The sequence below is a fragment of the Caloenas nicobarica genome, chromosome 1, assembly GCF_036013445.1.
Source record: "Caloenas nicobarica isolate bCalNic1 chromosome 1, bCalNic1.hap1, whole genome shotgun sequence".
Lineage (NCBI taxonomy): Eukaryota > Metazoa > Chordata > Aves > Columbiformes > Columbidae > Caloenas > Caloenas nicobarica.
This window is the reverse complement of record NC_088245.1, coordinates 85,108,793-85,250,917: the sequence shown is the minus strand read 5'-3', so window position 1 is coordinate 85,250,917 and position 142,125 is coordinate 85,108,793. Positions and strand designations below refer to the sequence as shown.

The following is a 142,125-nucleotide window of genomic DNA, read 5'->3' as shown; positions in this document are numbered from 1 at the left end:
CAGGCACCTCAGCAATCCCGTGTAACATACAGGTATCCTAATACATTTTTCTCCACGAGTAGGGTTTGGTGGTTGGTGGGTTTTTTCCAAAACATGTTCTCACCCCAGAAAATATTTCCTTGATATATTTGTGTGTAAACATATATACAAAAATTTACTTTAGTTGCTGTTGTTGCCTCCCCTGAACCATTTCTCAAGAAACTATGTACCTGCCCACTTTTCAGGGTAGCCGCATGTAATGATGTGTCTTACACAATCAAGAGACTAAAAACGTTTTAAAACTATGTGTTTAGGACCTTCGCTACAAGAAAGGATATGTACTCTGCATCACTACCGGCACCAACACACCTACTGGGAGCTCAGGAGTTTCAAAGGTTGGATAAGCATGAAGGGATGTGTTTGTTGGCCCAGCCTCGCACACCTGCAAAGGCAGACGCCTGGCGCTCCCACAGCAGGAAGCCTCCCGTGAGACTCTTATCACCTGGTACATAAACACGGGAGCAGCCTCCTCCTCGACCCGGCCCCGTCACCCTGACAGTAAAACGGGTTCACTCTCCCCCTGCCGCCCCCGCCCTGGAAGCCCGTTGGGGCAATGAAGCAGCCGGGCCCTGCCGCCCGCCGCGCTCACACCAGGCAGCTCCCGCCTGACGCGACATCGGCCGCAGTTACCGCGCGTCTCCCGCGACGGGACCTCGCCCGTCCCTCCCGCCCCGGGACAGTCCCCCCGCACCCCGGGCAGAGGCCGCAGGCCCCACTACCGCCAGCTCCCCTTCCCGCCGCGGCCGGGCGACCGAGCAGTGCAAAGTAGGGCAGGGCCCGCGACGGCAGCCGTCGCGCCTCCTTAAGAGCACGAGGAGCCCCCCCGCAGCGGTCGGGCGGCTCCTCCTCGCCCCGTGTCGCATCCAGCCTGGGAACGTGTGGCGGGGAGCGGGGACGCGCCGCCAAGACTGCCCCGGCCCGGGGGCGGCCCCCACGACGGGGATAGCGGCTCCTCCGAGCAGGGAAGCGCGGGCAACAGCCCCGCAGCGGGACGCCACGGGCCCGCTGGGACAGGAGCGCCTAGCGCACCCTCCCCTTCCCCCCAGTCCCGCTAGCGCCTTCATTCCACAGCGCCCATTGGCGGAAGGTGTGGCCAGGACTAGCCCACAGTCCACTGTCTGGTTGGCTCCTGCATCCATCCATCAAAGCAACGGCGGCGGAGGAGAATTTGCCCTTCCGATTGGCCGTGGCCCGAGAGAAGGTGGTCCAGACTGCAAGGGAGAAGTAGATCCCATTGGTCATCCCCCCTGTGTCAGTCAAACGAGTCACAAAGGGCCGCGCGGCCGGCTAGAGCGGGACGCGGGCGGCGGGCCCCAGCAATGGGGTGTTTGTCACTGTGCGTAAGAGCCACTTCCTGTCCGGGCCTGACGGCTTCCGGTTAACTCCGCGGTCTGAGGCGGGTGTCGTCGTCCTTCGGCTGGCGCATGCGCGGCGCGGGTGGCGGTGCCTGGTGGTACTCGCGCTGCCGCGCGGCGGACGTCACGTCGCGTCACATCGCGCAGGGCGGCGGGGCGCGCGGCGTGGGGCAGCTTCCCGCCGGGCCTGGCGGCGTGTCTGGCGGCCGTGGGCGGGCTGGGGAAGGCAGCGCTGCGCTCCGGCGCCTCCTCCGGGAGCTGCGGTCCTGCGGTGACACTCCGGCTGCGGCGGGGACCTCCCCTCGGCAGCATCCTTGCCGCTGGAACTGTGCGAGGGAGTCCGTTTCCCCCACCTCATACCACCCCCCCACGCGTGGGGAGCGGCGTCTGCAAAATGGCAGAATGGGCTCCATGTTGTCTTCTCGCAGCAGTGCCCATGCTGTGATATGTGCGAGTGGAGCGGGGCTGTTCCCAGCTGCCAGGCCTTCGGACGCAGGCTGGGCTCCTCATGCTTTGTGACCAATTCCAATGTAGTGCTTGGGTGGGTAATGGTGATGACACATGAGGGAGCACAGTGGCCCTCTTAATTTCAGAGTTATGTTCGTTCCCCTGTAGATGGGAGTAAAAAAAGCCATTAAATCTTACATCATCCCTTGCTCAGCAGATGTTTCAGGATAAGTTTAATCAAACTGACTTCTAAATTTTATTCAGCTGTATTATTTTGTTTGAATAACCTGTTTAAGTAGCCAGACAGCATGAGTGGCCAGGTTCACTGGAATTCCAGGCCATATATTGTGAACCTGTCACGATCTGGTTGCTTGGTGATGGGGGTGCACTGAAGACCAGTACCAGGACATAAAGAGGAAACACTGTCAGTAGAGACTGCAAACCATCAAGAACAGTAAAAAAGCTGCTTGGAGGACAGAGAAGGAGAATCCAATAAGAAAGAAGCCCCCAGACGCAGAATTACCATTGGACTAAAAGGCGCGTGGACAGCATGTGAAGGACAAGTGAAGAGCAGGTGCATGGACTGTGAGGGTTTAAAAGCCCAAGAATCTTTTTGTCTCAGGGTTGCCCTCCTTGAGAGGCATCGAGTCCAGACTGTTTCTTTGCTGTACCTTTCCATTTATCTTTTATCTTTTGATTAGATTGGTTTTTTAAGCAGAGACATCTGGGACTATGCTACAGGAAACCTAGGGTCAAGAACATTTCTTTAACAGCAGGTTTGACTGAATTCACAGCATGAAGTGTATCCTTAAAACTCCACTCAGGCTCTCAGCAGTGGAGTGCATTTTATCGGTTAACGACTGTGTCTGTTAAAGGAGTGTGACAGTGTAACCCTGCAAGGTTACATTAAAAAATCACATCAGCCCTGCTCCAGAGGTTTTAGTCACTGGGAAAGATAACAGACTGTTTCGGGTGGACAGAATCCCTTCTGTCTCTCACCATCTGGAAAAGTACAGTTTCTGCGTGGACTATCCTCTCTCTGCCATGGGCGCGCTGCTGCTTTCAAATAGGACCTGCAACCATATAAATCCTTCCCTGAAATACTCAGAAGTCTAGGACAGGGATGCTGGCTGTGCTTTTGATACACAGAGTCTTTTTCAAAGGAAGGAAAGTCCCAGCCTTCATTTCTTAGTGACCAGTGGTTTGTTCTTTGTTTCCTCCAAGCCTTACTCTGTGCATGCTCCATGCCATCGCACGTTGTTGTGATAGTAATTTTTTCAGGCTACAGCTGCACTTTAATGTGCTTTGAAGCAGGTAGTTCTGTGAATTGCAGAACTAAAAAAGCCTGGTTCCTGATCAATTTTGTTCTCTTAATTGGATTCTTTGACAACTGATAAGGCACAAGCTCTAACTGAAGCTTTTCCCCTAACTGGTGTATTTGTAATGTCTCATTTCATTCTGGTTCTCTCGTGCCTTTAAATCTTTAGTTTGAACCATGGCCTTTCTGTCTGCAAGGACTAAAAGAATGTCTCCTGTATTTTGTCTCTAATTTTCATGAACCTTACAGGAGTTCTTGGGTTTTTATAGATCTCTGCAAGGGACTTTGATTCTTGTCATAGCTTTATAGCAAAGGTTTAAACCTGGGCCACCTGCTTTTCCCTTTATCTTTCAGACAGGCACAGTGGCTGTAGGTAGGTACCAGACCAGATCAGGGCTCATTTCCAAGTATCATGAGCAGAAGGAGGCTGATCCTTCTGTGTCTGCCCAAAGTCAAATGCCCTGTTTTAGAGATGTGCCAGCATATACCAGGCAAATGCTCTTGTTACCCAGCTTTGGATAACCAGAGGCAGTTGCTTTCTTAAGGCTTTTTTTTTTCTTGGAGCTCTTCTTTGTGTGAGTGATTAAATATGCATAGAGACAAAAATAGATGGATTATAAACCCTGGTTTTTAGGACATTCAGTAGTAAATGGAAGGTACCAGGGAGATACAAAATGACAAATACTTACTGTAAAGTACTTAATTGCATGTTCATACTGTGATATCTCTGACAGAAAACAATGTGAGGAGGCAGGAGTTGGCAGAGAGGCTGCTCCTACAAGCTGGGGAAAATGTTTGAACCATGGTGTGCTTGGTCTGCCCCAGCCCTTCCTACAGGTTCCCTCTGGTCGATATGTGCTCTGAGTGGGCCTTTGGGAGTGACATCTTCTAGACAGATGGGTAGGAGAAAATCGTTCGGATGAGTCTTGTTCTAGAGCTTCGATTCAAGCTGAAAAGCTTGGAGGATGAAGTCAGAGCTGAAAGAGTCAGCAAGTGCTTACATGAGAATAAGTAATACTTAAATGCAGACTCCTGTGTGATTTCAGCATTTGTAAGGCCAGAGAGCAGGGGACCTTTAAGGGACAAGATTCCTGGCTGTCACGGTCTGGCAGACCAGGGCATCACGGTCTTCTGGAGCACTTCCAGTGGCCTGAGGTCTGCTATGTGCTATTCTAGCAGACTTGGATGAGAAAAAGAAGCTTTCTCAGGAAGAGAAGGGACTGTCAGTGAACGAAGTAAATTTGTTCTACCTACGTTTTCAATTCATGCAGGTTTTCCTTCAGTGTAAAACTTCCGTGCTGGTTTGACTGAAGGCAAGTAAATTTTCTTCATGCAGTTAGAAACTTCTTTTTTGTAGCTAGCACGGTCATTGTTTGGATTTAGTTTGAGAACAAGAAGATAACACCCCAGCACAGAGTTAATGTTTTTCTTCAAGTGGCTTTCCAGTGTATTAGAGTTGAAACAAAGAGAATGCAGGAGCTTACTGTTATCTTAGCTGTTGTCTGGGATCTAAGGACTGTTCTGAGGACCCTGCCCACAGGTGTGAGGCAGCTGGGAAGAGAGGCATGGATGGGGCAGAGCTTGACTGACATCCAGACTGATCAATAAGAATATTCCATGCCATTAGCATCATGCCTCATATTTAGGGAGAACTGGGTTTTTCTGGCTAGAGATAGAAATGGAGGCCTGTTCCAGTTCTGCTCCATTTTGGTTGAGTTCCGTTAGGGAGTTGCTTTAGTTTGACCTTGCACTTTACTGACTCAAAAGGTGTATGTAGTGTTACTACATTAAAGATGATGAAGTACTTACAAGTAAGACATTTCAGAAGTTAGACAGACAAACTGATAATGAATATCAGATTCTAGGGCCCAAGAGCTCACAGAGGTATTGTTACACGTTATGTTACTATAGACTCATTGAATACAAAGCAAAGCACAGGAAAGTTATAAAATGATTCTCCACTAAAAAGTTGTACGTGAAAAGGTACTGTCTTACTCAGCAGTTAAGATGCTTAGGTGTGTTCTGAGTAATCTTCTGACTTGAAATAATTTTTACTGGTTTTCTTGCTTGTTAGCTCTTCAGAATTAAAATAGCTCTGAGAGAAGAAGCTGGATACTGCTCCTTCCTGTATTGGATTGACAAAATTGTATTCTAAGTTTCAGAGAGAGTGAACAAAGCAAAAGATCAATTAGTAGCTGTCCTTAAAGAAAAACCCTGTTTTGTGCCTCAAAGTTTGGCTCTTCATATTAGGCAATGCCAGGGAAGGAAAGCTGTGGTCGCATCCCAGAGCTGGAAGTGAGGAGACCTCTGTCTGCTTGTAAGTGCAGACAGAAGTTGCTGTGAGACAGTAAGTGTACAACCACCTCAAGTCACTTTTCAAAGAGCCACTACACTTCACAGACACTGAAGCACAGTAAGTCTGATTAACAGTCTGTCTACCACTTTAAAAGCAGATGCTGTGAAAATGCAGACAGGATAAAAAATTTAATCGCAATAGCTTGAACTAATGAGCAGTTCATGCCATTGCATTCTGACTGAGAAGCAGACATCAGAGTTAATAGTAAAAGACGAAAATCCTTAGAAGCACAGTGGATACCTGTATCAGCAATAGTTTTGAATGACAACCATCCCTGTGGATCAAAAGGAAAATAGGATACCCATGTGACTTAAGTTATAATTTGTGAGAAACTGGGAGTCATGCAAGAGGTTCTTCAAAATTTACAGCAGGGAGAAGCTTGAATTTGCAGCACATAATAATTAGGAGGGAAGCTAGAACAGGGAGTTCCAGAGCAAGCAATGAAATAAATGAAAAAAGAGTCTTCCAGGGTGTGAGAACCAGTATGCCTGTGAAAGAATTAGTGGATGTGTTGGATCAAGGGAGGTTTTTTCATATCCACCTTCAGTTTTGAGGATGTAGGAGGCTTTTATATTCTTGTCCTGCATCCATTCTATTTTTTACGAAGTAATTTTTAGAGATTAAGATCTCATAAGGAGACATGGTAGATTTTAAAACATAATATGGCATACTTCCAAGAATTCCAGAGAAATTCAAGTGAGAAGTAGTTGGGCACCTAGGCTTCTTGCATAAGGAAAATAGGCGGTCTCTCATAGAAAGCTGCCATGCTCCTAGAGCATCAGGAGAGGCAACACAGACTGTACCCACAATTTTAAAAAAGGTGCTAGGGATGAAGCGAGGAAGCAGAATAGTGAAACTTTTATCTGTTTCTTGAAAGCTGGTAATTAAAAATATGTCAAAACGCCTGGAAGACTATGATAACCAAGATGAATTCTTTAAGCAAAGAGTATCTCATAAATACCTTTCTCAGTTTTCTGGATGTGTCAATAAAGAAGTTATTAAAAGAGAAAAAATTAGTCTAATATATTTAGATTTTTAAAAGGCCTTTGAGACTGCTTCACAAAGACAAAATCTTTATAGGGAGAACGGATAACTAATGTAGGTCACTTTGGGGCCTTACCTTGTTTCATAGTTGTATTCATGGCCTTGGCATAAACAAAAAGAGCATTTGGATTAAATTTGCTGATGGCACAAGGACAGAATGATCAGGATGTTATAAACGAATACTGAAAGACCTCTGAGATTTGGATGAAATGAAATCTTGGATGAGATTCAGCTATGCAAAATTTAGTGCCGTGAATTAGGGGCTTTTTTTTTTTTTCTGGGGCCTCACCAATTGGAAATGAGAGAGAATGAGGAAAAGGACCTTTAAGTATTAGCTGATCACGCACCCTGAACTGCTAAAAGGTAAATGGGATCCAGGAAAGTATCAAGAGAATTTTCTATTTAAAAAATCGCTTATAGAATATTGTGAATAGCTCTGATCAGTCATTCTCAATAAAGATTAATTCAAACTGAAACAGGTGTAAGAATGTCTTCTAGGATTTTCTGGAGAATGAAGATTGTGTCACTGTAGTTTTGGCTTAAAAACCTTGCCTAGTAAAATTGAAACAGGGAAGAGATCTGATGAGTGGCCAGAAACACTCCTAACAGGAATCATCAGGTAGAGAAATGAGCTTTTAATTGGAAGAATGCTACTAGTTTAAAAACAAATAGGTATAGAGTGGCCCCAGTTAGGCTGAACAGTAGGAAAAAAACAATCCAGAATTAAGTAGGGACTCTCCAAAATGGCCTTCCCTAAACTGAGCAAGCAAAAAATGTTAAAAAATTTTAAGCATTACAGTGTAAGATGAGACAAATTGCCTTTGAACAAGAACTGTCCTATAAGCAGCAAGCAAAGAGTGCAATTGAAAAGTTAATTTTCATCATGGCAAAAGGTTAAAAGCAAAATATCTTAAGGATTCATGCTGTGCCCTGTGTTGTGTTTATTGTTCATCTGGAAAGAGGAGAGAAAAGCGAACAGTGAAGCAACGACTTCTGCAGAAGACAAAGTAATTCAGTATACCCATATTAGAGAGGCCTCTAGAAGACTTCAGTCAGACCTAAACAGGGAAGGCGAGTAGGCAGTTCAACATTAATTGAAATTCAATGTCAACAGTGCAATGGCAAGGGAAACATTTAGGCTCATGCTACCCCTTCTGGGGTTTAAATTAACTCTATAATAATCACAGGCATGATATTTCAGTGCCAGTGTGGACAATCTTGTCTGAATGCTCTGGGGAGGACACAGAAGTCTGCTTTTAAAGAGGAGATTTCAGGAAATGGTGACCTGAGCAATTAAGGCATGTAAAAACTCTGGGAGATTAATAAAACTGAGGTTGCTATCTCAGAAAGGAGGAATGTAATAGAGGACACCTAGTTTATGAAATAATCACTAGAGTAGGAAAAGTAGATTTGAGAGCCTCTGTTCTTCCCGTGTCATAGTATGAGACCAAAGGGACCATTCAATGAAACTGTGAAGTGAAAATGGGGAAACACTTCTCCATGTCATGAGATTACACTGGTGAATTCATTGCTGAGGAAAGTGGTTGAGACAAAGACTTTACTAGCTTTCAGAAAGAACTGGACTTTTATGTAGTTCTCATGAGTTCCTAGCACTGTCATCAATGACAATAAATTTGGGACAGAGTATTTTATAGGGTTATGTCCCATGAGCTATTGAGAGGTTGTGATGGGGAACATCCTGGCTGAGGATGCTGAATTATTTAGTAGGTGACTGATGCCCAGGAGACACTGTAGTGGAAGATGTCCCAAAGCTGTGTGAGTCACGCTGAAACATAACTGAATTTGGAAGATACAGAGCTTGAGATGGAGGCTGACTAATGTTTCCTTTCATGGACAGGCATCTGCTATCCTACTCTTCCACTCAGCCTGAAGTGGTAGAGTGGAAACAGGAAAAGGAAACAGCCATTTAACTTGAACTTAATTCAGTTTCTTCTCTAAACTATTGAAGCTTTCTCATCAGTCCACATTTGAAAGCACAACATACTCCTTCAAGTGGTGTTACTGTTGGCCAGACACAATTCTAATAACTTGCAGGATTTTTTGCCAATATTGCTAACTATGTTCTGAAGTTGTTGGTTTATAGGAAGAGTCAACATCAGATGCCTTTCTGTCCAATGAAAGAGGAACTGGGATAACTGTTCCTATGCATAATCAGAAGATTTTTATCTCAAACACTTGAGGAGACACAGCATGAATACAAGGAGGGGGAACAGTATTTGGAAAGGCTTGTGTAAGGGTTTCGAAGGATTTTTGAATGGCTGCTGTTCTGAAAATACTGCCCTCTGCTTAAGGAGTCTGTGTCAGGGAGAGAGATTACTTGATGACAAATTGGTAGTAAACATTTGCAGAGTCCCTAAACACCAGTGGGCCTGATTCAGTCTGTGAGCTTTGAAATTTTAATGTGAATCGTCCTTAGCCCTTCTTAAGAATTGGTATGAGCCAGCTGCTCTGGGTTGCTTCAGATGGCATTGCTGCATTTATGATGTACACTTGGTGATGATGCAAAGTATTCAGGGCTAAGTTAGCCTGCAGCCTCTGGAAGAATTGCTGTCAGCAAGATGAGTAACCATGTACTCAAAATGACCAATTCTGGGCTGGAAGACTTATTTACCATTTGATTTTTGCCATGCAAACCAGTAGCTCAAGGATACAATGAAAGAGGTATTTGTATTTCCCATTACTCCTCTTCAGTTCTTGATAGGCAGCACTAGATATAAGGAAGCTCTCTTTTCCAGCTCCGGGAACACAGGAACCCTGTGCTAAGTATTCAGAGTAACCTGGCTTTGTTTCAAAGCAGCATTGGCTTTGGCTCTAACAGGGAGTCTTCGTGTCTGGGTTCAAATCAATGGGAGTTGTGTGGTAAAGCATGACTCTGTGGTAGAGCAATGCACTTGCCCTATTAACCTGTGTTTCCAATAACCTGGATCCTGAAAACCAGCAACAAGCTCTCATTTTCTAAAGGCAATTCAGCTTAAAAAAATCAATAAACTTGGCTCTGTCATCATAGGGAATCAAGCATTGCATGTAGAGACATGCTTGTGAAAGATGTCTTTGGACCTAAACTGCAGTAGTCCCTTGCCCCAAATTATCTTAGTGCCATGCAGAGAGCATAAAGTAGTTTGGAAGTGTGAAAAGTGAACAAAGTGTCTATAAATTGGCTCAGTGCCCACTCACGGAGAAAGGCTGACTCTGTGGTAGTAGTAAATTAAATGACTCTTCTCTAGCTTTGAAGCTAATGAGCATGGACTGACCATACTGTTAAACTCACCCTCCATAACAGGCTGGCTGCATGCAGACATCCTTTTGGACCATTGCTTACCATGTACTGACTCCAAAAACATGATCAGAACTGTTTGGAAGATTGCTAGTTGGCTGCGAACATCAAACTTCAGTGCTGGGGAATGCTCCCAGACACCATTTCATTTACTAGTGTGGCTGTGTAACCAAATCTCTGTCACAAAATAGTTTGGAGTCAATGAAGATCTGCTCCTGGCCTAAGTTGTAAAAAAAAAAAAAAAAAAAAAAAATTCTTAATAAAAGCCTGTGTCTGTGAAGTTTCTAGTGTCTCCTGTGTCTTTCAGACCCATGTAACCCAGTGCCATCATACTGCGGTGGGATGAGGTTACCTCGTTTTGGAGCAGAGCAGTGGGCTGACAGATTGGTGGGGTGTCTCAGACTGCCTAGGTTTGTGATGTCTGTGGAATCAGGTGTTTAACTCAAAATGGCTGTGGAACACCATCTGTCCCCCACTGCCTCCCAGCAGCATGATGGCAAACAACTCTCTAGTGCCTGTCTCTGCTCTGTGTCCTGAGGTAACAGTTGTGAATGCACTGAACCAAACATGAAGCTAGAACACGAAGCTGAAACATGCAGCTGTAGAAAGCTGGGTGAGAGAATCTCTGCTGGTTAGAACCCCTCAAACACTCACCCTTCCTGTCTTGCTTTGGATGTCAGTGCTAATGTAGACAATAAAAAATGATTTACTTAAAGCAAAGGATGTTTACACCTGCACCAGGATTTTTTCCAATCAGCTCTTGTTGGAAGTGGGGATGCCACATTGCAGAGTTCCTTCTTGGGACCACGCTGAGGGTCACAGTACTGGCAAACATCCACACACAGTCTCTCTGTCTTTTCTTTAATGTTATGAGTGCAGCTTCCACTGACTGCCCTCTCCTGGGGTCTACATAGACTGTTAAAAGAAATGCCTCACCTTCTGCAGTGGAGGGCTTGTTTGGGCCCTCATGACACCATCAACAGCACACATAGGAGACTGGGTCAAAAGTGACATATAGGTGAAAAGTACCAAAACAACATGGATGGTCTTCATTAGTTTTGTGTGGCAAGAGAAGGTTCAGCCCTGAGACTGGGTTAGTGAAGCAGCTGCTGCACTTCCACAAATAGTTTCGCATGGGGCAGGAGCTGGTGCTGGTGCACCAACATCCACATGGAGCTTTAGTGTGGCTGCCTGCTCCCGGGATTTCATCAGCCGAGTTGCCGGGAGTGACAAGATGTCATGAGTCATCTCTGCCTCTGGAAACACCAGAGTGGGTGTTCTGTGCCTGAGTGGTAAAGTCAGTTTGTTGGGGCTGGGCTGGAGCAGGGAACGGGGGCAAGAGCAAGGCTGGCACAGAGGGAAACACAAAGGCAAGGTTTGAACAAGGAGGTAAGCATAGGTGGAAGCAAAAACCTAAGGAGGACTATGATCAAATACCATCAGAATGCCCTGCTTCTGAATTATCCATGCAGTTTTTGGGTTTGGGAGAAAAAAATGTTTTCTACCAGGGAACAATTAAATAACAAAAAGGTAAAAAGGTAAACTCTTATGCTGCAGTTTAAGCCAGGCTTTAGCAGAAGCTGCAATAGTGCCCACAAAGGAAAAGGAATGTGTCAGGGCAAACCATCTGATGTGAGATCTCTGTCTTCCATGAGGCCTGTGCCCCTAAGCCAGCAATGGGGCCCTTGGCTAGAGAGAGATGGAGTCAGGGGCTGGCTGGTGTTTTGTTAGTTCCTCAGTAAGTAGAAGTGCAATCTTATAAGGAGATTTCTGCAACAGGCTGATGGGGTTGGTAATTTTACATTCATTAACTGACCCACTGTGGATGACTCATTCAGCAACTCTCAGAGCTAGAGCGAAGACTTCTAATCTTGGGTGAGCTAAACCACAAGCTTCAGAGGTTAGGAGAAAGCTACAGCATGTGCAATAGTCAAGAAAATTGCCAGTGTTGAACTGAAAACTGTGGAGAAGGCTTGCAATGACAGATATAACCTGGAATCTAGATTAGATTAACTAATAAATAAATAATCTAATAACATTAACATTCTCCCCTACTCCCTTGTAAAGTGAGGAAATTGTGATGTGGTCAGAGTAAAGGCCTGTGGAATAAATTGAGAACAAGCCCCGCCCGGAGAATGGCGAGGGCGTGGATCTTAGTATTTATTCTACATTTCCAGATGCTCCTCAAATGCCACCAGATGGCAATAGAAATCTGTTCCAGCACAGCAGGATTCTGCGGCCTGCTCAATTCCAGCGCTTTCCTGGCTGAAAGGTTTGCAAGTCTGCAAAGGCTGCCTGCCGCTTCCCCGCCCCCAGAAAAAGAGGGGAAAAAAAAAAATTAAGCCGACGTGATTTTATCGTCACTAAGCACGTATACGCTGGCTTTTTATGAAGTCGGGTGCTTGAGGACAGTGAGGGGGTGGTGACTGGCGAGCTGAGCCGTCCACAGCGGTGGGTGGCAGCTGGTGTAAGCAGCTCCGCAGCCGCGGGCAGCCCTTGCTGGTGCAGAGGAGCATGGATGTGCCAGCCCACACTGCCATCAACCTCTGCTGGCTGTGCAGATGTATTCTCGGTGACCCAGAAACAAAAATAGCTAGGAGCGAATTCAGGACAGGCATTGAGATAGATGATCTGGCTTTGGGAGAGCCCCGAGGAGCACCATAGCTGGGACCAATGCCGTCCAATTTAGGGTGGGGAGGTGGGGGGCAAGAGGGGTTCAGGGCTGCCCAGGCATCTTGAACTGGCAAACCGAGTCATGCAGTCACCGCTATGAGATTTATCCTCACATCAAAATTAATTTTCTCTGGCAGCTTCAGTCATCATTGTGACCTCAGATGACTTAAGCACAGTTGCCATGGGAACCAGTTTGCTCTTCCCTCCATCCCGTCCGCTTATTGTCTCTGGCAAGCAACTAACTGTCAGTCTCAAACATTACGATAAATCAGCCATCCCCTCTGTGCCCTCTGCCTGTCTCTGCCCTCCTATTTTGCAATAGGTTACTCCTAGGAGAATGGCTGCCAGATCTTAGCCCTGCTCCCTGCTACCCGCTAAGCACAAGCACATTGCTTAGCACCCGCTGTCTGAGGTGAGCGGGAGAGCCACTTTCCGGGGCAATGAGTACATTTTTACATCATAAATAGCTGTTCGGGTACATCACCACACACCTCACAGCCTGCCCTAGCTGTTTGCCAGGGCTCAGTTCAGGAGCAAACAGCTTCAGGCGCCAAATGACTGCAGGAAACTGAATCCCTGAAAATGGCCCTAGGACTGAAAGAGATGAGCTTGCAAAAGAGGGTTTCCCTGTGGCACACACAGCTAATGTAGCTAATATAGCTAATATAGCTAATTTAGCTAATTTGGAGACGGGTGGGTCATCTGCCAAGTCCTGGCAGCATTCCAGTTGTTCAGAGAAAGTGAAAAGCAACAGAAAGGAAGGAGAGGGAAGGAGGGGAGAGTGGTGAAGGGGAAAAGGGGAAGAAAAAGAGAGAATGGGTGGGAGAGCTGGGGCAGGGAGAGACAGCAGGTTTGGATGGCTGTGAGGGCAGATGGGAAGCGGTGTGATGGGCACCAGAGGGAAGAGTGGGATGCAGCTGAAGGTGGGAGGTTTTGGAGTGGGTGAGTGTTGAAATGAATGCTTACCAATATTTAAGTACCCCAGAAAATCTATCTGAAACCTGTAGCTAAAAGGCAAGATAAAGGAAATTTTAAGTTGCAAAAAGATCTAGAACTGGGAACTTTAGGAAGGATGGGACTTGGCTGTAAATCTGTAGTCTTACGTCACAGGAAGGAAATGCGGAAACTCTCTTCAAGTGAACATGCAACAGACGTGACATACGTTGCAGATCCCCTGCAACAAAGCAGCAAGAGCTCTGCTGTAGACAAATAATAGTGCCTTCTATAGCGCACTGTCAACAGAACAGCTGTAGGAAATTTTATAGATCTGTGCACATCTGGGGAGCAGACCAAGAAGCTCTTTATGCTGGTTAAACCAAGACCATGCATCAGTATTTCTTGAAGTACAAAAGGATACAGCAAAACAAATAATTCTTTTTCATGCTATTTAACATTATCCATGATACATTATGGGTATGTGTGCCTATGTGTTGCTTTGTAAATGATCTGGCTTTTTACGGCTTCCTGTTTGTCATTTTTGGTAGCTTCTGCCCTCTTTCAGCAGCAGGGAGGAAAGAAAATCCAGGCCACTGGAGGAAACAGTTAGGTGCCATTATGAGCCAAAAGTGTTGCAGTATATTAGTGTGCATTTAAAGACATAAAAGACCTACTAATTGACCTTAAAGTTGAATGAGTAACACGAAATAAATATCTGGAAATTCGCTAAAGTTTCCCTAATAAATCAGCCATCCTCAGCCTCAAACAAGAACATTGTGTTTCAGCTAACACAGACAGTGTTGGCACTCATCAAGGCCCGTTGTCTCACAAGGGAAAGGAGAGCAATCCGGAATCCCCAGCAGACCCGACCGTATCCGGTGTCCCCAGGCAGTGGCCGGCAGAGGGGAGTGCTGGAGCGGGTTGGCTCCCCTCATGCGATCCGTTTTTTGCTACGACCTGCCCTCTGCTAGGTACTAGAGGCACCACTGGGAAGGTGGAATCAGGCCTCCTTGCTGTTCTCCGTGTAAGCTGTTACTCAGCCCTATCTGTAACCTTTTGCCTTCATGCTTTAACTCCAGCGTTATTTTCTAATCTGTCTTTTGTTCCTTTTCTGCCTCCCTGTATGATTAGCGACAGACCTCTGGGATCCTAGCCTCACCTTATCCATATCCAAGACAGAAAAGAACTTCTTTGTTCTTCTAAAAAAAAAATACCGTCTTTGAGACGGAAGCAATAAACTTGGAATGAGAAGCAAGCTCATGTTAACATAAACACGCAAAGGAGAAGTGTCTAAATGAGAAAAGCCATGTAATTCACCTGGGAGTGAGTAAAATTCCATCTCGTGGGTAGATGAGTCTGAAGGGAAAAACAAGACTTGTGTCCTGTTTAGGGTGATGAAGAAGCCATGTAAAGGAGCTTCTTTGGGACAGAAAGGGAGGAAAAAGGGATGAGTTCCAAAAGAACAAAACCAAGGAGAGACTCTTGGAAAGGATGTCAGAAACTGATAAAAACTGAGAGATGTGCAAATAAACGCTGTTTTCTTGCCTGAATTAGGATTTAAAGTACACCTCTTAGATTCTAACTTGATCCATTTAACATGACTTAAAGCCAGTATGCTGTGTCCACATTGGACTGGTTAAATGACCAGATTATCCTTTGTGGCTAACATCACACCTCAAACTCAGTCTAGATTAAGCCTGAGAGGAGGAGGCAGATGTTGGAAAAAAATGAGGCCAGAGAGGAGAAAGATGATGGAGAAGAGATGATGCAGAAGATAACTATTGTAAAGACAAGGGGAAATATGTAATGTGCAAGAGAGGGAGTGCAGGAGGTGGGCAGTGCTGGGTACAGAGCACAGCACTGAAGCTTGGGCATGAGGGGGCACCTGTTACGGGAGAGCGAGTATGGGGCAGATGCATGAGCGTGTGGTGAGAAGGGGAGGCTGGAGGAGCCAGTTGCACATCCACATTATGTTACCCATCTTGGAGCTTTGGCTGCAGAGGTGCTAAGGTGGAAGAGAACAGAAGAAAGACCAGGGGATAATAGGATGACAAAATTAGAAGGCTTGAAGTCTATTTCCAGGTCTGGCAGTGGGAGGGAGATTGCACGTCGGGGAATTAGGAAAGCAGCTGAAGAAAATGTCACAGGGCAAGTGGTCGGGGCAAAGATTTCAAATGGTAACAGAGCTCCTCCACGAGGATTACCTGGATGTATAATAGAGGAATGCTGCAGGCAGAGAGAGCCCCAAGGAAGAGAGACTTGTGGGAAAGGTGTTGTAAGATAGGAATGACAGAGGTGGTATCTGGGGTGAGCAGACACAGGCTTGTCTGTGTTGGATTGCTGTGATTGGTCTCCACCCAGTTTTTCAGGTTGTATTAATTTGCATTCATGCAATTTGTGCAGTGAGTGAGATGGGTGATATACATTCTCCTGTTCTCTTTGAAAAGGGGTTAAATTTATTGTCACTTAAACTGCTGTGGGTCTGTCTTAATTTCAAATTGGTGGAGCTTGACATATTCCCAGTGTCAGGTCACAAAGTGGGGCAATTGTGGTGGGTCTTCAAAGCTGCAGGGAAGTTGGGGATACAGGGGACACAGAATGGGGGGACTTGAGCGCCATTGATTGTTGTCAAATGTTGCAGCACCTTCCCAGCTGGGGAGGAGCCAGAGTGAAGTCAGGGCAATTTTAAGATCCTCCCTGCCATGGATAAAATCTGTATCTGCTCCATGAGTCCTACTACCACTGCTTAACATGCCACTAACTCTTGTGTATATATGCATTTGTTCCTATTCTGATTGTACCTCTCTGCTTAAAGGATGGCAGAAAGGAGTACAGAGGCAGCAGAAGAGAGGGTAAGCTATTTCATCATGGAAACTTGCAGTGGAGTATAGGGAATAGTTTATCCACCTGACAAGTCAGTCTCAAATGGGAATTTGGAAGAGAAAATAGGGATTCTACCCCACCGAGGTATCTTGGACACTTCCATTGCTTTGGTGGGAGTTGAAACATGACTGCCCACCAGCTGAGCATGTGATAGGGGAGGGAAAGCAGAGTGGAACTGGAAAGGCTGGTGTCTGCTGGGGAACATGAGCATGGTTTATTGCCTGAGAGCTGTGCATACTTGTCAACCACAGCTCCCCCTGGATCTCTGTAGCCTTTTTTGTACTAGAAAACAGAGAACCCAAACTGACCTCCCTGCTGTCTTCTTAGCATCTTGAAAACTGACTGATGGAAGGGGCTGGGCAGGTTCAGTGTCCACAGTTGCTGCCTGGCAGGAGACAGCTCATGTCTGCAGAGCATACTGAACTTGTATAAACCTGCTTCAGCACAACAGTTTACATCAGGTCCAGAAGTTAGGCGATTAGGAGGCCAGAATTAGAGACAGAAAAAGATAAATGGTGTTCAAGCATGTCAGGTCAATTCTCTGTGACTGGGGTCAAGTGCACTATCAGCTACCAAGGTTCTGTTCAGCCTTTTGAAGGTCTCTGTGGAGAGAACAGGCCATAGGGTTGCAAGAGTCTGTGTTCTTCAGTGTTAGCTTGGTCCTGTCTTTGACCAGGTTGTATCCTGCCAACAACAGCTTAGGAACAGTGTCACAGAACTGAGCAGTGCTTATTCTTCTCAGTAAAAAGCAAGGATATGCTTGGGCTCACGTAGGCAGTCATGATGATACTTTCATGTTCTGTGCAGCAATATTCCAAGGACTGTACCCCAGCTTCTTTTGGTGCATAACACCACCCAATATGTTCTTCCCAGTTTAGGGTGATTGTCCTACTGGAACACCAGTTTCCTAGTCATCTAAGCACAAAAATTTGGAGTGCAGCTCTAAAGGTCATTTTCTTGTTTCTGATCTGGGCTAAGTGGACAGAATCTGACATGTGTAGGTTCCCCTGATAGCATCGGCTGTGCACATTCCCAGCAGGCAAGTGAAGGTTTATGATCCATGACTACATTTTCTTGCTTCTCAGCAAATTTTTCTTTGGTGCCAAAGGCTTCAAGTGAGTAAAGGAGCATGAAATCTAGGATGAACATGAACCACATTGAAAATACAGCATTTGTAGTGGCTCTTTTTAGCAGACCTAGCAGCCACCTGTGTCATGAAGTCTGCTTTTAGTCCAGAGGAAGATTGTGGATTGCCTAGCTGGTGAAGCACTGGGCCTCTGGATATTTGGTTTAGTTTATGGCTCCATCACAGATTTTTCTCTTGGGTCAAAACATGTAATCAGTACATGCCTGGTTCCCGTGTCAGCAAACCAGAGCTAATACAGATTGTTTTCCCTTCTGCCTGTAGGTGTTGAGATAGATGTTCAGGACATGGCTATCTCCTACTGTTTAGATATGGTGTTTTCTACAGTGTCATCCTGGTTTAAGATGGACACTTTAAGAGGACTAATTAATCCTATTAATAATCCATCCCTAGCTGGCTCCAGGCTCTGAAGATAATATAATCAGTAGTTTCATTTGTTGGTTTCTGCAATATTCTGAGCTCTCTGGGGTAAACCCTGGAAGAATCAGGGGAGTGGCTGCCATGGGGAAGTAATTCCAGATCTTACACTGAGCCTGGCACAGAATGGGATGGGATTCAGGAAGGCTCGGTTCTGCTGTATGAACATCTATTTTTCTCAGATAATGGCAACAGTGGTCAGACATGTATTTTGCTACTACATTTTGCCCCACAGTTTAAGGTGTTCCCATAAATCTTGCATCAACACTTGATTAGGAATCAATTGCAGATAAATGTTATTTATGGAGTTTTGAGCTTCACTGCATTTTTAGGTCAATTTAGGGTCTCATGTGACTAGCACATTGTCCTCTCTGTCTCTGATCCAGTGATTCTTCTGAAAGCCTGAAGAATGTGTTATCTGATAAGTCTTTGGACCTGTCAAAGGTGGTTTGGCTCAGGGTCCAAAATTCCCAGGGAAACCTGAACTCTTGGCATGGGTTAGGCTAAATGGTTGTGGTGCCCTGCACCTTTGTGATACAAAGAGCTGCACAGAGCCTGCACCTAAAATCAGGGATAGTGCAGAAGATATTTCTTGACCAAGAGAAAATTATTGAGTTGCTGAAGTACTGGGATTTCAAACAAAAAGAAAATTCTTCTGCAGACAGTGGAGGAATTCTGTACCTGTTCCATCTCCATTACTCAGTGCTGCACTAATTGCTTCACTTCACACAAAAATGCTGCAAGAACATCCTTCCCTTACCCTATCATGCAACTTGTGCCCAGTTACTTTCTAAAAGTCAGAAAAATATCACATACTAGAAAGACATAGGTTTCCATATCAGCTGTTTCTATTTCTCCTTTTCATGTTTATTATGTTATTGTCCTTTCACAAATATATTTCTTTTGCACAGCTAGTCCTTTCTTGCATTGTCTTAACCTGCATCTTGTTCTTTTCTCACTTTTTTTCCTCACCTTCCTTAATTTTCTGTAAGATAGATATTTTGTTCCCTTATTTTTTGCTTCAATTCTTCTTCATCCCTTTTTCCATTTCTCTGTCTCACTGTGCTGCCACAAGAAGATCTAGAAAAACAGATGTGAGTTGAAGTCAGAGAAAAGGAGTTCTACAGTGACTGTAGTGCCAGGACACGGGCTGGAGTTAGGAAGTCTAAACAGGCCATACCCCACTACTGCCTATGCACACATGAGAGCGTTTCCCAGGACCACATCAATGTCTGTCATAGTTCACCCACCCTTCCTTCAGCTGCTTGTTCTACAAACAGGTAGTGTAGTGCTTGTTATTTAAGACAGACTTCAATACAGGGTCTTCTGAATCTGAAAAGGGATATAAGCAGCATTTAGGAAACTACACCTAAAAAACATGTTCCCCCCAAAACACACTCAGTGGCTATCATAAACTGGAGGCAAATTTCTGTCATTGCTTTATTTCTGAAAATTCTGTTTGCATCCTTTCTAGATGAGACACAACATGCAGTTGTGATTTTAGTGTGCTTTTGGGAAGCCCTTCTCATTACTGGAGGCAACTGCGGTGGTGTAGGCCCTAAGAAGTTAGCAATTGCAAATTCTGGGTCAGACAGTGGGACACATCCCCATACAAAGAATAATTAAGGATGCATTGGGTATGAGGCATGAGGCAGCCTGATTCTTACCTTACATGGCATAGGTACAGAGAGCCGGCTTTTTAGTCTTCACTCCAGTCGTTTTTTTCAACATGAGCATGTTTGAATTTAAGAAGAGGACATGTATATTTTAAGGACTACCACAGGTAGTTATGGCACCTAATCAGGCATTCAGAGCAGCATGGTGAGTAGGTTTGTCCTCCAATAGCAATTTGTGGATCTATGAACACCATGTCTAGGAATATAGAAAAAGTGTCTTTTAATCATGGAATCAGAATCATAGAATAGTTTGGGTTGGAAGGGACCTTCAAAGTTCCTCTAGTCCAACCCGCCTGCAATGAGCAGGGGCATCTTCAGCTTGATCAGGTTGCTCAGAGCCCTGTCCAACCTGGCCTTGAATGTTTCCAGGGATGAGGCATCTACTACTTCTCTGGGCAACCTGTGCAAGTATTTTACCACCCTCATTGTAAAAAATTTCCTCCTCATGTCTAGCCTGAATCTCTCCTCTTTTAGTTTTAAACCATTACCCATTGTCCTATTGCAACGGACCCTGATAAAAAGTCTGTCGCCATCTTATAGGCCCCTTTTAAGTACTGAAAGGCCACAATAAGGTCTCCCCGGAGCCTTTTCTTCTCCAGGCTGCACAACCCCAACTCTCTCAGCCCGTCCTCATAGGAGAGGTGTTCTGTCCCTCTGATCATCTTCATGGTGGCCCTCCTTTGGACCCTCTCCAACAGGTCCATGTCTTTCCTGTACTGAGAGCTGGACACATGACTCCAGGTGGCATCTCACCAGAGCAGAGGGGCAGAATCACCTCCCTTGACCTGCTGGCCACGCTTCTTCTGGTGCAGCCCAAAATACAATTGGCCTTCTGGGCTGCAAGCGCACATTACCAGCTCATGTCCAACCTTCCATCCAACAGTAGCCCCAAGTCCTTCTCTCTCATCCCTCAACCTGTACTGATACTGGGGATTGCTCTGACGCAGGTGCGGGACCTTGCACTTGGCCTCATTAAATCTTATGAGGTTTGCATGGGCCCATTTCTCGATCTTGCCCAGGTCCCTCTGGATGGCATCCTGTCCTTCAGGCTTGTCAGCTGCACCACCCAGCTTGGTGTCATCTGCAAACTTGCTGAGAGTGCACTCGATCCCACTCTCTGTGTCATCGATGAAAACATTAAACAGTACTGGTCCCAATACAGACCCCTGAGGGATACCATTTGTTACTGGTGTCCATTTGGACATTGAGCCATTGGCCACTACTCTCTGGATGCAACCATCCAGCCAGTTCTTCATCCACTGAACAGTCCACCCATCAAATCAATACCACTTTAATTTAGAGAGAAGGATGTTTGGGGGGACCATGTCAAAGGCTTTACAGAAATCCAGATAGAGGACATCTATAGCCCTTCCTTTGTCCACTGATGTATTTACTTCATCGTAGAAGACCACTAGGTTGGTCAGGCAGGTGTTGCCCTTGGTGAAGCCATGCTGGCTGTCTCAAATCACCTCCTTGTCCTCCATGTGCCTTAACAGAGAAGCTGAATGCAGGTCTCATGTTCTGGGGTATTGCACTAACCACAGAGCTACTCTGTCAATGGAGAGAAAGAGCAGGTTGTTTAATAGCTGCTTTTTTAGAAGTAGAGAGGAGTGAGTGCATGTTCAGAAAGGCATAGGTTGTAGGTCCTCTCTGAAGGGAGACGCCTCCCAGCAGTGCAAGTACAACATAGCCTGGAGAGTGCTGGGCTTTACTGTTTTCCTTTGCCTTTCCTTTTGCCACTTTGCATTACAGCTCCCCTGCGTGCTGGCTTTTTGGATTCATACTAGCAATAGTCATCTCTCCTTCTAGACTTTTGGTTTCCATTTAAGGGACTGAGAAAGTGCTTATGGGATCTACTTTTAGTCTCTCTTTGTCTCAGTTCTGCATTTGAAAAAGGCTCTTTCCTCCTTTCAGTGGTGTGCTGTGAAAAATCAAGGCTGTGAGGTGTCCAGATCCTACAGTGCTGCAGAAGTGATGTATATGCATATAAACATCATGGACTGGAGGGTAGGGGTGGAGGTGCAATTAGCAACATATTTTGAAGCACTTGACATATTGTTCTGTGATCCCCTGAAGACCGACGATCTGGCAAGATACTACTCTGTTCTGTGTTTGGTTCCAACTGGCTGTACCAGAAGCATAGAATCATAGTAGGATTAACCCAGCAGTCCTTCAGCTGGAGACATATGGCTCAAAGGCACAGTCCCTGACATCACACCCAAATTCCTGTGCTCAGTCTCACTCAACCAGATCCTCTTTGGTTTTGGCATTTCTTTTATTTCTAGCTCCTAAATTCTCGTCCTGTATTTCTGAGTAGAGGGTGTGTGGATGTTTTGATGGGAGATGTCTGCTTCCTGGTCTTACTTCTGAAAAATCTCATTCTGTTATCTCTGTCCCTTCACTCTCTCCACTGCCAAGGAGATTCAGTTTCCCAGGGAGGATGTCTGTTAGACTGACTGCTGTGAGGTATTTGCTTCTTTAGAAATTCAACTGCTTGGGGATTGCAGGGCTGAGATATGCACATATGTATGTGTGAGTGTGTGTGTGCATGCCTAGGTGGGTCAGAAGTGGGGATTACTGAGAGGGACTCTGTGGTATACTGTGGGAAGGCAAAGACAAGGAGCCTCATTGCAGCCTAGAGGAACACATAAGCAGTGTGCAGGACTGAGGGGCCTCTTCAGTGTGGCTGAGCACAAGGACAATGACACTGAATACGCTCCAGCTGTCTAAAAAAGTAGCAGTCACTTTTCAATCCTCATGTTTCTGAGGCTTCCACATGTGGTACTGGCTGTGTCTGCCAAAAAGTCTGCTTTACCTGGCCTCCCTCGTTCCTGGCACTGCACAGCTGATAGCAGGGCTGCTGCACCAACCCTGTGTGCTGAGGATGTGAGAGACTGCACGAGGATGCAGCCCAGCTCCCTCTGGCCACCTCTTATCTGCCAAAAGGCTGATGGCACTGAAGGGCAGCTCCCCACCCCCACTCATGCTTTGAACCCTGCGGTGACAATACCATCCTTTCCCAAGGGACTTTGGGACAGAAATGAGGGAAGTACAGCTGCAGAGGCTGGGAGAGGTACGGGGAGGCAGAGGCAGTTAAAAAGGATGAGTGAAGGAGTGATGAGAGGAAGGGCGGCTGGGGAAAGGAGGAGCCATTGATAAGTAGCAGGGCGAAGAGGCAATACATGTCAAGGGGGGAATGTACAGAAATATGTACATTGCTCAGAAACAGACACAGCAATAGGGGAAAAGGACAGATGAAGAAACCACAAAGGGATGGAAGGAGTCCTGAAGAAAGCGAAAGAAGGGAAAAAGAAGAGAGGTGGCCTGACAGGGAGAAGGCATGAATACAGGAGGTGCCAAGAGCTGGCTGGAGGGTTATGTGACGTCCTGAAACAAACGCACTCAGCCAGTGGGCACAAACATGGTGCTTGGCCCTGCCTGGGGCAGAGTTTCGTAGAAGGGGAACTATTGATGTTTGAAAATGCTGCTTAGTGGCTAGAAGACCACAGGCTGAAGAGACCAGGTTTAAAGACTGGATAGACAATTAAAGACAGTCTTCCCCTGTGCGTGGTTTCCCTTCTGTATCTCCCCTCGTTAGCACTCTTGTAGCTCTGTCAGTGGCCAGGATTAATGGACTGACCAGCATGTATTCCCTGCACTATGGCTTCTTGTGATCCTAGGCCTGCTATCTCATTTCTTTAGTTTAATTTCTGAGCTAGGGAATGGCCAGCTCTACTTATCTGTATCATCAACAGAGGAATCTACACTCTTCCTCATGCATCCAGTCTCTGCTTTCCCAAGTCCATTTCCCCATACTCACATTGTTTGCAGAGTGATAACAGACCTTGGCAGGAGAGGTAATTCAGGAGTATAATCTCTTTCAAACAAAGTGCACCCTGTTCCTGCCTGGCCAATTAAACTGGAACAAATCTGTGCAGAAGCACTGACCTGAGGCCAAGCACTTTCCCTCCTGGAAAGATGTGTGATGGCTTCCCCTGTGAACACCACCTCAGCTCTACCTGGAGCTACGGGCAGGACAGCTTGTCCCAACTGTGCACTGCCTGTTTGCTCAGACTGACCACGGCAGGGTCAGAGCCAACTGTGACAGTGTTTTCTGTGTGATACATAGGTGTACAATCTGCACAAATCCCCTGAAGGAGTGAATCCAAGAGTGAAGGCCCTGTTGGAACAAGTGGCATAGATGCTTTATGAAGCTGTCGCTATGGTAGACCAAAAGCTACAGAGCAGTGCTGAGCCTGTTTCCTCAGAGGTCTCCCACAACGTGTGTTACCTCTGGGGAGCTCAGATCTGAAGCTTGTCCATACTGAGGATATTCAAACCATCTCTGCCTATAAGCGTATCCTTGGAGTCCCTGACCTCTCTCAGTAATGAACAGGCCAGATGCTGAAACAGGGCCACATGGAGAGCTGTTTCAGAGCAAAGTATTTTGCAGGGAAGACTGTCACTGGAGTAATGTGAACTGGAAGGAGGGAGCCAGGAAGGAGTCACCGCCAGGACTGTGACCTCTCTAGTCTCCAAAGCTTTCTCTGGGAGAGGCCTGGGTCAGAGCAGCCATGGCTCCTGTGCGATTCCCATGGCAGCCTCTGCTGGGAGTTGCCATTGCGGAGTACTAAGAACCTCTCCTTACACTTAAGTGTAGAGCAAAGAGTGGCTGTACAAAACAGCAGTTGTGGCATAACCTGTTGTAAATGGTTATGTAAAATGTTAAAAGTATTACCCTTCACATCTTGTTGGAAAAATACAGATTTATTTTGAGGATTTGGTTCATAGTGTTAAGTTTCTTAATGTTTTCAGCAAAACTGTTATCTCTATTGTTCAAGCTCTCCCTTTTTCCATGTTTTGAGACCTTATAACTGCAAAGAGGGATATTTTTTTGCACAACGAAATACTAAGAAAAAACCCTCCTTCATTACCTACAGAAGTTTCCATTTAGGATTTTATTTTGCTTTTATTTTTGTTAATGTGAATGCTACTGTGAATGTGAAAGTTCTGGACAAACTGTGCCAAGGAGAAATAAACAATAAAAATATAGGCTTTCAAATAGGGAACAGGTGAATACTGGTACACAAAAGTGCATACATATAAACAAATATAGTAGATACATGAATGCAAGCAAGCGCAGATACGCAAACACAAAAATACAGTTATATATTGTTCATTCATATGAACACATGTTCACATGAATGTTCATATGTTCATTCACATGAACACATGCGTATGTACATACTTTGTATGTATGAAGTAGGATGTGTGCAAATATTTTTAGATATTTAAATGTATGCTCAGAAATAAAAGCATATGTATATATATGGACATAAAGTAATATACATGTAGACATTTTAATATTATGAATTCATGCGCTGGTAATCTCAGACATGCTAGTATTTGTACGGGCACCGCAATAGCACATTACATACCTGTTTATGTATCAGAACATAAAGTTACTCAGATATTAATGTTTTATATAGAAGTATGGGCCCTAAAGAATCATCTACCTGCCCACAGAAGTACACCTGAGCATTTGCATACACAGCATCCTTGCACAGCTAGGCTAGCTGAATGTAACCACTCTAGTTTTCAAAAGGACAAGCAGAAACACCTGTAGGAGTGGAAGCGAGCCGTGAAAGGGTGTAGGAATGATACTAGGGGAGGACAAAGGGTGTGTGGAGCACCCAGAGGGAGCAATGCAAGAGGCTGATGGGTTTGCATAAGCAGGGCAGCATTGCTGGAGAGTGAGGAAGGAGGCTGGGGAAGAGACAGAGAGCGTGTATCAGGAAGTGCGTCGTCTTCCCCTGAAAAGTCTGTATAAAATGAGGAGGTGGCTTAGGGGAGATGCCCCCCCCGGGTTTGCTGGCACCCAGTTTCCAAGGGGGAGCAGGACAGAACTGCTGGGATGGGGTGATGAGGCTGCATGCCGGGATCCCTCCCACCCCCTTTTTGGTGATTGACCCTGCTGGCAATGCAGAGCATGACAAGCTGCGTAAGGCAGCCCTTCCTAGAGATAGGTTTGATCTCGTCTTTTCTCATCTGCTTGGGCTGAATCTCAGTACAGGAGTGGTGTGTGGTGTTTTGGAGCACTCTTCACATTGCCCTCTTCCCTGTCCTACACGGGCTGGTCCTTCTGCTCCTGGCTACTGACCGGCAAGTGTGGGGTGCTGTAGGCGGGGGATAGAGGGAAGCACTGCCACAGGGCAGTTCGGACCCCCTCCTGCCGGGACAGGAGTGATTAAACCCCTGTGTGCCACATTGACTTAGCCATTGTCAGCCCGGGAGGTGAAACAAGCCCGAATAGGGAGAGGAGGAGGCTCAAATCCTGCTGCCTGAGTGTTTTCAATGCAACGGCGGCTAATTTAGATTACAACAGGGAGGGGATCAGAGAAGGGTCAGCCAGGGGCTTTGTTTCTTTCCTGTGAATCCTGCTGCCATAATCACATGTGATCTTAGTGAGCCATTTTCACAGCCTCTGCTCCCCATCCCCCCCGCCGCAGGCTACAGCCCTTCATGCCATTGCTGGGAAATGTGTGAATCGGGTTGGGTACCTGGGCGCTCCAGCTGGATGAGAAATGGCTCCAGAAGTGGTGTTTGTGAATACGCAGTTCTGCTTGTGCCCAGTTATGTGTCAGTGTGTTTCTGTGTCGGAGCTGCTGTGTCAACGTGTGTGTATTTGCTGGGCAGTGTGTATGTATAGTGGGTGGGTTTGACTCTGCATACTGTGTGTGCTGGCTGTGTGTGTATTTTTCTCTTACTAATGTTGAGGTGCGAGAAGTATGCCTAAATGGGGACATGAGATAAAGTAGCTCACACTGCTGAAATGCCTCCACCCCATGCCATGGTGTGCAGGCCCAGACTGGCTCCATGTGCCAAGCAGTCAGCGTGCCCCAGCACCCATTGCACTGGTGAAGGATTGACTAGGCTAGGCATAAAATGCTGCTGTGAGGAAGCCTATGCTTTCTGATCGGTATCTGTCTGACTGAAACACTGCAGCTGGTTAAGCAGCTAGAGAACATTGTCTAGCTGCATTCATCAGACTTCCCATCATCCTTTTGTTGGGCTGGCATGGTGCCCCATATGTACCAAAGAGGGATTCTTTCTATGTTTTCCAGATAAAAAATGTTTCCCCTCCTTGAGAAATCACATTTTTCCATCTGAATTTAGTATTTTATTGAGAAATACAAAGTAAATATTGGTTTTGTGAAGACTCATCAAATATAACCTACTCCTTATGTATATACTGTTCAGCTCTTGGGAAAAGGAAGGAAGGGTCATTGGCAGTCTCAGCTGAATGGCAACCCTAATTCCCTCAGTCCCATACCTTCTGTTCCTCTGCTGGCCTCTTCACTCTCCTGAATTAGGTGAATATTCCTTTTGCTACACTGCTGACTAGGACTTCGCTAGGGAAGTCTCTTATGCTGGTGCTGGTGCTTTTAACTGAACTTCATTAGCCAGGTTGCTTTCTTTACACTGCCCTTCAAATTCAGTTTCTTGCTGAGAGTGGAGAAAATCACCGCGAGATGCAGCAACTGTTACATAAAAAAACCTCACCACAGACATTTTGGCCAAAGCCTCTCACTCCTACCCTGCAGCCTCCTGCTAGCTTGCCCCTGAGCCCCCAACACAGCTCTGCTGGTGCTTCCGCCTCCCCAGTCACTGCAGCATCCCAATCCAGGACTGGGACATGGGCTTTGGGGCAGTTTCAGATGTAGTTCACCTGTTGCCTGTATGTCCCAGAGAAAAGGAGGCAGAAACTGAGAGAGATCATAAGAAGGGCAGTTGCTTATATAAACTGTATATTTACAGCATTCTCAGCATGTACTTCATTATTGCTATTCTTACATGTTGACCAACATTAAAATAAACCAAGATAAATAGCATAAAAAAGACAAATGCACAGATACCTAGGTCCTCTCTTTGCTAGAAAGCCTGGTTGTCCAGGCAACTTTACTCAGAATAAAGTGGGCTTGTGGCCTAAATGCTGAGCAGGAGTCTCTTTCTAATTAGAGCGAAAGAAGAGGACAAGGCCTGAAGTGTTATGGGAAGTATATTGTCAGGCGTTGGAACAGGCTGCCCAGGGAAGTGGTGGAGTCACCATCCCTGGAGGTGTTTAAAAGGCATTTAGACATGGTTCTTAGGAACATGGTTTAGTGCTGGAGTTAGGTTAGGTTATGATTGGACTCGATGATCCTGAGGGTCTCTTCCAACCGAAACAATTCAATGATTCTAAGCGGGACTAGGAGACCTTAGATGACTTTCTGAGGGTTGTCATGTGTCTTGTGTACCACCAAGATAGGTACAGGAAGCAGTATTTTCAGTATGTTGCTACTGCTTGGAGTTTCCCTCCAGTGTGTTGGTTTCTGCAGAGCTATTAATTCTTTTTTTTTTTTTTTGCAAAGGTTACTTCCCCTTTGCAAGCAATTGTTAAAATATTAAAAAATTTTGACGTCACTGATTTGATTAATCGACTAGGTTAATAAGAAAGGTTTTCAGAGACATTAGCTCCAACCTACATTTCACTGTGGTAGAGGGCAGAGGTTAAAGGCAACTTTGGTTTGGTGCCATGATCAGTGCTGTGTCTGCGCTGTCCTAGTAGGGTAATTCTGCAATTTTCTCCTGTACCTCTCTCTGTCTGTATTCACCTTTTCTATCTAGTCACCTCTTATCTCTTTTCCTCTAGTACTTTGCTGCTGCCTTTTCCTTCCTTTTCTCTTTTATTCCTCTGCCTTGCCCTTCTAATCTGTTTTAGTGCTTGCTTTCTTCGCCTCATTATGCCTTTTCCTTTCTTTTTGTTTTTGCCTTCTGTCTCTTCATTGATTCTGTTCTCACTCTCTTAACCTCCTGTTGTCTACAGACCAATCTACTCACCACCCATCATCTTGTTTCTTTCTTTTATCTTTCCTCCTTTTTCCAACTGCTTCTCAGCTCCTCTCAACAATGAAAGTTACTCAAGGCTTGTGGGGGAAGCATCTGGCCCATGCTGGCTCTTATTCTCTCTCTTTTGTTCTGAATGCTCTTTTGTTATAAACACAACAAACAGAAAAACACAAAATCCTTTCTCAAGGCAAACACTGCATAATAATCCTCCTTATCCCTGTTCCTCTTATCGCTGAAGAATTTGTTCTCCAGGCAAAATAATAAGAAACATGAGAAAGGATTCACAAAACTTCGAGGGACGAGAGACCGTAAAGAGCTTCATGGTGTGGGGCAGCACCACTGAAATGAAAGTTGGGCAGATATGTCAAAGCAGCAAGCGTAAGGTGAAATATAGCTTACCATGAGTTTGGACAGGCGAGTGATGACCCTGTGGTCGATCAGTCCCGGTTGATCAGTCTCTGTTCCCATTAGGTTGTGGAAGCATGGACAGGATGATTTTTTTTTTTTAAGCACCCAATTTCTTGTACCTTGTCCCCGTTTGTCCCTTGAACCAAGGCCTTGTGTGTATGAAATGTGTTTGCCAGAGAATTGTACCTGTTGGAGCTCCACTGATACCCTCAAAAAGCCGTGGCAAGGTGCTTCTGTGGGGTCACTTGCCAGCTTCAGCCTCTGGGATAAATTAAGATAAGAACAGGCTTGTCCACGGTTGAGGCTCTTGCTAAATGCTAGATAGGCATTCCCTGATTAAAACAGCTTTCTTCAGAAAATGTAAGTTCCCTGGTAATGAAATGTTAGTTGGCATGCACTCATTTAGACATACAAGTGTTCTTAAAGCTTAAAAAAACCACAACCAAACAAACAACTTGTTAAGCTCTATAGCTCCCTGGTTAGGATACTGGTGTTTCATTGTGGAGCAGCCAGCATCAAGTTCTACCTGGGGCTGATTCTGCCCTTGGAAGTCTTATGTCTGGCAACCTGCAGTGGGCCTCCTAGTGCAGTTAATACACTTTGCATGATACTTGAGTATTACATTAACAAAAAGACTAGGTGGATAGTTTTAGTTGGTATGGTATCAGATAGCTCTGCTAAGGAGGTATTAAGGTATTTCCCCTAACAGCTGATCTTCAGAAGAATTATCTATGATGTAGGAGGTGGGCGTGTGTCCTAGGACAGGAACAAAACTCATATTTAAGAGGAACAGGCTATGATGCACACTTCAAATCTAAATATGTGATCATCAGCAGATGAATTCAGACTGGGACAGAACTCAGTGAAATGGGACGGTGGGGTATTTTCCCCACATTCCTAAGGGAAATTTGGCTTTCAGAGATGCATTTTGAGCCTGTGTGTTTTTCTTACTGCTGTTTACTCCACCAGCTCTGTAAAGATAAGGAAGTGCCACCCACTGTGTTCTGTATCATGTTAGAGATTTAATTTTCAGCTAAACTTGTATTACTTCTAAGTTGGACTGGTAGCCACGTATGTATTTAATCTAATCTTTAAGTTTGGATTGCTCAGCACTTACAACAGAGTCACGTGGGTCAAGAATAAACTAGGAATGAGGCCATTTCAGAAGCATGCTTTTTGCAGTCCAGAGATTGCCTCTGAAATTTGGATATGCTTGGAGCCTCTCCAAATATGGCAACTTCCCACACTAACCAGTAAATGAAAATCTCCAGGGCTAATGCCAAGGTCTGAGACAACTGGTGATCAGAGTCAAGGTGGAGTTTGCTATGCTTGCAAACAAATGGAAAATAAGCTAGGAAAAAGACAAATAAATGCAAGCCAAGATTAGTCAAACAAAGAGTGTTAGGAATTAGGGCTGGATCTGGCAGCCTACTAGAGGCAAGGCTGCCACAGTTCCTTGCTCCCAGGTACAAACAGTGGCAAGGCTGAGCATATATTCCCAACAGGCACATGCACACAAACACACATATACACCACATGTATACATGGCTGCCACATAGATCTACAGAGAACATTTACACAAGCAGCACCTATGGCCTCATCCTGTTCTCCTCCCAGACTGAGCAGGCTGGAGGTTCAGTAGGGGGAAATATACATATATATACATGTGTGTAAGGTGGATCCTTCCAGAAGCTCAGACATTCAGTCTGCTCCCAAATCCCAGTCTCCCCAGTTGCTGCCACCCAGGCATATGAGACCCCAAGGCTGCAGATCCCAAGGCTGTAGACCCCACTACACACACCACACACACTCCAGTAGGCAACCTGCCATGGCCTCACCCTTGGAGACACAGGAAGTAGTGGTTCCCACCCCTGGAGACCCCCAGACTTATGTAGCAGTCGGCTGGCTGGGATTGCCCCGATCCCTCCAATGGGCAGCTCTTCCCTTACAGACACCGTCAGGCTCGCAGGCCACTTGGTGACATCTGGTTCAGCTGGCACACCTGCACTCACTGCACCATAGGCACATGGACACCTGCGACCTGGCACTCAGACCCCCCATCACCCCACCCCGAAAGAGAGTATCTCACCAAGGAAAAGATTTAGAAATAGAATTTAGTAACAAGATAGGGCAAACTGTGCTAATCAAGTGCAGGGCAAGGCTGGACACACATGCTGGTCAGCCAACAGTTTACATGAAACTGTCCCTTTTTTCCCCTCATCCCTCCGTTTCCCCCACTTTGATTCATAGAATCATTTCAGTTGGAAGAGACCCTCAGGATCATTGAGTCCAATCGTATAGAATCACAGAATTCCTCCCCTAATCATCTCATAGTAAGTCCTGTGCAGTCCCAGAATGCCCTTCCCCTGAATCCTGTAACGTGTCCGGTGCCCCGTACACAGCACCCCTTCCTCCCCCAGTCTGAAAGGTGCTCCAGCTGTTGACTCTTCGTGGTGGGTTTCACACCTGGACAATGGGGCTGATGGCTCTCCTGGGAGAGCCCTGGGAGGGGCAGCGCCGTCAGTTTGTCCCTTCCTCTGAGTCTTTAATTTGGGTTCGCACCTGCCATTGTGCCCCTGTGCTCCTCTGGGCGTGTGAAAATGGGGCCTTTGATGTGCTGATGGCTCCTTTGAGTAGCTGGGGCAGGATGTCATTTGGGCTCCTCCTCCTCCGGCTCCTTTGTGGATGTGAAGTTTTTATCACGTAGCCTAAGGAGGACGACTGAGCTGGTTCCTCTTGCCCTTTTACACAACCCTTTTTTCTGTTGCGAATAATATTTTAACAACACCACCCATGAAGGGAGTGAGGGAAAGTCTCACCCATTTGACCTGCTAATTTCCAGTTATGTGTGGTCAGGTCACCATGCCAAATAAAAAGCACAAGTGAAATTAAAATGTGACCGTTCCATTTCCCCAGGATCTGTGGATGAAACTGATGGCTAGTCCCAAGATAATTTTCCTAACAATAAAAAACCGGCATAAGTCAGCTTTCTTCCCCCACCTTTTCTGTTTTCTGGAGTCAAAATGCTTGTCAGATTCTGAATTTAGTGAAGACTTTTATTGTTTGACAGTGTTTTTGCCTGAGATTCAAAGCATAGCTCTTCATGACTCTCCTGGAAGAGTCTGGCAATTGTTTGACCTGAAGGATGGACAGCAAATCGATATGAAGCACAGTATTGCAGTTTGATTGAAAGGGTAACCAGTCTACGTCTAAACGTAGCTGCAGGGTCACAGCTCAAGCTTCGCTCTCATAGATTCTCACTGTGTAGGAAAAATATATTTAAAAAACCAAAATAAAACAACCAACCAAACCAAACAAAAAAACCAAAACCAAATTATCTGGAACCTGGGTCTCATCCACAGCTTTGGGAGGTGGGAAGAGCATCTCCCTGTGCTCTTTGTGTGGCTATCTCTGTGCCCGTCTCTGCTTGCTGCTTGCCTCACTGTTCAAACGACAGACTGGAAACACCGATGTCATACAAATGACCAGGATTCTACCATTAGCGGGCATTTGCATGGCATGAAAAGTGTGGTGAATACTTCTCCACGCTAATTCCCAGATGCTCGCTCCGGCACTGGGCAGCAGGGGCAGCAGGGGCACCAGGGACAGAGGGCGGCAGGAACAACCCCAGGTTCCAATATAGTTTGGGGAATGACCTATTAGAGAGCAGTGTAGGGGAAAGGGACCTGGGGGTCCTGGTGGACAGCAGGGTGACCATGAGCCAGTACTGTGCCCTTGTGGCCAAGAAGGCCAATGGCATCCTGGGGTGTATGAGAAGGGGGGTGGTTAGTAGGTCGAGAGAGGTTGTCCTGCCCCTCTATTCTGCCCTGGTGAGACCACATCTGGAATATTGTGTCCAGTTCTGGGCCCCCCAGTTCAAGAAGGACAGGGAACTGCTGGAGAGAGTCCAGCGCAGGGCAACGAAGATGATTAAGGGAGTGGAGCATCTCCCTTATGAGGAAAGGCTGAGGGAGCTGGGTCTCTTTAGCCTGGAGGAGACTGAGGGGTGACCTCATTAATGTTTATAAATATGTAAAGGGTGAGTGTCCCGAGGATGGAGCCAGGCTCTTCTCGGTGACAACCAACAGTAAGACAAGGGGTAATGGGTTCAAGCTGGAACACAAGAGGTTCCACTTAAATTTGAGAAGAAACTTCTTCTCAGTGAGGGTGACGCGGCACTGGAACAGGCTGCCCAGGGAGGTTGTGGAGTCTCCTTTTCTGGGGACATTCAAAACCCGCCTGGACGCCTTCCTGTGTAACCTCATCTGGGTGTTCCTGCTCTGGCAGGGAGATTGGACTAAATGATCTTTTGAGGTCCCTTCCAATCCCTAACGTTCTGTGATTCTGTGATTCTGTGAGTCGCAGGGGCAGAGGGAAGCAGAGGCAACGGGGTGCCCGCCGGCCGCCCGTCCCTGTTCGCCGTGCACCATAGCGGCCTGGCGGCTCAGCACGCACGCTACCGGAAGACCGCCGGCCTCAGTTTTCAGTTTTCAGTCAGAAAGTGGTGGGAGTCGCTGTTTTCATGTGTGGGTTTTGTTTTTTTTTTTCCCCGTAACTGCGGGATGCCGGGGAGCTCCTCCCTGGCCCCTCCCACCGGCCCCCGCCCATAACAGAGGCGATAAACGCGCGGCTTCAGGGGGGCGCACGCGTGGTTGTTGGCAGGGCTCGGGGAGGCCGCGTTGCCTGGGAGCCGAGCCGCGCGTTCCGTTAGCTGCGGCAGCCGTTCCACAGCAGCCGTTGGCCAGGCACTGGGAGCCTCTCGCCGGCGGTCGTTCGCCGTTCGTCGCCGAGGATGGATACCAAAAAGGTAGTGCGGGACCATGGATTTCTTCCTCCTCCTCCGGCCGCTGCGAGGTGGTCGCCGGCGGGCAGCCTCCTCTCGGGTCCGCGGGCCTTTCGGCCGAGGGCCAGGGAGGGGGGGATGTGGTCGCGACTGGAGGGTGGCCGGGACTCATCGCCGCCTCGTTGTCCGGTGCCGCGGGGTGTGTGTTGGTCGTATGAGGATGGATGCGGTGGTGGTTCCGGCAGGGCTGCGGCTGCGGCCCTTTAGGGGGTGACCCGGGAGAAGCCCGGTCTGCGGGGTGGGGGGACAGGCGCTTTGAGAAGGGTTTGTTGCAGGTCGTCAGATCGATTTTCGGGCGCGTGGCCTGATGATTCACGTGGTGCTCTCCATATTGTATTGATCATGAGGTTTATTTTGCTGGCAGGGCACCACTCGTTTGTCCTCCCAGGATTCGTGATGCTAAAAGCGGATTACTCTTGAAGGCACTTTTTTTTCAATGGTGCTGGCATGGCCTGTAGTAAAGGTACTTTTAAATTTCAAGAAGAAATCAAAGCATATCATTTCCCCTCCTTCGGAGAGCAGGGGACAGAGCCTTTGTCGGTATCGTAGTTCCATCTGCAGCTACGAGCGGGGCGTGCACCAGTGGTGTGAGCTAATGACTGCGTGTTTGGATGCATCAAGGGAGAAAAGTAGGCAGGCATGAGGAAAGAGAGAGACAGCAAATATCCAGCTGAACCCGGTGTGTGATGCCGGGGGATTACAGTTACACGGGAACGGCAGAATCAGGGAAGCCCGGCACGTTCACCGCCATATTGATGGGAGATGCGGGTAGTGTGAGAAGATGAGGCAGAGGAAAGGAGAGCATCTGGTCAAGGTTGCTCAGAGGAAGGCTGAGAAGGCTGCTTTAACTGGGTTCAACAAGTTGTACTGCTCTGAGGTTCCAGTCAGTGAAGGAGAGGGGGACTGGTGAGAGGCATCTCCTGGATAATGAACACTGCTGATGTCTGTGGTCAGAGGGGGGGGTGATGGTTTGAATTCCTTGCTGGTGTATAGACTTCAGCCTTTAGTTAGGGTGGGTGTAGCTGTACTATTTCTGAGCTCCTTGTTTGCCTTTTGGGAAGTGAGGCATTTCCAGCAGTAACAAATGATGCATACATTAGATCACGGTCTGGATCACTGTGGGGGATGGGTCAGGCCATGTGATGTCTAGGTGGTATGAGACCCGGGTAGGAAATGAATAGTAGACAACAGCAAGAAGAGTATGAATACCCTCTACCCTCAGGTAGAAGAACTACTCTCCTTCTGTATGTACCATGTAGGTAAGAGGTGCCCACAAAGGAGGTACCCTGTGGTCCCTGCTGCACCCAGAAGCAAAAATCCAGCTGTGACCACTTTGAGCCATGACAAAGCATAGCCCTGGGGGAAAGATGCTGTTGTGTTGAGTCACCGTGTTGAAAATGCGGGGAGCTGGGTTTTGTCCTCAGCTTTGTTATACTTGCTGATTAGGGATGGACCTGATCTGGAGTCTTAAAAGTGCTTAGATATCTTAATGTCCTTTTAGAGGCATCCAGCTGCTTTGAAAGAGTTGTGTCCTTGTGATTTGTTTCCAAGTTTCCTTGTGACAAAAATGAGAGATGTGGTCACAGGGTGGCAGGGAGAAGAAGGCCTAGACTGCCTAGGGCAGGGGAGTCAAGCTCATTTTTACCGGGGCCTACATCAGCCTCGTGGTTGCCTTCAAACAGCCAAGTGTAATTTTAGGACTGTAGGAATAGTTACATTTATACAGTCCTAAAATTACATTTGACCTTTTGAAGGCAACTGTGAGGCTGATGTAGCCCCTGGTGAAAATGAGTTTGACACCCCTGCCCTAGGGTGTATTCAGATGTGAACACTACTTCAGGAATCATCTGCCTCCTGCAAGAAAAGGACCTTGTCCTCTTTGTCTCTGTCTCCACCACTAACCTCGGCAGGAAGAGAGCTCAGCCTGAGACCTTTATATGATGTAGGTGGGGGAAACCATGCTTGAGAGTAATTTCCCCATTTTCTGTTTACTGGGGCCTAACTGAGCTATGTTGAGGGTTGTGCAGGACAGATACATCTACGTTCTCGGCTTGAAAGATTGGTAAAGGTGGTGTGAGGACTGGCAAATGGTTATTGGCTGTTTAGGGCAGCCTTGGGAGCCCTTGTTCCTGGAGCTGAGTGGGAAAGTGAGAGACTGGAAGAGATGTGACAGTAGGCCCCACAGAATAATTTTCTCTCCCCTGCCAGCCTTAGGACAATAATTGGAAAGCCCTGGAAAAGGAACTGTTAATATTTTTGGAAAAGCTTTCAGTCCCTCCTGAGACAAAAACATGGTATTTCCAAATTGTGCCAACCCAAACACTGGCCATCTTAAGTGCCAACTCCTGAGTCACCTGCTCCCCCATGCCTCCCTAACACAGAGCTGGCTTAAATGCCACAAGTTTGAAAAATGTAGAAAATGCCAGATGCTTTTTACTCACACTTAAATTTCTCAGTCTGTGGGACTTCTAAGTTGAACCTTCAAGCTTACTCTATGACTCTAAGGGCTCAGTAGTTTGTTTTAATTTAATAGAGATTCACACACATTCAAATTCCAGGGGCTGTGCTTCATTTAAAATACCGAGTATTGCCACAGCATCAAGAAAAACAAATGCGCAAAGGTTGGCAGCTCTGCTACCTCCTCTGTGAGGAGGCTGCTGTGCCAGGTGCCCTGGGGCAGGGTTGGGGAGCTGTAATCTGGGAAAAGCAGGCCTGTTGCTGAAGAGTGTATGTTTTAACTGTGTGAGTGACTGCCAGAATAGCTCTTGGGCAGATCTGAGATTCAATTTATGGGAACTTGTCATTTGGCATGGGGAAGAATTAGATCCTTGTTGCATTACATGCCAGCAAAAGCTTTTCTGTAAAGCAGATCAACCCAAAATAACTGCCACTAATGCAGCCAGTGTATTCATTACTAGTGAGCTGAGAATAGTTGAAGGTCAGGAGACAAAGGGGAAGTCCTGACTTCTAGTCACAACTTCTTACAGTTGCATCTCTCTTTCCAGGGTCTCTGTTACTGGTAGCCACCTTGCTGAATCTTGCATGTGGTACCTATGAGCTACAGCTGCTGTTTATGCTGAAGAGAAACTCAAGTTGTGTAGAAAGTAACCAAATTAACTAAATTATTTTATCTCTTTCTACAGCAAATTACAGCACCCCTTATCTATGCTGTTTCCATTGCTGCCATTGGATCTCTCCAGTTTGGGTACAACACTGGTGTCATCAATGCTCCTGAGAAGGTGAGAGGGAAAATAAGTTAGAGAGATGGTATGAGTGAGTTGCTGATGAGAAAAAGGTATAAAAAGGAGAGGAGCTGTCTCCCAAAGAGCTAATAGTTTTGTTGTAGTTGACTTCATAAAGTCAAGAAGACATTTAAAACCCCTTTCAACTACAACAATAAACAGGAAGGGAAAAGCTTTGGTGAGAGAGAGCAACCAGAGAAGTTAATTCTCTTAATTAGAAGTGCAGATGGGGCAGGAGGGGTCCACCTGCCGTTTTTTGGGAGGTCTATATTTGGTGCATGGAGGAATGTGAGCCACTTCGGTTTTGAATTAAAAGAAACCAGCCATGGCAGAATGTAGAGACCAGCATGAAGAAAAGATTTGAGGGTTGGTAGGCATTACTGTTGCCCTGGTTTAGTCTATCTCAGGGACCACCTCAGGCTTCTTTGTTTATTCATTCCTTATTTTAAGTGTAGATTCAGTGCTTGTAAAAGGGTTGTCACTGGGGCACTCTGACCAAATCACCTAATGACTGACTATAGCCTAAGAAAGAAGAGATGAAGAAAACGAGAAATGTGGTTTTCTCGTAACTATATGATGGTTCCTTTCTTTCTCGGGAACTGAGTCACCAATACCACATCCACCCTGTCTCCAGGAAAAGATGTCACATCACATGTTGGTGGGGGAAGGGTCCTCCCTAGCTAATGTCCTGCTGCCATCTGCTGGGGGCAGATGCTCTGAGATTATGTCCCTGTCAACCCTTGCAGAATTTCCCTCATTATCAGAGAGGATGGCTTGGAAGTCAGCAGCACAGCCCTATCACATGACCACAGGACAACGAAGGACTATTTTGCATAATGCTGCAGTCTTTCAGGCTTAGCTCAGTGAAACTTTCTGTGTCTCTGAAACTATTTCCATCACAGAAAGCCAGTCCCTGCTGTTAGAGTTCTTGTACTGCCAGAAATGTTCCTTTCCATTCTCTGGTCACATTTTCTTGCTCCCTATCATTCCCAACTCTCTCTCACTACCTCCCCCCAACTTCCCCCCCAAGCACCGCTAGTGACTCGCCTCATCCAGGAACATTTGTAAGATAAACTTGTTTCCTTAATCATCGCTGGCCCACCTCTGCCACATTCAGCAAAGCAAGCTCTCCCTCATCATACTGCTACCTGTCTCTGAACTTCTCAGTGAAAGTTCCTCCTTCTGCACCCTGATGCTTCTCTTCTACAACTCGTTGTCGCCTACTGAAATTTTAGGGCCTGTTCTTGCTTCTTGCCTCCATGAAAGCAGAAGGAAGTAGTAAACTCCTCTCTTGCTAGTGCAAAATGCCTTACAGTGGGTTTATAACTCTGTCTCCATCTGTTGTCTCTTGCAGATCATCCAGAGGTTCTTCAACAAAACCTTGTCAGAACGGAGTGGGCAGGTTGTCTCCTCAGAGCTCCTCACCTCTCTGTGGTCCCTTTCTGTGGCCATCTTCTCAGTAGGAGGTATGATTGGCTCCTTCTCAGTCAGCGTGTTCGTCAACAGATTTGGCAGGTAAGTTGGGAAGAGGGATTCAGGCCATTAGGGAAATTTTCCATTCTACAATGGAGTGTTGGGAGGAAGAGGGCAGAGGTGAGACAAAGGGAGGAGGAGGAGGAGCCTGATGAGGAAGCCCTTGGCCTGCAAAAGGAAAGCAGAAGAGTTGCAGGCCAAGGCAGGAGCTGAACGGGAGTTACTTTGTTCTCCTCTCACCCCTGAGACAGGGAGGTCGTGGGTGGGTTTACCCCTTTCTCAGTGATTTTTTCCCACTGTATTGGCAATTTAAGCTCAGTCTTGACATCTTTACCCTGGCAGGAGGAACTCCATGCTGCTGGTGAATGTCTTGGCCTTTGCTGGTGGCACTCTCATGGCCTTCTCTAAGATGGCAAAGTCAGTGGAGATGCTGATTATTGGCCGTTTTGTTATTGGCCTATTCTGTGGTCTCTGCACTGGCTTTGTGCCCATGTACATCAGTGAGGTCTCACCCACCAGCCTCCGTGGAGCTTTTGGCACCCTCAACCAGCTGGGCATTGTTGTGGGCATCCTGGTGGCCCAGGTAGGCTTGACAAAACCTGATCCTGCCCTCAGGGGAAAGGAGGGGCTGGGGGGAGGGTGAGGTGGGCCACACTTGCCATCAGATGTGGCATGTTGTCCTGTCATTCACTGGTGTGGGGGTGAGGAATCAGAGTATTGAAATGACTATTTCTTTCTAATTCTTGATGTAGATCTTTGGCCTGGAGGCAATCATGGGAACTGAGCTACTTTGGCCACTGCTGTTGGGGTTCACCATCTTCCCAGCATTCCTGCAGTGTGTGGCTCTTATTTTCTGCCCTGAGAGCCCCCGTTTCCTATTGATCAATAAGATGGAGGAGGACAAAGCTCAAGCAGGTAGGAACTCATCTCTGAAGGGGTAGGGCTGTATTCTCGCTCCCAGCCCACACTGAATTGGAGTGGGAGGCCAGGACTGACTCTGGAGCCTGTGGTGGATCAGGGTGTGACACCCAGAGGGCAGCAGGCCTACCCTCCCATCCTTTAGGTTGCACCAGAGCCAGGAAATCTGAGAAACCTAGCATCACTCCAGTGAGCGCACTGGAGTGGCACCTGGCCTGGTGGGATGTCAGAGGGCCAGCTCCTGCAGCTCTGTCAGTCCTTCCTGAAGGGCAGAAAATCAGCTGACATTTAACGTGAATCTCAAAGGGTGTTTTCCATCTGCTACTGTACATGGCTAGAGTCAGCTCTGGGAAGTCTGTGAACAGAATTAAGGGATCAAATATAAGTTTGATCTGGGTCTAGTTTCCGTGATGATCACAGCACCTTGACCTCTGGGCTGAAAAGATGGAAGGCTGTATGTAGAAAGAAGCTCGATCTTTCCCACATGGCAGGTCCAAAGACTGACTGACAGTTGGACAAGTGTGCCCTCTCTGAAACAGCAGGGCAGAGTGAGGGTTGTGTGTGTATTATACCCAGCATTTTTGGATTCCTCCCTCCAGTTCTCCAGAAGCTGCGTGGTACACAAGATGTGTCTCAAGACATCCTGGAGATGAAAGAAGAGAGTGCTAAAATGTCCCAGGAGAAAAAAGCAACTGTGCCAGAGCTCTTCCGTTCTCCAAGCTACCGTCAAGCCATCATCATCGCCATCATGCTGCAGCTGTCCCAACAACTCTCGGGCATCAATGCTGTGAGTTATTTTCTTGTCCCACCTGCTGGCCCTCCCTTATCTCTGGCTACACTCGCACTTGCCACTGATATTGAGACAACTGTGCTTCCAAAAACTGCTTTTTCTGCCTTGACTGGAGGTCACTGTTTTGTGATAACTGCAGAGATTGCCAAGATGGAAGGTGGAGATTATATTTGCTTTCACTTTTCCCACACATACCCTGGCAAGACATAGCAGGCTTGCATCATGAATGAACCTTGACTGGAAGCATGCTGTTGTATTAAAAAAAAAAAAAAAAAATCTGGTGACTGCATTCTCAGGTGACATAATAGAAGGCCTTCTGAAGTCTCTGAGAAGTGTCCTATATATTGCTGATCACTTCAGCGTAGCTTCTGAGTGTTTAAAGTTGTAGCACAGCACTATAGAATCATAGAATAGTTTGGGTTGGAAGGGACCTCCAAAGGTCATCTATTCCAACCCACCTGCAATGGGCAGGGACATCTTCAACTAGATCAGGTTGCTCAGAGCCCCATCCAGAACTGGATACTCCAGATGAGGTCTCACCAGAGTGGAGTAGAGAGGCAGAATCACCTCCCTTGACCTGCTGGCTACACTTCTTTTGATGCAGCGCAAGATAAGATTTGCCTTCTGGGCTGCAAGTGCACGTTGCCAGCTCATGTCCAATTTTCCATCCACCAGTACCCTCAAGTCTTCTGCAGGGCTGATCTCAATGCCTTCATACCCCAGCCTATATTGATACTGGGGATTGCCCTGACCCAGGACCTTGCACTTGGCCTTGTTGAACCTTATGAGGTTCACATGGGCCCATTTCTTGAGCTTGTCCGGGTCCCTCTGGATGGCATCCCATCCCTCAGGTGTATCAACTGCACCGCTCAGCTTGGTGTCATCTGGAAACTTGCTGAGGGTGCACTGGAACCCATTATCTGTGTCATTGATGAAGATATTAATATATTTTACTGCTGAGTGCTGCTTGTTGGGCCTGCAGACAATTAGAGAGGGAACAAGAGGCATGGTCTCAAACACTGGAATCATGACAGCGTCCAACTTTGGCTTCTCTTCCCAGGTATTCTATTATTCTACAGGGATTTTTGAAAGAGCAGGGATCACACAGCCTGTGTATGCCACCATTGGAGCTGGCGTGGTAAACACTGTCTTCACTGTTGTGTCGGTAAGTGGAACAGGGCCTTATGGTGAGAGGTAACTTGTCTGCCTGGGCTTCTTTGGGAGGTGTGACTGACAGGCTGTGGCAAAGCATTGGGCTGGGCAATGGACTATAACAGCAAAGAACGCATTAAAAGCATTATGGAAGAGGAGGAGGAGAGAAAGAGATGTTATAATTTTAGAAGAAAGGGACAGTGAAAAGGAAGTGCATGGGGGAAGAGAATGCTGAGAGAAGGCAGTAGCGAAAACCAGAGAGGAAAAATGTGACAAGAGTGAAGTAGCCTGGTGACCTGCCCTGAGCTCACGACTGTCAATGAGGGCTACAAGCAGATGAAAGAGGTGCAAGGCAACCTGAGCAAGGCAGCCTCTTCTGCTCTTGCTGCCAAAGTAACAAATATTCTTTTTTTCCTTCTGCCATGTTTCCAGCTGTTCCTGGTGGAGCGTGCGGGGCGCAGGACCCTCCATTTAGCCGGTTTGGGTGGCATGGCTGTGTGTGCTGTTTTTATGACCGTCGCTTTAGCTCTGAAGGTAATTAGTGTTCTTGTCCAGGCTGACCTGGGACCTATTAGACTATACATCTGCCTTGCCTTGGAATTCTGCCCTGTACAGATACAGCTGGGGCTAGAGCTGAGTGTGCAGTGGAGAGTACAACTTCCTAACTGTGGAAACTATGCCACAGTGCAGCTGAGAAAGTTGTGACACTGGAGATGCTATTGTGTTGTGCCATATTTGCCTCTCAATTTGCAGCTGATCATGTTTTGTTCTCTTGCAGGACACTGTGGGGTGGATCAGATACATCAGCATTATTGCCACTTTTGGCTTTGTGGCTCTTTTTGAGATTGGCCCTGGCCCTATCCCCTGGTTCATCGTGGCAGAACTCTTCAGCCAGGGACCACGGCCTGCAGCCATGGCAGTGGCTGGTTGTTCCAACTGGACCTCCAATTTCTTGGTGGGGATGCTCTTCCCCTATGCAGAGGTAAAGAGCCAGTCCACAAAGCACTGTGAGAGTTCTGCAGCATTGGAACAGGTGTCCAGAGAGTGGCTGTAGAATTTTCATCCTTGGAGACCTCAAAACATGACTGTATGACCTTTAACAACCTGATCTCTCCTTAAAGTTGTCTCTGCTTTGAGCAGAGGGCTGGTCAGTCTTCCAGGCGTCCCTGATTCTGTGTTCTGCTTGTTGCTGAAGGTTAAGTTGTGGCTCACCTTATTCTTCTGTCTTAACTGCCTGTAGCTTACAAGTAGCTGGAAGAGCCATCTTAATTAGCACATCAAGGCTTTCCCTTTAAAAGCCTCAATTTTGGTCACACCCAGGAAGATTAAAATGTTTCAGAAGCCCATAGGAACCTGATTTCAAAAAATGCTGTATTGAGAAAAAGTCAGTAAAGATGTTGTTTGAGAAAGGTTTTAGAATTTTGACCTGTCAACAGGAAATGACTTTGCATTTAGGTTTATGAGCTTTTCAAATTAAAACTTTTTTTTTTGTCCTCCTTGCAGAAACTATGTGGCTCGTATGTCTTCCTCATCTTCCTTGTTTTTCTGGTCATCTTCTTTGTCTTCACATTCTTCAAAGTGCCAGAGACCAAGGGCAGGACATTTGAAGACATCGCCAGGGGCTTTGAAGGACGAGCAGAAGCCAGCCCCACATCACCTGTAGAGAAGAACCCCATGGTGGAGCTGAACAGCATACAACCTGACAAAGAAGTTGCCTAAGATTCATTGCACACCCCTTCTTCGACTCTTACATGCTTAAAGAGTCATTAAAAGAAAGAGTAAAGAAAACTATGAGAAAGAACTGGGACTTTTTTTTCTCCCCTCAATTGCTGCTATTTTTTCTTTGCACCCACATACTCCCCCATTCTGCCAGGCTTACCAGCATTAAGCAAATCCAATATGGGTGATCCCATGTTCAGATACTGGAAGGCACCTGGCACTTGCAAAAATAATCTCATCTTCTCTGTCACAAACATCAAGACGACAGAGAAGAGCTGGCAATATTTTTGCTTTTCTCACCTGTAGTTGCTATTTGGCGTTAACATACTTATGCACGCAATGAGCGTTACATATTTGAATCTAATTACTATTTTTATAGTGAGTTGAAGTGGCCCACCAAACAAGTCCCCAGCCCTTTGAGTCTACTCTGTGTATGTGCAGTGTTACACTGGAATTTAACAAGCCTACCAAAAAGCCATCTCCTTGCTTTTTCCTATCCAGTGTGTACTTTTCTCAGCCTCAGGAAAAAGGGGACCAAGTTACATGCATATTTTTCCCTGCTATTTTATTTTTTTGTACAGACAGACCGAAAGCATACTTTTACTTTTTATTTATTTGTATGTCACTTTGTAAATATTTATTTTTTTAATGGTGTACAAAAATGTACAGATAATGAAATTGAAGACATTTAAGAGAAATAGCTATTCTAACAAAAGATGCTGTGGACTTGAGGTGCAATAAGACTGTGAAGGAGAAATGTACTAACAGGAGGTTGGGTATTTTGGATAGTATGTACAACAGAACCAATTATGCACATCACCTTTAAGATATTTGTGCCCTCTGGAAAGAAAAGCAAATAATTGCGTACTTGTGAGAAGAGGTATGTTTGTTTGCCCACTAAAATATCTGTTATTTGGGATGTTTTGGGAGGCAATTTTAAATATTGTTGCCAAGCATCATTTGGAAAGCGTGGTACTGCTGTGAATGGTTATTGTTAGTTTATATTTTCAGTCATGGTTAAGCATTTTATGGGATGATTGAGGGTGGTGATTGCAAACCAGAAGGTAACTTTTCCTGCCTTCTCTTAATTTTTTTTTTTTTTTCCTGCTGTGCTGTATTCTAGTAGGTCGGGAAGTCTGAAATTTGCAGATTGCTACTTAAAGGTGTGAGGATAAAAATTATTTTCCAAAGCTATGTTTTCTTAGCAATTGTTCTTATAAATATTGGATACAGGCATGTAGCATGACCCTTCTGGACAAAGGCCTGGTCAGTTACGGCGTGTGTAAGCTCATAAAGGTCACAATGCAGGACCAGGGACCAGAGCTACTGGAACTTGCTAGCTTACTGTGAAAGGTCTGTAGTGCTCAGTCCACTGGTTGGTTGTAGGCCAAATGTTTTTGCCCTATGTATCCTCTCTGGAAGATTTGCATGATATTGTGATGCTCACCAGTGTGCAGCATGCTGTATAGATGAGTACAGCTCTGTAATACTGCTTCTGTTAAAAGGGACATGGCAGACAGTAATTGTACATCAGTAAATATTGGTTTCCCAGCTCATCGTACTGTTAGGCAATTGAGAGTATGCATACATCTACCTTTGCTGCCAAGCTAGCACAGTTCTAGCAGAGCTCAGTTGAGGAAAGTAAAATAATAGCACATATGGTATAACTTGCAATCAAGGGTTGGGAGCTTTGCCTCACTGACTGCAACACTGTGTCAAGAGACACTCCAGGCCCTTGTCTATCTAGATCTGCACAAACCATCTAAAGGTAGCACAGAAGTAGGTCCGATTTAAACTCATGCTCTAAGATCTTAGTTTTTGGACTTGATCAAACTCAGATCTAACTGCAAACTCATCCTGGAGTTCATCACTGTATATCTTAGAAGAGAGACAGGCCCACAGATTCCAAGGTGAATAAAAGGAAAAAAGGTTCAGAAACCTAGCAATGAGACCAAACTTGCCGTTGCATGGATAGCCCAAGCTTTCTTGACTGCTTCAGAGCAGGTCAGTGGATCTGGCATTTTCAGTAACTAGAATGATGACATTTCTACCTTCCCTAATGAGAAACAGTTGCAAAGAGAAGTAAAACTTGCTTTTAAGTACTTCCTGTGACTTCATTTGAAGCACTTTGCACAATGCAATCCTATTACATCCACTTTTCCCTAGCTTTCCATCAGGTTTCCATGCCAGATATTTATTCTCAGAAGTATTATATTACTTTTTTTCCCCCAATTTTCATATTTTGGCTAAGTTATACATATTGTGTCCTTCCTTTGATCCTCCAGCACTGCCAGACATGATGTTTGTATGTAGGCATCTCTGTTAGCAAATTCCCCTGCAGCTGTGCGTAAGAGCATTCCATACATCAGAGATGTGTGTTGGCTTGGACTGAAATGTGTAGGTCTTTCTCACATGGTATCTCTTTGTTTTCTTCTGTAACAGCATTGTGAATATTTTGGATGGGTTTTATATGCTTATTAATGTTATTTCCTGTTTTTAAAATAAAAATTATAGAGCTAAGTATCTGATTTGGATTTCACCTTTACCCTGCAGATATTTGGTTTCTTTCTCCTTTATCACAGCCTGGGACTACCTCCTAGAATGTCCCCAACTAGTTTGTTGTAGTGGAAATGAAATTTCCCACAGCCTCCATGCATATCACCTTAATTCCCTTAGTTTTTAAACTAAAAGGTGTTCTTCTCTGTCTCTTGTTTGCCCAAATCCTTTTGTTTGCATCCAAATCATTTCCTGCTGTTTCTCAGGAGAGGAGAGGGAACTGCCTGGTGGTTAAGAATCCTGCCCAGAGCTAAAACACCTGAGACTTCTGCCCCTGCCCTCTTCTGAGAGCAGCCCTCAACTTCTGCCATGAAGGTGAAGAGGGATCCTTTCCCCTGTAAATGATGTTTTGCTCCCGCTGTCTTGCAAGTGATCTTCATGTCCTCCTTGGAAATCTTGCCTGTGTACACTCAGTACTGGGTGTCTGAAAGGAGCTGGGTGGTGAAGAGGAAAGCTCACCGCCTGGAGAGAGGCCTGTCCCCAGGAGCTGCTTCCTTATCACAAGGGCTGTGGCATTTCTGTCCCACTGGGAGATCTGTGGGGTGCTCTCACCCATGGCTTTCTTGCACCCACCTATTGCCATGAAGAAACACGCTCCTCTTCTAGTGCACTTGCTTCCCTATCATACAGCAATCTCACAAGGCCAAGGAGTCTGTTTCACAGGCTGAAACTATAAGAACCGGTAATCAAAAAGGATGAGGAGGAAGGGAAAAAAAAACACAAAAAGAAAAAAACAACCAACCAAAACCAACCCAAGGTACCTTAGAGGAAGAATCAGGCTAATACAACTCCAGAGTTGCACAAAGCAGCCAGGAAACAGGATATAATGTAATGTCTGAAAAAGCTCAGCATAAGCCAGAACTAGTACAGGCTTTCTGGATCCTCATATCACTGACTGCTGCATGTTCCTAGATGGCATCTGTGTTTTGCAAAGTTTGCTACGCAGCCAACCTAAGAGCTGGGGAGTGCTCTGGGCTAAGCTGTGCATGATTGTTTTTCAACTGTGTGGCTGAGCTGAAAAAATCCAAAACCCAGCCGTCCATACTCATGAGAATACCTGTGACAAACTTCAACATTTCCATTTTCTTGTCAAAATGGGAACTGGGGAGCACAATTATTCATGGCCAAAGCACATTATTCACTGAGCCCTAAATTAATGATTTGTGTAGCTTTTGTCATAAACTTTTGGTCAGGGAGTCAGTGTTTTAGATGTGGTTATTTTATTCCTGAAAATTACAAGGAAGATTCAAAAGGAAAAGCTATTTTCAGTTAAATGGTTTGAGTGCTTGAAGATGGGTTATCTTTGGTTGAAACTTCACATTCAAGTGACCATGTAGGCAGTGCTTATGGCCACCACAATCCCCCCTAAAATGTCATTCAATCTGAGAGGGGTGATGGATGGCAGAGATGGCTTATGCAGGTGTGTCTTTGAGGCTACCCATGGAACTTTGTTCTGGCTTGCTGTGTGCAAGTGGCACTGCAGAGACTTTCAAAGCATTCCACAGGCCTGAAAATCAAGCTAGCCCCCAGAGCAGTGTGTGAGATTAAGGTTTGGCTGCAGTGGGCTTTTTTTCCCGCTAATACTCCCACATTACACCTTGAGTATACTCAGAGCTGGTGAAGTATCACCTCTGGTGGGAAGCAGGACACTCCCAAGTCTCTGCGTTGGCCCTGAAATGGGAGGGAGGAAGGCAGCAAGGGAGCACAAAAGGAGAGTGCGAGTAATGAAGTGAAAATTTAATCAGAGAATAAGTCTTGGAGTAATCTCCCTCCTTTTGCCACTTCCCATGTCTTTGGCCAACAGCCTACACTACAAAACCTGTGAGTTTGTTAGCACCATCTCAGATATCATACTATTGGCAGAGACAGAGTTCATACCAGGTCAGGACCACTCTGCATTCCATCTCTATTCCAGTCTGTTCCCCATCTGAGCAGCCATTGGCAGAGGTGTTACCACAAGAAAAAGCCTGAATGGCATGGGAAGTCTTGACATGTCTGTGGAACCAGAAGGCTCTAGTATATGAGTAACCAGATCACTGGAAAACCCTTCTGGGAGAAAAAACATTGCTGAGTGGACAAGAGAAGATTCCCAGGTGTCCTGAGTGACATTAACTGTGTCAAAGGTTTCAGTACCATTTTACATGCTGGAGCATAATAAAGAGTGTTACAGCATCCCTGCCCACATTTGTTGCTTTTTGCATGTGTTATTTCTGATGAACATATTTGTGTACCAGGTAAGAAAAGCAGTTAATTTCTGCGAGAAAAAGGTGTTAAAAATTATATATATATTTGAGGTAAATTTCACTGCTGTGTGCCCTGTGCACAAGTCTTTATGTCTGATTTTGTGCTCTTTTTAAATTCAGACTTCTCAGTAGCTGTGGAGACCATGGAGATGCTTCTCTTTCGGGAAGGTACCTGAATGAGAGTCCAAGCAGTGTTGTAGTCCTACTTGCAAGCAAAGCTGCTAAGTAGAACTCAAAGACCTCAAAGAAAGGCCATTTGCTAGTTTGGTGGGAGACTGCGCAATCATGGGTTTCATCTGAGAGGAAAGAAGATGTGGACACTGCTGATGACATAGTGGTGGGGCCGCAACGGAGCAGCAACAGGAGGTGACTCACTGCCCCCTTTTCTCCTGCTGTACACATAATGAGGTCTTGCCAGCAGGTAGACCAAACATACATTGAGTCGCACAGAAAATGTACATCTCTGTTGTGTGTGGGAATTTTTTTATGTAGGATTATTTTTTTTTCAGGCTTTCTGCAGACCAGACCATGGACACAGATCCAAGGTTTTCTTCACTTTAAGAAGGACTCTTTGGAGACATGTGAGATGCGTACTGGAAACCCTGGGGTGCATGGCTCTGGTCTGTCGTACCTAGGCTTCAGCCTGGCGCTGTCTTTACAATGTGAGATACCACACAAAAGACAGTTGTCTTCATAGTATGCTGGTAGGAAGAGACAGCACTCAGGGAAATTAGGCTTGCTTAGACTAAGGAAAGAAAATGAGTTTATTTCCTAAAATACATATTGCTAAGACAATTTAATTGGTGCTACTTATAAGTATGCTGTATCTAGTGGAGGCAGGCTGCAACTTTTAAAACAATTTCCTTGCTGTGGTAAACCTTGTTTCTACGCTATATCCCACTGAAATACACAATGTTTACAAGAATTGTCTTTTTCTTCTCCATGAGACACAGCTTCAGCATGTCTGACAGACACATGACTGACCTGCTAAGTCTGTTTTGTGCTTGGGTTGCACAACTGTTTTTTTTGTTTAGCAAATAGTCACATGGATTTGTGTAAGACAGTCACACTGGTGCACCAGCCACTGTGGCATCCAGTGTGGGACCATTGCAAATAAAGTACTGAACAAGTAACCGGTCATTCATGCCGTGATCAACCTGGTCAAACATCACCCACTCTTTCACCTCTGCTCTGGTCTCTGTTTCATCCTGTTATCTTCTCCATCATGAACAAATTTACCATCAAGTACTCAGCTGCTTATTGCTTCCTTTATATTCCTGTCACCAACTGCTGTTGTCACCCAGACTGCATATTATCTTGTTTCTAACTTGTATTCATCCATTAAATGCTTTGGGGTCTGGACTAGCTTTTTTCTCTCTGCTGTACTTATTTCTTTCAAAGTGCTCTGATAAGGACCAAAGCTCTCAGTGACACGTCTTAACCTCATAGCTCTTCTTTGAGTCTAGTCTACGATGCAAGTCTATGACCTAAAGAGTCCATAAGACTTAGGACAGAGTCGCCAGAATAATTTTCCACTGAGGAAGGCGTAGGGATGCAGAACCAGGAGAGGATGAAAGCTGAGAGCAGTGTTGAAGGTGTGGAGGGATGCAGCAGTGTGGCTGGAGAAGTTTATAATGTTTGGAAGAGCCTGTAGGAGGCTGAATACAGAAAGGAAACAGTGAAGATTATGAGGAAGTACTGAAGCAATCAGTAAAAAGAGAATGGTGTGTTGCTGATCTTCAAGGAAAGGAAGAATGAGATGCAAGCTAAAAAGCCCTCCGATTCTGGAACGAAGGTAAGGCATTCATAAGTACGAGAAGGTGGAACAGGGCCTGAGAGAGAGAAGTATGAACGTTGACAGAAGCAGGTGAGAGAACAAGGAAGGGAAAGAAGAGAATGTGCAGTAGAAAGGCAACAGACACAGCAACCAAGTATGGGCCCTCGAGCTGCATGCAAAATAACATGAAGCCACATAAGACTCCAGTAGCTTATGGCTCACAGACAACAGGTCATCACTTCCTGAGGGAAAGGGAAATACAGGTGTCCTCTCCACCATCAACGCCCAAGAGAACCTTTGCAGCTGAAACAAAAAGCTATTTCAGACCTACAGGCTTGCTAGCAGTGGGACCTCATCTCTTGGTCCACGAAGCTGGGGTTCTACTTGCTTGAAAGAGGGCACTAAAAATGCCTATAAGTGCCACAGCCAGGAAGAACTGATGGGCATGCCAAATACAGCTGGCTCAGCTAGACTAGAGTTAGAAGAGTAGCATGTCAGAAGCAGCTTTTCCATAAAGGTTTATTCCCGACTGTGTTAGGTAATGCAAGACAAGGTCCTGAGAGACAGAACCAGACAAGACAAATGCCAGCAAAGCCCAGTTTGGACAGATACCACCACTGCACAGAAATCTGCAGGGGCTCATCCACCTCAGAAAAACTGGCAGTGCAGAAACCTTGGAAGAAATCTTTTCCAGCTTACTTATTTATGCCATAAGCAAAGCTTTTTGGGAGTGATGGGGCTGCATCACACCACCTTTATTCTTTGACTGTTTCCTCCTTCTGACTTTTTCTCATTGTGATGCCAGAATGAAGTTCATACTGATCATGCATAGCTCATAGGTATATGCTGTAAAAAAAGTTAAAGTTAAAAAGTTAAAAACATTGTACTAGTGGAAGGCTTCAGTCTTTCCAAACACATCACCTAGGGCGAGTTCGCTGTTTGAGCAAGTCTGATTTCTTTTTCCAAGTGTAACTGAAGTAAAAAATAAATAATAATTTTTTAAAAGTAGAAGTAAAGAAGAGAGAGATTTTTCCTTGGGTATGGCAAGTCCATCTCCTGACTGGCTGTGTGTGTGAGGACAGAGCAGCCAAAGCACAGATGCTAGGTCTGGCTAGAAATTAAGCTTTAGCAAAGACATGGTGCAAAGTGGCTCATGAAAAGATAGTTTCAGTGGTTTTTCCTTGACCGTGACAACCTTTAGTTAACCAAGCTGAGCCTAGAGAGAACATTTTTTCCTGCTGAAGGAAGGGTCAGGCTGAATTAGTAACACTTTAAAAGCAGAGACCAAGGAAATCTAAAGCTCACGGGAAGCCTTAAAGGAGTGAACTCTACTGAAAGGGTCAGGAAAGACAGAAGGGTGAGACTCATGCCTGGAAATGCTGAGGGCTTTTGGGAGCCACAACCAGCCACTGAAATCTGAACTAGGGCAAGAATGTAAGCAGGAGACACCTCAGTTCCCTGGAAACTGTCGCTGGACTGGAGGCCAAAAGCGACATAGGAATGGTCACACCCAAATGCACTCACTTGGCACCAGATGCACAGACACCGGTGCTTGTGCAGTGCCATGACACCAAGTAGACTGCGGAGATGTAGCACGGCTTGTGGAGCATCATCCCCTGGCATTGCCTGACATGGAAGGGCAAGGTGGTGAACCAGGGGCACAAAGGAGCTGGGTTGTACTGTTCCTAGTGCCAGTGCAAAGGGCTGCAAGAGGTGCTGGGTGACTGGAGAGATCTGGGAGCCAAAGGTGACGTGTCCCCTGCTCCCAGGCTCTGAGAACTGGGTGCTCCTGGGAAGGTTTTGGAGCACAGCCATGAAAACTGTGTTTGAAGTGGCTTCCCACCAATACTGTGAAACCCAGTTTGGACTCATATTAGAGGCCAGGTCTGTCTTCTGAAATAAACAAATATTTGATGTGTGGCTTGTGGGTGTGAATACTTTGGTTGCACACATACAGTGCGCTTGACCATTTGCTCAAGGTAGGGCATTAACAGTGCAGGGCAAGCTAGTTGGGATAGAAGATGTTCCTGTGTTTAAACCAGACTTTTTATCTCCCAAGTTTTTGAAATAACATCATCTGAAATTATTTCCCCCTATCTGCCCCCATGGTTCACATGTTTACCTTGACAGGTATGAAACCCTCAGAACTGTTTTTATCTCTTTTCTTACAGAACTCTGGAGACTGAAAGGTGCTGATGTCCTCTTGGAGGAGGTGTGAGAGACTGTGGTTCTTAGCACACAGTGTTGTGAATTATTGTCTCAAAGCTTGCTTGTTTTAGGGAACAAGACAGGAAAATGTTTATGATGCTTGCCCATTATGCTTGCTGTTCGTGGAGAAAGCTTATGTAAACTCAGAAAATATGTGATCACTGTGACTTGCTGAAATTAAAAAAAATGCTTAAAGCCTGTGTAAGCTCAAGCGGAGATCAAGTGACATCAGCCACCAGCATCTGAGACCAGGATGGCAGTTCGTCCAGGCAATGCGAGCCACCAACTGCAATAAAAACCATACAAAGAAAGACCTTTGTGTGGCCACTCACCACTGGGACCTGAAGCCTGAGACTGGCAGGACCTGAAACCCGTGAGCTGCCAGCAACTACTGGGACCTGAGACCTGAGAGCTGTCAGTCCTGGCAGGACTGATCAAGATGGTGTTTGGATCCAGGTGGTGTCTAGCTCTTGCTTACCTTCTCAAATACTTGCTTAATTTTCTTCCTAATTTTTCCCACTTATTCTATCACTCTATCTTCAGGTGTAAAACCAAAACAGACTCTTTGGTGGCATCTGACTTCGTTTGTGTCTTGATCTCAGTCTTGGGATCATTTCTAAAACTTCCTGAGCCTGAAATCAGACTGGGACCCTACAGGAGGTACATGAGACAACAGAGGAATCAGTCACATTGAAAGACACAAAGACCAGCTGCATGTGGCCCATTACCGTCCCTCCCTGCCTCAGTACCAACACTACACTGTTTGAGTTCAATGCCGTAGGTGGCTGTGGTGTGACCAGTAGCCTGATGGGCAGAGAGGGAGCCGTGTCTCAGGGGGAGAGGAGGGATTGGACATGAGTTCTTAGCAGCTAGGTCTGAGCTGATCATAAAGAAAAACTAGCGTTTCTGGAAGAGAAGCTTGAGGGGGACAGTTGTTGGGTTTTATGAGTGAATTGTGGGGAGATCTCGACACTGGAGAAGACTTTCTCATCACCGTGCTCTATCTCCTTCTCCTTATTTGCCTTTTAAAATCAACTGATTCTCCAAAATAGTTCTGCTACCTAGGGTTTTCCATTCTACCTTGATCACTCTGGAACTGGGAGCCATAAGCTCCCTTCTCTCCATATTTCCTGTTTGTGCCTTTAATGTCAGCACCTCATTCTCAGTGGACTGGAAGAGAAATCTGAACATAGAGCTTCTTTGCTTTATTCCCTGAAGCACCCTGTCATGTGGCTCAGAAAATGGACTAGTAGCTACTATGGGGTCCCATCTCTATCAGTTCCAGATCCATACCAACCTGCAGATATTGGCATGCTGCACTTCGCCCTTCTACCTCACAGTGTCTGACTCACCTCTTCTAGTATTGCTCTAGCCTATTCTATACCCCAGTACACAGAAAAATGCTAGTCAACCTGTATGTCCTGCTATCTTAGTTCCTGTTGCCTTCTGAAGCATCCTGCTAGCTGTCCTACCATAGTCATCACTGCACCAGAGCAGGCTAGTGAGCCCAAAATCTTGTGCCTAGATAGATGTACTGTTGGATTTTTCTTAAGGAATAGCCCATGACCATTATGCATAAGCTGAAGCTAGTGTGAAGACTTTCTTCCTCACTCTGTCCCCCTTGTTATGAATTCTCCACATTCTCCATATCCTCTGGCCTCATGGAGCTGCCAAATGTTTCATGGACAAATGCATGTTTACAAATTACATGCTCAAGAAAAAACAAAGCAAAACAAACCCATAAAACCAAACATTTGATGCATGTACACCAGCAGAACATCAGAAGTATGTGGTGGCAATTGATATGGGATGATTCTTGCATTTCCAGATATTGCTCATGACAAGTTTGGGGGAAATCTGTTAATATTTGATCAGTTGGTTGTAGCTTTGTATAGTCTATCTAGTTTTTCCTCTGCCTCCAGTTCCACCTCAGTGCTACAGAATATTTTAATGGACAATGAGCTGGTGTAGGTTCTATGCTTAGTTTTTCTGATGTATTCTACCCTGTGTCAGGGTGTTCAAGAGTGTGATGGGTTGCTCAGGGCACTCTTTGGGCAATGTCACATTGCCAGGATACCAGCATGGAATTAAGAAGGGCTAGTCTACCGGTGGTGTCATTCACCTTCACTGGAGTATTTTACCTCTTCCCATTCCCCGGCAGGCTGAGTAACGGTTTGCTGCCATACTTTTCCTTCCTTCCAAAGGAGTATGCTGTGTGAGAGACTACCTACAGTGTAACTCACATCAAAGTATACTATATCAGTCACTCTCCCCTAATCCATATAGCCAGTCCTTTCATTTTAAAAGGCAGACAGTTAGCCCTTGGTATCAATCTTTCTTGATTACCCCCTTGTTCTTTGCATATCTGGCACTAGGGGCAAAGACAACATAGTACTGAGGTAAGGATGGCTGCTCTGGAGTTCCCTGAGTTATCCTGCTTGCTTTCTGTACAGCTCAGCACAATTTTACTTTTTTTCCAGCTGTCAGGATTGACAGATGAAAGACTGCAGTCTGATAATCACATCAGGCAATTCTTTCAGCAGCTTCAGATGTATCCCAACACCTTTTAAGTGTAACCTATCCAATCACATGCATTGTGATATATCCAGCCCCTCTAAGTAGTACCGAGCCTGTTGCTGCTCCACTCCTGGCTGTTCCTCACCTTTCCAAACCATTATGATATGACTGGAGATCTGGGAGCAGGCTTTGCTTCTGCAGAGTGTTGCAAGGAAGGCTTTGAGTATCTCATCCTCCTCTAAGGCTGAGACATTCACCACCAGATTGTCCTCCATTCCTCAGCAGACCTGTACTTTCCCTGGACTGGCTGCTAGGATAACTATAGAATCCCTCTTGTCGCACATCCTGTCCCATGCAAGTTTTTGCTCTAGCTGGGCTCTGAAAGGCCTTTCTGATTTTGTCCTTCAGTATCCAAGCAATTCTTCTGTCCTCCTCCATAAATTATCCTTTTTTCCCCCACCTCTTGCATACACGCTTTTTGCATTTGAATTCATTGTGAAACTCCTTCCTTAGCCAGGATAGCTTTCATCCAAAATTCCCAGACTCTGTGCACAATAAAATGGTTTGAAGATGCTGTGTTTCATTCCTCATGTCCCTGTACTCACCAAGATGTTAGGCCAGGAAAAACAGTTGCTGATGCTGTCTCACTGCCTTTTCACAACTTTCTGATGCTGCAAATCCATGGAAGAGTGACTGATGGCACAACTGGACCTACGGATTTCTGGGACACAAACAATTGCCTACTTTCTGTGATGTTAGGTGAATGTGAAGGCTGTCCATGTCAAAGGACAATGCATGCCCAAAGCCCAATGAGCACTTTACACTGCCTCAGGGCAGCCAAAAGAATATATTAGGCTCAGAGGGGCAGTGTGGAGCTGGTGTATTGGGGCCAAGGCTGAACTGAAATTGAAGGTGATGTTCAGGGAGCAGAACAAGAGGAATCCAAGGAAGGGTGGAATGGACTGTAGCACTGAAAGATAGTACAGCAGAAGGCCTGGCAGAGAGAGCAAGTGACTCCAGAAGGGAGTCCTAGAGCAGGCAGGAGGTGGTCACTGTAGTGAACTAGCCAGGAGGAGTCTCTGCCCAGCGCATGTCACTTGCTGGCACTGTGTCTAGCAGTTAAATCAGGAAACAGGAGGAAGCTGTGTGTGATAATAAGAGGGAAGAAGTATACAGTGAAGAGTGGTAAAGGTCTCTGAAGGTAAAAGTGATTGAAAAGATCTCATATGGGACAATTCTTGAAAGTGGCATGGCTGTGAGGGGAGCTGAATGAAACGAGGTGGAGCAGCTATCAGGTAGTGTTAGCTAGCTATTAGGTGTCTCAGTAGGAGACCCCAATTTTTAGTCATGGCATCATGACTACAAGGTGGATTGGGAGCAGGCAGCTGGATGGCAGAGGAGATAAATAAACTCTAGCCTATATCCTCTGAGAATGTGCTGCTGTCATCCAGCAGTCTTTGTCTTTTTGTCACCATTCTCCATCCAAAACAGCTCTTTCATGCTCACCCAACAGTGGTCTGTGGATTCGAAGAGATGGCTGTCAAGCATACTGAGGTGGTGGGAATGAAAAAAAAAAATGCAGACAGCTTTGGAGGAAGTGGTATACTGAAGGCTTACCTGTTTCAGCAGCTAGAAACAGGACTTCTGGAGCTCTGGGCTCCTGTGGATAAAGCAGAGCTTGATAGCTGCTGGTGAGAAGGGTGGGGAAACACCAGTGTGCTTGCAGCAGCAATACTACATGACACAGCCCTTGTTTGGAGGATCTACACACTTCTTCTGACAGCTCTGAGGTGAGAGGCAAGGGAAAAAAGGGACAGGGAGGGGGCCAACATACACAGGGAGAGGAGTGGTGGCTGGGTATTTTGGGTGCAGCAAAATGTTGTTCAAGTGTGTGTTTTCTTCTCTGGCCTTTTGACCCGAGCAATCTCATTGGAAGAAGGGACAATCAGGGTGAAAGTTTAGCAAACAGAACAAGATAGGTCACTTAGGTCTTATCACGGGTGCTTGGCATGTGGAACTGCTGGCTACCTGTGTGGTTGCGGACAAGCTTGCCAGCTTCAGACAGCAAAACTGGCAGTGCCATCTCCTGGTCAGAGTGGGGGCTTGGCGCCTAGGAGCTCACATGTTGTACTTCTGCTGAGTGGCTGAGTGATTTTGAGCAAACCACTTCCCCTCCTTGCACCTGGGTATTTTCAGGAACAGGATTTGCTGAGCAAAGTTCACGTCCATCTAAATGAAATCTTGGCATCATCAAATAAGAGTGGAGAGCCACACTTGGATTGACAATCACTGCTGGAGAGAGAGGAAGAAGGACAAATGTCGTCTGGGTATTTCCACTTTCCCACCAAGTTTCTGCACACAGGCATGACATATTTCTTGGCTGTAGATCTTTTTAACTGGGAGCTTCCTAAAGGACCTGTCCTGGTCTTATCTCCAACTACATCATAGCAGTTTTTCAGCCATGTTGTTGTATCTTATTCCCAAAGAAATTGTACTTGATTCAGCACTGTAAATTTTTAACAACTACCACCAATAAGACTTTGGTATGGTGCGAGGTGATAGGTGGTCTTTGAGAATTTCCACTAAGCACACCATAGCTATATTTTCACTCAGTAATGAAAGCAACACCTTCAAGACTTTATTTTATCACCCATGTAGGCCAGATTACAACTGCCCCACAGGACAGAAGTCATCAACCTCTGCAAAGAAGTTAGTCACATTCTGCAGACTAGAAATTAGGATGCCTGATTGTCTGCAGAATGAGATTTTTTTCACATGAACACAAAGAGAAACATGACCAAAACACACTTTTCAGAGGGCATGAGCTTCTGGAATATATTGTCAGCTGCCATTCAGAGCTACCTGCATAAGGGGCTCAGGGCAAACTGATAAATGCTCAGGACCTTCTAAGTGCCACAGCCAGGAAGAACTGATGGGCATGCCAAATACAGCTGGCTCAGCTAGACTGAAGTTAGAAGAGTAGCATGTCAGAAGCAGCTTTTCCATAAAGGTTTATTCCCGACTGTGTTAGGTAATGCAAGACAAGGTCCTGAGAGACAGAACCAGACAAGACAAATGCCAGCAAAGCCCAGTTTGGACAGATACCACCACTGCACAGAAATCTGCAGGGGCTCATCCACCTCAGAAAAACTGGCAGTGCAGAAACCTTGGAAGAAATCTTTTCCAGCTTCCCTATTTCATGCCACGAACAAAATTTTTTGGGAGTGATGGGGCTGCATCACACCACCTTTATTCTTTGACTGTTTCCTCCTTCTGACTTTTTCTCATTGTGGTGCCAGAATAAAGTTCATACTGACCATGCATAGCTCACAGGTATACGTTGTAATGTTTTGGTCACAACAAAAAAAAAGTTAAAAACATTGTACCAGTGGAAGGCTTCAGTCTTTCCAAACACATCACCTAGGGCAATTTTGCTGTTTGAGCAAGTCTGATTTCTTTTTCCAAGTGTAACTGAAGTAAAAAATAAATAATAATTTTTTAAAAGTAGAAGTAAAGAAGAGAGAGATTTTTCCTTGGGTATGGCAAGTCCATCTCCTGACTGGCTGTGTGTGTGAGGACAGAGCAGCCAAAGCACAGATGCTAGGTCTGGCTAGAAATTAAGCTTTAGCAAAGATGTAGTGCACAGTTTTTTTCCTTGACTGTGACAACCTTTAGTTAACTAAACTGAGCTGAGAGAGAACATTTTCTCCTGTTGAAGGGCGGGTCAGGCCAAATTATTAACATTATTAACAGAGCCGAAGAAAATCTGAAGCTCATGGGAAGCCTTAAAGGAGTGAACTCTGCACCAGATGCACAGACACCGGTGCTTGTGCAGTGCCATGACACCAAGTAGACTGCGGAGATGTAGCACGGCTTGTGGAGCATCATCCCCTGGCATTGCCTGACGTGGAAGGGCAAGGTGATGAACCAGGGGCACAAAGGAGCTGGGTTGTACTGTTCCTAGTGCCAGTGCAAAGGGCTGCAAGAGGTGCTGGGTGACTGGAGAGATCTGGGAGCCAAAGGTGACGTGTCCCCTGCTCCCAGGCTCTGAGAACTGGGTGCTCCTGGGAAGGTTTTGGAGCACAGCCATGATGACCACATGTCCGATGCATGATCTGTGGGCGTGAGCACTCTGGTTGCACACATACAATATGCTCGATTCTTCCCAGTAGTGTAATGAAAAGGTGCAAAGTGTCCACGCAACAAGCCAGCTCTAGGAAGGCCTTCTAAGACCCTTGATCACAGCTTGCAGATCTGCATCCTCCTTTGTCCTGCAGGTGAAAGTGAGGCAAAAAAGCATTGAATCGCTGTAACCCTACAGCCATGCATACATGCCCAACTTTGCAGCAGAGAGAATCCAGGTTTTTCCCCAGCTCCAGTTATGACCTAGCCCATACACCCCGCCCTGGGGAGGGTCTCTGTGGCAAGTGGGAGACAAAATTGTTGCCGAGCTTGCAGTTCACCTCTGATGTATGTGTTGACTCGCAAGAAAAGTACAATGCAGTGCCAAGCTGTCTTCCAGTACCAGCTAGAGACCTGGGATCCTGTCATTCCATGTGGAAGCCTCTGCTACTGGAGTTGAAAAGACCACATGCTCCTTGCTAACGCTGCCTTATGTGATTTGTCTCCATCAGAGGCCCAGCTACCACAAACAAAAGAGGCGAAAAAGTGCAGTGGGGGTGGTGGAGGCTCTTCTTCCATTCAGTGAAGCAAGTTCTTTTCTCCAACCCCACGAGTACCAATGCAGTCACTATATGCTGAACATAATGCATGCTCCTTTGCATCAACAAGGGCCTTGCTCTCCCTTCCATGATCTCCCAGAACCCTGAAAGTAGCTAGAATTTTGCTAAATTCCTCTCATCCTTCCAACTCATCCTGACTCTTCTTGCTACTCACAGGCTCTCTGATATTTCTGTCTCAGAACCTACTTGTGCATGCCCTGAACTAGGAACCAATACACCTTTGGGTTGATCACTGCCCGCTTCCACCAGGATGACATCTTGTCTCACTCTTAGGAATGGCAGAGAAGGATAGACTGAAAGTGTAGGTGGAGATGGACTTGCATGACCTGGCCATATCCGGGGTGTCTCTCATACCTCAAGGCCTTTCTTGTGCCCCTGAACCTTACCTGGTTCTTCCTTCTACCACATTGGCATTTTCACACTGCTTTCTGCTGGCCCCATTTCTCCTTTAGCTCCTTCTGCCTGATGTCATGTGTTGCAGGCCCTGCCTATATAAAGAGCTGAGGGTGACCTGATGTTACGCTCCTTCATGCTTTTGGGATTATCTCTGCATTTCCCCTGACATTTCAGCCCATTCCTCCTGTTCTTCCCCACTTCTTTGCTGCTTCTTTGCTCTTCCCCGTCTCCCCTTTAAGAGACATTCTTTAAGCCCCACTTCATGCTGCTGTCCTTCCCCTGCCTCAGGTTTTCTTCAAGATGTATAGCCCCCGGACAGAGCTTTGGGGTAGGGTGTGGAGTGTTGAGGCACATGTTTCCTGGGCAGTGACAAAACTTTCATTATGCCCATCCCGAACTCTGCATGACACAGGGGACCTGCTGAGCTCAAAACCAAGCCAAAGCTTGGCCTGGTGCACGCTCCTACTGTCATCCTCGCATATTTCAAGTCCTGACCTAGTATAAGGTCACCTTATGATGGCTTCTGCTGTGCTGGAGTGGGAAATGCCTGACAGGGACCCTGGCAGGGCTGCCACTGGAGACAGAGGTTTGTGCTGTGCTGACCCTGCAGCTCATCGCATGGCTGTGCCACCCAGGTGGCTCTGCAGCCTGCGGCTCCTTGGTCACCACGCTGGTGAAGCCCCTGAGCTCGAGGCTGGGAGAAACCCGAGCGCTCTGCTTTCTGTGGTGAGCCCAGGTGACTTTTTCTACACACCTCTTCTGCTGTGAGCAAAAGGTATTTCTTCTGCTGGGTCCCAAAATAATATAACAACCTTTAAAAAACTCTCTTCTGCTTTTTTTTTTTTTTCATGCTGAGATTTCCACAGGCTACCAGCCACCCACTCTCTCTGTTATATTCCCAATGAATCGACATTACCTTCCCAAAACTGGTGATTACCTTTGGGCCATGAATTGCTTCCTTGCTCCTGAGGTCTCTCAATACAATTAAATTAAACAGTATTCTCTGAAAATAAAACAAACTGTTTTGGGACGAATATGAGGCCACGGTACTTATTTTTAAAATGTTCTTTAAGCTTCAATGATTGTTCACTGGTACCCTTATCTACAGTCATGCTGAATAAAGCTATAGCTAAATGGAAAGTTAAATGTATTCCCGAGGTGTTAATTTCTACATCTTATTATTTGCAGTTTCTCAGAGGAAGCAAAGGTATCTACAAATAGTGCTATGCCAGAAACTAATTTCTTGACCAACAATGTTGCTTTAGCATGCAATGAACTGGTTCATTCTAAAGTGGTCACGGTTGTTGACGACAAGAGGCTTTATATTTGAATATGGCACGTCTTTTGGTCTATGTGAAAAAAAGTTTGATTGTTAAATATTTTCTGACACTTTGGAGTTCCTGCTAGAGCACAGAGCCTGGAGGGAAAGAAAAGATAGCAAGTGCAGCCTCACTGGAGAGTGCCAACTCTGTGTTACTCTGCCTGGTTCTGTGGCAGCACACTAACAGCATGTATGTTTCCCAGGTTCCTCACCCTTAGCAAATAGTCCATATAGATGGTTGCCATCCAATCCCACCCCCTAATTCTCCCTGAAAAGCTTAGATTCATCTGCAATGTAATTATCAGTAACAATTTTTTGGAGCAACTGATAGCTCATAGAGGTAAATTTTGACATGCCAAAGCACAGGACTGCTCTGAAACATGAATGTCATGCCCCCAATCCACAAAACATGCAACTCCTTCCCGCCCCCTTCCTCCTTCTCCTGTCCCCCCCCAACCACAGCCCAAACCAGACTATAGCTCAGCAGCGCTTCTGTGCCTACAGGCTTCAGAGGGCAACTGTTTTTTTCTACAGAGTTGATGGCCTCACTTCTGTTTGCCCTGCCGAGTGGTGTTAGCTCATGGGGGAACCAGACCCATTAACAACATTATTTATTAAGATCCAGCAATGATGTGACTAATGCCACAGTAAAGCCTGCCGGAGGATCACCCAACAGGACTGTAACTGATGGTGATGAGGCAGAGAAGCAGACCACTCTTGGCTCTCCGGCTTGTCTCTGTTCCAGAGTGGGCTGGTACACGGGGGAGGTGATTGCGAAGAGCTGAAGTGACACACAACCTTACTTACTTTCATGAAAGCTGCATTTCTGGCATTGTGTCTGTCAGTTCAGCCCTTTCCACCTGTCTTCACCTGCTTTGTGGGAAGGGGAAGCTGAGTGGAGCTGGCAGTGGGAATGGCTTCAAACAAGACAGATCTCCCCCTACATGTAAGCAGAGATTAGATCCACAGATTGCTGAGAAGCAGAGAAGATGAGATGCTGCCATTCTGGTTTGATACTCGTTTGGCAGAGAGAACCTGCATTTTATAACATTCCTGTGCCTGCTGCTCCTCCTTTGGGTCCCCCGAGAGACTCCTCATCCACCTTATTTTGCAGAGCACACAAACCAGAATGTAACCTTCTTTGCAAAATCTCACCGTAACTGTGCACAGTACTGCCCTTTAGCTCTAAATCAAAACTTTTCTACATTGACAGCCTGGTGTTTCTGCCTAGCCAAGGTGTAGTTGGTGCCACACAATAACAGACCCTTTACTGAGCCCATGTAGTACCTCAGTTTCCCCATCCATGAAAATGAGATTATATGGATCTTTGTCACATGCTTGCACGCCAGAAAAATAGTATTGCTGTTGCTTGAACTTGGTATGCCTCAGCTGGCAAATGTGCAATTCTTTTGCCTGCCCTCTCCTTTTTTTTTTTTTTTCCATGCTGTGCTTTCTGGACATCTGCCTTTGATTACTTGCCTTTGGGATTCATTCTCCCCAGGTGCATGACTAGCCCACATCTTTCCTTCTTCCCCCCTGCCCAAGCAAGATAGATAGGTTCCTTTTGCATTACTTCTTTGTTCTCTGTGGTATTTGCAACACCCTCCCAGCCTTGTATCACCTGTGAATTCCATTCCTCTTGGTTGTGTTTTCCCTGTCTTTGCAGCACCTAGAATGACGAAGCCTTTTGTGCTTCTGTTGCTGCAATTGAACCTGATACTTGAAAGGAGGAGAAAAGGTTGGAATAAACTGCTCTGATGATTCATCCCCCGGGCTGAGAGATTTGCTCCTTTGATATCAGTCCCTTGATCAGAGCTCTGCTGTTATCTCTGTTTGTCTGGGGAGACTTAATTCCTGGCACATTTGGGCGAGTGAAATCCCAGATACCAGAGCTGGTGACTGGAAAAGGAGCACACTGCATTCTTCTCCCAGTCTTAGATATGTCAAAAAGTCTGTAAGGTTTGATGTTCCAGGGCCTATAAGCCACTCAAGACAGCCTTTATCTGCATTTAATGCATCTGAGAAACCTCTAAGTTTCTTCCATCTGCCAAAACCCATCATCTGCTCTCTTTGTATCTTATATCCCTGCAGAGGTGTCCCAACAGTTTCCTCTTCCTCCTGCTTTGTTCTGTGGGCAGATTTCCCTGCCAGTTCAACCTCTACTTTCATGCCACATGCTCACAAAATATTGAGGACCTTTTCACCATTTCTTTAGCATACTTTGCACTGACCCACTGGTCATGAAGCAGGACGAGTGAAAACCATGAAACGAACGTGGAAAGCCTATCTTGAGCCATATGGACAGGCACTTTGGGAAGTAGAAAACGCACAGCAGCATCAGACTTGCTAAGCGTTTGCTGTTCTTGCACACTGCCCATAAATTTGTAGCCAAAAAGCCAGTAACCACAGATGCCTTTTAAGCATGAAGTAGAGACAGAAGGTGGACTGAAAAAAGCTTTTTGGAGGATGGGTGAGAGCTGAGGAATCATCCACTACATTTCAAGAGATGCTGGAATGGGGCTAAAAGACCTGGTGACACTGTCTGGGATCTTCTCTTCTGTCTACACTGATCACATTTTTTTTAGCAGACCAGGGAAGTAAAATCCTAAAGGTGAGACCCAGGAGGCTGTGAGAGTGCTGGCAATGCTAGCAGAGTTCTTTTCTTCCAATTTCACCTTCCTCTTAGCATCAGGGTCAAATTACACTTCTCTAGAGGGCCTCACTCTGTGAAGGACTTCAGGAAGGATATAGGAGCAGAAAAATCCATCTCATGATAATGATCAACAGCTTGTCTTAAACTGCTTTGTTGGAATCTAAGCTTATTCATTTCTTGGCACTTCCATTTTTGTCATGGGGCAGATTAAAAAAAAAGGTGTGAGAGAGAGGAAGACAGAGGGAAAGGTTAAATGTATATATATGTGTGGGTGTGGCACAGATTTTCACTTTTACCTTTCGCTAAAAAATTTTGCACAGCAAACCAAGTTGGGCTTTTGTTACTCTGAATAATTTAGAAGGGGCCTCTGCAGACTCTTCCCTTCCTTGATGAACCAAAACCACTTAACTTGGGAAGCTGACTCCTAAATTACATTTACAGAAGGAAAAATGGAAGACACCTAGGAAATACTGATGAATGTTATTTAAAGTTTGCAGACTTCCTAGCCCCAGTCTTTTTAACATAGGTGTTACCATAGCTCCCCTCACATCTTCCAGCTCTTAGGGGTCTTAACTTACTGTTTTGTGGCAGTGGCTGGCTGCTATGTACAGTGAAGTACTAGATCCAACCCTGTTTAGCGCTAGGCCTAGAATAGCCTAAGAAGAGAAAGGGAATCCTTTTCCTTTTTCTTTTTGATCATCCAACTGAAACTTGGTTATATTCCCTCACTGGAATATATTTTACTCCTTTCAGAATTTTTGAGCCCAGCATGACACACCTAAAAAAAAAAAAAAAAACCAAACAAAAAACTCAAAAAAACCAACCAAAAAACCCCAACACTCACACACAAAAAGTGGCAGCATGTTTATGATTTTTTTGATTTAATTTTCCTTTTCACTGCCTGTACTCAATACAGCAAGACCATATGTGTTAGGGGGAAAAAAACCCTCCTTTTCTGGTACAGACTTATTAGCAGTATTTGCAAGGAGGACAAGGCCATTATGAGAACCAGCAAACACATGGATTTGACTAGATTACAGCACAGTTTCATACAAAATGACAAGAAAAGGTAGAGTATCATCAAAAAAAGGAAAGTCTTTGGAGAAAAAGATGGTGCTTTAAGAGAAGTAAATTCAAGTTCAAGTTACAATTAAAAAACTAACATGCTGAACTAAATGGTTAAAAGGGGAACAGAGTGGGAATGTTGCAATGTGGCAATGTTTCAGCTACTCTGCTTCCTATCATTCAAACTGCATTATTTTTCACTTTTTTCTTTTAAAAATGTCTTTAGATTAAGCCATTACTATCAATGTCAATCACAAAACCCCTGCAAATGTTTAAACAAAGCAGGGCTTCAAAGAAAAGAGAACTACTATAAAATAAATAAACTCTTTTTCTTAAAACAACGTCATTAACTATCTTTGAATACTTAACCAAAACCACATTCAGCAAGTTCAAGGACTGAAAAGCATACTTTTAAAAAAAGTCACCTTGGCCAGAAAAAAAAAATTATTTGCCATTGTTAATAGTCACAGAAATAGACTGTATGACCCAGAAAGCCTCCAGAGAGTTGCCAGGTGCTCAGCTGGTGCAGGTCCTTCTTGGGAGAGGTAATCTCCGCACCCCTCCTGAACAGGGTCTGTTGAGGCCAAGCCTCCAAGAAGGTTGGTGTTTTCCTGGTATAGTGGTAGCCATAAGGACTTCTAAAATGTTGCAGCCCAAACTGCCACAGCTCCTGTTGATGGCATTGGCTGTATCTTCACTGAAGAGGCTATTGGGCAGAGCTGCACCAAGAAGAGGTGAGCCACAAGATCTGAGCATCTAAGTCTATTCAGGATGCTGTCAGCTTCAACTTCCAGTTTTTGCGCTGTTACGTCCATGCTGTACACATCAAGACTTGTTTGCACGTTAGCTGTCATGGGACATTTCGCCAGAACACAGACATCTCAGAGTCAGGCTTGTCCAGTGTCTTTATACAGATCTGAGCTTTCCCATTTGACCATGTCTGATTCCTCTTTTAGATAAAAGAGCAGCAACTGACAAATGAAGAGATCCGAAAGGTAATTTATTACCTAAAACCCTGGTAAAAAGCAGAATAAAAAAAAAAAGAAAAGCTGTTTCCTGGAAGGATAATTTTGCTGAGGTCACTTCTGAAAGGTGGGCAAGACATTTGGGCAGTGACCAAACATCGTTAGGCACAAAAATCAGGTTGTCACTACTGTATGGACTGTGCCAGTGAAAGGAGGACCTAATACAGAAATCATTTCTATGAGCACGTTCTTCATCTTCTGCTCTGCTTAAGCATATTCTGAATGACGTCCATAATCCCAGTTTTCAATAATGTTTTTCCAGCCTCTCCTGCCTTCCATGTCACTAGAGTTACCCTGTCAGTAGCATCTGTGTTCACTGATTTCTGGCTACCTTGTGCAAGTCAGCATAAGCTACAACCACATCACGGACGGCATGGGAACAGAGAATGAGGACTTTTCCTCTTTCCTCCTGGTCTCTCTAATTACAAGTCTTCCTACCTCACTGCCTTTATGGAGGAAACCTAGGCATTTACAGGCTACTGTTTCATTCCTGTGACTGTTCCAGCGTTCAGTGCCATCTCCGAGAAAGAAAAGGACGTAGCTGTTGATGAAAGATCATGTTACTAACATGCCTGTGAAGAATTTACCCCTTTTTTATTGGCGTGTGCTTTCAGCTTCATGGTGCAGAAGAGCAGATAAAGGTTGTTTAAGATACTAGAAAGCCCTCTGAACCAAGAGCATGAGCCTGGGAAGGCTTTTGTGGAGATCATTGTGAGATAATAGCGAGTATTTGGGCCCAGCTTGGAATAACACGGTACCAAACCAGCCAGGGTCTGGCTCAGTTCGTTGCCAACCTACATCTGTCAGCTGCCTGCCTGCAGTGCTGGTTTTAGGGAGCTGTTGCCTGCACCACAGGTTGTGCTGCACAAGGGCAGTAAGGTGCTCCCTGAGAGGTGGTGCTGCTCTGAAACCAGGGGGGTGAGGCCTTGATGTTCCTTCAGCTCCTCTGCCTCCTGGTGCCCCTTCCACCCCTGGGGAGGTGACTCCCTCTGTGCTGCCCCACTCACTGGTCCAGTCGGGCGGGTGGTCTGCTCCCAGGGGTGACATCACCCTCCTCCCTGGCTTCTGCCCAGTGAGACTTCGTAGTGCAGGTCACTATGCTAGTTTATTATGGCCTCTGGGCACTTTTCAGGAAAGATCCCAGACATCTTCAGAAGCAGCTGAAATCGCAGAGATCAAGTGCAAAGTGCTCAGCCAGTGAGACTCCCAACAAGTACACAAATACCCACTGCCACCCACGCCAGGATCCCATGCCAGATTTTCTGCCAGATCTTCAGATTAAACAGTTTTAGAAGATATGTTGGTGTCCTTCAGGTCTGCTACCTTGTTTTTATTTTCTAACTGCACCTAAGGCCATGAAAATTTGAACACCAACATAAAGTAACAGGCCAGACATTAAAAAGGAGTGTAAGACATTCTCTTCGGTGGCACTGGAGCTGCCCAGCAGTGCCCCAAGCTCTCTACAGCTCATGTCATTAGCATCTCTCCCTTTACTTGATCAGCTAGGGCCTAAGGGCAGATATGAGGGACAGCGATCTGAACTCTTGTGGCACTGCAACTCTGAAATGATGGGAGGCATGAGCCAAACTCACCGTGTAGACGCTGTTGCAGAGTAATTGCCATATTCAGGATGTTCTTGGGATTCTATCAGGGTAGATGTACTAAAAAGCCCTTTTTTGCTTTTAGTTTTTCGAGTTAATTTCATATTTAAAGCTGCATTTCTTGTGCATAGAGAGGTCAGTCCCTGTAGTAGGCACAGAAAAGTGTTTAATGCGAACAGAAAACATAATACAATGATGTCAAGTTAAGGAGTCCTTAGCTAGGCCCTTAGTTCCCTCCAGTCTGCACCTCATGGGAAAGTGGATGATCCCAAGGCAGCAGAATCATGCTGTGATGTGGCGAGTTGAATGGTCTGCCCATGATGTCTCAAGAGCAGTTGCATTGATTTTCATGTTAACCCACAGGCCAGTCATACAGTTCCTTTTCGTTTCCCATGCAAGGATCTCAGAAGACTCCCAAGTTGTCCCCGCTCTATAGACAGGGAAGCTGGGACTAGTAATCTGTCACGAGACATACAGCAGCAGCAGAATTGCTGGTAGAAGTGGTGTTCTACATCCTTTTAAACTGACCTAAATCCCAATTCCTGTGGTCTTGCTCACCCCCAGCTGTCTGTTTTTCTCTCTGCTCATACCTGAATACTCTCACAGCAAGCAGGTTCCCCTCTCTGGCCTATTGGGCAGGTACTGGGTGCTAGCACAGGCTTGGGAAGAAGACAGCGACAAGCACCTGCGGAGCAATGAGGCACAGAGAGTTGCAGGGACAGTCTAGGTTTAATCATTCTACATTTCTGTAGATCTGCACCCTCAGCTCTAAGCTTCTGACATGAGGCATACATATGTACTTGTGCCAAGGCAGGGCTGATTCCAACAAGAAATATTTGAATTAACTCTGGGACTTCTGCCTGTCCATTGAGAAATATGGACATTACGTAGAGACTCACAATGTTTTTTGAGATGAAAGTAATAAAATCTTCCTAAACACAGGCAGAGCAAAACCTCTGGAGGGGAAGGGATTGGAGCAAGCCCATAGAGCAGACCGACCTGCAGGCTAAAAGCTGAGTTATGTGGCTCGCTCACCTATAGTTATTTAATGAACAGCTCTGCAGGTGCCTGTCCCCCTTGGGTGGGCTATATGTCAGCAAATATCAGCTTAAAGGAAATTCCTCATTTTCTTTATTCCAACCAGCCTGTGACAGCCTGGCAAAGGCCACAGCCAAGACTACGTTAATGAAAGGATGTGCCTTTGAAAGGCCGTGAGGGAGCAAATCTGTTGGCTGTGGATCTCACCCGCACTAAGTCTTTTCCAGCATCCATAGTGAAAATGCCTGTGCTGATCGTACCTCTGTAGACCAGCCAGTTGAGATTTCTGTGTCTGCTCTGCAAAATGAGATCTGGTGTTGGATGTGACTTTGTCCAGTGTTTCTGAGTTTGCTCTGACAGAGACATGTGGAAGATGAGACAGACCCATTTTCAGTTAGCTCCCTCAAATGCCAGTGTGAAGGAAACTCCTTTTCAGTTTAAAGAAAAATGTAGGTTCTAGCCCCCAGGTCTGATCCTTACTTGTTTTTCACCCTTACTCCATCTCTGACCTCTGCACCAAGAGTGTGGGAAGTGCTGCCAGGTCAGGAGGGTGTGTGCATGGCTGTGTGGGTCTTGTGGGGGTGCCAATGCGACACAAGCCATGAAGCAAAGGTCTCAGAATCCTCCCTGTAACCTGGAGCCGGGGCTTGGGTTTGCCCAGCATGGTACTGAGCAGCTCAGCATCAGATCTCCTTCCCGTCCACTCCCATGTGGTGGAGATTGGTTGGGATTTTTCTCCCAGTGCAGTGAACAGCTGTCTTCTACAGGACATCTGTGGTCACAGGATTATTTTGTGACAGGAGAATTTGAGCTAAGCCTAAAGAAGCAAGTAGGAGGAGGTTTCCTGGACCTCTGGATCAGAGCCCTGCTCAGGTATGACTGAGGAACCTGTAGAATGGGAAGAATTCAGAGGGGACATATTTTAGCCCTGATGCCATGTGTGGCTTTTTCTCCCCCACTCCACCCTGCTCTTGTCCCCACCCCACCAATCAGGCTCTTTAACATGACAAAGAGCTTCGAGGAGCAGAGGATGGTGAATATTGCAGTCCCAGGCAGGGTATAACCAGCTATAAAGGTAACTGCCTGTCTACACTTCAGGGCTGCCTCAACTCACTGGTGAGATCTGCCCCTCAAGTGAAGGTGACATCTACTAGAAGGTGGTGGAACCACCTCTTCATCTGCTCCACATGTGTGCACACTTGGCTCTGCCCCCCTACCAGGCTTACCCCGGTGGGCCTGTTATGGGGTACCTGGAGTTTTACTGGAACTCTGCTGCAGAGGCAGGACATGCCCCCACTTCAGATGGGCCAGCTGGAGCCACCAGTGCCGCTCAGTCTCCGGAGGCAGGAGGGAAGAGGCAGACAGCAGGTAAGGCCTTTCAGCTAAGTTCTAGAGCTGATCCCCAGGATATCTGTGGTTCCAGGCCAGCCACTTGCTTAATGACCTTGAGCAAATTTTTCTCTCTCCTTGCCTTGTTTTCCTGATGTGCGAGCTGGACAAAGCGTGATGTGGTGGTCAAGCAGGATGGGTGACCTTGGGCAGTCACACCGCCTTTCCATGCTACTTTTCTTTTGTGACTGTGAACCAGTTTCTTAAACCTGAACAGAGCCTGCATAGTCCAGGCACTGGCAGGTCTGTGCTCCAGGCTAAAGGGTGGTGTGACAACATGGTCTCATGGAAGTTCATTGCTTTCAGCAGGAATGTCTGGGCCTCCTTTTAGTCAAATGCTGTCTTTGTGTTATAGAGAGAAACAAATCCTGAAGGTAATTCTACTCACGGCATCCCTTACCCCTTACAAAGTCTTCATGCCTTTTGTGTGTTCATTAAACTTGAGCCAACGCATGCACACTGTGGTGGGAAATCTGCTCCCTTTAAATCCAGCTTTGTTACTCGCTGCTTCTTTTAGTTTGCCATTTTCCCCTCTCTGTTTTCCTCTCCTTTCCGTGCTCTCGGTGCCTTGCCTTTCTCTGTTTGCAACAAAGTCCCAGGTCCCACCGCAGTGGCATTTTCTGTTCCTGCCATTCCTCTCCCACTCCAGTAAGTGGTAATAGAATAGCTGACGAAAGCAGGTTTTCACCCAGCCCCATTGTATGGCCAGCGGGGTAGTTAATGCTCTTGTAAGGTTAATGTGTGGGAGGAGAGCAAGCTTATGGAGTGCCAGTTTCTAGCTGTCAGAAACTCAGCCAGAGTGACTAGTGGCTACTTGATATGTGGCTACTTGACATGTAGTCTGGAGAAAGGCTTAGGTTCTCTACACGCTGCCTGCTCCACAGAGGCAGCAGGCAGATTGACTCATTCGTGCCCCCAGGGAGCCTGGTATATAGACTTAAAACCCATCTTCAAACACTCTCCTGCTGCCTCTCTTTACAGAGAGAGCCTAGTCATGCAAGCAAAGGCCTACAGATGACAAGGGTTTGTGGGAGTGGGTCTGTCTTAGATTTTCATGTTTATGTCTGTTGCACTGCTGTTTGTATTTCTTGCTTCCTCTTTCCTTCACTCTCTTCTCATGGGAGGGGGAGTGCCTGCGTCTTGAGCTTGAGCTGCGGGTGGTAAATTACGTGTGGGTTTGGGATGACAGGATGAGCAGCAATATGTGGGACTTTTAGCTGTATGGTGCCTTGCTGTGGTTCCTCTAACAGAAGACTTTGCTGTTTTCCAAGCACACATTCTCAACATGCTCATTTCCTACCTATAAGGTTTTTACTGCGCAGCCTGCAGGAGCCAAGCATCCTGTGATCCCCCACAAAATTTTAGCTTGCTATGCTTTCAGGTCACAGACGTCCAGCTTCCTCTCAGGCTCTGCACTCCCCTGCACATAACACCTCAGGCCCTTGCACCTCTTCTGTTGACAACCCCTTTCTCCTTGTAGGCAGAATCCCTTTGTAATTCTCATGGTCCTGCTCACCAGCACCAGAAACCTGCCCCACTACACACCTGCCTCTTCACACAGCCCATGCTCTGGGTAATTATAATCTCCTAGGGATATGAAATAGCCAAGAGCAGGCCTAAAAGAGCAGGCAACCCTAGAGTGGCAGGCAGCACAAAGACAGGTATGCCCCTGTCAGGAGAGTAATATGGAAAAGATACCACAGACATGGCCACCTTTCTGAGGCCCAGCAACACCTCAAGGCTTTGGAGTGTTTGCTTAGTAAGCGTCTCAGCTTACGACAGAAGGAAGGGTTTGGTAGGATGGATGGGGACACCATTCCTCAGGAGGGCGTCAGTACTTTGTGTGTGATATACATTTGGGAGGTTGAGGAGGGTGTCTCAGTGGGCTTCGGAGTCGCAGCTCTGAGGGTGACTAGGAAGGAGATTTGGAACTGTTGACTGGGCTCAGTAGTCAGAAAATGGCACTGCCCTATTCACTGCACCTCCCCTCTCCTGAAATGTCAGTAGGAGGAGAGGAGCTGGACCATGCAGAAGGGTTTGCGGAAGAGTAGCTGGAGGAAGGAGGGATAGACAGATTTATCATTGCAGTTATGGGGAAGGAGGGAGACTGGCATCACAGCCCTTCCAGTCAGCCTGAGAAGATAGCCTCTCACAGACCCCAGAAAACAGGCAACTGACAGAGAGGTGCTGGGATAACCTCTCTTGTTAGCATTTTCCTATTCAAGCAGCCTGAATGACTTTGCATCTTGGCAGCTTTTGTCTGGACTAGTAGCCCAGATTGTTTAGGAAGTTTTTCCTTTAGATCTTTATCTCAGCTTTGTCCTCAACAGAAACCCCTTAAGATATGTACCAGGACAAGTGACAAGGGGCTTGTCACCTTCGTCTGCACACTTGGATTTTGTTCTCTGTGTCCCTGGTACAGGATCGATTATTGTATCTTCTCACCTATCCCACACATCTACCTCTCCTCTCTCATTTCCCACTTCTATGTCAAATTTCTCTCCTTCGTTTGTGTCTTGCCAGAAGCCTCTCCCAGCCAAACAGGTCCCTCCATCTATATATGTGTTTCCAGCAGTGAGATGGTGTTGTGGTTTAACATGGCAGGCAGCTAAACACCACACACAGCCATTCACTCACTCCCCTGCTACCTCAGTAGGAGTGGGGAGAGAATTGGAAAAAAGGTAAACCTCATGGGTTAAGATAAAGACAGTTTAATAGTTCAGACAGGGATAATAATAATAATAGTAACAGTAAATTCATAGATGTAGATATATAGATACAAAACAAGTGATGCACAATGTTCACCACCCATTAACTGACACCCAGCCAGTTCCTGAGCAGCAGTCCCCCAGCCAACTTTTCCCTAATTTATATACTGAGTATGACATCATACGGTGTAGAATATCCCTTTGGTCAGTTTGGGGCAGCTGTCCTGGTTGTGCCCACTCCCATCTTCTTGTGCATCTCCAGCTTCATCACTGAAAAGACCTTGACTTGGCATAAACATTGCTTAGCAACAACCAAAACATCAGGGTGTTATCAATATTCTTCTCATACTAAATCCAAACCACAAGTATTATACCAGCTACCAGGAAGAAAATTCACTCTATCCCAGCTGAAAGCAAGACACATGGTCTGTGGTGAGAGCCATGGGCAAACAGGAGTGAGCAAATATCCAAGGCCTGACTGATGCTCTCCACCTGCTGCCCCATCATTGTAAGCACTGACTGGTCTGCCCCACCATCCACCCTGGTTGGTGGTTGCTTTGCCACTGTCTATCAAGTGCTTTGAGATTGCCAGGCAGGCAGCTTTGAGGACCCCAGTCACCAATTCAAAGCTATGTTTACAGTCATGACCAGGCCTCTTTACAACACACTGAGGCCGAAATATCACCGGAGCATTTTGGAGGAGGGTAGTAACACTGTGAGCCAATGTGTACCATTCTCCCCTCCCTGCCTTGAATTTTCCACCTGGTGAAAAGGAGCCATGGGCATCTCAGAGGGCTGAGCTGGGAAGCTGCTCGCTGTCAGTGGGCTTGTCTGTGCTCACAGATCCATGAAGAAAGGAGGGCGACACAGGTCTTTGCATCAAGAAACTCCCTGCCTGGTTGGCAAGGAGCTCTACAGCAGGTAGGAAGCATGCTCATATCCACACAGCTGTGCATTATGTCTTGTATACCTTCTCCCATTGTCTTTTTTTTTCTAGAAGTATCTCCAGCTTCATCCAGTTCTGGGAATTTCAGCCAGTTCACACCAGATTCAGCCACGAGTCCACATTCAGCAACCTCATCCCCACAGCTTACAGCTAAGTCTCAGAAGGGCAGAGAAGATGGAATGGAGGGGGTGAGGAAGGCCAAGAACCGCACAGCTTTCTCCAAGGAGCAGCTGCAAACCCTGCACCAGCGGTTCCAGACCCAGAAGTACCTCAGCCCTCAGCAGATCCGGGAGCTTGCTGCTGCCCTGGGACTCACCTACAAGCAGGTAGATAGAGATTTTGACCCACAGTATATCTGTCACAGTGGCTGAATGGTCACATAAGGCAGTGGTAGGATGGAAAGATGAGGCTCCAGCAGAAAGTAGAAGCAAAAGTGCCAGCTAACCGTTGCTTTCCTGCCTATTCATGCCCAGAGGTCAGAAGCACTTCTGGGGGACGGAAGTGACAGTGGTACCTCCCTGGGGCCTCTCCAGTGAGGGGTCAGTTAAGGGTACTGTTGCTAACACTTGTAGTAGAATTGCAAACACAGTGATGAACACGTTGTTTGCTACAAACAGCCTTTGCCCTGGGCTTGTCAGCACTTCACAGATTTTTTCCATGCACTGTAGAGCTTTACAGAAATCCTGGCATGCATCAGTTCTCTGATTGCCAGGGCTGCAACATGCTGAAAGTTATTGCTAATATTTCCCAGTGCTGATCTTGTCCAATATCTAATACTGACCTATGCTCAACATGGCTTGTCTGCTTGACACCTGCTCCCCGCTCCATGTGGGTACTTCTAGGTTCATACATTGCAGCCTTTCAGTGTTGCTGCTGATCTCCAGGTAGTGTGTAGTGAACTGGTGCTGGCTGAAATTATGCCTTCCTAAAGCAGAGGGGGCTAGGGAACGGGGGCACAAGTGCTTGCAGTTACCATTCCAAAATCTGCCTGAAATTTGGATATCAGAGCTGGGTTGGATGGCCTGGACGTCCCAGGATGCCTTGGGACTAAAAATGTTGTATATGCATTTTAGGTGAACACATGTGCGTGCATGCAGTGAACTGGTTCTGTCAGGAACAAGATGGTGGGACAACCTGCACTTTCCTTCAATCCACATCCCTGCAAAGACTGTTCTCACAGTGCAGACACAGCCCTGGGGGAAAAAGCTCTGGAATTCACCCTAGCAAGGAGCTTTGAATTTGGGAACTGCTGATTACAAGGAGCAAGCCTCTCCCTTCTCCATTTTCAAGCATGCAGCAACAGTATCTTAGAAATTTGTAGTGCAGAGGGCTTGTAGAGACCTGGGTGGATCTAATTTGCACCAGTCATTCATCTCCGTGATTGAAATGAGTCAATTTTTCACAGGTATAACTGTTCTGTGAACATGATGTGGCTCCCTCCCCCCACCATGCAGATGAACTAGCCACCTGCTGAGGCTACTAGACAGACACCTCCCCTTGGCAACAACCCCAAGGAGTTTTAAAGGGCTTTATCTGCTGCTGCCTATATATCTATGCTATCTGGTCATTCTTGTGAATCTGATAACATTTGCTCCTCCCTCTCCTTTGCTGATGTTTTCTCTGCTCTCGCTTCCCCACCCAGGTGAAGACTTGGTTCCAGAACAGGAGGATGAAGCTGAAAAGGTGCCAGAAGCAAAGTCTGTGGACTGAACGGGCTCAGTGGCTCACAGAAGTAAGAACACAGAACATGAGTCAGCATGGCCCTTCTATCTGGGCAGTTAAGTCCTGTGATGTCTTTCCTCCACAGGAGCAACTTAAGTGTACAAGTATCAGCATACTCCGCCTTCTGGTTTGTTCAGCATAGAGGCACAGACTTGACACAACTGTCCATGTTCTGTAGGTAGCCTACCACTGGGCTTACTATGCCACTGAAACGCTTCCAGAGAAAAGCTGGTTTCCTCACATTATATACATATATATATACACATATATATGTGTGTGTGTGTGTGTGTGTGTGTGTGTGTATATGTATGTATATATATATATATGAGACTGTGTATCCACCCCTGAGCTATGGGGATAGTTCTTCTTGCCCTCCCAAGCTATTGCTGCTGATCAAGAGAAAACACAAAGTGTGAAGGGACAGAGCCCCAGTACATGTCACACCTGTGGATACCAGTGGAGAAGATATGTGTCTGACTCACTGTCTTTACCTTTCAGAGTGGCTTCCAGCCAGGTACTTACCTGGACGGGCACCCCAAATTCCATGAGGTCTACCCAATCACCACAGCCAGCAACATCCAAACCATGCCTCCATCTCACCAGCACTACGGAGCAGGGCAGAACACTTACACAATTGTGACCAGCGAGGATGGAGGAGTCTTTGGCAAAGGTGGGGGCACCTGCAGCGGCCAGCAGACAGTGGGCTTCATTGCCCAGCACAAAGTAGACTTTTATCACAGCTGTCCTGGCAGTGTGGAATATCCCAGCACAAAGATGGGTGACAGCTGTAACTTTCACCACTCGACCACCATGGGGGCTCCTTTCCCAGCCACTGCTGGCCACCATCTGTATCATTCCTAAGCACTGTGGATGCAGGGTGCTTAAGCACCCAGGAATCAAATCTTATTCTCATCTCTCCCTTTCTTATTCATGTGCCCTGCAACTTGGGGGTATCATGTAGCTACAACTTATTTTGACATCCCAATACGTGCCTGCAAGCACAGACACACAGACATGCAGATAGACCTGTTTGCCCATATATGTACCTACAGCTCTTCATTCATATACCCTTACATGTGCACACACACATACCTTTCTTTATTGGCACAGACAATCAAGTTCCCTTATAGTAAGACCCAAGATCTGGCTACCTAGATTATCCCCTGGATCTTCTAAATTGTTTTAATTTGTCTCAGAGGAGGCACAGATTCCTTTGGGGATCCCATTTATACAAATCACTGTACAGTTGTGTATACATAACACACAAATCCATAGGCTGTATGGAGAGGTGCAGGTCACATACTTTTCACTGAAGATGGAGAAGTTACTGTCACATGCCAGGCATCCACCTGATCACCAGTTCTGCAGGTCAGCCACAAGGTATAGAATTGATTAAGTGTCTAGTGAAGGTGTATGTGACAAGTAGTTTGCAGAAAGGCTGGTAAGATGATCTTGTAAACATCAAAATGATAAACAAGCCCTTTGTTCTGGTCTGTATCTTTCTCTGCCTCCCCTTAAGAAAACCAAACAGTGCATTCAATCTGGCAAATAAAATGTTTTTTAAAGGTGGATTATGTATTTTTCTGTATCTTTTTTTTTTTCCCACTGTAATAGAGTATTGCAGTATGAAATCCAGGTGGACCATAAATAGCCATAGCAATTGTATGCCATTGTTGTTACTGATTTGACTCTGAAACAATGAACATAGATTTTTCTATGTTATTAATGGATCCATTTCATTACTCTTGGCAATGCCAGATATCTAGAGTCAAAGGACACGGTAACTACCACCCACCTTAAGAATTTGCCCTATCCAACAATATTTAATACTGGGACTTGTTAAAATATAGAGGTACCATAATTTCTAAACTGAATACAATATAAGTGTCTAAGTGCCTAAAAACAGATGTGTGTATCAAAGTATATCTAATAACAGAGCCCTGGTTCCCCGAGTCACAGGTTTTCTGTCACTTTATGATAATGACGATGACTCTACCTTAATGCAATGAAGTAGCTGTCACGGTTAAAAAAAACAGAGCATAAAACGGAGGCAATTGATGTTTGCAGCTGGCACATTAAGAGGCATGGTCTTCTATTTGCAAAAATGGTTTATGTCCCTGTGCCTCACAGCTGTTTGCTCCCACCCCCACTCCCTCATGCAGCCACTTTTGACATTTTGGTTGTTCAGCTACACTGTTTATAGAGCTGTACTGTAAACTGTATGACGAGAATGATTTGGGGAAAAATAAGGCCTGGCAAATTTCTAAGTCATACCAGTTTTGAGATCCATTTTAAGGTGCAGCCCAAACAGACATCCTACGCAAGTGCCTAAGCTTGGGAAAGACATGTTCTTGCAACCACTGCACCACCAGAGGGGTGGGGGCGGATTGAGTTAGCTTAACTGAAAGGTGCTGGGTAACATCTCAAGGTGGAGTACAATAGCAGCAATTATTGGGGCTCTCACATGAGCGAGAGGAGTTTTTTCAGCTCCTTTGGAACCAACAATGCTGCTACTAACCTGAATATCATCTGGAACCTTTCCATACCACCCCACCAAAGGCTGCTGCAGATGAAAAAGTTGAGGTTGTGATTGATCCTCGCTAATAATTCTCTGGAAAAGGAGTCACCAGTTATGCCCTGTTCCTTCAGGGATGCATTAGGACAGGCAGAATCTTGGTGTGAAGCCTCTGGGACTGGCTTGCAGAAGGATGCTGGTTATAAGAGCAACAGTTGTGATCTCCCTGGTATTGATATTCAGCAAAGCCATGCTAACAAACACTGCCAAATCTTGCAGTTTCCTCAAGAGACCCATAATTTTTTTCAGAAGCCATCATTCAAAGCCAGTTTGTTGCCACAGGTCGTTCTGGAAACCAAAGCCTGCAGCAATTCAAACAGGCAAGTAAGCAGCTTCCAGGAAGGGAGTTCATTGATGTCTGCTGTATCAGAAGCTGAATTCCCACTGCTCTGTGTAATAACAGCAGGAATGTAGCTCCTGTTACAGGCAGCCCCTCAGTCACTGCCAGTCAGAGAGAGCCACTGAGGACTTGCTTTCTCTTCTGGTGTTTCCCTACTATCGAGCAATCACTTGGATGCATCTTGGGGCTCAGCCAAGGCAGCAGTCCCCATGCTGTAATAGGTAAAAGATTTAGTGATTCAGGCACAGTCCAGCTGCTTGAGACACACCCTGTCTGCGAGCACATTATTTCAATTAAATGTAAGAAATTAATTCTAGCCTGATTATGAAATAAAGTCACAGATATGACCTGAGGGCGCTCTTCAAAAACTTTGGACAGCATGAAGACATCATGTCCCTCACAGGAAAACACTTAAATTTTTTTTCTTTCTTCCCTAAGACCGGTGTCATGATTTTGGGTCCTTCATGCCTCTTGACTGCTCAGTATCAGCCAAGATGCAGCTGGCCACTGATGATGAGCCAAGCAAGAGATATGTGGCAATGCTTTACCGAAAATTTCCAAAACCCTGTTAGCTCAGCATTTGAGTCAGGCAGCGTAGTCAGATAACTAAATAAAATGTTTACACGTGCCTGTAGGGAAGAGCCTGTTAAATACCATTACTTTTATCTACACTGGAGAGACGACTGGGGCTGTGAGCCCTTGCTCATGGGCCACTCAGAAGAAATACATAGCTTATAAAACATCACTGCTGGTCACATTGGCACAGAGAGCAAGGAATGAGGTTGCTTGCACCAGTCTGCTTGCTTGGTATTTTGCCTATGGGACAGGAAAGGCTGGAACACAGTAAACTAGAGAATAAACCCTGGCCTGCATAGTCTGTACTAGATCTAATTTCTACTGTTTGGGTGGAATTGTCTGTACCACTGGAGATACATCTGCAGCATTGACAAACTGGAGTGTTGACACTGCAGAGATACTGTAAAAGTGCAGTGTATTCCCACAAGCTATAACACATACAAAGAGCTCCATATGAACTTACAGCTTGATCCTAAAAAGGTTTGCTGGCAAGGCGAATCATGTTTGCAGCGTGCAGAAATCACCATTACACAGCACAGTCACCAGAAGCAGCAGTCCTAACAGATGTAATATATCTGAACAGGAGGGGCTTTTGCTGACATTCACTTATTTCCTCTGAGGAACTGGTAGTTCTGGTAGAACTTTTGGAAGTATGAGTTTGGTGGGATTAGTTGCAACTCCACCTTTTTGGTAGTAGTGCTGCAATCACCTGCGCAGTTGTTTCACATAGTGAGGTTGCTCAGGCATGTCAAGGTAACAGAGGATATCTCCAGTTCTGTGGAAAGGCGGAGTCCTACTTAATTTTGCAGCTTCTAGAAACCCTACATGATCTACTAGCAGTCCTTTCTGGCCCACGCACTGAAATTCCAACAGCAGCCACTCTGCCTGTTCCTTCCAGCTCTGCAACTACATATGCTTGCCAAACCTTCACGCAACCAGGGGAATAACACACCCATGAAGGAACACTCCATTTTTGCAGAATGGTCCCACAGGAAATGCACAAAAAACACAAACTGCAGCATGCAGGGCAAGTCACCTCAGTCCCAGGGCTATTTTGGCAGTGATCTGTTTCTGCAGGACATCTGCCAGCAAAGCTCTGGCTACCTCCTAAGCCTTGTGGCAGAAACATAGAAAAACGCACCCAAGCAACATGTGTAATCTGTAGCAAGCGTGCTCTGCAATCATTCTGCAAAGACCTGCACACTTTGTGTATTTCTTTAGAGCTCAAGTTTGCATCTTAAAAACAAAACCAAACAAACACACACAAACAAACAACCCCACCTGGAAGCTGCCAATTTTAAAGCCAGGAGGCAAGTTTTCAGTATTGATATATGGTTCAGCCTCGTTTTTTCACAGGAATTGTTGAAACTAACACTACTACTAGACCATTACCCAGAATTCATCCAAACTGATGTTGGGACATGAGACAAGTCAGGATGAGAAGGGATTTCCATTTTGTAATACAGGAAACCCTGTGAATGAGCATTTCCCCCTCTTCCAGGCCAGGTTTACATTTTTCTACTGTGGAAGGTTGGCAACACACACATGGACAACTCAGGCTTTCTTTCTCCTCTACAGGCTCAAACCTCCACTCCTCCTCCTTCCAGCACATATTCCACCTCACCCTAGGAAGCAGAGCATTACAGTATTGCAAAAGGAAAGCAGACATGCTTTAGCACCCACTCAAGCAGGTTCTGGTCAGCAAAGGACCTGTGGCAGTTTGAGCCTGAGCAGTCATCTGTCAGTTTAGCTAGTTGTGCTCAGTGGGAGTACCTATTGAACTATCCCTTTCAGACAGATGAAAAGCTTTGGTGGTGTACTGTAGTTTAAGGAACCCAAACAGATAATTTTTGCTGGTTTAAACTGTGGCTATTAACAGGAGCTTGGCTCTGCCAACATGGCAATAGGATCAGCTGTTGAGCACAGACAGCTGCCTTATTCCAGTAGTGCTGATCTCCATGGACACTTGCAGCCCTTGGCTGCATGCAAGTTGCACAGGTGTTTAAATTGAGTGATGCATAAGGAAAGCAAGGCTCTCATGAACCCAAGCTCACTGAGCAGAAAGAGGTTCACCGGCTCTCTGAAATGGTGGCTGCTGATACACAGTCCAGTTGCCTGCCCCTGGAACCCCTTCGCCTGCACTAGACAACACACCTGCATGTTGAAAATAAGGCTGATGGACTTCTGTGACCTACTCCTTTTAAACAGTTCCTTGAAGCTACTTCTGGGAGAAACACAGTAGGGTTACCTTTTTTCCTCCTTTCCTCAGTACTGCTGGTCTAACCTGTGCAAAATAACTGTTCTCAGAGCAGGCTGTTCCAATGCAAGCTGGCGACACTGTTTCAACATTAAAATAAACCAATTTATTTTCAAGTCAAACAAGTTTTTAAAAACATTAAGCAGAAAAAAGTATAAAACGAGAACATGCACATTAACATTAAACATTGAGATGACTGCAAGAAAACAGACTTTAAGAAAAATTATTCTGGAACAACAACAAATGTCTCCTTTGCAGTGAAAGTTTAACTATGACATACAACTCTTGTGCAGACATTTGAAGACAGGGTTGCAGTAAAAATGTGCACTAACCACAAAAAACCCCACCACTCTACCACATGAATATATATGCTTTTACCATCTCATTTACTCTTGCCAGCTCAGGCCATTTTGTATTCTTGGGCAGTGGCAGATTGAACTCTGCAGTTTCACATCTTGTAAAAAAGTAAGTTTTACACAGGTTGGAGCTGACTTCCAGATTCTTCACACTGGAAAAGGATGATTCAGGAAGAGACAAAAGTCCTACTAGTTTATACTCTTAAAACTGGGATTAGACAAGAGTGGAGAACCATCCTGCTCTAGTCCCGTGGATGACAACTCTACTGGGGCCCAACAGGATTCCCTGTCCCTAACATCCAGTTTCCAGGGTAAGTGACATTAAACTGATGTTCACAATAACAAAGTCCTTTACCTAACTACCTGCCTCTACTCCAGAGAAAGCTGCACTGTAGCAGTGCTGTGTTTATGAAGTGCTAGGGGACCATCATGTACAGATAAGCAGACTGTTCTCACCTCTCTGAAAATGACTACACACAGCCACTCCTCACACTTCCACTTCGATGGTGCTTAGGGCTACCCGCTGCTGCAGTTTGCAGATTGGGACAGGCCTGGGACAGGCCAACAGTTGCTCAGCAGAGAGATGCAGAAGGGCAAGATCTAAACTGGGCAGGGATAGGTCCCAGAGACACCATCCTGAAAGAGCTGACAGGCACAAGTAAGTTAACAGTTTTGGAAACCAACATTTCCATGTCAGATATGGGCAGTACTCCACTTTCCTCTGCTCCTCTCTTCCTCTCAACTGCCCTATGTACACAGGAGGGCAGTGAGCAAGGGGTAGGCAGGTGCTGACCCCTCCAGGACGAGTTGCTGGGAGTAACTGGATCAAGTAACCTGAAATCAGATGACTCATGGCTTTTCAGTGAGGGAGGAGAGGATGCAGATGAACAACCTATTTGCAGTCAGCTGACTGAGATAACAACAGAAGGCAAGGCAGAAGGAAAGATTCTGGCTACAGCAGGGTATTTCTGGTGTAAAGTTGCTGAAGTGCTGGGTTTTCTTCTCCAGCAAAGATCTGCTGCAAGACATAATGGAGAAAGGATCAGAGATCACCTGGTAAAGAGGCAGCAGAGGAAAATGAAACTTGGACAGCAAACATAAACCTTTACCACCTCTGCTGTTCCTGACTGTGGCACTGGACATTCCCCTCCATGAATAAAGTTTCAGCTATCCACACACAAAACACCTTTGCCAAGGGTTAGCTATGGACAGACAGGTGCCTTTAAACAGAAAACTATCCCAAGGCAGCAGGGTGCTGAGCCCCACCAATGACTAAAACAGGGGTAGGGGAGGAAGGGCAAAAGAAAGGAATACAAACTGGATCCTTGAGTTAAAACCCTAGAAACCCCATGAGGAAAACAGGAGAAGGAAGAAAAAAAAAAAATACTTAGGCCTAAGATTCATAACCACTCTGGGTCCCCAGGGGATGCCAAGGGGCCTGATACTGATGCCGTACAGGAGAGCTTGAGAACGGTGTGACACTGTCAGACGTGCTCTGGAAGCCATAGGTATCTTCTGACTCCAGGTTGACATAATCCATATCAGCAGCGTAGCCATGATAGAAGTTCATCTGCTGGCTTAACAAACCCATGGCTTGCTGGGTATTGCAGCTTGTCCCACCTTTTCCAAAGAGCCCTTCATCCTCCACAGCCATGAATGAATACAGGCTCTGCCCATTCCCATAAGTCTGGCCACTGCTGTAAGCCTGCTGCACGTTGGTCACAGCCTGAAGGTTTCTGCTGGTGCTGACTGGGAAGCCCTGGTGAAATGTGGGGGTTATATCCAGGTACGCAGCCTGATGAAACCCGTTCTAGGAGAGACAAAGAAGACTGTTCAGTAATGGAGAGCATCACACCAACTGTGCCCATTCTTTGGGATGGGTCCTCCTTTCCCGCCCGTGCCAAACAGTAGCGTCTTTTTCGTACTCATGGCCCTCATTATACACTAATAATAGCAGAGATGACAAGATCTTAAGTTCATAATCTCCAGCTCAACAGGTCTGGGAGCACCATGCTGGGGAGAAAAAACAGCATGGGTAGCTTTGCTGGCCCTCTTTGGCTGTTTTGTTTTCTATCTAGTCTCAACTGGGAGATAAGTGGACTGGAAACTGAGTTCTTTCAGTGCCAGGGCAGGCTTAAAATAGATGCCACTATAAGTCCTATTACGAGAAATACAACTGGCTCAGTAATATCGAATCCTGTGCTTTGAGTTAGCCAGTTGGACATGATGCACTTCACCCCACAAACTGGAGGAACTGTGACTGTTGGCGATGGGGGAATTCTCTCACCTGTGGTAGATACACCCCTTTTTCCACCCACTGGCTCTCCTTCTGGCAGCGTTTGAATTTCATCCGTTGATTCTGAAACCATGTTTTCACCTAGAAGTCATGGGGAAAGGACACAAGGCATTAGAAAATAATTCTCAGAGCTTACTACACATTCTAAAGATGTTTTGCCTTCTACTACAATCCAGTTTCTTCTTGTCTTCTAATACTATAGATAATTTCAGCAGCTAACAATATGCAGCAGACCCATGTAGCTGTAGATTCACAGAGCTGAGACTTGAAAACTAGCACTCTTACTCCTCAGGTCACCATGGAATCTTTCATGACATCAAAAACCTTACCTGAAAGACGGGCCAAGACAACTACAGAAACACAGCTTGTACTGTAGCATCTCACTGCTGCACCAAGATCAGTGCTGACTCAGGAGTGAGTCATTCCTTCAGTCAGACACAAGTAGCTGGTGCGGCAAGGACCCTTTCTCTAGGGACAGACCCAGGTGCCACTCTAAGAAATGCAGCTTGCATAGCAGTGCATCTGACTTTCCACATTGAGGAACAACACATGTCCACACAAGATAGTAATTTGACTCTGCATAGCCCTGCTCTGTATGCACTTTTAAACACCTGCACAGAGTGGGTGGATGGTGCTAGAACCAAACACTAAGACTGAGTCATAAGTCTTCACACTCTCTGCTCTCTCACGTAAGCAATGGCATAAACAAGACCACATAAGAAACTCATCTTTGAGGTCTAAGTAAAAACACACAAAAAAACTTGCTTGCAAGTTCACTTCACACCAGGGATGTGACTCAGCTGCTCAAAGCAAGACGCTCACCTGCTTGTACGTGAGCCCTAGGGCAGCAGCAAGCTCCCGGATCTGCTGGGGGCTGAGGTACTTCTGGCTCTGGAACCGCTGGTGCAGGATTTGTAGCTGCTCCTGGGAGAACGCTGTGCGGCTCTTGGCCTTCTTCACCACACCCTCACCTTCCTCCTTGACCTTCTGGAAAGAGGGATGGGGAGATGGGCGGTCTGTGGTGGGGCTAGTGGCAGAGTCGGGGGTGTACTGGATGAGGGTCCCAGAGCTGGAGGAAGCCGGAGAGATATCTGAGGAGAAGAGAGAACTGGAGTGAGCAGGATCAGGTGGAAAAGACCCAAAGACTTTGCAGTCCAGCTCCGAAGAATTTAAGACTACAGTTGCCCCAGGACTTGCAGGGGCGCCGCAGGCAACGCAGCGCAGAATAGTGGGTACCGGCACGTTCGGGTCAGGGGAAACGAAAACCTTCTCTGCTCGCACCTCTGCCCCATCCCGTCTGGACACGGGGGCCGCCGGCAGCCGCACCCGCCTCCCACCACCGCTTCCAGCGAGGCAGCCGGCGGAGCTGCGCCCGTCGTATCCTCGCCGGGACGAGTGGCCGCCGGCAGCACAGCATGGCCCCTCGCCCGCAGGGTAGAAAACACACAAGGGACAAAACCATCCCTCAGCCGAGGGCACCCCGATCCCTTCCCCGGGGTCTGCCGGGCCGGGGCGCGTACCTGGGTGGCTGGGCGTCTTCTCTACCGCAGGGAAAGAGAGGGCGTCAGCCGGCGGAGCCTCCTCAGCGGGCGTGCTGTCCATGCTCCCTGGAGAGAGCCAGTAGTAGTCCCCGTACCTGACCGCACCAGGGTAGGGCAGGTAGGGCGGCATGGCCAGGTGGGCATTCATGGCCAGGCCTGGCCCCCCAGCCACGAGCAGGCGGCGAGCTGGCGGTAGAGGCTGCAGGCAACGCGCAGGCAGGTACCCCATTAGGCGGAGGTGGGGGGATGCTTTATGTCCTCCCCAGCCTGGCCTTGGCTAGAAGGGATTGTCATAGCCATTGTCATGTTAAAAGTCAGTTGATTGGAGGGGAGGGGCTTTGGGGGTATTCAGGGCATGGGGGAGGGCCCCGCTTTCCAACTTGGCTCTTCGGTGGGGGTCAGGTCGTTGCTACCACCACAGCCCTTCCTGCTGGGGGGGTGGGAAGAAGGGCCTTGTTTTCTCCTCGGGACCAGAAGGCCCGAGCAGAGCCGCCCGGTGAGTTGGACAGGGCTTGGCAGACACCCTCCTACCCCCACATTTAACACTCTTCCCACCTCCTCCTCACCGGTCCCCACCCAAATGCAAAGAATGGAGGGGAACCCAAAGCCTGCCTCGGGGCATGTGGAAGCTTTGCGTGTCTGCATTGCAGATCGTAACCATTACTGCAAACAGATAAGCCCTCCACCTCCCCACAGATGAGTATAGACTGGGGGCAGGGGGGACGGCGCTACAGAGCGGTGTCTGTACGGCGGGGAGGGGGTCTCAAAGACAAACAAGCTGCTTCTCCATCGACTAACCCAAGGCTGAGACAAGAATCGCATCAGAATCACAGAAGCCCTGTTTTATAGTGGCACAGAGGAATGTCACTTCACTTTTTCCAAGCTTCTTTCCTTAGCCATTTGACAATTTTTTGTTGTTTTGAAAGCAGTGATGGCTAAAAAAAAAAAAAAAAAAAAAAAAGTTTTTTTGCTACCCACCAGGGAGAGGTGGGAATCAGTCAGATTCCAAAGAAAACGAGAGCAGTACAACTATAAGAGAGCCTTATGGACTTTGAGGACTTGAAGCCAGGGTCTGCAATCTGCTTGAGGAAGATAAACTCTTTCTACCCCTCTCTCCAACTATCACTGCTTCCTTTAAGGGAATTAATAGCTTACGGGGAGGATCTCACAGCCCAGGAGTTATAAAACCCGGAAAAACACCTGGAAGAAGTACAAATAAGGGCACGTGACACATCAGGTAAATTCCCCTAGGGCAAGGAAACAGGACACAAGCACCTACCTGTATACTAAAGCCGAGGAGTAGCTACCAACCCGTTGCACTAGCAAAAATCTATTGGAGATGACAGAAACGGCTCTCCCTTGACTTCCATATATTTCCTCCTCCCCTCTTGAGTCATGATGTGAAACGAGCCCCAGCTGGTACCCTGAGCCTACCGCCACAAGGCGCTGCTCGCCTGGAGGGGTCCTTGTCGGGCCCACCTTTGATCACCTCGTAATTAACAGTAATGTCGTTTCTCGGTTAGAATCCGGATAGGATCCAGACGGAGAGACCATTAGGAACGCGAGAGAAAGTGATTATAATCGGGCGAGAGAGATGAAATAAAGAGCTAGAGCCCACTTCTCGCCCCGAAACAAGCGGTGCCAGCTGATGGTCTGCCCACCGCCCCGGGGGCCAACCTCCCCCCGATCCTTGCAGCCGCGGGCTGGGGGTTTCACTTGCTTGTTGCTCTCAGCCCCGCTGATGCACACGCGGAAAGGGATTCCCCACAGACGTGAAGCCATCGTGCTGCCCATTGTGGGAGCAAGAGCCGCCGGTCCCCACGGTCCCCCGCGGACCGGGCTGCCCCGGGACACGCGTGCTCCCCGCGGGGACTCTCCGAGTTCACCAAAACCGGCCCGTTGTAAAGACGGAGAAAAATACAGAGTTGCGGGGGGGGATAGGAAGCGGAGGGGCTGTATCTACAAACCAAAGCCCACGTGTTGGGTTGTCTCTCGGCAATGACAGCTCAAGGGGTGCCCCCACAGTGCGTGACAGCCGAAATTATTTTCTGTACCGATACCCTGCCCTATTGGCAAGGGCACCCGGCTGGAGACACGCCGCCCGGCGCCGGAGAGCTCCCGAGGGTACTGCCGGCCGGCTGACAGGCTGCGGGAACCTCCGAGTCTTCGGAGGGGACACGGCTTGCGACGGACACCCGCAGCGGAGGGTGTCTGCCAGCAAGTCTTCCCTCGGGGAATCGCGTGTGTGTGTATTTGGAAACGCAGCAGAACCGCTCATAGTTTGCAATTTTCATGTGTAGATCAGTTTTCACGTATAGATCAGAATACCTCCTAGAGACAGACCTGCTTTGCAGCGTGTGTGGAACTGATTTTATTTCTCCTGTCGTTTTTCTCCCTTTTTTTTTTTCTCCTGTCTTTGTTCCTGTTTTGATTTCCTCTTTCCACCTATCTTTGTGGAATTATTCCCTTTGTTTTTATCCTTTAACCACCAAATCTCTTTTCTATATATCCATTTCCAGTGAGGATAATCTCCTCCCTCTCCCCAACCATAACTCTAATCAGGTGACCAAACATATCTTGTAAAATGTCTTTGGCAGGGAAACAAGACTTGTGTGAATGTATAAAACCATACCGTCTAAAGTCAGAATTTATTTAGGAAAAGAAATCCAGTTATTTCCCCCCAAATAAGTGATATACATAAAAACATCTTGGGAAGGTAAATCCAGAAGTCATACTGGCACAGAGGATGTTATGGGAAGCACTATGTGGATGTTTGAGAGGCTCCTCAGGGTGCTAGGTCTGAGACATCTGCCTTGTGGCACCATTAGCCTGCGAAATGGATGTACTACCCATGAATGTCTACAGCTGATATGCTTTTAAAAATACCTGTCGGGAATGAATCATAGAGCAGATGGAAATATCCACTCATGGCTCATGGATTTTTTTTGGAGCTGTTCTCAGCTGGAACAGCAACACAGTTCAGATCTGATCTAGTCCTGTTCTTCCCAACAGGACCAAATAGCAGCAACAATTTGGTTTTTGACCCAAGGTTGTGTTCAACTCTCCCTTCGTGCTGTGGCCAGCCCTAGCTTTTGCAATTCTCAGTTCATTATGTGCCTAATACTGTGGAGCATTAGACGGGTGAGTAAGCACAAATTTGGCTGATTAAGTATATGGAAATGAATGTAGCCGCTCACTGGGCTGAAGTGTGCCCTAACAAGCCTTTTCCATAGTCCTTCAGCAGCAAGAATAGAAGCTTAGGTCTAAAAGCAGTCTTGGCCACTCGACCTAAGCACAGGTGAGACAGAACCATGGCTGGAAGATGTTTTTATTAAGCAAGTTCCCCCTATAAGGGATCCCCAATTGGTGTCAGTAGGTTCACCACCTTCAGAGGGCTGGAACTCAACCTTTCACTGAAGTGATGCAAACGCACCAGTTTACACAGCTGTGGAAGCAGTAGCTGGCTGATCCAGCTCCAGAGCTCATACCACTGGGTCAGAAATGCTATGATTTCCTACCTTAGAGCATTGCTAAACTCATTTTCATCGGCAGGTTAATGTTATAGCAGTAGAGACTGTCTCAGATTGTATGTATGTATTAGGTGCTCTTCTGTCATCCTGTAGCTAGCTCAAACGCGAGTCATCTGTGTTTTGGTGAATACTTGTGAAGCATCACTGAGTGTCACTATGTCATTCTGCTCATGTCCATGGGACTCAGTGAGGCGGCAGGGTACAGGCTTGGTATTAGTGAACAGGGAACCATGACCCTCAAAGATTTCCCTGGAAGCCATCATTCACTGTCAGGGATGTGCGTGGTTAGGGGAGGCAGGTAGAAGTCCCTCCCTTGCATTCTGCTGAGCCTGATATACAGTATATGACCTCATCTGGCTTTTCTCCCAAGCAGACACCTTTGATTTATTTATTTTTTACAAAAACTGAACATTCCTTGAGTTAGGCATGTGAAAACATTCCTGCCCTGCAGCCCCCAGCGCTCGCCCAGCACTTGGCTCCGGACAGCCTGCCCCCCGTAGGGCGGTCACAGCCCATGGTCTGGACCCAAGATGTCATGTTTGTGGAAGGAAGGCGGACAAGAAAGAATAACAAAAATTAGATCCTCATTCATATTAAAATACAGTTTTCCTTTCTCTTGACTCTTTAGGGGAGCAGGTCGAGAAAAGGACAAAGCGTCTCCCCCCCATTAACAAACTCAATCACCTGAGAATTACTGGATGATGTGGCCCTTTGTTAGCAGAGGCGGACTAGGACAGAGGAGCCATGGCACAAAACCAAGAGGCTCCCTGAAAAGGCAGGAAAGCTGAGAGTCAAAAAAATAGGTGAGAAACAGGTTAGCGAGCCAACTCAAATTTCTGAGGTTTGATCTTTCTTTACCAACGTTTCATCTATGCCTGCCATGCACATGATACGGGAGTGCTATAGTTGTAAGCACTCATCTCAAGAAGCATTCCCTACCAGTGCCCATCAGCTGGAATATGGAATAGTCTCCCAAAGGGAAGAATTTCAAGCAGCGCAGCTTGGAGCCAGGGTTGTGAAAAGTCCTGGGGGTACATGGAGAGATTGTGCATATTGAGCAAAAAGCTTCCAAGCATCCTCTCTGTTTGAATTCTCTCCTCTTCCCTTTAACCATAGTGTGGTTGTTCCTACAGGCTCATTAAATATCTTCTTATTAAAAGCAAACAGCACAGACAAAGCTGTGTTCAAATGCTTTCTGCCATTTCCACCACCAGAGAGGAATAGAAAATCCTGTGTTTCTCAGTGTACCAAGGCCCCGTGTAGCCTCAAAACATAAGTCACCTCCTACTCTCTCCTCCAAAAGCATACTGTGCATCAGGCAGTTTACCTTTTGTTCCCCCAACACACACCGCTTATGAACTTTGAAATGAAACAGCAGGTCTTTTTCTTTTTTCTTTTTTTCTTTTTTCTTTATTCCTTTTTTCTTTTTTTCTTTTTTTCTTTTTTTCTCTCCTGAGTCTTCATTGCTCATCTTTGCTATTCTGATGGGGACTATTTCCTACAGTTCTGTCAGTGGGAAAAGTCCCTGCAAAATCCATAGCCAGAGCCTCTAGTCTGAGCAGGGCACTGTGCATGTTGAAAGCTCTCCCGAGTTCACTGTGCGCTGCAGCACCTGCTTTCTTCCGCATCGCTCATCTGAGGCTCATCCCATGTATTTTACCACTGTTAATGCATATCAGAGCAGAACTAATGAGGATTATGTGCCAAGTGGATGACTATGATTACAATTGTGCAGGTCCTAAGTGGGCACACAATCTGCAATACATTTCACTAACTGAGCTCTTCCAAGTTAGCATATACTTTGCAGGCAGGTCACTGTGCCCATTCTGTGCCATCTGGATTTTTTTAAGCCTCAGAAAGTCCCCATAAGAGCAGATCATCTGTGAGGCAAGTGTCTAATTACAGGGAAGGCTAGGATTAGGGAAAAGAGTGCTCATCTTTCATATCTGTCAGGGGTTGAGACAGGGATCCCCATATTGCCTGGCTCTTACCCCCACCTGTCCACCCTCTCCTTTTCTTCAAGACTGGCTCTTGCACATGCATTCAGGAGTGTTTAGCAAGTGATAAGAGTGTGAGGCTCCCTGGCTGACACCTGCTCTACATGTGAATGGTAGTGCCAGTGAAGCCCAGGGCTGTGGAATGGGATCTGCAAGTGGATGTTGTCTGGGGCTGACGGAAGAAAAAGATTTACCTGCTTTTGTCTAATGATATTTAGACAGCCGACTTAGCTAAAATGGAAAGAAAAGAGACAAAGAAGAGACGAACAGTGAGAAGGTGTTGTAGCTTTTTTAACTGGGTGTCATTTGCCTAGGAATTGAATCCAGTGAATGGTGGAGGCTGGGGAGGGGAATATAGAATCGACATCAGTTAGTGGCATAAAGGTAAAAAATATCTGTACGTCATCTCCTTCAGATTGTCCATGGACAACCAGCTCATATTAGGCTCTGAAAGCACATCTTTTGGGGCAGCAAAGAGAAAGAACCAAAGAGACTGTATTATTAACTGCATCTCTTCCCAGGCTGCAAGGTCAGAAAAAGCCACAGAATCATACAGTGAAAGAACTCCAGACCCCCAGACTCTGCTGTGACAAAATAAAAATTCTTCCCCAGCACAGCTTAGTTATAAAGGAGGAGAAGGAGCCTTGACTGTGTTTGGAACATCTTGCTAAAATTTCCCATTCTTACCCTAGTTGTGTCCTCCATGCAAACTCCGGGGCTAAGACAGGCCTGAGAATAACTTCTCTTAACCCCACTCATGACTAAGTTGTTTTACTATAGTTGTAAACAGCCTCATAATAGTGTCAAAGTGGCTGCAGATGCAAAGTAACCTTGCAGAAGGTTGCATGGCTTTGGTGCAAAGATGCTGGTGTTGACTTGTGATCCATCAGGGCCGTCTGATGTGGCAACAACTCAGCTGTCTCTCTTTATGTACTGCACCCACCAGACTTGCCCACATCTGCAGCAGAAACAGTCAAGCGAGATGTACTTCATCTCTCCTCAGCCACTGCAGTTCATGGACAGCACGTTGACACAAACTGCTGCAGATTTCAGTTTCTATCAGTATGCATCTGCTCTGCAAAACTATGTGCTGGTCCCAGCTGGAGGTCTGATCTCGGATCTGTCCGCCGGCTGCACCCAGTATGGGACAAAGCAGCAGCTTTGCCCTGCAGCCAGAGCAGGCTGTTGAACACCATGTTCCCCAGCACAGCCCAGTGATAACAGCCAGCCCCGGTTACGCTCCCTTTCTATTATTTGAGACCCAGAGAATAGGTGTATACAGGTCATTGGGATTCAATGTCTGTCCTTTGCATGTGTCGTTCATATACTGACATCCCAGCGACTTGAGAAAGCCGCTTGGAGCACGTGAACCTGTCTCCCACAGCAAGGAGTAATGCAGTCATGGAAATGCCAAGGGCTGCCAGCAACCTGCTAACAGCAGTCTGCTATGACACCAGGAAACAGGAGGAAAAGAAAATGCTGACAATCAGGCTGTTCTATATAACATCCTCTTCCTAACTTTAAATCCTCCCTTATGATGAAACACATTAACATCTTGTTTCAACCTCCTGAAGTTAAGGCCAAAAAAGAGGGAATTAGCCCAGTGGGCCAGCTGCTGATTTCTGTTCCCTCTGTGTAACTGGGAGAATTTCTCAGCAGGGATAGATTCTGGTCCCATGACAGTCAGACAGTTTCACATGGGCTTGGGCATCACTGAGTTTTGATTTTTTTTTCTGTGTTTGGAGCAAGCATCAGGTGATTCACTTGTCTTTGACACCTTGCTTTCTTTGGCTCAGAAGAGGTGAAGGTCTGGCCTGAGGATCACATGCTGACAATGGCTTCTGCCCAGACTGCTGGTTTTACTCTACAGAAAGACTATACGGGCTGTGTGACACTGCTGCTTTCTGTACCCCAGCCATAGGTGCTGCACAGAGCAGGGCAGGAGGCTGTTTGGGTTGATCACACACCTGTTAAGAGAGCTTCTCCCACAGCAGAATTGCTGGGACAAATGCCCCTTCCCAGAAAGGCAGTGTGGAAGCTGGCCACTCCCTGTCCTGAAACACAGTGGCAGGGAGCTGTTGCACTTCATTTGTGTGCTGCTGCCTTGTGCTGCTGCCCAGGCATAGGGGCATCCTGGGCTGGCACGCTGCAGTGCTTAACTCCCTTCAAACCTCTGTGGAAATGCCAGTCCAAGCAGAGATTCACTTCACATTAGTCCGAATAACTGCATTGACCCGAGTAAGCAGCTCCACAGGTGTTTCTGCTTCATGTAGTCAGCTCTACCTCACACCTGAAAAGAAGGTGTAACCCTGTCTGCAGTTCCACCCTTCGGCTTGACGACCACCTAGACTCAGTGACTATGCCCTGATATGAGGGAGAGCCAGTCCTGGGACACAGGGATGTGGAAAGGGTGGAGAAGGTTCCCGAGGCCAGCGTTTTGCCGACAGGTCCCTTTTAGGAAGTCAGAGCATCCTTCGGCCTGGGAAGGCAGGTTTCTGGATCAGGTCGCACCGGGGCCGAACGCGAGGGGCTGGGGCAGGGGGATCTCCCCGGCTGTCCGCTGCTTCGCTCTCAGGCGGCCACCGAGGGGCAGCAGACAGCCGCGGCGGGGCCGGCTCCCATCCCCGTCCTTCTGCCGCTCCCGCCGGCGGCGGCTCGGCGAGCCGGGGCGGTGCTGGGGGCTGTCCGCCCTCCGGGCTGTCCCAGCGCCCCCAAAGCCTCCGGGGTGGCGAGGGCGTTTTTAGCGCCGCCGAGTATACGGCAGGTGAAGTGGGCGCAGACTGCAAGCGAAGCCGGTGAGGGGACGGGGAGGTGGCGGTCTCCCCCCCGTGGGGGCAGCAGGACTGGGCAAGGCAGAGGCAGTGAGTTCAGCCGGGGTGGGTTATCCCCCTCGCTGCTGCCTCTCCCGAGCAGGGCAAGGTAATACCGAGGGAAAGCGGATGGAGAGGGCTCGGTGTAACAGCGGGCTCACCCCGGATGCCACAGCCCCTTTTGAGACACAGGGCTGAGATACGCTGGGGACGTTTGTCCTCCCACCATTCCTATCTCCCAGAGACAGTCTCCAAGAGATCTCAAGCTGGCAGCTGCATGAAGGAAAAGTACTGCCTGTCACAGTGACTGAGAAATTGCTCCTTGTCCCCTGCTTGCTATAGAATCATAGAACCATTTTGGTTGGAAGAGACCCTCAGGATCATCAAGTCCAACCATAACCTAACTCTAGTACTAAACCATGTCCCTAAGAACCTCATCTAAATGCCTTTTAAACACCTCCAGGGATGGTGACTCCACCACTTCCCTGGGCAGCCTGTTCCAATGCCTGACAACCTTTTCCATGATGATTTTATTCCTGATATCCAATCTAAACCTCCCCTGGAGCAACTTGAGGCCATTTCCTCTTGTCCTATCACTTGCTACTTGGGACAAGAGACCAACACCCTCCATGCCACAACCTCCTTTTAGGCAGTTGTAGACAGCAATCAGGTCTCCCCTCAGCCTCCTTTTCTCCAGGCTAAACAGCCCCAGTTCCCTCAGCCGCTCCTCATCAGACTTGTGCTCCAGACCCCTCACCAGCTTCGTCACCCTCCTCTGCACTCTCTCTAGTACCTCAATGTCTTTCTTATGATGAGGGGCCCAAAACTGAACACAGTATTCAAGGTGTGGCCTCAACAGCGCCAAGTACAGTGGCATGATCACCTCTCTAGTCCTGCTGGCCACACTATTCCTGATACAAGCCAGGATGCTATTGACCTTTTGGCCACCTGGGCAAAAGGCTCATATTTAGCCAGCTGACAACATCCCCAGATCCTTTTCTGCCAGGCAGCTTTCCAGCCACTCTTCCCCAAGCCTGTAGTGCTGCCTGGGGCTGTTGTGACCCAAGTGCATGACTTGGCCTTGTTGAACCTCATACTATTGGCCTCAGCCCAATGATCCAGCTGGTCCAGATTGCTCTGTATGGCCTTCCTACCCTCCAGCAGATCAACACTCCCATCCAACTTGGTATTGTCTGCAAACTTACTAAGGGTGCAGTCCTTTGTCCTTCAGGATTGCCTCCTAAACGGATCGAAGTCTGCCCTTCGGATTTTCAAAGTAGCTATTTTGCTGACCACCCTTCTAAGTTCTCCAAGAATAGAAAACTCAATCATTTCATGATCACTATGCCCAATGTGACCTTCAACCGATATGTTGCCCACGAGTCCTTCTTGTCTGCAGCAAGGCACCATGAACACGGATTTCTGTAATACCTGCTCCACACATAGGGTGAGACAGGTTTGAGCTGCAGAGGTCTTTTACAAACTTGGGCCCCTCTTACCAACACACAAAGAACTCTCTCCAGGCCTCAAAACAAGAGTTGAGCTGCAGCTGAGACAAATAGGGAAACATCATCCAGATGAAGAAGTCCCCGTCCTCAGAAGGGGAAATGCTGTGCATTTTTTCTCATAGCATTGTGTACCGCTGTCACATGAGTAAAATCTTGGGGAATTTAGTGGTGTGAGCTCTCTTCCTTTATTCTCCTCTTGGTTTGCCTGTTCAATCATAACAGGATTGCCTCCTGAAGGCTATTTGTGAGACGACAATTTCAGGTACTTTCACAAAACACCCAGACAGCGTTGTGAACCTGAACAAGATATGAAGTGGCAGCACATTAAGCCAGAGAATTCTATTTACACATTTTGCATCCAAAAGAAAAGCTTGAAAGCACAGCTTCCCCTCCCTCCCCCCACACAATGGTTCTTGTGCCTTTCTGCTCCTCCCTCCTTGGCTTTTCTTCTTCAGGCTCGCAGCACTCACCTGCACCTGTGTTTTGGCCATGATTTCTCTTCCTGGAAGCAAGTCTGAAACACAAGCTCTATAAACTGGTATTTGCATTGGCATCAACTTAACTGGCTGCAAGGTGGGCCTAGCTTAATCACTGCAAAATGCATATCTTTGCTTGTTTGTACAGAAAGGGAGGGACTAGCATCCTTTCTAGGGTGACATGCCAGACTGCAACTGTCTTTTTGCAAAGGAAAAACTAATTGTGCTACAGAAATCTTGCAGAGGTGTTGACTCACCTGTTCTGTTCTCAGCAGTGGCTGAGACTCACTGCTCTTTACTTGTGTTTCTTTCAGCATGACACAGATACCAACTCCTGACTTTGCTGCAGACCATTCAAATTCTCTGTGGGTGCTATTTTTGCTACCTGTGCTGCAGGTGAGTTACACACTAGAGTTTCCTCTAGACAGATACCTTTACGATAAAGGCCACAACTGGGGGAATTTTCTTGTGCAAATGAGCCCTTCAACTAAAATGGGTTCTGAAGTTCTTAATCTGTAGAATGTAAACTATGAGGTTACCTGGCCTGAGCTCCTGGAGGGAATCAAGCAGGCTATGAGGCTGAACTTCCCCTGCTTTAAGATGATGCTGTCGATAAAGAGTTCTTGGCAGGGTTGGGGCATATGCCAGAAGCCAGGCTTGCAAAGATTAAAGGCTTCAGCTGAGCTAGGAGAAGGATTTCCTTCCTCTTCACCACTTGTCATGCTCTTCTGGTCTGTCTTTTCCGTGCAGGGGAGGACTGAGCCACGTAGCATGGAGTATCCAGCATTTTCTTCCCCTTGCACAGACAGGATGGAAGTGTGGCATTCCAGGGAAGTCTCCAGTGCCTGGCTCATCTTTGATCTTCCCTTGGGTTTTTCTGCTTATTCTTGTTTTCTCCCTTATTTGCTTTTATTTATCTCATGCATTTTTTTCTTGTTCATTTTGCTCTCCAGATGGCTCTCCATGTTCTCATCTCCCTATATTTTTTTCCTTTGTGACTCTGTATCTCTTTGCTCTGGTTCCTTACTTCTTTGTGACACGCAGCAGTCTAGCCAGTAACCAAAGCAAACTTTCATTGAAGACAAACAGCTGCTGATTGAGTTGATTTTGATGCACTCCTTGCTTGCACCAACATGACTGCAATAGTAGCTGCCATCAGCTACAAGGATGCAGACACTATGCCAATTTTTTGTCTTGTTTTGTTTGTTTGTGGGGTTTTTTGTTTGTTTGTGTTTCTGGTGCGGTTTTGTTTGGTTTGGTTTGGGTTTTCTCCCTTTAATGGAGAGGGAGAATTCTCTGGTTCTGTTTTATGGTCCTCCATTATTGCCCATTTATTTTGGGAATAGTTAGGTGCTCTCAGCATGCATGATATTGGCAACACTGAGGGCACTGTCAAGCACATCAGTGCTGAGAATTTTCTACCAACTATGCTGCTGTGACAGTCTCTTTGGCATGGTGGTAATCTCTCCAAGCAAAGCAGGGGATGGTATCAATCTGTCAGCTTCATCTGCTTTTCAACTCTGCCTCCTAAATCACAGACAGATTGCATCAGGCTTCTTTGAATGCCCACAGAAGCCAAAGCAACAATAGTTTTCTAACCTCCAGCTTCCAGGTGTTTCAATGTTTGCGTGTGTGCAGATACTCTTTGTGTCAAAGCATGTTGTATCTTAGAAGAAAGCCCTATCCACCTATCATGTAGTATGCTGCTACACAGCCTCACAGGTAATCTTTTCCTGTCTGATGATAAAGATGACAGGATCCTAGACTGGAGGAGATAAGATTATCCATTACACCAACAAAGTAAAGGTTCTGTGGCTGTAGCACAGTGAGATTTAGGAGTTCATGGCCATTCACTGTTGAGGGCAGAAGGACTTTCCCACACTGTCATGTTGAATATCCGTACTATTTTCAGTGAGCCATGGACCAGCTCAGCAGTCCCTTTGGCTTTGACAGTGCTCACCCCTTATTTAAAACTCAGAGGCTCACCTCAGGGAACAGTGTGCTCTTGCTCCAGTGGCAGTGACAGACAGTAAGGGTGGCGAACAGCAGGAAAAGAAAAGGTAGGAGCTGTACTGGCTACAGCAGCAGAGTCCAATACTGCGAAAAGTAAAGCCTCAGCCTTCTGAAAATGAAGCTGTCAGGACATAAATCCCACCCTTGTGTGCTTAGTCCTAGTTTTGCTCTCTTCAGTTAAGGACAATCTGTTTCTGCAGAGTTGGTTTCTGCCTTGGAGAGACAGCAGTGCATGCATAAATAAAAGCTGAGCTGGCCAGGATTGTTTGGCTTTCATAGGGAAAGATTGCTTGCAGAGAATCATAAGATTTTTTGTTTGTTTTTTTGAGGGGTGCAAGGGGAGGAAGAGTTCTCCAGGCCTCCAGGTTGAAAAGGAGATTAATTGGATAGCCACTCCTCAGTGAGACTCAGGTTCATTACCACTTTTTAAACCTGGATCTGTGGCATCCCAGCTGCATGCCACAGGCTATCAGCTGTTTCAGAGGACAACACAGTATGTGGGTGAGAAGCCAGTGAGACTGGGAGGGAAGGAGGGACCCTGTTTGTGTTGTGAGTCAGAATAAAAACATCTCATCAGTGTGACGCTTTTCAGGAAACAGAATTGCTGATTTCTGGCCAGCTATCTTCAAGCTTGGCTAAAGTCTGTTAGGAAAGGTATTTCTGGGAAAATGGAATTTCCCAAGTTTGTGATGCCTTGTTTCATATCACATTGCAGGTTTCCATTTTGTTTACTGGCATGCCTGGATATTTTTGGCCAAAATCCATCTGTTCCTTTGCAGGGCTGCTCCCCAAGCTCTTTTACTACCTCTTGCAGAATTGACTGCATTAGATTTAAATGTTAAAAAATCTATGGAGAAGACCATTCATCCTGTCCTTCTCAGTAACAGAACTGCAAGGGTGGTAACTGGCAAGAGAACAGCAAAAAGAAACAGCCAGGGACAGTCCTGCTGCAGCCCTATGAATAATTTGTGCTGTCATATGGAGCTATTCTGCTTTAAAACATCTGTAAATATATGATGCAAGCCCAATAATGCAACTATGACTGTTGTTTTGGGATTTGGACTTGAGCCCATTTCACAGCTCACCCTGTTCCTTCTCCTTTAGGCACCACTACAAAACGCCAGTATAGACTCAATCTGTTGCTTGAAGATAAAGCTGTCCTGCCTCATGTTGTATCTTTTTGAGGCTAAAGACCCAGGGCAGCCTGGGGCCAGAGAGGAGAAAATGAAATTTTCCTCGTTCCCTATCTCACAGTAGATTTCACCTGAAATGGGATTTTTTTCCCTTGCCATGGGCTTTTGCCAAAACCCTTGGCCCTATCACTCTCTGCACAGCCACCACGCCTTTGGAGAACCTACTTATCCCCATCTCTCCTTTTACTCATCTACTACTCACTGCTGCAGCTTGCATTTTCCTTCTGGAGATACACAGATTCAAGAGAGTAGATGGACACAAGGCTGACTTGGGGACAGAGATCAGAGACAAATTCCACTGCCCAGCTACACTGCCTCTGCGACACTTGGGTATTTGTGTCTGAGAAGAAGCCTGCAGACATTACAGTTGAACCACAGTGCTGGCAGGGGGTGTAGGCAGCTGCGTGCTGCCTCTGGGATGGCATGGGGGAAGCTGGGTAGTGCTGAGGGGCAGGCGGGCTTCTGTTACTCCAAATGTTTTCAAGAAATTACTCTGGTAATGGAAGGTCCTTGCAAACGGACAACCAGAGCTTGTACATAGATGTGTTGTATCCCAGCCTAGCTTTCTTTGCCTCTGTCTGACTCATCATCCCTATTTATGGGAAGAGTTTCCTTGACCAGCTAATTGAGGTGGAGTAATTGAAGGGCAGTGTCACCCTCCAGGGCAGCCTCTTGGCAGTGAGGAGAGAAACATCCAGATGGCACATGGATAATGCAGAAAAAAGAGATCTCCTTGAAGGAGTGAGGGAAATCCTTTATGCTATTGCACTGCTCAAGCAGACTTTTCCCATTCCCTTTTTCTTTCTTCAAACACTAGCTTTCAAAACAGAAGCTATTTTGCTGTCCACCCCTATTATCATCCGTTTCAAACTCTTTGAAAATCATTAGGGCAGAACATGCCTTATAAAACAAGTAAACAAGCTCAATAACAGGGATCAGTAATTTTCCTGGGGTATTTATTGACATCTTGTTTTTTGAGCTCTGAATTGTCCCTCTTATTCTTTGTCCCAGGGGCGTGGACAAATATATAACATCACATGAGTGGCTGTGATGCAGGTCTGAGGCTAGAAGCACTCAGATGTAAGAAAAGACTCCAGAACCTGACAGCAAATGTCAACAGCATCCAAGAAGCTATAGAGAGATGTGCTAGGGAGCACTGTAGTTTTGTGATACACTGGTTTTGGAGACAATTTTTTCCTATAAAGGTCCTGGCTTGTACAGATTCTCCTATCCTATTCAACTCTGGGAGGTGATAAAGGCTTCTCAACAAGATCCCAAATAGACATGAGGGACAGAAAGGGCCAGCTGTTGGGGGACAAACATCCAATATGTGCATAGGTAATATTCCCTGATATTTTGCAAGCTTTTGAAAGGGGAAAATAAATCACAAAAATGCAGTTATGTTATGCTTTCTATTTTGTTGAGTAATAAAGAGCAGCATATTGAATGAGATAAATGGAACTATTAATAAAAGATTATGACTCATATATCCCATGACTGAGCTGTCAGAACAAGGTATTTTGTATTCCTGGTTGAGTTACCTACCTGCTGATGATCTCATAACATGTTTTTCATCACGGTATCCAATCTTTCACTGAAATAACAAACACGTCCAGAGTACTCAAAACGCAAAGTGACTGTGGATACATCAGTCAAAGTAATCAGTTTTCTTCTTTTCTTCATCGAGTGTCTAGATTTAGTTATCTAACCTGCTTCCTCTATAACCCTGTCAGATCCCCGTAATTAATAATACTTATTAATTACTCAGCAGACCCCTGACCATTAATGCTAGACCCAGGCAGTGCTGTTGGTCAGCTGTAGGTGCTGCAGATTTGCTCTCGCTCAGGTGTGGGCCCACAGACACATTCTGTCAGAGCTCTGCTGACCACCCCCAGCTGTGATTTTGTGCCAGCATACAGCCTGCATGTGTGAAGCTGGTGCTCCAGGTGGTACCCAGCATGTCTCATGTTGTGCGTTGCAAGGATGCACTCCTGTTGCACAGAGTAGATGTTGGGGCAGCTTTCCAGGAAGGGACTGGCTGTTTCTGAGAGCAATCGTGATCCCAGGATATGGCCTTAAGTAAAGCATACCCACTCTGCAGTGAGAGAGCTAATGTTATCTCAGCAGTGCAGCTTGTCATTTTCATCCAGTCCTAGGACACTGCAGCAGCAGGAGGAGGCAGTCAAGGCCTGGGTGTCTGGAAGCTGGAAGCCCTCCACATCCAGCCTTTCATTGCCAGCTCACTCAGAGAAGGTTAACCTGTGGCTTGACAACAGGGTGTGGAGCTGTCACTGCAGAGCAAAAACATCTCTTCCCCCAAGCTGTGGGAAATCCAGATCAGCGTGCTGTGTTTCTGTTGGAGTATACAGGAGATGATGGAGCCTAGAGCAGGAAAAGCAGTCTCTGGAAGACTGAAAAAAAACCTGACCTAGGAAATGCTATGTTCTTGTATCTCAAGCTATGTTATAATAGTTTTATACCCCTGTGTCATTCAGTAATGTTGATGCATGATGGAGAGTATTGTGACCGAGAATCACAGATTAAAGAAATTATAGCTGTTGCAATGGGTGTGTCTCTATCCACTATAGGCTTTCAGGGGTCACGGATACAAGCAATGTGGTTTGTGGAGCTAGAGGTGAAGTAATATGGGAAACGGCTTCTGGAAAAGAGACACAGGCATTGCTTAGGGGCAGCCTGTCACATACTGCTTACATCTTTGGAGGAAGGTGTTGACAGGCACCTTCTAGTGAAAAGAGCTGCTGCATTTTAGGAAAATACCATCTTATCTCTTGATTTCATCTCAGGTGATGTTTATTGCTGTCAGAGCATGATTGCTGGAATGGATCATGTAAACAAATGCATATTGTGCATTATCCTGCAGGAAGCTTTCCCATCAAATCTCTACTCAGTCCATTACAGGCTGTCACCATCTTATCTTAAAAGTGTTCCATGTCTCAATTTGAAATCTCCAAAGAGGCCTATTCCTTAGTAATTAAGTTTTTCAGTCACAGGTAAGTGAGTTTATCACAAACTTGAGCTTCATGAATTTCCACCACAAACTTCCATTTGTGGTGTGTGGTTTTTTGTTATGTTGTTTTGTTTTGTTTTGTTTTGGTTTTTTTTAAGACAGAAGTAGCATATTTAATACCTCCCACATATGCATTCCTAACAGACCTTTTATAGTAGTATCTGTGATCCTTTTCAGCTTTCAGAAAGTTGCAGTGTTGCCACAGACACTTACAATGCACGCACAAACGACCATGCCAAAATGAACACACTGGTCATGCACTTAAGCCAAGAGAGTTTGACAAGCTGGTGTCAACATCTGGCACTAGCTCCAGCATCAGCCCTGAAATCACTGAAGTTTTTTGTCCCTCTGAAGAGACAGGGCTTAGCAATTTTCTTCAGGTACTCTCTAAAAAGAAAAATGGAAACCAAAATCCTCATACTGTCAACTCATGGAGTTTCAGGATATCCTGTGTAATGGAAAAAAAAGACAAGGCTGGTTCCCGGACTGCCAGATAGCTCTGTCACTGTACAAGGCCAAAGCTAGCTCTGTGCATCCAAGCAGAGTTGAGCCTGAGATCACCTACCCTTCCGGACCACAGAGTGCTGCTGGCACACTGAGTATGGCATAGCTCACCTTGAGGCAGAGCTGGTCTCTTCATGGGTCTATGAGGAGTCACTTGGTTGTCATTGCCCCCTGCTCCCCAGGACTCCTAGTCTCAGGAACATGTCTGCAGAGTCTCTGCAGCACTCTCTCTAGACACATCTGGTCCTTTTTAGCTTAGGATTGGTGTCCTGTGAAAAGATTTGTAATGTTTCCAGACCTGAGTAGACAGTACTCTGCCTCAGCTAATGAACCAAGCCAGACTTTGCATGGAGCCAGCTAAGCTCTCTGCATCCACAGTGTGGTTAATCTGCAAGCAGAATATGAGCTCCTGAGTGACTGGTAATTGTAGCTGCTCTTTGGTGTCACTTTAAGATTGTGTCTTGCTAGTTTTGCCTTGGCCATATTTTCAGAAGAGGGCTGGCAAAGCTGCTGAGCTGCATTGCGTTCTTCTAGCATAGCGGTTAGGTGAACAGTAGCAACTCTGAGGGATTTGAGAGGATCTTTCTTAAGTGTCTCCATAGGAAATTAGTATAATAAAACTCAGAAAGACCTTAAGGAAGAAGACTCTGATTTTATTTTACAAATCTCAAAATAAATTGATTCTACCCCCTTGCACTGTCTCATCCATATACTTAGCACCATGATGTGTGCATCTCAGTGGCCTGGCCAGGATCACTTACGTGCAAGAGAGATGGTGCAGGGTACTTACTGGATGTCAGGAAGAAAGGCCTGACAACAAATGGCTAAATAAAACAGCTGTTTTAATAAGACAGAATAACAAAAGGAATATAGACAGCAAGTAAATCTTACATCCTTTCTGATGCTGGGCACCTCATGTTCATGCAGCATTGGACAGACCCCGAATGGATTTCCCTATGGCATGCTGCACAGAGCCAGTCTGTGATAAAATACAAGGAATTTGTTCATTAAAGTCTCTTTGTTGGAATGTTTTGTTATTTGTTTGTGCTTAATGAGCAGTATGGAAAGTTGTTTTAAAACTAAGGGGGGTGGGTCGTTTGGCGGGAGAGGCATGTCAAGGTTATTGCAAAGTCACAACCACGACCACCTAGCAACAGAAGACACATGCGCAGGAGGGATGGCCGGAGGATATAAAAACTGAAAGAACCCGCCACGTGTTGCGCGCCACTGCCACTATTAAGGGGTGCTGCTCAGCGCTGTCTTTGCTTATTGCAGCCTGCTTCTATTTGGCAATAAAACCTTAATTGTTTAAGTTAATTGGAGTTGAAATTTATTACACAGTCCATGAAGGGAAGCTCCTCCTTTTTGGTCATCTGAACTCTTATATATTTTCTTACAGGAGCACAATTCTGTTCCTAAAGGATGTTGGAACTTCCTGCAGATAATGGCAGGGACAGGCTGCTGGTGCTAAGTGGGAGCTGCCTGCAGACTCCTCTGTTACAATCTACCAGCTGAGTTTATTCTGCAGCTCAGGGGTTTGTGCAGCATGGCAGGGCCTGAAGGCCACGTTGCACTTGCAGCCTGGGACAGCACAGACCTGTGTATATAAATTACAGATTACATTAGTAACATACAGGCTTCTCCATCCCTAAACTGTGTTTAGGCCCAAGAGAACAGACATGGCCTGTTCAAGATCACCAGCTCTTTGAATGCCATTTTTTCTGCAAGGCTCCCAATGCACCATCCCCTCTCTTCCTTCATAGGGGAGTTCTCCACCTTCTGGGTTTGGCAGGAAAGGTGAGTAAGCTTTGCAGATGCCTTGTGAGTTAAGTATTTTATCAGAGGGATTTATGAGCACTTCATCCTTGAGAAAGCTCCGACAGCATGGAAAGATCTCTTGGTGCCTGAGGCCGAAGCACTGTGCTTTCCACACAGCCAGGCTTTGGGTGCTTGGGAGGAAAGGCCTGTGAGCCACACAGAACAGCTGCACCACTGGCAGGAAATTTCCTGCACAGAAGAATAAATCGTATTTTTCTGCCAACGAAGCATTACCATGCCTTTGAAACTTATGAGCAGACTTCAAAGCGACTGTCCAGTTATTATGTTTTTAACTGGAAACATACATCAGCCCTCACTTCCCAGCTAAGAAGTGAGGAAAGTGTGCTGCAAAGGGCAGGCTTGTTGAGACATGTCATGTGGTAGCAGCCACGATCAAACCGTTTTTTTTTCCTTTTGCTCCTACATCACCCTGCGTTGCTGCGTCACCAGCAGCACACAGAGCTCCTGTCTGCTGGCACAGGAACAGAAAGGAGGACAGCACCAAAGGAAAAAAGCAGTATTCACGGAGTTCACGGAGAGAGGCCATGCACGAGAAAAAGCTGAGAGGGTAAAAAAAAAAAATTGCTGACCGCCCCCCCCAAAACAACCCAGCTTCAGCTCTATGCTGTTGTTGCTCCAGCCCAAGGGGACCCCTTGCTTTGTCGCCCCAGGAGTGTGTTTTCTGTCTGTGCAAAGTCTCTGCTTCGCTTGGGGAAGGGTGAGGGCAATACGGGTGCCAGTGTACCTGCGTGGGAGCTCTGGTCCCCAGTGTCACTGCAGCGGGTGAGGGGCCGTGCCAAAGTCTGAGCTTGTTGAGGAAGTTCCCACCATCATAAAACTGTCACTGGAGCCGTAAAATGGTGGGGAACAAAGGGTGCTGATAAAAACGATTGAAAGATGGGAGTGTGTTGGGGAAGGGGTAAGGCAGGAGCTGGCTTACCCCAGTGCTGGGTAGCAAGAGAATCCAAAAGTGCCTCTTCCCCTGTTCGACTGTTTCAAGGTCTTGAAATGGCTGTTGTGCCACAAAATAAACAGGAAGTGTCAGTCGCTTTCTGTCCAATACAGGGGGAAAAAAAGTTTTAACGCAAAGTTCAGTAAAAAAATGCATCAGCTGTGCAAAGTGTTAGCAATGGAGGAAAAACACGGATTAAAGAAACTTTGAAACATCTATGCTCATTAATTTTTAGATATGGTCATTATTAGTATTATTATCTTGCAATAAGAATAATATTAAATAGTTTCTAATAAAAGGTGCTAGAAGAAGGAAGGAAGGAAAATTATTAAATATCTATAATGGTGCAGTTTATTACATAAAGTTTTAGTAAGAGAGATATTAGTTTTAGGAGCTGTTTTCATAAAATTAGTACGTTTTAAAATATACTGATTGCATTCCTGTTCAAGTTATGGATGATGGGACAATAGAAAAGGTGTAAATAACACATTTTAGAAGATATTTGTAATCAGTCAATATGTTTTCAAGGTTTAATTCATGTTTGCTTAGCAGCTGCATTTTAATAGAAAAGAAAATAAAGACTAGGAGACAGTTATGTTGGCAGTCATCCCTCTGCCATTTTCTTCCCCAGCACCTCTAAAGGTTTTTGGGTACAATTCACCTGTCAAACACTCAGTCTTTACAGTTGGTGTATTTGTCTGCAGCTCTTAAATTCTGTAAGGGTTACAACTTCACTTTCATGAGATTGATGAACAAGATTTAGAAAGACATCGAAAAAGTTTTAGGACTTTTAAAAATTATTATTTCCTAACTCTTAATTTTCTCTCATATTTGTATTAAGGAACCAGCTATTAAGTGTTTGATTTTTTTTAAATTAAGCACCATGTGTATATGTGTATCATACAAAACAATGCTGAACAGCAAGGACTATCTATGATAGCTGTAAAAACAAATAATTGAAGAGATTGCATGGTTTTGGGCAATTTATCTTTAAACTCACAACTTTTTAAAAGTATTTTCTTATCTGCTTTGGGGAGAAAATGGAGGAGGTGCTGGGATTCTTTATATATTCTATAGTGTGGGAAAGTTTTATCATGTTTTTTTAAGTTTATGTCCTTCTGTTAGAGCTGTTTAAATTTGTATTAATCCATTATTTAAAAAATAGCAAGTTATATCTGTAGTAGATATTTATAAGAATCCAGACTTCTGTTTATAGTGCATTAAGTTGATTACACAATAAATTGCACTCAGCTTAACACATCTTTAACACGGCTATATCTTGAAGATTAGTGTATTGCAAGATTGTTCTAAAGAAATGGCTTTATGTCCTTGAAAATATGCACAGGACACCCACTGCAATAGCTTATCCAAACCTCAATATTTTATGGTCAAGACACAGGCAAGGGGGTGCTTAAGATCAGTTTAAGTAAGACCTGGAAATTTTAACTTATCTGTATGCTATAATCAGATTGCAACACCTACAGATACCTTTTAACAAACCAGATCTCTGTAATCTATTGTAACACTGCTTTCCACAGTCTTAAAGATATTTTCTGTAAGAATTAAATGAACAGATTTGTCTTGAGTATTGGGAGTTCAATGTATTTTCATTGGTGAATTTCAACCACTGCTACTATATTCCATGTGTACACAAACACACACACACACACACACACACACACACACATTATGTATATTATGCATGTATTACACACTTATACAGATATATGTTCCCTAATCATCAAGTTATAAAGAAATCTAAGCTAAAGGCACTAACTTCCAAATAACGTAATAGAAATACAAAAAATACATCTTTGTTAGCATGTCAAATGAGAAAAAAAAATTAAGTGTGTGCTTCACTTCTATTTCTCTGGCTTTTGTTTGGTTGTTGCTTGTTTTGCTTTGTTTAGGGGTTTTTTAAACATACTAAAGGAATTAAGCGTAATAATAATAATAAAAAAGTTATTCCTGTGCCAGAATTCAACATTTACTACATTTGCATAAATTCGATAGAAAGTCTGATAAAGAAATCTGCATGCATAGTTTCTGTGGTTTATATACACAGAGTTTACACGGAGAAAATAAACAGAGATACACTCTGTAGTTTATAAATGGGCTTATGTACATATGTATTTCAATGTGTAGGAGGCTGGGATGAGGAAGGAGACAGGGTCAAAAGACAAAGCCTTCTAACTGACTCAGATAAATGAGATGCTTTTTTACATAGGTGATGACTCCTATAGCTAGAGAATATGTGACAGTTGCTTGATCTGCAAGGTTTTATTTATCTTCAGTTCAGACAGTGTTGTTTTTTGTTATTGGTGGGTACTAGTCTATAAAACAATCTACAGGTTTATTGTTTCACTTAAGAGTGTAACGTTGTCTACTAGATTTATTCTGGATTACTCTGATGTGGAAAAATATGTACCTGAAGTGCATTCTCATACAAGTTTCTATATAAAGCAATTGTATAAAGGCTTCAAAATGCTAGTGGTAACTTCATATATTATTTATGTATCATTGATAATTACTGATATAAAGGATACATTCATGACCATCACCAGCAGTCTTTGTATAGGTACTTAACTGACAATATTTAGAGGTCTCTTCTGTACCGAATAGATCTGGATCTAATAGATGGACTGTCAGAATATGTCTTTCTTGGGAGATGCATCTTTTTGTATAGAGCACTTCTTTTTCCTTCTCTCATGTAGAACTGTGCTGACTGTTCTAATCCTTATGAAAATAAGGAGAAACTCTCAGCTTAATAATTTATCAGTGATTTTATTTTCTCTCTTTTTTTAGTTTTTAAAAAATTTGCAATGGCTCACTACATTGAAAAGGGCTACGCAGGAGCCCTGGAAAAAATGTCTGACGTAAAAAGATATAGAAAGCTTTTAGAAATAAGCTGATGAAGAAGAGGACAGCCATAGGGAGAGGTGAGGAGGTGAAAGTTCCGCATGCAGCTGCAAACAAAGGGAGATTGGGTGGTTCAGCATTTGGTTCTGTTATCCTGCTGTGGTGCCTACCTCCCCATTTTCCTTGCATTGCTCTCTCATATTTTGCCCTTTTCAGTTCTCTCATTTCCTCCACCCTCCCCCTTTTTTGTGTACTGGAGAACTACTGAAAACAAAGTTATAACCCGTGATTCCTTGAAGTTTCTTTTCTGTTTCAGTATGTATATATCTAAAAGGGCATTAAAGGATAATTTTGATCCCCGCGAATTTCCACGTGACACATACCTACTATGCAAACTGCAGTGGGGTGATACTGGCAGACCTTGGATACACTGGGTCAGAAAGAATCGTTACCATGCTGAAGTGTACTTCTTGGAGAAGATCTTTAAGATGAGAAGATCCAAAAATTATGTCAACTGTTCCATCACCTGGTACTTGTCCTGGAGTCCCTGTGCAAACTGCTGCTGTAAAATACTGAATTTCTTAGAAAAGCACTCAAATGTGAACATAGACATATATGTAGCACGGCTTTATAAAATACAATGTTTAGGAGTCCGACAGGGTCTGAAGAAGCTTGTGAGCTCGGAGAAAGTAACCATTGCTGTCATGGAAATTAAAGGCAAGATTTCCTGTGCTTTGTGGGACTGGGAAGGGGTGAGCTGGTGAATTTTGTGTATAGGTGAAACTGATATGGACTTGCTTCTGTGCCCTGTGTCCTGCCCATCTTCTTTGGGGGCACATCCATCACCATGCAGTGACTGAGTGTCACATCCAAAAAAAAAAGTTCAAATATTGCAGGGGGATGGGGACAGGACTTTTAGCAACCAGACCTGAATGAAAAATCTCCTTTGTTTAGAGACACTATCTTTCTTTCAATCCTGAGGGAGTGGGAGATATGGTGCTTCTCCTTTATCCTAGAGGACTAAATGCAGCTGCTGGGATAAGGCTGGCTGAAAGGCCCCTCACTGATAAGAGGGAGAAAAGAAATGCCCAGAGAGGATGGCATTGGTTCCAAATATGGAGTGAACAGCATACAGCTGTCCATGGCCAAGCTGCCTCTGTGTCATTGGCATGAGGAAGAGGTTAAAAAGTCTTGTTTCCTGAGCTTGTCTGGTATCTGAATAAACTCAGGTTAGCCATCTTGCTTCTGTTTCTCCAGACTATACTCACTGTTGGAAAAACTTTATCCAAGGAGATGCTGATGATGATTCCTGGACTGTGGGCTTTCAACCAGAGATAACTAAGAATCGTTTGAAGCTCAAAGATGTCTTTGAGGTTAGTAGAGTCTGAGGAACAGAGCAACTGCATTAAAGGATTTGCTGTCTGGGTCACTGAGCTGTAAAGAGCAGGGAGAGAAGTACTGTAGATTTTCTTCTGTCGTATTATGAAGCAAAGGCTGAGAGTGCAGTTTTTTTTTCCTTCAGACTCCAGAGTGGGAAATCATTTGATTATCAGCTGAAACTCCAGCCTCATCCCAGAAACCCTCCACCAGATTCCTTTATAATCTTGATCTGAGCATGGGTTTTGGTTTACCAAATGATGCTGCTCAGCTGCTTTCTGTCAGTATCTGTAGTGGTCTGCCATCCCTTCCCAGTCACTGGGCCCCTACATATTTCATTAAAGTCCCTTCCAGATTTGATTCAGCAACTTCCCTGGCAGGTCAAAGGGTACAGTTTCAGAGAGATGAGAAAAGCTGTTCAAAAGAGAATGTCTGTCCCCTGGGAAAACCCAACCTTTGTTTTTGTTTTGTGCCAAAGCTCCTGAAAGTCAGGAGAGACAACAGATAGTGTGTTCACCAACGATGCTGAAAGTTTGTGCCCCTAGAGACAAGAGACCCTGCTTGAGTAAATAGGTCCAAATCTGTGGCCTGGAAGGACCGTGTGAAAAACAACAAAAAAAAGAAATCTAGCAAAACTAACATAAGTTCTGCAGCATTTTAATTTCAATGTATTAGAGTTTTCTGACAAATGCTACTTTTGGTGAAACAGAGTGAAAGAAATCTATGGCTAAGTAGGTCATTGAACGTCTGGGAAATCCATTTTATATGGCATCTGTGGAAAAGAGATATCCTGGGCTATTACAAGTAATAGACTTCTCCTGCTATGTCTATTTCAAATCAGAGCAAATCCAAAGTCCAAGGATATAAATGTCATATTTTAATTTTAATTTCAGGATCATCCATTCATAGAATCATAGAACTATAGAATATCTCAAGCTGGAATGGACCCATAAGGATTGAGTCCAACTCCTTGCTCCTCGGGGAACTACATAAAACTAAACCGTATGACTGAAAGTGTCATCCAGATGCTCCTTGAACTCTGCCAGGCTTGGTACCGTGACCACGTCCCTTGGAGCCTGTTCCAGTGACCAACCAACCTCTCAGTGAAGAATCTTTTCCTAATGTCCAAGCTGAATCTCCCCCGATGCAGCTTCATTCCATTTCTTTGTGTCCTGTTGCTGGTCGCCAGAGAGAGGAGATGAGCACCAGAATTACCCCATCTCAAGTGGAGAATTCAGGACTCGCTCTCCTTAAATTTCATAAGGACATGATTGCCCAGCTCTCTAGTCTATCCAGATCTCTCCATAAGGCCTCTTTACCCTCCAAGGAGTCCACAGCTAGTTTAGTATCTTTGGCAAACTTACTTAATGTACATTTGATTCTTGTGTCCAGATCATTTATAAAAACATTAAAGAGCAGTGACCCTAAAATTGAGCTCTGGGGAACCCCACTGGTAACTGGTCACCAGCCTGATGTAACCCTATTTACTATTAATGTAACCCTTTGAGCCCAACACAGAAAATGCCCCATCAGGGTCGAGAGAATAGTCCAGACACTGCATCTAGTAGTGGCAGGAGGAGATGCTTTTTAGGGAGAGACCAGTCTGGCTGCTATCTGTGCTTCCTTATGATCCAGTCATACTGCCTCGATACCTATGCTGACTGTGGTTGGGAACCCTGCATCTTCCCGTTAGTGTCTGTTTACATACTTGTTACCATGAATTTCTCAGATCTCTTTTTACTCTGTCCTGCCATCTGTGTCTACAGTTTACTGGGGCAGCAGATTCCAGCTTGCCAGGTAAATAACTAGTTGTCTTACTTGTCTCTGTCTTAAACTATTCATAATAAGTGCCTGTTCTTGCTATACTAATGTTTCATCATTAATGACTGAAACACTTTTCTGCATTTGAAAGACTGTGCTAGCCTAGAGAATTTTCACTGGCTTGCTGGGACCTATAACATGTGACTGACAGCAGCACTTGATCTTAAAAGAGCAATTTTAAAAATCCACGGATGCTTCATTCAACAGAAGCAAATCCTCCATCCACCAAGTGATGTGACTGTGGAATTATAATGATGGTATTCATGGTCACTGCATCTCAACAGCTCCACTCAGCTGGCTAAAACTAGTAAGAAAGTATTTTTATATGCAAGCCCATCCTGGAACTGGACCACTATATGTATCCACTGGAAATACATTGAAAAGCAAAGCACATCAGTCTGCACAAAGAACAACAGGAATGCAGCTGTATCCCTTGCAGTAGTCAAGCTGGGTTGTTTGCTCCTCTGTACCATGCCGAGGTACAAGCCCTGTTGTCAGTACCGAGTGCTTGGGAATAGAACCTCTCTCCATCCCCTATTCCTGATGCTAGGTTATTTTTGCAAGACTAGTATAAATATTCGTTGACTTATACCCATTTTAGTAATTAAACTTTAAAGCTATGATTGAGTCTGGTTCTTCTCTCATTTGTATTGCTAATATTTTAACATAATCTATAGAATTACTCAAAGTTTTGGCCCAATATAGCCTAAAGAGAATCTGGCTTATAGAAACTAGGAGATGACAGCCTGTAACTCACAAAATGGCAGCACTCCTCATTTAAGTAACGTCTGCTTTGGCAGATGCGCCCTCTTGTTTACATATGGGTCTTTACATCTTATAAGTTCAGGAGCTGATGCTTTCAAGCTGGTCTTAAAGATGCAGAGAAAATTGATCACACAAGTTGTTATGAGGGGAAGAGAAACATAGACAATGTGAAACTTCTAAGCTCAATTTACAAAGCAGACTAAATGTTCTCCCTCAGTCTCTACTGCTGAAGGTCTTTGTAGTTAGTTGTTGGCACAGGCTGCCATTAAACTGATATCACAGCATACCTTCCCAGCAGCTCTGGGTATGTTTCTGTCACTTCTTGATCCACCGTCCATGCCAAGGCTCAATATGCTTAGTTCTTGTTTATGTTGTCCTGTTGGCTGTGGCTTACCACACTTAGCTCCTGTTTGAATTGTAACCAGCTCTTGGCCAAAGCAAGGCTGTGACATTCCTATGCCACATGCAAGCAAGGACCCCTAACTTCTTTCACAATAAAAACTGAAGGCAATTATTATGGTCTGTGTCTCCAGGGCCCTGAGCACATTAAAAACCCCTTGGTTTTCTTGACCACTCTCACCCGGGGCTTCCACTGACACACTGCCCATAGATGGCCCAGGAGCTGCATTTAAGCTCAAGTCTGTGTGTGCGTAGGTGTGCTTGTCTCCATCTCTCACACCCAGGCCTGTGTTCATGCCCATGTCCAGCCATGGATCCTGCTGATCTGTTTCCTGACCTGTGAACTGATTTTCTGGGTTGATCTCAGACCCATCTCATCTCTGTGTACCAGGTCAGTGATCACTGTGTCTGTATGTGACCTTGGTTGCCATCACAGGACCTGATCCTGACTTGAGGACTGAGTTCCCAGCTTGACCTAGGACCTAGGACCTGCCTCGTCAACATGAACCTCCCTGAAAATCTGGACACTTGATTGATCCTGGCTGCTAGCCCTGGGCCTGCCCTGCTCTCCTTTTCTGGATACATTGGGATGGCCCCTGGGTAGCAAGATTCCTTCCTTGATGTCTGGTTTATCTTGCTTGTCTTGACTCCTTATCCTTTAGGGAGTAGCTGGCCCTTGCTGCACCCTAGCAGTATCTGGCAAGAGCTGCTGTGACTTGGTCACAGAAAACAGTGTCTCTGGACACCTGGTCATTTGTCTAGATTCTGCTTATCTATTATACTATGATGACATTTTTATTGCAAGCCATTTTTTTTGAGTCACATTTGCCTAGCAAATCAGTCTGTGGTCAAACAGTAGTCAAGAAGTAGACCTCATATTCAGCTCAGTTCTCCCCAGGGTGTGTGAGAGAACAAGGAAACAAAATACAGAATGCTGTATCTAAAGTAATAGTAAAAATAAACGTACCAAATGATACCTGATAGGCCTGATATGAATGATGTGGCTGAGCAATACTTCTCAATAGTAACTTAGAAATCAGAAGCTGTCTCTCTTGAACAGGCAGAGACAAAAGCCAAGTCATGAAACAGGAGAAAACTCTTGTTGCTGCCATAGCTGGCTGGAGCACTACCATTTAACCATGTAGCACATGCAAATGAGGCTGGGAAAAAGATCTGGGAGCTGAGGGTTGACATTCTGTACTTGGATGTCTTCTAGTTCTCATATACAGAGAAACAGAAGGGCCTGAATCCAGTCCCAGGTGGTACCTCTACGGTCACAGCTAGTTCCTTATGCACTGTGGTCTTTCTCTTCCCTGTTTGATGCATATGACATTTTAGTGTCCTATGGACTGAAATTTATGCTTAAACTCAGTCATTTAGAGGTTATGGACGATATGCAGAGTAAGGCCTCATCCAGCACTCCATTCTGGCTGTCTGATGTGCTTACATCTTCCTCACCTTCCATCCAAGCCCGTGTCCTGCTGCACTGCATGATGACTGCTGTCCTCACAGTCTTGTTCCTGACTGGACAAAAGTGTTGTTGTCTCCCTCCTGCAGCAGCCCTGCTGAGGCTCAGACCTGTCCATCACTGTTTTGGCCTGGACTTTTCCTTCAGCAGACCGGAACTCCTGTGCCAGCAAGCTCTGTATGTGCTGTCCCACCTGTGCACCTGAATGGTCACTTGGCAGCATCCCAGAGGTCTGAACAGACCCAGGGAGCATCCAGAGCTTTATCTCCCCAGAGTGGCTTTGGGAGCCTGGCTCAGCTCTGCTTCCTGATCTGCAGCCCCGGAGATGTGATGCAGAGCTACAGTGCTTTGCACTGGCATTGCCTTGTTTGCCATGGTGGGGAGAGGCAGAATGTCTCAGTTTCAGTGTCTCTGAGGAAGGTGGATTGCGGACTGGGCAGCAGGCTGTGGCAAAGGAGCTGCAGATGGGTATGTTCCTCATCCTGCAGCCCTGCCTGTCTTGTAAGTCAAGCAGTAACTGTGTTAGCCTCCAAATCTGCAATCTGTGTTAACTGTAGTAGTGAGATCTGACAAGGCTTCCCTGTCAGCATCATGCATGACTTCTCTAAGACAAGAAAATTGTGACAGAGCAGGTTGCTGAGATATGGTATAATAATTCCCTTTATTTCCAACTACCATCCCCATTATTGGTCTACCCCATAGTGAAGTCTTTCCATAGCAATGAATGCCTAATCCACAGAACCAGAGCTAAGACTGTTTGGGTAGTTGGAGATTATTTACAGGCCACTTTCGTAGCTGGATTTGACGAGCATCTACAGTTGACCCCATTGGGTGTACTCATTTGAGTGAACCATGACAGCTCAGCTGGATTTTTGGATATAAGTTCTGCCCTTTCACCCTCACAGTTCCCTGATACATCTTGATTTCCATCTCATTTGTTTTCCACTTCTGCCATCTGCTGCTCACAAACACTGCTTAGCCTCATATCCACCTTTTAATCTCTTACTTCTTTTAATATCTACTCAGATGCAATGAACACAATCTATAACCATCACTGCGGCAAGTGTGACTCCTCCTTGTACTGCTGACTGGCCTAAGCAACACAGCTTCAACTTGGGAAAAGGTAACTGGAACCCACTGCTTCAGCTGCACTCCCTAAATCTCTTCCCTTGAAGGGTTATCTCACAGCTGTACCAGGTGTCCCCTGGACCTGCACCATGTGCCATGACTGTTTAAGTTCAAAGATATCAAGACTACTGATAGATGGTCCCCTAAGTATTGTCCTGCCTCTGCTATGAGAAATATAATAAAGCACTTACTGCTGCTTAAACATACACGTTCCTATCTCACAGTCCCACTCCATGTCAGTGACAGGAGAATGAGTGTTAGCTGTCAAGGAGAGACTATTTACATGGTAACACAGGGCTGGAACAGTTAAGGTCCTGGTGGAGCAACCCCATATCTCTGGAGTCTTCTGAAAACTTCTTAGAAGACCTCTTTAGCAGCTTACCTGTGGATATCCAAGTAGAGTGGCTTTCTAGCCTACCTGTGGACATGAGATAGTGAGGTGGGTTAACTCTGGCAGGTAGCTAAGCACCATACAGCTGCTTGCTCTCCCCTCTCTCTGTCCCATGGGATGGGGGAGAGAATTAGAAGGGCAAAAGCAAGAAAACTCATTCATCAAGATAAAGACAGTCTAATAAGTGAATGGAGAAAAAAAAGAAAAAACACCCCAAATGATGCAGAGGCAATCACAGCCAGCAGACTGATGACCAGCCAGTCCCCAAGCAACAGTAAACATAGAAAAATCCCCCCAAGTTTTATTGTTGAGCATACCATTAGATTACATGAAAGATCCCTGTGATCAGTTTGGGTTGGCTGTCCCAGCTGTGGTCCCTCCCAGCATTTTAGCCACCCCCAGCCTAGCTGGAGGCAAAGCCTGAAACAGAGAAGACCTTGACACTATGCAAGTGCTATTCAGCAGTAGCTAAAATGTTAGTGTGTTATCAACACTGTGTTCATCTCCAGGCTAAACCACAACACTATACAGGCTGCTATGAAGAAAATGAACGCCATCCTTGATGGTGCCCAATGGTTGTAATTCCTAGTTCTGGCAGACATTTTTCTGCTTCTGATAGAGGTTTTACCTCCCATGGGAGAAACAGCTTACAAGTGAATTTTGGGTAGAGTTTATCCATATGGTCACCATTGAGCAATTCCTGAGTGCTTAGAAAAGAGAAGCTCAGTGCTGAAAGTTCCTCGAGCTGCTCTGAACGCTCGCCGGTATGACTGATAAGAAAGGAAGAGATGAATCATTGCTTTCTCTCGAGTAAGGTCCACCTGGTTTTGTTGTCCCTCTTGCTATTTAAAACTCTGCCAGTTGTGTGATGACTGTATGCCAGACTCAACTCTCAAACAGAGTACGGACACTCTGATATCCACCAGGTTTGGGGTACTTATTCTGCTGAGTGCTTTGACACAGCTCATGCATTGAAACAAAGAGGTACAAACAAGGCAAAATCAGAAAGATAAATATGTAGAACTTCTGTGATGCAAAGTAGTGTGAGATGACTGTAGAAGAACTGCTTAGAAAATCATAGTCCAAAATACAGATATATTCACTTGCAGGTTTTCTTTTTTCACACTGACTCCTCATGAAATATATTTGATCCACTTCTCTGATTTCTATAGCCTCACCAGTTAGTGTGAAAGATTAGGATGTTTTGTTTAGCTAAGAAAAATGAATACTGAAGTAAACACATAGGTGACTCCTTCCCACTGATCACCTGTTGACTTTGCCTGGGTCAGGGCTCTGCCCACACATCCTTGTGGCTGGTTGCCATTCCACTTCATTCTTTGGGGTCAGACTCATAAAGCTCACCCAGTAGTAGTAGAGCATCATCAGTTATCTTAATCTCTTATGTCTCATATGTGACAAGAGTTTCAGTAACGTCTGGTGATGCTGTGTAATCTGCAAAGGAAGGGAAAGGTGCTGGGAGACATAAAATGTCATAAGAGGTTGTGCTTATCAGTCAGAGTTGTAAACTCATATGTTGCTAAGCATGTGTATTTGTGTATCTACAAGCTTGTTTTTATATGCACTATTGCATTATTTTGCATATCTATATATGTAAATATCTGTGTGTGTACTCATACACTGTCACTGTTTCTTGCAGGGCAACAATAAAGTGTGGCTGCCTCCTCCCCACTACAGAAAGGGAATAGGAGGAAAAGGGAGAGAGACTTGCAAGTTGGAAAGGATCAGGATTGCAGGCAGGAAAACAGGCAGGGTCCTCTTCAGATGCCAGCAATGGAGGAAGAGAGTGAGACCCTTGTGATCTCCCAGTTTTAAACTGTGTGCGACATGTATGGAATACCTCGTTGGTCAATTTGGGTCACCTGTCCACCCCTCCCTGCAAGTACGACCCCTTCACTTATGGGATGTGTGAAATTTATGAATGGTCTTGGCTGCTATAGCAATAAAAGATAAACCTGGGGTTTTTGTCAGTATCATTCCTATCATCAGCTCAGTAAAACTGTAAATATTGAGTGTTATCAGCTCTGGACTGAACACTGTACGAAAAACATGCAGCCAACTTCAGAAAAATGCAGTTACTTAGAAGAACCTAGCTGAAAGGAAAATTCACTAACAGAGAATTGGTCTTGTTTTAACCAAAACCAAGACACACACAGAGACATGTTTTAGCCATTTTAAAAATTTGAAGTTAACAGAGTAAATCTTGAAAGGATCTATGTTTTTTTTCTTCCCATAAAAATGTGGATATCTACTGAGAAAACTCAAATAAATCCAAACAAATATACAGTGGATTTTCCTTTTACTGTCAAATACACCAGCAGCAGAACACTTGAACTGACACAAAATTTACCATTACAAATTAAGTTCAGGAGGCAGTTTGTAAGTGGAGATTGAGACCTAAGCCTCTGTGGCATGAGTCCCAATATTTTAGTCACATTTAAGTTTTGCCTTCCCTCTTGCTTCTGGACTTCCACTGGGTGATCATTCAGCCAGAGAATAGAAAGTTCAGTACCTGTAAAACCTGAGATTTGCAAACTGGGAACTTGGCTGATTCAAACTTTGTCCCTTTTTGTGTTTTGTGATATCTGGTCTAACTTTCCTTCTCCCTTGCTCTTCTTTCTTCTCTCTGTCCTGCCTGTCTTTCCTAATTTCTTCCATATTTTTCCATTTCTGTGACTTCTACCTCAGTTCAAAATTGTGTTTTATGCAGATAAAATTGGTCAGTGGAACACTGCAGTTGGTACTACCAGACATACATCTTGGGCTTCAAGCATCAAATAAGCCAAAAGACATTTGAGAAAAATTGCAAACTATATGCCTGTCCTCTCGAGACACACCTGGCTCAGAGAGATAAACTGGGGGAGTGGTTCATCCAGTAGACACCACCACTGTAATACTGTCATGCTGCAGGACTGATATACTGAAATCTGTTTCCAGGGAGACACCTGTAGGGAGCTAGCTCCCAGTTGCTCTGTCCACCTGTCTATCCCCTGGTGTATATCTTGGAGGCCCTCTGCAAAGTGTTCTGAAAAAACTGTGAAGTTTCTAGGTGACTACCCCTAGTGAATCTGGAACATTATGAAGGTCTAAGGAACCTAGAGGCTAAAGGAGTCATGAGTAAGTGTATGTCCACAGTAAGTGTGTGCCCTTTGCTGTGTATGTTCCTCCAAAATGCATTTATGTTTAGGAGGTATGTATACGAAGGTGGTGATGATTATTTTAAAAATCCATTTGCTGGAGTGGGCGAGATGTATTGGGATGTTACCAGTAGCTCAGCGTTACAAACCACGTTCAGATTTATCTCTAACATTACCTTAAGCAACTTCTGTAAGCAGAGATAATTGACAGCATGAGAAATACAAAAAAAATATTTTGTTCATAGCTATTTAAGTAAAACAAGGTCTCACCCAGATATATGACCCTTGCTACAGGCACATAGCAACTTAAAGGCATACTGGATTACTGCTGGTTGCTCACGAAGGCCAAGAGCGAGCTTTCCCACACAGATACGTGGCCCTTCTGGAGGTTACTCTCATCCTCTGAAGCACTGAAGTTTGCTCCCCATAGACAGGATGTGCAAGTTCTTCTAGAGGCATGAAAATTCACTTGTGTTGTAATCTTGTCTTTCTGATTTTGTTAGGGTTGAACCAGCTGCTGGATTTGGAAGGGATTCCTTTCCTGACTTTAAGCTGTCAGAAATGGCAGAACGACATTTCCTTTTTTTTTTTTTTTTCCTTTTGGGTTTTCACCATCTCATAGAGCACATTCAGCTTCCAGGAGACACCTGGAAATGTTGTATTGCAAATTCCCTGCTTCTGCTTGGACTCATTTTTTCTCTCTCTGCTTTCTGTGACACATTTCTGGTTTTACACCAGGAACTTGCTACAGAGCACTGCTGCTAATCAAGCCATTTCTTGTAGATCAGACTAAGCATCTTGAAGTCTAATTTATAACTGCATATTTGTCTGTCTACTGCAGAGAGAAGGCGATGAAGAAAATACTATAGTATCAGCGCATTTCTGGCCTTAGTGAGTATCATGTCCATGAACTCAAAAACACATTAGTCAAACACTTTTTTTATTTGTTTCAAGAACTTTCTGAATGTCTCAGCTGATCCCATTCCCTCTTCCTAATATGAAGTAATGCAAACACCAGGGAACAGTTCTGTTCTGCGAAGTGAGTGGTGACCTTGCAGCAGAAGAGGCCCTGATGGCAGGTTCTGTTTTGGCACTGCGTTGCCAGATAATCTGCCATGACTAGCCTTCTGCTTCACAGAGGGCCCTGCCAGTGCCTGGATCCCTCCTCCCTCTGTTCTCCACTGCTCACATTCACTTCTGTTTGTTCCGCCCTTGCAGGAAAATGAGTATTTTTTGCCAATAGAATATTGAGCGCTGGCCTGGGAGAATACCGATAACTCAGTTCTCTAGCTATATAGTCCCAAGCCAGGCTTGGCATTGAGGAAGGCAATGGCTTTTTCTTCCAGGAGTGCACATGCCTTGGTGATGGCTCACCAGGGATCCATTTCTGCCACTTTTATCAGGTCACAAAATAATTTGTGTCACAAAACCAGAGGAAACTGTAAGTGACAGAGAATGGCTCGGTACAGTCATCTCTAGCTAAGCCACATAAAGAATTCTTTTTTAATCCCTTTGCTCTGCGAGCCAGTTTTGGGTATGTCAGTCAGAAAAAAAGCTCCTCACTAGCAACTAGCATTGTTTCACTCATTTTTCAGATTAAATGGGAAAATATATTTTGCTGCATTTTGAGTGAGTTACAGAATAGATCACAGGAAGGTGATGCCCAGTTCATAATGCTGAGATTTCTCAGACCACTGGAAAAAGCCTAGTCTTTTTACACCATTGAACTGTCATGACCAATAGGTTCTGCAGATACTCACCAGCTGGCTCAGGTCTTGCTCTCAGGGTGCCCGTGTGAGTATAGAGTTCTTCTCAGTTGTGAAGTTTCATGAATATGTGGGTGTTTCCCAACAAACAAGCTGTCTACTGCCATAGCTGTCCTGGATGCTGGGCAGCTTGCTTAGAGTTAGCCTGAGGGTGTCTGCCCAGTTGCTGACCACAGCTGTAGATGTGTCCTTACACACAGTGGGAGTCTTCCTTGCTTAATGTGGGGACCTAAGTTCACGGGTGTATGAGTGGTCCTTGGAACTCCACAGAATAGTCCCATGAAGGGAAATGGCAGTAACCATCACCATCTGCTGGAGATCCATAAAATCAAAAACTTCTGCAGATAACATCTTCTGTTTCCCTCCCCACTGGGTTCTGCTCAACTTTCTGATGATAGCTGGGTGTCAGAAAAGTTATCTGCTATGTCACAGCTCTGTAACTTGATGCCATTTGTGTAGATGCTCTTTCTCTCTTGGTGCATTGGAGTGACTAGAGAAGAATTGCTTTTCTATTCTGAGGCTAGTGGTAATAAAGCAATATTATTGCTGCACTGCAAAAAAATGGCTCACCTGTTAGTTCCAGATTCTGACAGGCAACCTTGTCTACAACCGCAGATCCACTTCTGAATGAGACCCATCCCCTTTTACAGTCTTTTGTTATCAGGAACTTGCTATCAGTTTCACCTGATGGGATAGTTTACTTGTGTAAGACTGAGTCACCTAGAGGAAATATTCAGCTGAGTAATATTACTAACATCCAGAGTTTGGCCTTCAGGAATAGAAACTGAAACAAATGTAAGACTAATAAAGCAACACACCCATCACCCAAGAGCTGACAGACAAATCCAGAATTATCCATGGCTGCTGTCACTAATAGAGGTAAGTACACGCATGTGAAAAGCAGGTCTATTTCTCCATATTCAGTGTGGATATTTACTGTAGCTGTATCTAAGGAACTGGTGAGTACAGACAAATGTATGTGTTGTACATGAAGATATACAGGAGGCATTTGTGGATTTGTGTGTGTCATCTCTTTGAATGCATTACTGCATCTTGAGGCTTAGGTTCAAAATACTAATGCCTCACTTTGTTAATCCCGATGTGGCATTAGGCAGGAAGAATTCAAATTCCAAAAGATCTCTTAATGTGGAAAGAGATCTCAAAGGCAATTAAGAATGGAGCAAATTAGTTGGCTTATTTTTTCGCCTATTTTGTTTCCAATGCAGCAAATAACTAGAAAATGCCTCTTAAAAAATCAGTGCAATAAGGCTGTGTAAGGAACTGATCAGGTCTCTGTTGATGTGGAACACTATTTTATTTCTGCTGGAATGTAATTTCACTGCGTATATTTCCTAATTCCTCATCTCAAAGAGCTAAGAGTTATGGAGAAGTGCCTTTAGTATCTTAATTCCAAGTAAATTAATCATTTTTTTCAATAAAATGAGGGTTCTTAGATCCTTAAGTTTGGTATGGATGGACTTTCACCAAAAAAACAACTAGCCTTGTTCATCTGCAATTCTTTTCATTTAGACCCTCAGCTGGGAAAGGATGAATGAGTCATAGGGTAGAACTTCTTTGCCACCACAAAAGACAAAAGGTATATAATCAGGCAGGTGTAATACCCCAGAGGTATTTGCTTGTTGGAAATCACCCTCCTTTCTGCACTGATATTTTTTCAGCTTTTGAAACAGTTTCATACTAAGGCAAAAAAAAAAAAAAAGAACCATTATGTGTGAACATGTTTTTGTCTAGATTGACGTTATGAGTACCAACAGGAAAACAGCTCGAGTTTTACATAGTAGAAGTGGTTTGAAATATACAAAGGGAGAAGAGATTTGATTCTGCTCTGTCAGGGAAAAGCAGATGCAGTATTGCTGAAATCAGTGAAGTTAAACTTGAGTAAGATCACAGTCAACCCTAACGGGTTAAATTGAGGAGAGTTCATGTACAAGAGTAGTTTAAGCAACCATCAAGTTTAGCTCCCAGGTAGAAATTCATCAATCCAGCATCCAAGAGCGGCTGTCCTCCTGTGAAGGGATTACTTATTCAGCCCTTTTAGATAAAGGAGATTTGACAGAGAGGATGTAGACTGAAAGGGCCAAGGACAGTGAGTGTAGAGGAAATTTTGTTTTCTGATCTACTACCCTCAATGACACACAATCTTTTCTATATAGATCCTGCACCCAGAGAGACCAACCAAAGGTAAGAGATATGGTTCTATCACTGTGTGCTGCCTGGGCCCCATGGAAATTTTCAGAGACAAGCAAAGCTAAGAAGCCCTTGTGCTTTGTTTTCCTCTTATCATCCCTTTCCCTGATCTTCCTTTCCAGTTGTCTTGCTGCTTTGACCTGTGCCGATCTCAGAGTAGTGACAGGATTACTTACCTTCTCAATACCTCTCAAGGAAGTGCTGTGGGTGTTTCACTAGGGACATTCTCGGGAACTAATTCTGGAGCCTTCATCAAATTCCAGATTTAGGTCATTAGATTGCGACATTCTTCAAGCTGCTCATTTGTGATGGAGAAGGCTGAGAGTGGGAGGCTTGGCTGATGTTGAGAGCAGGCAATGTACAATGGGACCAAACATCATTGAAATGTTAGGATCATAGTACCACTAATACTTTAGTTGCAGGTGGAAGATACAGCCAAATGACTTCAGAAGAAATTATTTGCCGCACCAGCAACCAAGGGTGGTATACCTGCTGTATGAAATCAGGTGGAAAAGAGGTACCATCTGGAGGAACTGGTGCTCAAACAATCCTAACCAACATGCTGAAGTCAACTTTTTGGAAAATTGTTTCAATGCCATGCCATCAGTTTCTTGCTCCATCACTTGGGTCTTATCTACTACCCCCTGTGGGAAATGCTCCATAAAAATTCTGGAGTTCCTGAAGTTACATCCCAACGTGACCTTGGAAATATATGCATCCAAGCTGTTCAAGCACCTGGATATCCGTAACCGGGAAGGTCTCAGGAACCTGGCAAAGAATGGAGTCATTATACGCATTATGAATCTCGCAGGTAACTGAACTACTTTTTGGCTTTGCCTAGGTATGGACTGAAAGTTCTGTGATTATGCACACTCTCAGCAGTTGTGCTTTGTAATAGTGGTGATGACTGGCATTGGGAATTACTAGTGAGTGTGAAAATGCCACTCTCTTCTGCCTTATTTTTTCCCCAATCCCATACAGCTGCAGGACCAGCATGGTCACTTCCTCTTGCCAAACATGAACAAGGAGAGTTATGTCTTTCTCTAGCCATTCATGTCTCCTTTACATAAGGTGAAAATCCTGACAGTAAGAAAGAACCTGTCCCTCCTGGTATATATATGCAGATCAGCTTGCCAGCTGCAGCAAGTAATTGATTTTCCTTGATAGCTGAAGTAGAGAAGGAGACATATCTAAAGGAGACTTTCAGACAATGCATCACAGATGACAGTTATGGCTTGCATGTGTGTCATTTTGTATGTATGTCTTGCTTGCCTGTTGATGTTTAGCTATAAAAATAGTCCAGGTACGTAGCTCACAGAATGGAATATACATTTGGAGAGATAAAACTCACGTACCTGTCTGAATACTTACTACTAGAGTGTGCAGCTACAAAACCTACTAGGTCAAAAGTAAACTTGAAGGATGTTATCTTGGGGAACCTGTCTCTGGGATTATACCACCAGAGCACTGACAGAAGCTCTGGCCATCCTATCAACATTAGGATCAATTTCAAACTGCTAAATGTTAGGGTATTCACTCCAGGTTTTCTCTGATCATCGAGATAAGTCAGATTAATGACTGAAGCAACCAGTTTATTGTCTTGTCCAAAGCTGCTGTGATCAAGCACAAGGCTGCCAAAAGGTATGCCTGAATGGCCCCAATTGCATGTGCCAGTTCCTTTTTCAGTCCCTCCCAAAGAAGCAGCCTTCCACTCACCAGTTCCTTCTCCCTTGGCCAATGTGCTCTGGCTCCATGCCCTGATCTGCTGTCTGTGATAGGGGTTGCCTAAGCCACAGCAGTGATCTTTATCTCCCAGGCAATTCCCCTTCTTAGACATATTGCTATTCGTAAAGTTTTGGTTCCTCTTTCCACTAATTTATTTGTGTAGTTGCAAGTCATTGTTGGTCCCTTGCATGAGTACCCTCAGATGATTATCTTCCTCCTGCCCATTACGTTACCTTCATCTTACTGAGAAGGAAGTGACTCACTGGCGTATTCAAGAAGAAAAAAACTAGGCATGCCTTTCATCAAGTCTGACTGGATATCTCTCTTCTCAGATTACAGTTACTGGTGGAAAATATTTGTCACGTGCCAACATGGAGAAGATGATTATTTGCCCTGGAGCTTCACTTCCCACATCTTTCTGAATTGCATAGAGTTCCAACAGATCCTTTTGGTCAGTAGGCACTTGAAGAAATCACTGAGAGTGAAAAGTAATGAAAAAGCCCGGGAAAAGGAGGTTTGGAGGATCCCAGCAATGGTGTTAGCAGAAATGATAGTAGGAAAAATGAGCAGGGACTTGATGCTGCATGAACAGAGGGCCAATCGGGCAAGAGATCGCCAAGGACTATGATGCTACATTGTGCCTTTGTGGCCAGGAATAGAATAGATTTAGCAATAATCTCAGTTCTTTTACTAAAGAAAGGGTAAATTATTTCAACCCTTTACATGGATCAGCTACAAGTAGCTTGCAGCTTACTGGAGCTATTTGATCCCAAAAGCTCATTCAGCTGTGTAAATATGATTCAAGCACACTCTTTTTGCTTCTCAGGACAGGGCTACTGATTTTAGTTGAGTTCTGAACAAATTCAAAAGCCCAGATGAGTGGATTCGCTTTCAGAATCAGAGCTTACACATATGAGTATCATATGACTGAGATCTGCTTTCCCCATTTCTTGCAATTCATACAACTGCCAAAGTTATTTGTATGGCCTGATACCCTACTATACACAAAAGAGAAGCTAGTCTACTGAACAGGAGAGAAGACCAAGATGAGAGTTAAGTTCCTGGCTCAGCCACCCTTTGTGGGGCGAGCCAGTTCTTGCTTGAATTGGTCTCTATATACAGAATGGGGGCTAGCAGAATGAATGGCAGGAACTAGAGGGAGGAGTCCACAGAACTGCATAATACAGACAGGAACTTAAAACTTTGAATGAAGAAAACTAACCTGTTTGTATGATGCTGTAAATGCTTTGGTTTATTTCTGAATGAGGAAAAGGTAAACATTTCATTTCATTTCAATCCATTCCAAACTTTACGTGGGTCTTTTAATGCCTCAGGACCTTCCCTTTCTAATTCTGTTTGAATTAGACATTCAGGTGACGGGATAAGCAGTCAGTGGCATTATCCAGTCAGTCAGCTGATCTAACAAAGTAGCTAATTCAATGTAACTGGGAGATATTTTTACTTTGGCTTTCAGCCTTCCTGAGTCTCCTAGTGTCTGAGATTAAATAATTCAGCACTTCATGCACAATCAAATGCATAATGTGATGTTTATGAGGGAGCTGAACAGAGCTGTCTGCTAAATGCTTATGAGTACCAACGAACTAACGCTTAACTTGGCACAGTTACCTGGGCAGCACCACAAGGCAAACAGGCCCGTCAGGTCCTGGTTTTAAAGAGCCAGCTAACAAATGACCTGTCCTTCCCTGTGCCCCTGGCAACCTTGATGATTGCTGCAGAGCCCTGGTGGCCAGGCAGCTTGCACCTGGACACTCGTGCTGAACATCAGACACTTGCTCAACTGCTTTGCTGTCTCAGACAAACTTAGGCCACCCATCAAATCAAGATGAATAGGGCCCATTATCAGTAGTTCTGACTAACGACCAACCCTCCGCAGAAGGAGGGTGAAGGTCTGTGTGCTCAGCCCTTGTGAACACCCAGTCCCATTGTACTAATTGTGCATGTTCAGATAGGCCTCATTGACCATTGCCAGCTGACACAATTCTTGGGGCACACCAAGACCCCCTGAGTGCAGAAGTGTAATGAGGTCAGGCCCTTCCATGCACATGCACCAGAGAAATACAAACCACTGTCTCAAGTCCTGGCCTCTCTGGCACAAGACAGACACTAAAGAACCAGAAAGGGTTTAGTGGAGTACCACTGCAATGGTCAGGATGCTGGAGCGCTTTCCCTACAAGAGGCTGAGGAAACCGGCTTTGTTAGACCTAAAGAAAAGAGGGCTAAATGGGATCTAACTGCAGTTTTCCACTTCATAAAGGCAGCAAAGACAGAGCCAGACTTTCCTCAGAGCTGCACAGAGGGAAAACGAGGCTACAAGGGAAATTCAAACTGGACAGAAGGAAAAAGTCTCCCCTGACAGTGGTGCTGTACAGTGTGACATATGCCCAGACTGGCTGTCAGATCTTCATCCCCGGAGACACCGAGAACTTTCCTCTGAGCTGCCTGATCTAGTTTTGGAGTTTAGCCATGCTGCAAACACATTGTTGGACTGGAGACCTCCAGACAGCCTTTCTAACCCCTGAAATTCTGCCTTTCCACTGGACCTAGCTCCACTTCCTCTGGATTCATCTACACAATCTGCCACCTTTTAAATGCTTCTGTTTCTTAGTGGTCTGCTTTTCTAGGAGGGGTTTACATGGCATAGTAAATTCCAAGGTGTCATCCTGTTGTCTGGAAAGCTGTGTCCCAAGGGAGACTATCTGACGTGCTGAATGTGAATCAGAGTGATCTCTTGGACTAGATGCTGTGTTTCCAAATTCTGGATCATGTTGAAGAGACAACTTAAGCTTTTGGCATCTAATTTTTAATGTTCATGTTTCTTTCCTCTTGCTAGGGGCTTCCTCCATTGCTGCCAAACTTTGAATACAGACAAGCAACAACAGCATGCTTTCAAGCTCACTTTGTGCATCATAACATTATTTGCAAGACTGGAAAAGCCATCCCCATCAGTCTTCTCCACTACAGCCTTGAACGGTGAGTTTCACACTGTCACCAGAAAAGACTCTTAGGACCGGCTAGGCATTGCTAAGTATTGCACACAGCAGAAGGAGCACATGAGAAACCATCAGGCAGTTTGGATGATGCAGTGAGGCAGCCAGGACACAGTGCTCTGGGTCTTTACAAGGCTTCCTGAAAGTCCAGTGGGGATGGAGACTATGTCCCAGGATCGGGTCTTTCACGTCTGCTGATTCTACAATCAGATTCTGTGAATAACTTCTTGAGGGGCCAGCAAGTAACATTTTTCCTGCTCTGATCTGTTCCAAAGAAGTAATCAGAGAAATGAATTATAGTTTTGAGAATTTCTTATGAAAATCACTTTTATGGCTACATGTGTATGTTTCAGAAAATACTTGATGCTGTTAGTATTTATGTAATATTATTGCTATTACTGCTTTTATTACAAAATAATACAATTATATTACTAAGGATTATATTGCTTCATTTTAAGATTTTATTCTCCCTGTTTTTATGACTGTAGAAACAACATAATAAAATGGAAAAAGTCAACTCTGTGGAAACTTTGCTTTTCATGTTCATTTCCTGGGCACATACCCTTCCCTTGTAATTCCACACTCTGGAGTCCCAGCTGTTTGTTGGAAACTGGGGGAACACAGTACAAAACCTCTTCTTTTCCAGCTGGAAGCACTGAGTCGAATGGTGCGGCAGGAAATATTGAAAGCTTTGAGATATCTCTACAGGCAGAAGGCAAAAAGAAGGTATAGGTGTACTGGGCCTTGCAGCAGTTTTCAGTTTGCACTGCAAGTAATGCAAAACATCTGATTGAATCCTGTTGGGAGCTCCATTTTTCATGATTTCCAACCCCTTCAAGTGGGAGGCCCAATCTGTGATGCCACTGGTGAATGTGCTGCTGCTGTGATCTGCAACATGCAGGCACAAATGATTATTTAAAGAACAAGGCAGGGGCTGGTGGGAACCATGCCTATCTCTTCTAGTTGATTTATGCATATAGCATCCTTTGGCTTGCCAAAATCTCCAGATGTTTAGCGGACAGTGAAGAGAGGCAGAAAGTTGCAGGCTGAGTAAGAAGCTCCACCCTCTGCTGTCTGAGAGAGCATCTAAAGCTGAGTGCAGCTGGCTGGGGAGTTTCTCCTACCAAATAAAATTGCTCCACACAATGCATAGTGTGTCTAAATTTTTCTTCCCACTGTCCAGGTTCTCAGGCTAGATGTCACATGCCTTCTTTCTGGCCATTCTAGTGTTAGCTCTTTTTTTCCTTAGCGAGAAATCAAATCACTTGATCAACGTGTAGTTGAGTACACCAAGGTCCATAACCATTCAGCACCATAACTTTTAAGTTACTGGTCTTGCTGTGGAATGTGGCAACCAGATTTGAGCCTGATCAAGGTATATATCTTCAAATATCTCCATTTGTGTCTTACTTTGAAACTTCATTATGCTACAGAGGTCAGCTGAGTTCCATCTGAGAATCTAGAAAGTACGACATCACAAAGCTATGCAGCAATGTGTAGCATCAATGGCCAGCAAAAATGGAAATGTTAAGAAAATCTGCAAGACCTGAAGACCCATCCATGTCTCTTGCCATAAATACTTAAGCATCATGGAATCTTGCTCACAGCTTAGCATTGCACGGAGAAGGCTTTACTCATAGCTGTGTGGAAATTACTGACACATTGCTAGTTCACATGAAATAATCTAACAATGCTAGCAGGTGTTGCCATGTTTCTGTACCTTAAAATAAATATGCAGTCAGACTTTGACTCGGTGTCCCTAAAACTCCAGCTCTCTGGAGAAAGATGGCAGGTTGGATGCCTCAGGTCTTTGGAATAGGATAATGACATTGCCTGGAGATTAAATGATGTGTGAATTTGAATTAGGAGGGGAAGGTGGATTGATGGGAGAGAACCCAAGAAAGAAAACAGGCTCTCTGTAAGCAGCACTAGGTGAAGGGGATTAGGTGCTCCAGAAGCTAGGGCTGTGCCAGCCACATTGTTCTACCTGAGAAAGAGCCAGTAGTCCAGCAAGGAATAAGATATACCAGCCCAAAGTTGATATTAATCCTGTAACAGTAATATGGTGACCTGCTCCAAATTAATTGTTTTTTCCTGTAGCATCATCTGAGGGCAAGTACAGACCCTGGTGTGAATCCTCTGACTTTGTTCCTGACAGCCCAAGGCCCATCTCAGCGAACTATTAGCATGAAATTGTTTACCGGCAGGCAAGGTAGAGGACAGTGCCTTTATTGCAGGAGTGTGATCAGGGTCCTGTGACCCTGCCCCAGTACAAGCAAGTCTGGTCAGAGTGGTGAACCAGAGATGTGACCATTTGCTCAGCAGCATTCCTAGTCCATTAGGCAAGAGCTTTGCAGTGGTGATGGTCCTGTAATGTGTAGGACTATCCCTAAGGGAGCAAGAGGACATGTAACAAAGCAGAAATGGTGAACAAGGAAGTGTGAGAGATGATGCCACACTCCTAGTGGAGCCTTGTCGTGGTTTGATTGCAGGGTGACAATAAAACCGTGGCAGATGTATTGTTAACCCCCTCTCTCCCCCCTCTCCCCCGTTCGCCTCTCCATCTCCCCCCTTCCCACTAAGGACAGGAGACTGGGAGGGAAAGAAGGACAGAGAGAAGAGAGCTGGAAAAATTAAAAATGTTTTACTAATGCTACCAATAAAAATAGAGAAAATAATACAAAATACACAAAACCAATCTTGAAAGTCCCGGCAGCTGCTCCGGCAGATGTGGGGCCGGCACCCGAAGTCCTGGGCCGGACTCTGCAGCCAACCGGAGCTGGATTCAGGCTGTCACTAGGCCTCAGTTCGCAGGGATGACTTGCAAGGTTCTCTCCCAATGTCGGCCATAAGGAAAAAAGGGATGAGATCCTCGTGATCTCCCACTTTTATATAAAGTATGATGTGAATGGGATGGAATATTTAGTTGGTCAGGTTTTTTGGTCACCTGTTTCAGTTCACTGCTCTCGCGGGATGTGCATCCATCCTTATCAATGACCTCGCATTCCCTTGCTGTGTCTACCAAAACATGTATCTAACTTTCAGGAAAACTGCAGTTAGTAGGAAGACTTTAGCTGACAGGGAAATTCACTAAAAGAGAAACTTGTTTTTAACAAAACCAGGACAAGCCTGGACTCTGAAGTGAACACTGTCACAGGCTGGTGTCTGCATCTGTCCCAGTTGCAGCTGAGCGTTGGGGCGTAATGAGGCAGAGATCTCTGGCATCTCCAGTCGATATCATGGGTCACAGTTCTGCTACTGCTTGTGTCAGCTCTGGACATTACCAAGTCATTCAGCTGCACAGAAGTGCCTGTCTTAACTGAAGTGCACAGACTCATTTTTATGAATTAGCAACAGTGCATGACTCTTCATGGAAGGCTCAGCCCTTTCCCACTGAAGGCAGGAGGACAAACCTTCCCTGGTCCATTTGGAATCTTGCCAGTTTAAAGTTAGCCCGGTGAAGTTTTTTACACCAATTTTACCTGCCATACTGAACCTGAAATCTGCTGTATCCCTGTTGTGCCTCCACTGGTGTGTAAAGGCCTATAGGTGGGTATACCACACTGCTAGCCTATAGAGGTAATCACAGAAGAGAGCTTGTCTACTCTCAGATTCTTCTGTCCCCCTGAACTGGTAAAAACATTGTTCCAGCTTGTAGAGAAAGATAGCTCTTAACCGTGATTAATAACAAGACCATAGCATGGAGCCATCAACATCCTCCCTGCCCCGGAACCTGGGTGCACTCACCCATGTGAGGAGACAGGCCCCTTGTAGGCAGGAAGATTACCTCTCTCAATATTAGCCCTGCACCTTTGAAAGCCACATCAGTCCTTCGAATGTTATGCTCAGTAATAATAATTACAACAACAGTAACAATGGTGCTATATCTTATGCAGGTTTGGAAGCCTGAAGGGAAACCTGCCTATCACAAAAGTGTATGAGAGATTTAAAAGTCAAAGACAGCCTTCAAAATACTCGCCACACACTTTGGCATCTATCTTTATGCTCTGACCTCTGCTCCGGCAGCAACCCGTTTTCTCCTTCCCTTCAGAGGCTCTGCTTGTCCCTGCTGGTGTTGTCAGAACAAATGGTCTCTTCTGTGCCAAACCGCTCCACATTTCCTCTGTGAACAAAACCTGAGTATTTAATACATATGTGATTAAATAATGTAATTTCTGCTCATAGAAACACCAAAGGGTCAGCACCAGAGAGGGAAGAAAAAACTGCTTTGAACTAGAGGACAATATTGGACACAAAAACATATAGGCTGAAAACCCCTTAAGGGGCAAGTAGCAGAGGTCTGGACACCATGACCCTGAAGCCCCTTGCTGTCCTAGTTTCCAAGTACCCGCATGTAGGAGAGGGAGAGAGAACAAGCCGAGGGGGTGGGGGGAGACACACTTTTAAAATCCCCCCTGTTTTTGCAAGGGCCTGAAGCGTGTCTTTGCATTGTTTAATGGTAATCTGTTTCTTATTATTGTAATGTGATGTCCAAGGACGCTCTGTACTGACCTGGAGTAATGCTGTGTGCAGCTGTGGGAATGATGTCAGTGTCGTGCTCTTTAATAGACATGTTCTGAGGGTTGTGAAGAGCTGAACTCCTGGAGCCGATTGCAGCGAGGAACAACATCCCTTCAGCCAACACCCTGGTAAAGTGTGCCAAACAGGCCCATGCACCAGGAGATGGCAGCCATGCCTGATTTTCCACACTTTACCAATAACCATTCCATCCCCTGTTTATCCTGTTCTCTCTGTTATCAAAGACCAACCCTGTACCTTGCTCTGCTGCAGAGTTGGAGCTTTCACAGAGCGGGTGGTCTCTGTATCCCAGCCCCTGGGATGATAACGCACGCAGCAGTTGTTGTAAGACTGGATGCATCCCGAGGGTCTGATATTGCCAAAAGATCATGCAGAGACACGCAGGATGACGTTCAGAGAGGATGAAGGAGCTACCCCCAGCCCGTGTGCAGGATGATTTTCTGCAGCTCCCCAGGCCTCGTGAATGTGTGCTTACAGTAATGGTGTACAAAGCTTGAGCATCCAAAAAGCACCCAAAACATAACACGCGCAGTCACAGGAACAGATCTGATGAGAGCTCGTGTTTGTGCCAGATTTGCTGGCAATCTTTTATATCCTGTCATCGCTTGTGGCTTTAGTCCTTAGGGTGTGAGTAACAAGAGAACTGAGAGATGGGCACCCTTGTGGGAAGCATGGCTTGGGGCAACAGTTATAGAGCTTTTTGGATGTGCTTGTGCCTTGTTCATTGCTGCAAGCCATGGGATGTTGGAACAAGTAAGACTGAGGTTTTCAGCTAGCAATGTAGGCCCATCTCCATAAGGGGCAGGTTGTAAACATAAGTGGTACTCAAGAGTATATAAGCAGTAGTGAAATGTTGCCTGTATACACAGTCTATTAACGCAAAGCAAGTAAAGGTCTTAGGCTGAAAAAGTAATGTCACTACATAACAGTCATCCTCCAGGGAGGTATTCTTGGCAGAAACGCCTAATGTATGTGAGGTTGAATTAATTAATAATGCCAATTCAAAGAATACTTTGTAGCAAATAATAGGAATTGGTATTTGAGAACAGAAAAAATGCTGTTAAAAAGAATCACTCTAGCAGGAGAGCCAAATTCCTATAGCTAAATCACATGGATTAGCTAAACAGTTCACTCTGAATTTAATCTGCTTTAGATTCAGAAGAAGCAACCTAGGATGTATTCTGGATGTAGCACATGCTCCTTTGCATTCACTCATTGCATTTATTCTCCTATTGTGAAATGTCATCAATTGTTATGTTTCAACAAGTATCTTCAACTCAATGTTTGACAGCATTTCAGCAAAAGTATCTCAACTGCTTTTTTTAGAAAATGCTACTTTTTCTATTAGCTCTCCAACAATTTCACTGAGAAGGACAATGATGTTGTATAGGCCAATACCAAAAGCTGGAAGACAGTGATCCGTTTTCAACTCTGCTTCACTTGTGGTTTTGTGAAGTATGTTTAGTCAGCACTTCCGTGTTCACTTTAGTAATTTATGAGTCATGAATGGGGACGATAGACTTGCAATCAATGAAAGAAGCATCTTGAACAACTTTAGCATTTACATCACAGATTTTTGGTAGTATTTCCAAAGTACCTATTGTCTGGACACTTTACCTGACTTGATCTGCTGGGTGACACTGTCAACAATTTCAAAGTTACAAGTGAAAAGGATAAAGGCAGCTTAATAGGATAGTGCCTGGTTGTGTCTCCAGAAATCAGAAGAGATAGATTACCTGTCAATCTTCTGTGTCAAATTTTACTTCTCTCACCCACATGGTTCCAAAATAATGACAAAAACAGATGCTCATTTGTAAGACCTTTATTTATATAAATAATAACCACTATGTCAAACAAATATACAACACCATGCTTGCAAATTAATGCTTTGCAAAGAACTCTCATTGCTATTCCTGATCAAAATTCCTCAAGCTGAGAGTGACTCAGGAGCCTGAAGTTGTAGGGAACTCGTGATGCACCCAGTTGTGACCTTTCCTAGCAGGTGGAGGCACTGCGGGTGTAGGGGTCTCTGCTGTCTGCCTGGGACTGGCCTATCACCAAAGGAGGTGTTTTGAGGAGCGACACAGGAGCCTCCAGCCTGACTCAGGAAGAGGAACAGGATGGAGCAGAGAACTCACAGCCATTCTGAAGGAAATGACAGAGCACCCCCAGAATGTGGGACACACTTAGCCTTGGCAAAGCCTCAAGAGGTTTAGATGGCAGAGGATAATCCATCTGTAATTTAGACTGTGGGAAGGCGGTGGTGAGCAGGCAGGTACTATGAACCCATGTGTTCAACGTGGTAAAGACTGTGTCCACAAGATCAGGTGCTAATGGGGTTCCTCTAGTGGAAACACAGTGATTGCCATGCAGGAGAATGCTTTGATTTTGCCCCCTACAGAAGATATCCATCTGCAGGCTGTATAGCTTTGTACATGCTGGATGTTTTTTCTGGTCAACTCTCAGTCCAGTCACCAACTATCCATATCTGGCTATATTATGGGCAGTAAAAGGCCTGAGAAAAAGGAAGATTGTGAGACTGTTAAGGTGCCTCCATCAGAGGGAGCTAGGGAGGGAGCGTATTGCACATCTGATCTAAGAGGACACGTTCAGTGGATGAGAAGTACTCCAGCAGTGAGAGCTGTCATGCTTCTCCCTGATGTATGTGAAGAAACAGATGGTGACTGATGTGGAATCCTAATATACCATCTAAAATGCCACAGCCTCCACCTACATGAACGAGAAATTAAGTCTGAGGGACAATACAAAGTGGAAATGAAGTGTGTTTTCCAATAGATGTATGCTGGAAAAAAAACATTGCAGAGGTGAAGTGTCTTGGTTGGCTGCTTTTCTGGCTGGGTGGGAGGTCCACACACTGATCAATACTGACCCTGAGCTGCAATGGATCTCATCATAGTTAATAGAAGTTGAGTGGACTTCCTATTTCTGAAGGGGAAATGTCTTGCCGGACACCCACAATTGCAGCTCGTGCTTTAAAATGGCCAGCAAGTCTTCTGCTTTCATTTTAGGTTTTTATTGTCTAGTTTCAACCTCTCCTAGGGCACGAAACCTGGACCCAGAGCTACTGAAGCTCCCTCTCTGGGCAGGAGGCACTACAGAGCCTGGGCCTACACACAATCCACTTAGAAGACCTGCTGGTTTCAAGTGAGGTTTTCAAGTTAAGCTACCTGGGCTGTCCCGGACTCACTTCAATACTCTGCCGAGCTTTCCAGTAACTGCCCAGTTTCGCTGTTAGGACATGGGCTACACCACTTAAATGGTGATGGATTTCTACTTCCTACCCACATCCAGAAGGACAAATAAACTGTTCCACAGAAGAGGACGCAGAGCAGCTCAGTGTAGTGCAGCTCTAAGAGACAAAAGGCATGCTCCCCAAAGCCCTCATGAAAAGTGCAGATCAGTGTGGTGCCAGTGAGAACAAACACAATTGCACAAACACCTTGCAGTCTGTCCACTCCCACCTGGGCTAGGCTAAACCCAGAACTCCATTTAGTAGACCACCTGAATGAGCTCTGCAGGGACCGAGGGAGTGCAAATCCCTCTCTGGCAATGTCACTGCAGTTCTGGCTATTCCCAGCTAGCAATGGATGAAGTGTGAGTCTGGGGAATGTGTCTTCAGAAGTCCAGTCTAATTCTTCTTGGAAAAGAAAAAATAAGGATAGTCTGATCTGTAGACACAGGGCTGGAAGGAAGAGAGAGGTAAAGAAGGAAGAAGATAAACATCTGTTGTAAAAGAGAGAGTTGGAAACCAAAGAACAAGTGTTTGTGAAGTCTTCTGGTTGCTGATGACTTTCGCTTCAAAGTCCCAGAGTTTTAAAGGCATCTCGTAAATCATCTACTTCGTACAGCGGCTGCAGGGCAAAATATAAATGGTAGGTCAGTTGTCAAGTGAGCATAGGTTCCTTATGGGGAAGAAGGAAGGAATGGCAGGAGATGGGATGAAGGAAGAGAAGGGGAGAAGAATGAGGAGAGGAGATAGAGGAAGTTGGGGGAGAGAGGAATGAGGGACATAGAACGTGAAGACACAGGAGAAGGAGAATTTGCCCTCACCAGGAGGATCCGTCGAAGTTTCCTGGACAGGTGCACAGAGTTTTCATGCAGCCCTTCCCAGGCTTTGAATGTCTTTTCCCTGTTCTCCACAAATGTGTTCCAGCAGTAGAAGTAATCTATGCAAGGCACAGGGGAGTTAAAGAGTGCTCAAGGCTGTCCCTGAGAGGACACTGACCTCTCCTAGGATCACTAAAACATCACATCCTGCCATCATCTTCTCTGGCTCCTCATCCTAGCTTCTCCCATCCTCCTGGGTCCTCCTAACCCACCCCCAGCTTTCGATCATCTCTTTCTCGCCTGCACATCTCACCTTTGAATGTCATGATGGCAATTTGGGCCCCTGCCCTGTGCAGGCGCCTCAGCCCCTCAGGCTCTGCCTTGCGGTCCTCACAGAAGTAGAGGCGTGCCGTGAAGATGCGGAGGGTCAGGTTGGGGTAGGCTCGCAGGAAGTCGGCCACGTGTCGGGCGCAGTCGTAACAGGGGCTCCAGGAGGTGAACCAGGTGATACGGTAGCACCGGCCTGGGTCCAGGTCCCAGGCTGAGATGTAGCGCAGGAAGAGCACTTCCACGTGGCAGCCCATCTTTGGGAAAGGGGGAGAGGTGCAAGGCGTGAGGCGGGGAGTAAGCAGGGTGTAAGATGGTTGCAGAGAGAAGTGTGAGCAGCACTCCTTTCCCTGCTGCTCCAGGGAACCTGGAGCTGCATACACCTCAGCATGGGTATAAGAACAGGATGCCAAGGTGTTCCCCATACCTTATTGCGCAGATATCCAAAGTCCAGGGAACATGATGTAGCACTGTCACGGCGCTTCACAACATAGCAGAGATAGGTTTCACGCCGGCCCTTGGCCCAGCGCAGGTTCTTGAAATTGTAGAGGAAGAGTTTCCTTTTCATCAGCAGGCTGCAGGAGGAGACAAGACAGACATTAGCTCCACCCTGGAGCCAGCAGTTGGCCATGTTTTTGTTGAGGGCTCAGCACCAAAAATACCCTCCTCTTGTCCAGGCCTCTCAGAACAAGAAGAGCATCAGTAATTTGCATGCAATGTGTTAGGGAAGGGGTGCAGACGTGAGTGTGGGGATGAAGCAGGTGACCTTGTGAGTGGAAACAGTAAGTGAATTAGTAGTGATCAGTCAAACAGCAACTGTGGCTGGGTAGAGCGTGAAAATATCTGCAAATATCCAAAAGTTAGACACCAATGAGGGAGAAGGATGAAGGCATGTGAGAAGACCTGGGAAGATAAGAGGACCTGGATTTCAGTCATCAAGAAATATTATTTTTGCTGTATGAGATCCTGAAAAGGGGCAAGGGATGGATCAAATTAGAGCCTTTTACAGAAGACTGGACAGAGTTTCTTCGTAGAATTGCTCAAAGGAAGAGCATGGTTGAAAGTGTGCAGGGCTGGGGGCTTGGGTAAGGTGCCATACGCTAGCTTACAGAATACATAATGGGGTAGACATGCTGACACATCTCCAGACACAAGTAAAATTCCCACATTAGACAAACAGTGAGATTGGAAGGGACTGCTCCCATGCCCAAGGATCCTGCTGGTGAGAGGCAGCAGGAGCACAGAAAGGATGATATAGTCATGAGCTGTATCTAACAGCCACACTGCCAAGTGGAGGTACACAGGCAGTTGAGTACAGCTGTGTTCATTGAGGTGAGATACTCACCTCCCCCACAGCAATGTAAAACAGAAATTAATGGGTTAAAAATAATCCTGTCCTTTGTCATCTTTTTCCCTCTGATAAGCCGATGTTCAGCAGGGAGATGGGAGTCAGTTTAAGTGACATTGAGCTGGATTTTCTGGGCGTTCTCCAGTGAAGTCTAGAAAAGGGGAGTTTGAATTTGTTAGGAATTTAAATCCAATTTAAATCTGAGAGTCTAAGCAAGGAAAAGTTTCTTGAACAAACACCCTTCATCTATTTGCCAACATCACCATAAACCTGAGCACTGGAGAGCACTTCAGCTCCAGCTAGCAGTGGTATCCTCTCTGCCCCTCCAGGACCTTCTATCCTTTGTGCACCCAAGCACATGGCCATTGCACCACAGGTGCTCATTCATAGAGTCACACACATTCTCTTGCCTTTTGTTACCTAGTGCACATGATTTGCTTTCCTGTAGCAATCCCTCTTGCACCTCACACTGCATTGCCAGAGAGGCACATTCTTCCCTCACACACCCTTGCTATCCTGATTGTCCCACAGATAGGCAGGCCACCTGCACACATCCTCTTTTCTGCCATGTCACCCTGAGCCTGCAGTGCAAAAATACCTGTCCTGCTCACACAGAAAGAGCAAGCACACACATACTCAGTTATGCCACTCTTTATACAGACTTGCTCCTAGAGAAGTAGATCACATAGGAGTTGTGGCATGTGTCCTCCTAGGAGAACATCCATAGAGAAGACAAGGCACTGCAGAGTCCTGCACATGCTCAGAGAGCAAAGCATCCCTACTAAACATTTTATTCAGCCCAACAACAGCCTCAGGAATTTCTTGGAGGTCTGTCCTGCCCCAGCTCTGTTCTGCTGGGCTTGCAGGTTGTGTCAGAAGTAGAGGAGAAACTGATCCCACTGCGTTTCATCACCCCTTTCCCTGGCAGTTCACATTGTGTGTGTGTTTCCCCTATCCACTTTTCTCTCTTGCACTGTATGTTGTTCATCATGCCTTTTGGTTTATTTCTCACACTTAAAGCCGCCCTACTTCCCACCACCTTAGATTCACCCTGTTTCCCTGCCTTTGTACAAACACATATGAACATGTGTATATTCCCTAACACACACACACACACGTATTGGTTCTTTTGCAAAACTGTCAACCAGTGGTTCATCTCAGGCTTCTTCCTCCTAGACATATGTTATTGAAGGGATGTGGGGAAGACAGAGGTGCTGGAGAGGCAACACCCCTGCCATGTGTGACAGATCTTCAGGTTGTGCAGAGAGTATAGCACAGACAATCACAAGGGAAATGAGCAGGTATGATAGGCCAGAGGGTTGCAAAGCTTTTACCTGGAGTGTGCCACAACAGCAGAAAACAGAGAGGAATTGTGAAAAATGCAGTCACATGTTGAAGAACCATATAAGCCAGGTGAAAAACGATGACAATTATGTTGATGTTTCATCAATGGAAACTGCTTTTCAACACATAAAAAAGTTTAGGGAAAACAGGATTTCCATTTTCTCTCTCTTTTTTTTTTTTTAAGTTCTGGGCAAAAAATATTTGCTTTCAAAATGTTTCTGATTCTTCTTCTAACTTTCCCTTTTCTCACTTCTTCTCATTTTTCTTTATTCAATAGTTTTGCCCTGTGAAACAGCATGTGGATGCAAATAAGAGTGAAGAACCAGAAATGACCCCCAAACCCAGAAAAATCAAATGATGATCACTTGGGTTATTTTTCAGTGTCAGAACAAAGTGAAGACAATTCTGAATCACAAAAGCCATTTGTTCAACTGGAACTGTTCATTAACGTCAGTTCGTGTTTTCCCTTTTATCTGAAGTTCACCATCCCAAGGGGGTTTTTTTGCTAAGGAGGTTTTAGGAATGTGACTGGTACAAGAAGAAGAATGAATGAACAGATGTTGCATGGAGCAACTGAGCAGATTTGCAGCTAAGTGTCAAGTGCTGGATACATGTGCAACTCCTATAGCTATAGGACAGCTCAAGGGAAAGCAGCAAGGACACAGAAGCTGTGATTATATGTGGGAACTGAAGAAGCAGATTGAACAGGGACCTTCTCCTCAAATAAAGATTTGTGAAGTCAATTCTCAAATCAGAGTGAAGGCCCTTGGGTGTATGAATGATATGCAATTGTGGAGAGTGATTAGTGATAATTATCTCACAGAGCAATTGCAGTGCAAGTAGAGGAATCCAATGCTGGAACAGTCTGTGCTTACCAGCACAAAGGAAATCTGGTGCAAGAGAAAGAACAGGTGGATAAGGAGAGAGGAGAGGGCAGGGATCAAGGTGTTTAAGTGGCGGATAGCATCCAAATGTTCATCTTTCTATTATCTTTTTTGGCTTCTAGAAAAGAAAAATAATGAAAAGGAACAGAGAATAGTCACGAGAAAGAGAAATGACAGAAAGGGAAAAGAGTACAGGGTGGCAGACAGTCAAAGAGAAAGAATGACTGAGACACAGAGATGCAAGATACGACAGCAGGTCGAGGCAGGGAGTTAGATCGCTGAGTCAGATGGGGAAAGGGACCGTGAGCACCAAACAGGGAGCAGGTTAATTCTAAGAGAAAGACCCTCATTTCTTATATGAGCAAGAAACTGGAGACGCTCATTTTACCTGTCCATGACTGCCAGGGTCTCTCTCAGGTGGTGGGATTGCAGGGAGGTTGTCTCGCAGGCTCCGTCTGTGCAGCCCTCTGACTTGATGTACAGAAATGTGGATTCCCCGTGAGTTCCCTCCCCATTCACCCCTGTCTACCCCCTGCCAGATTTCATCGGGGTGTGGTTGAGGGTGGAGTCAGAAAGGTCTCTGGAGCTGCAGAAGCCGAAGAGCAAAGGGCTGAGATGCAAAGGGGCATCGGTTCTGAAAGATGCTCAGCAGTCATTGGTCAGCTCCCCCCGCTGCACTCCCTATTGGGCCCTCCCCACCTGCAAAACTATTCTCAATTAATATCAATAACATAACGAGGCAGGAAGCATTGTCTAGTGGTTAGAAGTGGGCCTGGGACCTTGTGTACCACTAATGTGAATGTGGGCAAAACCACACTGTCCCTCTGGGCCTCGGGCCATGCAGCTGTGCAGTGAAGATGGTGACCCTGCCCTGTCCCAGTGCAGAGGGAGCTCTGCACAGTGCCCCATAGCCGCACAGCTGGAAGGAGCTCAAGGAACACCAAACTTGGCAGGCTTCCTCCCTCCTCCATATCCCCCTGAAAGACCCAGCAGCTACTTAGCAGCATGGGGCAACACCAAGGCCCAAGAAGAGACTGAGAGGGACCCAGCTCCGGAGACAGCCTGGGGTGTGATAAGGAGCACCTGGCCCCACTTCAGCACCTGAACATGGCCATGGGTGCCTGAGCCGTGTCCACACACCAGGAGTGGTAGCAAACCTGCATTGCAAAGGTGTATGCAAAGGACCTGCGGGGAATGACTCAGGGCCTGATCCTGCTGTTCCATGCGGCACCAGCACTGAGATCTGCCAGCAGCAGGGTGGCTGCCGGGACCCTCCATCTGACAGCTGCACCTGGCAGGCGTGTGGTTGTACGGGGGCGTCACGCCCGGGCTCACGCTCAGGATGCACACGCTTTGCTCTGCCAACATCACGCTCTGCCGCCCAGCCTCTGCCCCACCACCGCCCCGCAGCTCCTACCCGGCCACCCATCCCCTCAGCGGGACTGAAAGACAGCTAAGGGATAGGGCGGCTTTTTCAGCCAGGCACAGTGCTGAGGAGGCAGCCAGGGAATATTCTGCTCCTTTTCTGCCACAAGTGGGGCATGGTCAGTGCTACGACTGAGAAATAGGGCTTTTGTTTACCTCATGCTAGGGTAGTTCTTCATTTTTTCTCTGCTTCACTTACTTTCCTTATTAATCTTACTGACATTCAGCATGCTAAGACTGTGTGAAACCAGTATATGCAAAAACATGAAAAGGAGAGATGAGTCGCCAGAACAGAGCAGACGATTCTCTAGCCCAGCACTTTGGCAGGACTTGCCTTTGAGAGTGGCTGTTGTGGCACAATTCAGGAAAAAGAGAAGCACTCCTGGAAAGTCCAGGGCTGGGCTGTCCTGCTCGTTGAGGAAATGTCTGGGAAGGGCACACACACAACAAATCCACATTTTGGAAGTTGCATTGGTTTCAAGAGTTGTGGCAATTATCCCCTTTGAGGATCTGGCTCCTGGTACCTGACCAAAGCTAGAAAAGCCTGCAGTCCTGCCCTGTCCTACTTAACAGAGTTAAAAAGGACACTTCTGCTAATGAAACAGCTGTCTTCTTTCAGCCTTTGCCCTAGCAACACCTTGTGACAAATCTCCTCAGACAGACCAAGAGTTATTTTATCCCCCTTTCATACTAGTTTTTTCTTTTAATAATGCAAGGAGGATGTTTGTTACACAGGACATTAAAAATAAGAAAAGGAAAAAAAAAGCAACACACCCCAGGAAATCTGCTTCTTATATACCACAACTCTTTGTGTTTCATCAGATAAACAAAGGTAGCTTCAGCTTTATTCTTGTTCTGGCTCCTAATTTCCATAGTTAAAACCCTGCAGAATATTTAACACAACATTTTCTGCTCTGAAAGCAGTCAAGAAATATGTTAATGGTCAGCCTGGTATCTCCTATAAATTAAATTTTGCGTAATGATTTTCTAAAAGGTTTAACATGTCAGGTCTCATAAAACATTTAACTAGATCCTTTCTTTGGTCCTGCCTGTAAGTGGAATTCATTCTTTGATGTTTAAAACATCATCTATTTTCCTTAAATGTTGAGAGCCCCTTTGCTCTCCACAGAGACGAAAAAGAAAGAATGAGCAAATGAAAAGCTGAACTATATTTATGTCAGTCTTTGGCAGGGCTCTCTAGTCTAAATACTAATGTAGGATTTCTAATGTCCTTCATTTAGACCGGCAACTTCATACCAGAGGTGTTGAGTGCACAAAGTCAGTGGCAGCAATACTCTGCTTCTAGCTGTAATCCCCAGAGCAGAAACTTGTTGATGTGGATGTGTTTTTAGTATCTCAAAGATAGTCTAGGATGACATTTTGAGAGAGACCTTCAGCTCCCATGCAGTTCTGCCTAAAGCAGGAG

The 142,125-nt window shown here is 45.6% G+C and overlaps 6 protein-coding genes across 6 annotated transcripts; 4 read left to right on the top strand and 2 right to left on the bottom strand.

The window, feature by feature from the left end:
• Positions 1 to 33,552: 33,552 nt before the first annotated feature.
• On the top strand, positions 33,553 to 45,470 carry LOC135986093 (solute carrier family 2, facilitated glucose transporter member 3). Its single transcript, XM_065629867.1, has 10 exons — positions 33,553 to 33,687; positions 36,867 to 36,962; positions 38,320 to 38,480; positions 38,781 to 39,021; positions 39,191 to 39,353; positions 39,956 to 40,143; positions 41,207 to 41,311; positions 41,731 to 41,832; positions 42,077 to 42,280; positions 42,802 to 45,470. The coding sequence occupies exons 1-10, from the start codon at positions 33,673 to 33,675 to the stop codon at positions 43,015 to 43,017; spliced, it is 1,491 nt and encodes a 496-aa protein (XP_065485939.1). The 5' UTR covers positions 33,553 to 33,672; the 3' UTR covers positions 43,018 to 45,470.
• Positions 45,471 to 69,346: 23,876 nt separating this feature from the next.
• Positions 69,347 to 75,785, top strand: LOC135984554 (homeobox protein NANOG-like). The gene is made up of 4 exons (XM_065626952.1): positions 69,347 to 69,527; positions 73,254 to 73,528; positions 74,845 to 74,934; positions 75,423 to 75,785. The coding sequence occupies exons 1-4, from the start codon at positions 69,347 to 69,349 to the stop codon at positions 75,783 to 75,785; spliced, it is 909 nt and encodes a 302-aa protein (XP_065483024.1).
• A 6,636-nt stretch (positions 75,786 to 82,421) lies between these two features.
• LOC136003157 (homeobox protein NANOG-like) lies at positions 82,422 to 85,171 on the bottom strand. Its single transcript, XM_065658501.1, has 4 exons — positions 84,845 to 85,171; positions 84,147 to 84,415; positions 83,316 to 83,405; positions 82,422 to 82,838 (listed from the first exon to the last, which is right to left on the bottom strand). Exons 1-4 carry the CDS (start codon positions 85,092 to 85,094, stop codon positions 82,422 to 82,424), a joined length of 1,026 nt encoding a protein of 341 aa, XP_065514573.1. The 5' UTR covers positions 85,095 to 85,171.
• Positions 85,172 to 86,863: 1,692 nt separating this feature from the next.
• Positions 86,864 to 110,509, top strand: LOC135989294 (uncharacterized). Its single transcript, XM_065636070.1, is given in 9 exon segments — positions 86,864 to 86,989; positions 92,968 to 93,187; positions 94,434 to 94,626; positions 95,501 to 95,582; positions 104,130 to 104,265; positions 104,268 to 104,310; positions 107,870 to 108,270; positions 108,811 to 108,926; positions 109,824 to 110,509. Coding segments are annotated over 9 exon segments (1,341 nt in total). The 3' UTR covers positions 109,848 to 110,509.
• Positions 110,510 to 120,680: 10,171 nt separating this feature from the next.
• LOC135989220 (C->U-editing enzyme APOBEC-1-like) lies at positions 120,681 to 127,960 on the top strand. Its single transcript, XM_065635950.1, has 6 exons — positions 120,681 to 120,702; positions 121,998 to 122,025; positions 122,454 to 122,842; positions 124,089 to 124,207; positions 126,608 to 126,747; positions 127,948 to 127,960. Exons 1-6 carry the CDS (start codon positions 120,681 to 120,683, stop codon positions 127,958 to 127,960), a joined length of 711 nt encoding a protein of 236 aa, XP_065492022.1.
• Positions 127,961 to 135,089: 7,129 nt separating this feature from the next.
• Positions 135,090 to 140,642, bottom strand: AICDA (activation induced cytidine deaminase). Its single transcript, XM_065635832.1, has 6 exons — positions 140,566 to 140,642; positions 139,804 to 139,860; positions 136,126 to 136,273; positions 135,685 to 135,955; positions 135,375 to 135,490; positions 135,090 to 135,175 (listed from the first exon to the last, which is right to left on the bottom strand). Exons 1-6 carry the CDS (start codon positions 140,640 to 140,642, stop codon positions 135,122 to 135,124), a joined length of 723 nt encoding a protein of 240 aa, XP_065491904.1. The 3' UTR covers positions 135,090 to 135,121.
• Positions 140,643 to 142,125: the final 1,483 nt, after the last annotated feature.

Coding starts and splice junctions, on each gene's coding strand:
- LOC135986093 (XM_065629867.1), top strand. Junction 39,022..39,190: donor TGGGCATCCTGGTGGCCCAG/GTAGGCTTGACA, acceptor TTCTTGATGTAG/ATCTTTGGCCTGGAGGCAAT. Junction 42,281..42,801: donor TGCTCTTCCCCTATGCAGAG/GTAAAGAGCCAG, acceptor TCCTCCTTGCAG/AAACTATGTGGCTCGTATGT.
- LOC135984554 (XM_065626952.1), top strand. CDS start 69,347: ATGTGTGCACACTTGGCTCTGCCCCCCTACCAGGCTTACCCCGGTGGG. Junction 69,528..73,253: donor AGGGAAGAGGCAGACAGCAG/GTAAGGCCTTTC, acceptor TTTTTTTTCTAG/AAGTATCTCCAGCTTCATCC. Junction 74,935..75,422: donor GGGCTCAGTGGCTCACAGAA/GTAAGAACACAG, acceptor TTTACCTTTCAG/AGTGGCTTCCAGCCAGGTAC.
- LOC136003157 (XM_065658501.1), bottom strand. CDS start 85,094: ATGGGGTACCTGCCTGCGCGTTGCCTGCAGCCTCTACCGCCAGCTCGC. Junction 84,416..84,844: donor GAAGACGCCCAGCCACCCAG/GTACGCGCCCCG, acceptor TCTTCTCCTCAG/ATATCTCTCCGGCTTCCTCC. Junction 83,406..84,146: donor TAGGGCTCACGTACAAGCAG/GTGAGCGTCTTG, acceptor CATGACTTCTAG/GTGAAAACATGGTTTCAGAA.
- LOC135989220 (XM_065635950.1), top strand. CDS start 120,681: ATGGCTGCTGTCACTAATAGAG. Junction 122,026..122,453: donor CCCAGAGAGACCAACCAAAG/GTAAGAGATATG, acceptor CTTTAGTTGCAG/GTGGAAGATACAGCCAAATG. Junction 122,843..124,088: donor ACGCATTATGAATCTCGCAG/GTAACTGAACTA, acceptor CTCTCTTCTCAG/ATTACAGTTACTGGTGGAAA.
- AICDA (XM_065635832.1), bottom strand. CDS start 140,642: ATGTTGGCAGAGCAAAGCGTGTGCATCCTGAGCGTGAGCCCGGGCGTG. Junction 135,491..135,684: donor TGCCATCATGACATTCAAAG/GTGAGATGTGCA, acceptor TGCCTTGCATAG/ATTACTTCTACTGCTGGAAC. Junction 135,176..135,374: donor AACTTCGACGGATCCTCCTG/GTGAGGGCAAAT, acceptor TTTGCCCTGCAG/CCGCTGTACGAAGTAGATGA.